Below are 144,179 nucleotides of genomic sequence, written 5' to 3'. Positions count from 1 at the left end.
TAATGCTGATATGAACGTTCAGTACAAGTTTTTATGTGAACATATGTTTTCATTTCTCTTGGGCATATACCTAGGAGTGGAATTTCTGCGTCATATGGTGACTCCGCGTTTAACACATCAAGGAACTGCCAGACTGTTTTCCAAAGTGGCTGCACCGTTTTGCATTCCCATAGTGCATATGAGAGTTCAATTTCTCCATATTCTTCCCAACACATGTCTTTTTTACTATCGTCAGCTTAGTGAATGTGAAGTAGTGTCTCACTGTGGTTTTGTTTTGTGTGTCTCTGATGGCTAATGATGTTGAATGTATAAAATCACTTTTTCTGACACTAGTAATACAGTAGCCACAAAGACCAAATTAATATAATCTACTTTTACTTTTATTAACATTCTAAACACCCCAGGTAAAATATGAGTAAGGAATAATCAGAGGAGATGGAGTTGGAAATTCTGAAGATGGCAAGTCATTCATTCATTCTTTTATTTGAGTCCCTGTTAGAGGAAAGAGACTGTTCTGGGTGCTGGGAATGGGGCGGACAGCCACACAGGGGCAGTTTCTGTCCTCCTGGAGTTTGTCTATCAGGGGAGACCGACTAAGCAACTATTTACATAATGAAATCATTACAGTCATGAAAGTCTCTGTGAAAGAGAGGTAACGGAGGCGGTGAGACATATAACAGAGGGTCCTGACTTGGTCTGAGGGCTCAGGGAAGGCTTCTCGGAGGAGGGGAAGTTCAGGTGGAGATCTGCAGGGTGGGTTCACTGTCACAGGAAAGGGGGCCGTGGCGTGAGGAGGCACTGAAGCGGTGAGGGCTTGGGGGAGGCTGAGCAGGTGTGAGGTCTGGGTGCAGACACCGAGGTGAGGAGAGGCTGGCAGAGCCAGCCAGGTCATGCAAAGCATTGCGACTAGTGTTCAGGGTTTCAACGTTTTCCCCAAGAGCAACAAGAAGTCATTTTTTTTAAGGGTTTTAAGTTGGGGAGCAGGTGTTAGGACTGGATAGGACAGGATTGCAATGTGAAGAACGCAAAGAGGGACTGCAAGCAGACCTTTCAGGAAGCGATTTCAACTATTCCAGGCCAGAGAGGAAGGTAACTTAAGTCTAGGGCTGGAAACAGTAGAGAGACGTGAGAGATGATTAGGAGGAATGTTAAAGAAACTCGGTGAATAATTAGATTTGGGGGCTAGGAAGTGGAAGAGGCAAGGATGACTCTGCAGTTGGATAGAAGATGGAGCCATAGACTTGGTCATGGAAACCCCAGGGAGGGAGCAGGTTGGGGATGAGGAAGATCATGAGTTCATTCCTGAGAAGCTAAAGTTCAGTGCCCAGGAAACACCAGGTGGAGAGGTGGAGTAGGCAGTCTGATATGAAAGTTTAGAACTCAGAAGAAAGAGCCAAGCTAGAGGTACTCATGTGGGATACTCAGGGTGTTGATGGTAAATGTGGCCTTGGGTGGAGATGAGCTTTTTTATATATATATAAAATTATTTATTTATTTATTTATTGGCTGCGTTGGGTCTTCGTTGCTGCATGCAAGCTTTCTCTAGTTGCGGTGAGCGGGGGCTACTCTTCATTGCGGTACGTGGGCTTCTCATTGAGGTGGCTTCTCTTGTTGCAGAGCACGGGCTCTAGACGTGCGAGCTTCAGTAGTTGTGACACGCGGGCTCAGTAGTTGTGGCTTGCGGGCTTAGGTGCTCTGCGGCCTGTGGGATCTTCCCAGACCAGGGCTCGAACCCATGTCCCCTGCATTGGCAAGCAGATTCTTAACCACTATGCCACCAGGGAAGCCCAAGATGAGCTTTTTAAGGGTAAAGGTATAGAATTAGAAGAGAAGGGAGCCCAGGGATGAGGGAGCCCATGTATCACTGCAATATTTAAAGGTCATACAGGAAGAGGATTTGCCAGCAGAAGAGGGAGGCTGTGGAGAGAGTAAACCGGTAGGATGAGAAATGGGAAAGTTATTCAAGTCAAGAGATAAGACAGTTTCGAGGAGATAGTGATCAACAATATTGGAAACCACTGAGATGTACAACGTGACATGCTCTGGATTTAGCCATAGAGGTCATTGCTGACCTCAGCAAGATCTAACATGGCTGGGCAGTAGGGGCTGAAGCCAGGCTGGAGTGAGGTGAGGGGTGTGTGGGAGGTGAGGAAACAGAGATGATGCAAGTAGGCAACTCCTTCAAGAACTATGGAGGTAAAGAGCAGAAGAGGGGGAGTAGCTGGAAGGAGATGTGAGGTCAAGGGAGAGTTGAATTTAAGATGGTAAGATGAGGCATATTTAAATATGAATGAGAAGAATCCATCCTACTGGTAGAGATGGGAAGATGAAGATACAGAAAGTCAACAAAGCTGAGTGACAACCCAAGTGGTCTGGCTTCTAGAGCTAGACCACTTGGGTTCAATTCTGGCTTCTCCATTTGCTGCCTGTGTGGCTTGGATCAGGGCATTTGGCCTCTTTATGCCTCAGTTTTCTCATCTGTAAAATGGAGAGAAAAATGGAACTTCCGTTGGGAGTGTTAAATAAAAGCATATACGAGAAGAGCTGACGTTTGGATAGAGTCACTTTGCCAATGCAGGATTCCAAAGCCACATTGACTATTTTCACCCCTCACCTGAGCTTTGCCATTAGAGACACCCATTTGCTGCCTTTTAATTCTTCACAGCATCTACCATATAATTCCTGACTCAAAGAGGATGTTGGTGATGGTAAACTATTTCTACAATTAAAATAAAGTGCCTGGGACTTCCCTCATGGTCCAATGGCTAAGACTCTGCTCTCCCAATGCAGTGGACCCGGGTTCGATCCCTGCTCCGGGAACTAGATCCCACTTGCCACAACAAAGATCCCACACATGGCAATGAAGATACTGCGTGCCGCAACTAAGACCCGATGCAGCCAAATAAATAAATAAATAAATATTTTTTAAAATAAATAAATAAATAAAATGCCAAGGGAAGGGGGAAGGATAAATTGGGAGATTGGGATTGACATATACACATTACTATATATAAAATAGATAACTAATAAGAAACCTGCTGTATAGCACAGGGAACTCTACTCAATACTCTGTAATGACCTATATGTGAATAGAATCTTAAAAAGAGTGGAGGACTTCCCTGGTGGTCCAGTGGGTGATACTCCACGTTGCCAATGCAGGGGGCCCGGGTTCGACCCCTGGTCGGGGAACTAGATCCCGCATGCATGCCGTGACTAAGAGTCCACATGTCACAACTAAGAAGTCCGCCACAACTAAGACTCAGCGCAGCCAAAATAAATAAATAAATAAAAAATAAATATTTTTTAAAATTTTAAAAATAAATAAGAGGGGATATATGCATATGTATAACTGATTCACTTTGCTGTACAGCAGAAACTAACACAACATTGTAAATCAACTATACTCCAATAAAAGTTAATTTAAAAAAAGTACCAACAGAATGTGAATGTGTGCTTACCAAAAGTCATAAACTAGAAAGTTCACAGCAGCATGACTCATAATAGCCCCAAATTGGAAGCTACCTCAAAATCCATCCACAGAATAATCAGTAAACAAACTGGTATATTCAGACAATGAGTACTTACAGCAATGAGAATATACAATCCACAACAACACACTGTGACAAAAATAAAAGAAGCCAGATTCAAAAGAGTATATGTTGTATGATTCTACTTATATAAAGGACAAAACTGACAAAACTAATCAATACTGTTAGATATCAAGACAGGGATTCCCCTTGGGGGTGAGTAGTGACTGGAAGTAGGGGAGGGCTGGACAAAAGGGGCGTTTCCTAGGGAGGTCACGAATATGTACTTTAATAATAATTTTTAAAAGAACATTCTAGAAAGGACATATATATTTGGAAAAAATACTTCTTAATACTTCCCACAGCCACCTTTCAAGTTCAAGTTCCTTTATCAGATTAGTGAAGTAAGTACACACACTCTGAGATGCAAAGCAGCAATAGGTTTTTGCATTGTTCCTACAAAGGCAATAACCCCAGACTCTAAGAAAGGCGTTTAAGAGGCACCGCTTTTCAGAGGAAAAGACTCTTGAGTCTTCTCAGGATTTGAGCTCTTCCATTTAGTTAAGACATTTGAATAGGTAGCTTTAAAGAAAGCACCTTCCTGATTCAGCCTGGGTATCCAAAAAACCTCAGCTCCAGGGAGAGTCACTTGGTCAGCCCAGGCAGTGTGTGAAACAGCACCTAACGGCCAAGAAACTGTTCTGACCTTCTCTACAACATGCTTGCCCAGAAAACTAGTGGACTGACAGTTACTTCTCCGCATGATATCTAAATGCCTGAATGTTTCAGAGACACTGTTGGGTGGTGGCCATAGTCCTACTTGACCTTCTCCTGCATAGGTCTCTTGACTTTATTTTTCTCTCCATTCTGGGTCTTTGCCTGGATTTCTGACAGAATGACTGCAGTAATCTAGCTCTGAACCTAACATAAGGATCTATACCAAATTTTCTTTGAAACTGTACCTCCAGCTTGTTTCCACCATATTGGATTTGAGAAAGTGAGAACTGCCCTGGGTGAGCCGCGTGCTGCTTGGGAGTTGACCTGAATGGTGGGCTCCTCCCTGGCCTTGCTTCCCACACTTCTTATTCTCCTCATACTTGGGCTCCTTCCCATTTTCCCAGTTGTGTCCCCTAATGTCCCGCTCAGGGTCAACTGCCATACTGCAGGGTTAAAGACCACCCCTCTCTCTTTTCCCCACCTGCCTGCTAAATGCCATCTGGAATTTGAAATAAAACCACCCAAAGCTCAGCCAAGTGGTGGAAATCAATAATCAAAAATGAAGCCTGTAAATAGATTGCATCCACTCCATCCAGTCTTTGGTAATTTCCTCAGGAAACAATTATTTTCAAATTGATCTGTCCTTGTTTTCAATTCCATTTTTTTTTTTTTTCTTTGGCCGCGCTGCCAAGGATTGGGCCTGGGCCCCGGCAGTGAAAGCGCTGAGTCCTAACCACTGGACTGCCAGGGAATTCCCTCAATTCCATTCTATAAATAGTATACAGAAATTCAGGTCCCTCACTTAGTAAATACAATCTTTCCTAATTTTTTTTAAAGAGGAGGAAGCAACTAAATAAATCACTCTGTGATGACCTAGGTGGGTGGGATGGAGGGGGGAGATGGGAGGGAGGTCCAAGAGGGAGGGGATATAGGTATACATATAGCTGGTTCACTTCATTGTACAGCAGAAGCTAACACAACACTGTAAAGCAATTTTATTCCAATAAAAAATAAATAAACCATGTTTCATTTTGTCCTGAAGAACCAAGACCTATATTCATAAAATTCTCATTAAAATATAAATAGAAAGCTGTAAAAATAATATGCTGCACATATCTTAGTGAAGTAAACACACAGTGAAATCTGCTTATCAGAGATGCTTCAAGTGAAGAGCTTTAAGCGGCTTTCCAGGATATTCTATTGGAATTAGCAGGGAGAGAGAAACTGGGTATTAGGAAATCAAAAGTAAAATGGTTATGCTCATCTATGTTAAGGGGTTTACCTAGTCTAGACTGAATAATCCCCTCCATAATACCATGGTGAAGGATTCCAGAACTTTACATCTGAAAATGTAGTGCTCAATTATATTATTACTGTTATACACACCCCTTTTTGTCAACTCTCAGAAACAAAGCCGATCTAAGCTAGTCTTGCCCAAGATGCGGTGTTCTCAAAGTTTGATCCCTGGACCAGTACCATCAACATCAGATAATTGTTAGAAATGAAAATTCCCAGATCTACCCCAGACTCACATAATCCAAACTCTGGGGAGGCACTACCAAGCAACCTATATTTTAACAAGCCTTTTAGACAATTCTGACGCATGCTCAAATCTGACAACTGCCACTCGAATTCATCCTCCCTAACACACAGAGACATCAGGTGCCCTTATTTTTGTGTGACGTCACACTGGTGTCTCTCCTCCTTGTCCCACTGGCCCATCCTGGGTATGAGATGTCACTCTTCCTCTCTTATCCAGGACCCGCGACAGAGACTATTAATTGTTTAGGATCCATTCCACTCTTCTCTCTCCTACTAATACAGGCGGGAAACTACATATCTAATCCTCTCTTGCCTCTAGATACGGCTCTGCAAATAATCAGTTTGGACCAAGAGTATATGAATGAAAGTGATGCATGCGACCTCCAGATGATATCTTTCAAAAACAAACAAACCTGGTTGCCTTCCTCTTCTTTTTCCCCTCCTCCCCAACTGGAATGCTAATGTGACATTTGGCTACGAGGATGAGGACCACATTGCTTTGGTGGAGCAACAGGACAGACGTAACCTGGGTCCTTAGATAGTCTTTGATCAGAGCTGCCTCAAGAGCCTAACCTACCTTCTTCTGAAGTATTATGTGAGAGAGAAATAAACACACTGTGACGTTTGAACTACTGTATTTCTCTTTGTCATAACCTAGCCTGTACCTGCTTTAGAGGGCAGAGCTTCCTTCCTAGACTTATAATCCTATTTCCTTTCCTAAGGCTGAGATTTCATGCATTCGTTCCCATAAATCCACCTTTTATATATGTTCCCATCCAAAACAGTTGCCACTTTACATAAAGGACTTCTACTTCCACTACTGATGGGCTAGGTAATTTGGACCAACTTTCCCACTGAGGACCTCTACGAAAGCCAGGTGCAATTAATTTTAAAAATCTACTTAAAGGCATTGAAGAGCTAGCAAGGCAGGTAAAATAACTAAACTAAGAAAACGGAGAAGGGGGAAATCCAGAGATGCATTTGGACTTGCTCTTTTCCTGGGTACTTGCCAATTCTAGAAGAGGCAACTGAGAGGCCAAGCAAGATTTTTGACAGCCTTAAATGGGCTAAGGGAATAAAAAAAAAAAAAAAATAAGAGTCTAAGCCCACCAAGTCTGGGAGAGAGGTGCCGGTAACCCCACACTTGAGACTGGGACACTGAAGGCTGCATTCTAAGCACAGGTTGAAGTGGAAATAGAATAACCCTTGTAGGGATGCAATCTAGCATTAAATCATGGCAATCACTGAAATTGGATTAAGGTGATCCTGGATTACGATCTCTTCTAGGTTCCTTCCTACAGCAAATGCAATTCCTCTCCAGAGACAGATTACATAATCCTAAACCTCAAATTACTTCTACAATTTTTTCAAATAACCATGTCTGGCATGCAATAAAAAATAACCAAGTGACGAGATTACATGAACAATAACAACAACAACAAATGAGCAGAAAAAGAAACAATAGAAACAGACCTAGAGGATTCTGGATACTGGAGCTCTCAGACACAGGCTTAAACATAACTATGCCTACAATGTTAAAGGAGACAAAAGACAAGTCTGAAAATTTCAATTCAAAAATATTAAAATATGAAGGACAGAGAAGATGTTTTTATGTAGATTCTATATTCCATATAATTTCCCAGTCGAAATTCTAGAATTAGGAAACCATGTGCCAACCCCTGATTATGGCGAGTGGTTTTGGGAGATCCCCCTCATGGAAATCCCATGAAATGGGTTCTCCACAAGGAAAGAGCAGAGAGGAGAAATCTCAGCCATCGCTGCCCACCAGAAGGCTTTATAACCACTAGTACCAGATGGAGAGCAGACAGATCGTGAAATTAAACCAAGGGAAACGTGAACTTTCATGTTTCCATATCAAACTCATCCCTAGTATAAAACTTCAGCTATCAGATTTTCCTCTACTGCTCAAACCATGTTCTTTTCCTATACAAACCCCTGCTTTTTCTTTTGTCTCGGGGAGCCCAGACCCTGTCTGTTTGCAACTTTTCCGTTCTGCATTCGAAGCCTAAGCTCCCACAACTTTTCTACTGCGCCATCCAGTGAGGTTTGGAAGGAGCTTCTGGGTCAGCAAATGCGATGACGGGACAGACCAGAACAAGGCCCTGGGCACTGCCCTCAAAGACCTGAGGTTATTTCTTTGCGTCTGGAAACGGCAGAACACATTTCTACTTCTTCCTCCTCCATCCCCTTCTCCCCAGCTTCTCTCTGCTGCCCACACCCACCGCTCACCCGGCTCCCACCAGCGCCCTCAGCAGGTGAAAGGGGAGCAGAGAGCTTCCCAGCTGCTGTGAGGCCTTCCAAACTGAGCCATGTTTGGGCATGTTTCCTCTCACCTCCTGAGGGAAAGGCAACCCCACAGGGCTATGGCTGAGAGGCAAGGGGACTTAGTCCTCCAGGCCACAAGTTGGGGACATCATGAAAACTTCTCAGCATGATATGGGTATTTACTTACTTTTCAAAATAACTCGGGTAATATTGTAAATACACATTTGTTGCAAAATATCTATATACAGGTATACATAGAGCTAAAGTTAAAGGACTTCTTCTTCACTCTCCCACCCCACCCCCATTCATTCCTGCTTCCTAGAGGAATTTGTTTTTAACACTTAAAAAAAAAAGCAAGCCCTCTCCTGCATGTATGTGTATACGTGTGTGTTTATCTCCATCTATATATCCAGGGTGCTGCCTGCCGTACCTGAGGGACATCACATGTGTGTTTGTTCCTTTCTTTAGAGAAGTTTCAGCTACTGAACTCTCTAGGCTAGAACAGAAAATCACTTTTAACTCCGTCATCTATTGCCATATAACAAACCACGCCCAAACGTAATGACTTTAAAAACAAACCAGGACACTCACCATTTTACTTCGTTTACAATTCTGGAGTTCAGCTGTGCGGTTCTGACCTAGGCCAGCTGGTTCTTCCCTGTGGTCAGCTGGCGGGTGGGCTGGAATGCTCATTCATAGGCAGCTGGCTGGCTTTCTGACTGGTGGATGCAGGGCGCACAGCTGCAATAGCTGGGCCGGGCCCCAGCAGCTTAGCCCAGGCTTCAGCACATGGAGACTTCAGGATTCCCAGCAACAGAAACAGGCAAGCCTCCCAAGGCAGGAGTGCTTTTGTACTTCTACTTACGTCATGTTTGCTAATGCTCCATTGGCCGCAGCAAATCACGTGACCAGAACCAACTTCAAGGAGTGGAGAAATGGACTTCACCTCTTGAGGGGAGAAGCCGCAAAGTTACAGGTACATTACAGAGGAGGGGAGGGACGGAATTTGTAGCCACCTATTCAAGGGACCAGACTCCCTAAGGGCATGTGTAAGGCACCTGGGAATTCCTAGGGATGTCTCTCTGAGATGCTATTTCACCTGGTCAGAAGGGCAAGAAGTTCAGTGTCTAGGGGAAAGGCACACCCCCTTTTCAGATTCTTCGTGCTCTGAGTGTTTAAGGGAAAACTCCTCCCTCAAGGGCAGAGCCTGGGAGGGAAGGCAGACAGTGGTTCTGGGTCTGAGAGGGGTGGGTACTGGGGCCTGGTCTGGGGCAGCTATGATGGGAACCGAATGGGATAAGAGCTGTAAGTTTGTGAACCCAAGTGAGGGGCACTTAGCAACCAGGATGTGGTTTATCCTCTCTGGAAAACTCAGGGCAGCAGCCTGTGCGGTTGAGATTGTGCCAGCCAGGCAGGTAAGGGCTTAAGAGATTAACTTGCAAAAGACAGTGAGTGTGACCACTTTCACACCAAGTTTATGGAGAGGCTTATATTAATTATACATATTTTAGTTAATGTTTAGTCACGAAAACTTGTCCTAATGTGTTTACTTCATGAAATTTGCCAAGCTGTACACTTATAATTTATACACTTTTCTGCATGTGTATTTTATTTTATTTTTTCTTTCAATAATTTTATTTTTTTAAATTTTTATTGGAGTATAGTTGCTTTACAAGGTTGTGTTAGTTTCTACAGTACAGCAAAGTGAAACAGCTATACGTATACATATATCCCCTCTTTTTTGGATTTCCTTCCCATTTAGGTCAACACAGAACATTGAGTAGAGATCCCTGTGCTATACAGTAGGTTCTCATTAGTTATCTATTTTATACATAGTATCAATAGTGTTTATATGTCAATCCCAATATCCCAATTCGTCCCACCTCCCCCCTTTCCCCCTTGGTATCCATACATTTGCTCTCTACGACTGTAGACTGCATGTGTATTTTAACTAAAAGTTTGCATTTTTAAAAATTGCCCCAGGTTGATCATAAAAGTGCCAAGGACATGAAGTTTTTCTGGTTTTGTGAAAATAGCATTGTCCTGGGACCCAGGTGCCTTGAGTTTTAGTTCCCATGCAGCCACTAACTAGTTTTGGGCTAAGATAAACCATCAAGTATCTTTGAGTCAGAGTTGTTGACCTGTGAGGTTAGCGGTTATTTTAAATTATACCTAAAACCCATTTACTTTTATGTGATCCATCTACTTTTATTAAGTACCTACTAGGCCCTCTGAACACAGTGGAGGACAAAATAGATACCTTTCCTGCCCTGGTGGGATTTAGAACCTAGTAAGTGCAAATAGACAAATACACAAGCAGAAATGCCTGTGATCTGTGCAATCTCTGAAGGGAGTAGCATCAGGGGAGATGGGGGAGGGGGTACCTCCTGCAAACCCTGAAAGAGGAGTAGGTGTTAGCCAGGTGAGGCAAGGGGAAGAGCACACAGGAGTAGGAACACATGCTGCAAGCCCTGAGGGGAGAGGCACACGGTGGATTCAAGGACTGCAAAGACATCAGTAGGACCTGAACACAGGAGTGGGTAAGAGTCTAATGAGACATCACTGGAGAAATAGGGCAACAGCTTATTAAATTAGCCTCCACCCAAACCCTGGCTGCCCTGTTCACTGATACAAGTCATTGATGGGACAAGGTGAACATAGAAACATGACCCAGACTCCTGAGACACCCTCAGAGGGCCTCTCCTGCACCAATAGGCTGTACACCTTACCCTCCTCATTAAAGCTGCACTAGGAAATAAAGCAAGATTTTTAACCCCATGGCCAGCTACTCTCGGATGTCCAAGGCCTGGTGGATTATCAGCACTTACTGGAATGTAAGGATGAAAATAAAAACTATAATCCAGAAAATAGAGTAAAGAGCAAACCTGTGCATATCTCCCTGCTCACAGATGTTGCACCTCTACACTCTGCCCACATGTAACGTTCCTATAGGGTCAGCTATCATTTATTCAGTTGCTCATTTGCTAAAAAATTCCAGACAGTAGGGAGCTAACAAGTGGAGGAGAATCCTACTTGGCAAGGAGTTTCCAATCAATCTGCCGCTTCCTTCTCAGCCTATAAATACACTTGGGAATTTATCATCTATGCCTATTAAATCTCTCTCTTGTTAACCTTCTCACTCATTTTTCGGATCGATGACAAGCTTTGAAAGGGGCATTCACATGGCTGCCTCCGGCCACAAACTTTAATTTCATTCTCAGTGCCAGACAATGAACACTCTGAAATGTGAATAGATAATGCAATATTTACAGTGTGCCAGGAGCTGTTCTAACTTATTATGTATATTAACTCATTGAACCCTCGTGACCAGCCTATAAACCAGTTTCAGAGAATATCAGTGCCCACTTCATGCGCTTGTCAGGAAGATGAAAATATTATTTTCATTTTGCAGATGTGGAGACTGAGGCATTGAGAAGTCAGGGATCTCAGGCAGGTAGTGCAGCTGGTCAGTTTGGAGGCCAGCATTTAAACCCATGTCGTCTTGCTCCTCCAATCCATGCCCTTAATCATGTCACTGTTGTCCTTCTCAATAACACCACCTGCTAGGTGCTTGGATGGAGTGACTAAGAGTCCTCTGGGAAGACCACAGTTAAGTTCCAGGAGAGGAATCAGAGACTGCAAGGGGGAAGGTGGCTTTGAGCAGGTTGTGGCCGCCATGAAAATAAACACTTTTACCCTTGCTTTCTCCCAGCCCCCATCTCAGCCCACATCCTGATTCCCATTCTGCTCTCTGAGGACTCTGGAAACAAACAAACTTGCCTCTCCTCAAACAAGTCACTTCCCTTAAGTAGAAGTGGCCAGCTGAATTTCATGACTTTTAGGATCCCTTCCAGCATCAAAATGCTTTTATTGCCCAGAAAAGGGTTGGGTAATTTTTCAATCCATTTATCTTAATTGTATCTTGACATCTCCCCCCATACTTCCCTGCGCTGGCCCCCTTTCCTACCCTGGGCGAGCTGGAATGCTTTTGAATGGTTTTCACTCTCCTCTCCAAACACCCACATTTTCCCCTTCCTTCCAAAGCAGCTCAAATGTCCTCTCATCTGTGTTGACTGCTCCAATAGCCTGCAAGAGCTCTTCTTCCAACAATATTCTGTGTGTTTTCTCTCTGACTCCCTGAAGTGCACGGCAATTTTGTGCCTCTCACCTGCCGTGTTCTGTCCCAGTGCCTGAGAGCTTGCCGGACCCTTGCCCCATGCTCAGGTACTGCTGGCAGGTAGTGAGGGCAGGACACACTTCTCCTACTCACTGCCATGGCCCAGCACCCAGCAGAGAGCTGGCTCATAATCCTCAATAAATATTAGTTTGATCTGATAATCATAAAATATTGCTTAGTGATTCTCAACACTTAACTTTTCACTTTCTGCTTCCTTGAAAGCCCTGTTATTGTCTCCACATACATCTTAGGGGTAAGTATTATTATTCCCAATTTACTCCCAGGGAAACTGAGGCTGGAAAATGTAGGGTTATTTAGCAGAGATCATACGAGGGGACTTCTGGGCCTAACCCTGGTCACTTAATATAAGGATCAATCCAGACCCTTCTCACAACATCCAGATGTCCTCAGCCACGTAGAATCTCAGTTGGCATCCTTTACTTAGAGCTGAAGTCAAATAGCAGGAACACAATCCCTCCCACCAGGAACCCTTCTCAGTCTTAACAGGCTTTTAAAAAGAAGCTGAACTGTACTGTGAAGTTATAGCTTCCAGTCTGAGTAGTAGGTAAACAGATGTCCATTATATTATTCTGTATACTTTTTTGTGTGTATACAAATACCTTACACAAATTTTAGCAAGTATGAAACCAAGCAGGATCCTGCGGGACCCTCCCAGGTACAAAAGTTCTTCCGTGTCCCCTGTTTCTTGTTTGTAGAAGAAGGCTTTGGTCTCCTAGGAGCCTCCCCTGAGTCACAAAAGCTTGGTTCAAGAATTAATGATTGAAAGGATGTAGACATGTAGTGACAAAAATAGCAATTAGGCCTAGAGAACTGGTAACAACTTAAACAGGAAATCGGGACTTCCCTGGTGGCGCAGTGGTTAAGAATCTGCCTGCCAGTGCAGGGGACACAGATTCGATCCCTGGTCTGGGAAGATCCCACAAGCCACGGAGCAACTAAGCCCGTGTGCCACAACTACTGAGCCTGCGCTCTAGGGCCCGAGTGCCACAGCTACTGAGCCCGCATGCTGCAACTACTGAAGCCCGCATGCCTAGAGCCTGTGCTCCGCAACAAGAGAAGCCACCACAATGAGAAGCCTGCGCACCGCAACGAAGAGTAGCCCCCACTCACCACAACTAGAGAAAGCCCGCGCGCAGCAACGAAGACCCAACGCAGCCAAAAATAAATACATAAATAAATAAACAGGAAATCAGCCAAATAGCAGTCACAGGATCTTTAGTTCTCCCTGAAGGACATAGATAACAATATCTGAGACACATTCCTGAGTTGTTTTGCAGATACTATAACCACCACAAGAGGGAAAAAGCTAACTGCATGATGACCAGACTGTAGTCATAATATAAGCTGCTCCATCCTGAGCAGTACTGAACCTATGGCTAGCACAATTCCAGGGACTGGCCTCAAGAAAATGGCAACAAACCGACCCTGGAGTTGAAGATTTACTGTGCTTAAAACAATCAAGATGACGCTGACCAGACCACCACATGACCAGTTTCAAGATGATGGTCAGAGCTGACTGTGCTGCTCTGCACAAAGCCCCCGCCTGCACATCCTTGAAGCTTTCCTTTAAAGGCTCTTGCACTCTGATCTGGCCACTGGGGGATGGTTTGGGGGACACTAGTTCGCCACCTCCCCAGGTTGCCAGCTTCCTGAACAAAGCACCTTTCTTTTTCCACCTACCCTTGCTTCTTGAACATTGACTTTTGAGCAATGAGCAGCCAAACCTGAGTTGGTTTCTGGCTCCGGGGGTAACAAGTACAATGAGCTGAAAACAAAGCCCCAGAAAGACGCAGGAGATGCCTTGGTGGCCAGATGCCTCAAGCTTTTTCCACCTCCTGGCTGGATGGATGAAACAAGCATCAGTCAGGCCCTGGACTAGAGCAAGGCACTCACCTCCGTCGCAAAATGTAAGTGGCATCAAAACTCTCACTAATCAAGATAAACAATATTTAAGGCAGTGTTTTAAAAAACCAAACCAGCAAGCTACGACCAAGGACCAGTGCCAGCTTTTGTAAATAAAGTTTTATCGTAAGCTCCAGCAAGCATCCCAACGCCGGCATCAGCACTACCAAGAGGCCTTATGGGTGCCCATAGCTAGTAGCCACTCCCCCTACCCAAGTCCAAAAAAAAAAGACTGGCTCCCCAATATTTTATAATAAAATTAAATGCAGTATGGTCTACAAAAATATTGAATCATTATGTTGTACACTAGAAACTAATATAATACTGTAAGTCAACGATACCTCCATTTTTTAAATTTTAAAGAATTTTGAATGACTGGCTCCAAAGGAGCTGAGAGAGATTGGAAAGGAAGATCAGTTCACGGCAGGCCGCTAGGGTTCTCCGAGGCTCCGGACAGCAGGTGCAAAAGGAGCTTTCAGCGGTCCTAGCTCCCCATGGTGGCTCCCTGCCCCTCCGCCCCTCTCCCCGCAGCGCCAGTCCCCCGGGCTGAAGGGTCCTGCGACTTTAATCTCCAGACTCGGGGGCCCGCGCGGCCGGCCGTTGCCCAGGGAGACGGACGCACAGGAGGCCTCGCGCGCCCCAGGCCTGGACCCGCCGGTGTCCCCTGCGCTAGCCGCGATCCCGCTTCCCGCCCGCCGCGGCCAACATGCACTCGCATCACAGCTTCAGAAAGCCCGAGGAGGAGCGGGGCCAGCAGGAGGAGGGGGACGAGATGGGCATGGAGGAGGAGGAGGAGGAGGAGGAGGAAGAGGAGGACGAGGCGGCGGCGGACCGGGAGAAGGAGCTGGCGCTCCATGGGAGGTTCAGCGAGGAGTACCTATGGAAGCTTTTGGCCTTCGGAGATGGCAATGAGGAAGAATGGAAAGCCCTTCGCCCCCGCTTGGCCAGCGTCGTCAGCCCCAGCCTGAGCCCGACGCCGACGCTCAGCCGAACGCCGAGCCTGAAGTGGAGCCGGACGCCGGCGGCCAGCGAGAGTGCACCCTCCAGCACCTCCTCCCAAAAAAGTACCGCTCCCCGGCCCGCCCAGCCCGTTCCTCGAAGGCTTTTCTGTCCCTAGGCGAGAGCAGGTCCAACTCCTCTAGAGCCTTCGTCTACCCGGCAGTCTGTTTCCAAATACACACAAGACTTCACACACACCCTTATCTCAGTCCCTCTGGTGTCAAAGACACTGAAATCTTGACTGAGCGGTTGTGATGGTCCACAGCTTAGGATAAAGGGGAAACGCCTCGTCAAACTGGAAACAGGCAGTGCTGTACGGAGTGCTCATTTTATAACACTTCGTGCATTCAGTGATCGCGTCCCCTTACATTCATTCTCTCCCCCCGCCGCCCCGCTCAAACAGGCGCACGCGCGCACACACACACACACACACACACACACACAGGCATGCGCGCGGGCCACTCCTGAAGAAGGAGTAGTGCTTTAAGGGTGCTCTGCTACTGCAACAGCCCAGCCAAAAACAACTCACCTTTGTGCTTAACTTCCTGTACTGAAACCACTCCAGCCACTTCCTTAAAAAGAGAGGCACAGCAGTTACGTGGAGTAGATTTGTCCATCTCCCAGCATTGACATTTTGGTCCGGATCATTCTTTGTTGGGGCCGCGTGTGTTGAGGGCGGGAGGATGGACTGTCGTACGCATTACAGGATGTTTAGCATCATCGCTGGCCTCTGCTTCTGACCATGCCAGTTAGTCCCTACCGGGCTTTGTGACAATCAAAAATGTCCTTAGACGTTGCTAAATGTTTCCTGGGGGGCAAAATTGTCCTTTCGAGAGCCACTGAGTTAAAGGGAATGGCTAAATTGTTTAATGTTTCATTCAACAGGTTTTCCTAAAATATTTCAGACATTTAAGAAAGACATGTCTGAAACGAATTTAGATAGGTAAGGAATTGTTTTCAGTGTTCTATATTATTATTTTTTGAAGCTGATGATGTTTACTTTTGGAATAAACATGTCAGGAAGTAGAGTAAAATCATCCAGGGCATTTACAACTAATTTATGCAAAAAGGTGTTTTTTAATCTACACTGTTAGACACTTTGGAGGAGATGGACAGGGTCCCTGCCCATCACCGGCTTATTATCTACCTGTAGAGATGACATGTCTACTTACTAATATAGCATGAAATCATAAATGCCATGCGCACACAGTAGTGCTATGAGGCTTTAGGACATAAGTCTCTATTGGTTAAATTCAGGAGTGATCAGGGACACCTGCGGTGGAGAGTCGAAAGTACAGTCTTTTCTTTTTCTTGTTGTTGCTATTGCTATTAGCCTCCAAGCACTTCTAACTATAATAGGAAGACACCAGAGAAACACATTTGGAACATCTTTATCAGTCTTCCCTGAAACCTCACACCAAACATGGGTCCACGATCTCACATTATTGTTCACCTAAGTTTTGCTTTTATAAGCAAGTTTCCATTTTTAGGCAGAAAGAGAATTGTTCTGCCCCACTTACATGTTTTTATTTATCCAGGTCAACATTTTAATGAAAGATAATATATGTACATGGTTAAAACATTAAAGTAGACAAAGCTATAAAATTTAAAATTTCTGTACCTTTCTCTGCTCCCACTTCCACTCACCAGAGTTAACAGATTGTTAACAGTTTGTTTCCAGTATAATTTAAATAGCATATTTTCATTCCTTGATTTATTAATTTTTGACATAGCTACTGACTTCCCACCATGAAAGCTGAGGAATGTAACACACTACTTCCCTCCTCTCCATTTTCAGTAGTTAGATTATTTTTATATTTTCTAACCTTAGGACTTTAAAGTATTTAAACCTCTACTTCTTAATTTATCAATTTTAGTAACTATTAACTCTATTTTGAAAAATTAACACCTTAATGCACTTCTACTTCCTTCTCTCTCTCCTCTCACCCTTTCCTCTCCCAATTAACAACAAATTATGTAACAGACTTTATTAAAATATATAATATATAGTCCTGTAAAGTCATATTACTTTACCAAGTTTTATAGTGTTTGCAAATTTTGTAATTATAATTAGCTCTTAGTGCTTTGGGTACACGTTGATTCAAAAAGTTGAAGACCAATAACCAATACTCATAATTTCCTGCTAAGAACCCAATGATGTGACTGCATTCTTGCACAAGAAAATGAAATCCTATGTCTGTAAAACTTGGCTCCTAAAAGAAGAACTTCTCAACTCTCAGTTGTTTTTAGTTGTCTTCAATTTTTCTGAGTTGGGCTCAACGGCCATACTTTCTTGTTTTCCATATTGCTTTCTTTCTTTTATTCCTTTTCTTTTTGCTGGAGAAACTCCTCAGGTAATTATTTCCTATTGATCTCATGGGTAGTCAAATTTCTGAGTTCTTGCCTGTCTTGAAATTTCTTCCTTTTGCCCTCATACTTTATTAATAATATAACCTGGCATAAAAGAATAGTTTAAAACCATTTCTCCTCAGAGCTCCGAAGACATTGCTTCATTGCCTTCTAGTATCCAGTATTGTTGATCAGTCTGATTTTCAAACCCTTCTGATATTTATTTCCTTCCCTTCATTTGCTCTATTCTTTCCTTTGGAACTCCTACTAGCTGGCTGTTGGACTTCTTGGATATCTTCAAGATTTTTGGTGTTTACATGCTACGATGTAGCCTTTGTACAGAATTTTTTATTTGGGGATTCATATAATTTCCAAGAACCGATTCTTACTCTCTGAATAGGTGTGTGTGTGTGTGTGTGTGTTTAAATCTCTTTGAGGGTACTGTTATAAAATACTAAAGTTCTCCTTTGTTCTTTGTATTTCTTCTTTTTTCTTTCAAGATCACTTGTTCTGTTTGTTTTTCTTGGTCTTTCTATTCCATGCTATGGATTGTCCTTAAGTGACCGGTAACCCTTGGTTATCCAATTGTATTTATCAATGAATGACTGATAGGTAAGCTAAAACTAGGATAGGAGTCCTGCCACTGAGTAGTTCTGTTTCCTGACTGGGCTGGCGGGGGAAGGCTGACTGTGAGTCCTGCGTGGGTGGGTAGGGAAGTCACAGCCAGCTTCCTGTGGGGTGTCGGCAGGGAGCAGGCAAGGTGGGTAAGCCCACTATTACTAGTCATGATAAGGACACTTTACTGTGTGGTTGGAGTTCCTCATGCATTTCTTTCCTGGGACTCTCCCTTCCTCCTTTTTCACCCAAGCCTGTTGGGTAGGTCCTGAGTAACTCATCCTGCACTCTGCTTCTCTTTCAGACCTAAAACTTCCCCAGGCAGGCTTTTTAGAAACCAGTTCTTTGGGCTTCATCTGGAAATAGACACGACTGCTGCCAACTGCCCTGTGTAAGAGGAGAGGAAGGGGTCTGACTGTTCACTCCTTGAACTACCCTGATGACCGTCTCCAGCCCCCTCCCCTCTGCATTTGGTCGGGTCCGGGTCCGGGCTAGGAGCTTCTCAGGAGTTCCCTTTGGAAGAAATTTACTTATGTCTCTTATCTTGAGCTGTGGTGGTCTCTGCTCTAGTTTTCCATCAACCTGAGGCCATTTATTTTCTTTCTTTTAAGGACTTCTTCAATATTACTTGGCTACTGATGACACCGCTCTTGTTTTCCAGGGCTATTGCTTGTTTTCCAGGGCTATTGCTTGTTTTCCAGGGCTATTGCTTGTTTGTGGGTTTGAAGTGTTTGTTAGTTCAATAAGATCTTGGAAGGAAGGGGAGAATTGTGTGTTCAGGTGCCATCTTGACCTGGACTTTCTACCATATGGGAACCTCTCTTTCTTAAATCAAATTCTTAATTTCTCCTCATAAATCTTCCTAAGAAGATGCTTCTTCTGTACTTCAAAGCATTCTCTGGTGAATTTGGTGAGACTGTGTTTTTAAGGAAATCTGTCCTTAAAAGGCATAGAAATGCAACCAATATTGGCTCAATTTCTACTTTTAATTGCCCTATTACTATTCTGGGGCAAACTTTAGGAGGCAGATGAATCCGGAGAAACACAGGTTTTGGAGCCAAACAGGTCTGGGCCCCATCTGCCTCTGCCATGTGTGATTTTGAGAGGGCCCCCCAGAGCCTCGATTTCCTTGCCTATAGAAAAGGAATACTACCTGCTGTACAGCACAGGGGACTCTACTCAGTACTCTGTAATGGCCTATATGGGGAAAGAATCTAAAAAAAAAAAAAAAGTGGAAATATGTATATATATAACTGATTGACTTTGTTGTACACCTGAAACTAACACTAACACATTATAAATCAACTATACTCCAATAAAAACTTTAAAAAAAAGGAAAGGGTATACTAATTCCTACCTTGATTGGTTTTTGTAAAGATAAATGAAGTAATGTAAGTAAAGCAACTACTATGTGTCTACTGGAACACAGTAAGTTCTCAGGAAATGTTAATTTTGTTCTTATCCTCCGATGTCTGCCATCTTTACACAGAATTTCGAAAACAATCTTTCATGTTGGTTCAAGGGAGGCAAAGAGACCTAGATGAGTTATGTATTGATTTTGTTAACTACTGTATTGGGAAAACACTGAAATGTAAAATGTTGTCTAGGGATTGCTCGTCAATGTTCCTTTACTCTTGGTCCCATAACTTTTTTCCATGGGAACTTAGACAAACAGGACTCCCCCAGACACTTGTTCAGGTGGCTTCTGCAGAGGAGTTCTCTACCCATTATAGGACACAGTCATTTCAGAATTAAAACAAGACACACAATGTTTCAAGGAACAAAGGACCAAAAAAGGAAGGTGGAGACATAAGAGAACTGAGAAGGTGAAAAAGTGACAATCTTAAAGTTGACTAAATTATTTGGGAAATTTTTGTTTGATAATTTTAGAAGAGCCAGCAAATTATGGCAAAAAAAAATTGAAATTCAGAGAGGCAAAGGAACTTGAAAAGCAATAGTTATTGTTTACTTGTTACCAGTAACAGTCATTTTAGCTAGTAAAACTCAATAAATTCCTGCTTCCTATCATGTCAACGATAACTAACTGATTAAACTGCGTGTGGAAAGAATACAGATTGCTTAATTACAACGCATTAAACTTCAGCCCTTTAAAAAGAGCTTGGATTATTTTAAAGCTATTTTAAAATGAACAACACGTTCTAATTTAAATTCAAGTAAATGTTTAAACACACATACCATCATCGCCACCACCACCACCAACACACAGCACAGATAGAGGGGTAGTAATTTACTCCGTGAGAGAAATAATACGGTATTGGGAGCCTCCAGGATTGAGAGAGGAGTGCTTTGCAGAGAACAGATATGATGCAAACACACTGTGTCTGACTTTACTGAAGACATAAGAATGGAAGAAAATATTTCAAAGGAAAAAGAAATCAGGATCTTCTAAGAACATCTGTTATTTGATTGTTAAATGTACCAGATTTAGAAGACCTGCTAACAACTGTATAGGTATACTGAAAACTAATATTTTGTCTAAATTTCAGGGCTGTCTATCACAATCTGTATCCAAGAATTCCAACATCAGTACAAACAGAAGAAAGTTGGCTTCAAGAATTGTCAGGCATGGAGCAGCCGAGTGAGTAGTTCGGTTTTTTAGCTTTTGCTGGGAGATGGGATTGTACACTGGAAAGGGCACTACTGTAGATGGCCAGGAGAGCTAGGATTGAATCCCAGCCCCAGAACAAACTAACACCATGACAACTGGGCAAGTCACTTAACCTCATTGACTCTGTTTCTTTCTCTGTTGGCCATAATAATCCTTCGGTAACAGGACTGTTATGAAGATCAAAATGAAATTCAACATTTAAACTCCTTGGCACTGAGCCTTTACTAAATGGTAGCACCTGTGTTCACGCCAAGAAATAATCTGCCATCATATTTTGAAACACATCTTTATTTTTTATTATAGAAGTAACATGCGTGCTGTTTTTTAAACATCAAACCATTAAGAAAAATATAATGTAAGTTAAGTTTTTAACTTATCCCAGTATATTCCTCAGAAGTAATCATTATGAATAGCCTTTCCTTTCAATTCTACTATTTGTTTTATGTTATATCACTTATTCATGAGATGTTTATTGAGCACACACCAAGCACCTGTCATAGGTCAGTTTCCTGTTCTAAGGTAACAGCAATGAATAAAGCAGACAAACCCCCTGTCTCAATGGTCTTCTATTAAAGTGTGGGAGGTGGAAGTAATAGTGAGATAAATGATACACAAAATAAGTAAATACACAATATCTTACATAATGTAAATGCTAAGGAGGAAAATAAAGCAGGGAGAGGGATGGGAAATGTTGGGTAGATGGGTACAAGTTTACCCAGGATGCTGAGGGAAATCTTCAATGAGAAGCTGAAATATTTGAGTAAAGACCTCAAGGAGGAGAGAGAGTGATAATGATCTCCGGGGGAAGAGTGTTCCAGGCACAGGGAAGAACAAGTGCTTCCCTCTAGAACAAGGAGGCAGCCAGCTTGGCTGCAGTGGGGTAGGTAAGGAGGTGAGTCCTACGGGATAAAGGCAGAGAGACAGTGAGGACCAAATCTTACTCAATGAGAATGAAGTGGGAAGTCACTGGAGGGTCTGCACAGAGGAGTGACACAATCTAACATAAAAATTTAAAATTAGACATATAATTAATATTAAATATTAATATAATATTAAACCTAATATTAAAAACATGTTAATTATTCCCAAATTAATCTATATATTCAATGTAATTGTGATGAAGTTTTTCAGTGGAGTTTGACAAGTTGATTCTTTGGTCCTGCTCTGCAGCGTTCAAAGATAAGTTGAGGCATTTTCACATTTTTAAGAGTTTATTTGAGCAGATGTGGATTGGAAACAGGCAGCGCCAAACCAGAACTGGTTAGGAGCACTCCACAGACAAGAGCTAAGGAGAGGTTTTTATACAGAAGTCGTGGGAGCAAAGCAAGGAAATCATTTGATCGGCTATTGTTCAAAGTTGCATTACAGTAGGTCCCCTACATACGAACGAGTTCCATTCCGACAGAGTGTTCATAAGTCCAATTTGTTCGAAGTCCAACAAAGTTAGCCTAGGTACTCAACTAACACAATCAGCTATATAGTACTGTACTGTAATATGTTTATAATACTTTTCACACAAACAATACATAAAAAACAAACACAAAAGATAAAGAAAACATTTTTAATCTCACAGTACAGTACCTTGAAAAGTACAGTAGTACAACAGCTGCCACACAGGGGCTGGCAACGAGTGAATAGGCAAGAAGAGTTACTGACTGGAGGAGGGAGAGGAGGTGGGAGATGGTAGAGCTGAAGGATCGTCAGCAATAGGAGACAGAGGGCAATTTCACTCACGCCTGACGTTGATGGCACAGGTTCTGGTTCCTTGCCAGATTCAGTTCTATCTACCCTCTTGAAAAAAGGATCCAGCGATGTCTGGGTAGTAGCTCTTTTTTTCTTGTCATAGAGGATAATGGTAGCACTGGATTGCATCCTGAACGGCTGCTACAACCTTCGTGTACCATCCTATGCCTCAAAAGCTAACAGTGCCTCCTCAAATAAAGAAAATCCCCTTGCCATTCCCTGCACAGTGAATCTCTTCGGTTCTTCAGTTACTTCTTCTTCCTCTTGTCTCTCTTCGTCCTTTCTCTGGGCCTCCAATTCCATCAGGTCTTCATTAGTAAGCTCCTCGTGTTGAACAGCCAACAGTACTGTACAGTAAAGTGCACAAAAGCACAACCACTTGTAGAGGATGCATGCACGTGACAATGTACGCCAGACACGTGAACTAATTTATGTGATTGGACATGGGAACGCACGTTCATATCTTTGAAAGTTCGCAATTTGAAGGTTCGTATGTAGGGGACTTAACTGTATTTGGGAAAGCCCGGTTGGCTGTTTGCTATGAGCTGTTCTTAACCTTGAGGCATTAACCTTGAGGAATTGACTCTGGCTTAGGTTTCACTTTGCTTACGATTGGCTACCAAGGCATTAGAGCCCCCTCATCTAATGGCTTCCTTGTTCGATTACTTTAACAGCAGGAACCTAATGTACCTTTTCAATTTTTTCATATCGTTTTTTGTAGGTTTTTTTTAATAGAGAACTGATATGCAGCTCTTATTAGTTTATTCCTAGGTGTTTTACAGTTGTCTTTTATTGATGTAGTAATTGGAATCTTTTTTTTCCTATTATATTTTCTAATTGGTATTGTCAATGTATAGGAAAACTATTGATTTCAATGTATCAATCTTGTATCTGACTCCCTTACTGAACTTTCTTATTCTAATATTTTATCAGTTAAAAGTCTACTAGACAATTACATTTCCTGTGAATAACAGCAGTTATCTCTTCTTTAATTTTTTTTTACTTAGCAGTGTATCAGGGACATCTTTCCATGTCAGGAAATATTGATCTAATTCCTTTAAATGACTATGTAGTATTCCCTTATATACCTACAGTAACTGTGACTTATGCAATACATCTGACTGTTAGATGTTGCAGGGTTGTTTGGTTTGGTTTGGTTTTGTGTTTTGACCTCTTCCCTATGACAAATAATGCCTTAATGAAAGTCTTGTTCATTCATTTTTTTTTTTCTTAATACCTGCGCTGGCATTTCTGTTGGGCAAAATGCCCAAAGCATATTTTTAAATTGTTCAGGTACTCAACATAGGAAGTATGTCATCTTCTGAAGCCCATCTCTTTCTCCAGCACCAGCCCTGGCTATACAGGGAAAATGGGTCTGCCCTCTCCCTTCACCTCTGTCTCATTGTAGGTTGTTCTGATTGGTTTTTCATCATCCCAGTCCTGTCTGCTTACCTTTCTAGACATTTACTCCAAGTGGCTCGCGTGTTGATAGATGGCTGTTTTCCCCATTTCCAGTATTGCCATGGAATATGCAGAGGGACTTATTCTGGTGGTTTAGTTCACTGTCTTGAACTGGGAACCGCCCTCTCACCCCGCTCCAGCACTCTTCTCCCTGAAAAATCTTTTGCAGAATAATAGTCATAAATTAGACAGAATAGTAATTTTAGAAGGCAGAACACAAAAGGGTCTGTAAACCATGATTATAATCAAATAAAATATGCATTCGTGTAGCACTCTAAGACTAAGAAGAAGCAAGAAAGCATTTTTTAATGTGATTCATTAGTGGTGAGTCTTCTCTGTTTGCTACTTACTGTTGATAAAATGTTATTTGGGAAAAGGCAAAAAATTTTAAAAATTAAAAATAAAACACAAAAAGGGCACTTATTTTTCCAAGAGGCATATCTTCTTTTCTATTGGACTTCTTTCATCCTTTGTCAGGATTGATGACAAATGTACACTCTTTTTTACAGAGAAAGAGGTGCCCTCTGTAAAGAAGGAAGATGAACCTGAAAATCTAGCTTCTAAATTAAGAGGTAACTGGATGTTTGGCGTCATCCCCTCTGCTGGCAAAGGCAAACTGCCCTTAGGGGACCAGCCTTAACTTGGATGGTGTCCAACCCCTTTAGAAAAGGGCTCCCCTAAGAGTATATGCAAGAAGGTGGTGAAGGTAGGGTTTCAGGGCATTTAGACAACGTGTGTGTGTGTGTGTGTGTGTGTGTGTCTGAGTGAGTGTGTGTCATGGGCTAGAATCTTCACACTACAGAAAATGGAATACACTGCACAAAGTTTTTAAACATTCCTTCTAAATCTGTCTTTTTTTCTTCAGCAAAATGGATAATTAACCCAGAAGAGCCAAAACTAAATATTTTATGTGAGCTGGAGGTAAGAAATGTTTATCAGTCCAACTAGTACACTGAACTCATGGTAAAAATCACTTATTCAATCTTCAATTTTTTTCTTTCTCCCTCTTTTTAAAATTTAGTTTAAGGAAGACTTCATAACACTTTTTGAGTCCTCTCTGAGAACACTACCCAGCATCGGGCCACCATCTATTCTCTCATTCAAACAAGAGAGTTCCAATTTAGGCATTAAGTTCAAGGTAATCTTCATTTATATTTCTTTTTGCTTTTACTGTAATAAGTGGTATAAAAAGCCACATGATGATCTGCACAAAAGACAGTGAACATACTTTTAAAAAAGCAGGCAAAGAGTTCATTTACTTGGAATAGCACTTAGGGTGGCTGTGTTCGTTTCCTAGGGCTGCTGTAACAAAATACCAGAAACTAGGTGGCTTACAGCGACAGAAAAGTATCGTTTCACAGTTCTGAAGGCTGGAATTCCAAAATCAAGGTGCCAGCAAGTCTAACCTGGAGGGGAGAGTCCCTCCTTGCCTCTTCTGAGCTTCTGGTGGTAACCGTCAATCCTTGGCATTCCTTGGCTTGCGGCTGCATCACTCCAATCTCTGCCTTGGTTGTCCCAGCACGCTCTGTGTGTCTCTGTCCAAATGTCCCTCTTCTCTAAGGACACCAGTCATATTGGATTAGCGCCCACCCTAATGACCTCATCTTAACTTGATTACATCTGCAGAGACCCCATTTCTAAGTCAGGCCACATTCACAGGTACCAGGGGTTAGAAATTTAACAGAGCCTTTGGGGGAGCGCAACTCAACCTATAACAGTGGTCATAAAGCCTGGCAGCGCAGGTGAACGTTAGCTGTATTTGATCACATTAAGTGACCAATTAATGTCTGCATTCAATGGGCAAGGGAGAGGTCACCTTAGTAATTCCAACAGGATACAAACCACCCTGCTTTGCCACAGAGGTAAGGGACTGACCGGTGGTATGATTATTTCCAAACTTGCACGGCATGGCCATGTGGAGAGAGCTGCACACTCCCCAGACCGGAAGCTCCTTGATGACTTCTTTTGGGGTACAGTAAAGGTACAGGCTTATTCACTGAAATAAGAGATATCAATCATGTGAGGCAGGACGGCACAGATGTGCGTGCAGGAGTTGACGGGAATGCCGTGTGGATGCACCAATGCGGTCGGTGTTCACTGTCATTTTGTGCAGCACGTTGAACTATGCGATTCTAATGCCTGGTAACACATTAAATACATCACGTAACGTAATATGGGTCAACATTTACTGTTTATATTTGCCCAGGTTTCTAAATTTTATGGTCACCTTATAGACTCTTCGGGCTGAAATTCTTTCTTCAAACATAGCACCTTCCTTTTTCTGAAGCACAAAGGCTTGTATCCAGAAAGCTTCTTAAGCTCTCTTCCCCTGACACCCAGAGATGCGCCTGACCCTGAGGAAGGCCTTGGGGACTTCCTTCCACAGAGCTGTCCCTACACCGGCCCCTGGCCAGGGCTGGCTCCACCTGCATCCCTGGGCCGACCTTCCAGGTCTTCTGAGATGGGCCTGGACACTGGTCTAGTTCGGGGGCAGCAGCAGCTGGTTGGCCAGCTCTCCTCTTCAGCCACATCCTCTTGAGGTGGAAATTCCAACCCCACTCATGTCTTTTGAAGCATCTTTACTTACTTCGCCCCCAGGTGAAGGGGTGAAGGGGTGAAGGGGTGAAGGGGCCATGGGCGGAGGAGTTCCCTACCAAGATGCTGGCAGCACAGTCTATAGCTGGCCTGGCGTTGCCAAGCTCTTCCTGCCCATTCCGTCATTGGGTAGCTGTCCTGGATTCGTCACCACCATCTCTCTATTACAAGGCTTTCCTCCCTGAGTGTTCTGCTTTCAGCGACGTGCAGTACTTATTATTGGGTAGTTTCAAGGGCCTAATTATCCTGGACTGTACTCTAGGGTCCCTGGCTGCACCGGCCATCTCAGTCACCCTTTGGCCCCATGGCGGTCATTTTGCCAGGCTTGGAGAATGGTTTCCATGGCAACTACAGATGCCCTGGTGGTTTCATGACATGCAAGTCACAATCTGGGTCTCTTCCTGTAGGCCTGTGCCGAGGCTTGGCTGCTCACCTGCCAGGAGCCTCTGCAGTCACAGCCGTGACCTCAGATCACTAACAGGGCCATAGTGCATCCACCCCTCACTGAGTCACCTGCGCCCCTAACTCCCAGCCTCCTCTTGCTTCCCCTAGCCTCCCCTCCCCCTCCTGGATTACCTTCACAGCACAGACAGGAGAATTTGGTGCCCCAACTGGGGCTTCCCTTGAGAAAGGATTCTAATTTATTTTAGAAAGTTAAGCATTGTAAACAGTAGCCTACGTAGTAATGTCAAGACTTTTTCTTAGCTGACACTTCTTGCAAGAGTTTATGGTATTTAAACACCTTAGACCATTTCCACAAAATCGAATATGTGTTATCCTTTGTATCACACACTGTACATCCCCCTGCTCGACAAGGGACACTGATGTCGACGTAAAATCATTTCTGCAACTTTCTTCTTACACTGAGGAGGCATCCCAAGGACCCACAGAGCTCCTGATGGGCTCAGCTGCACCCCAATGAACCGCACCAGACAGAGGCCTCCAAAACACCACCTCAGCCTCCTCAGCCCTTAACAGCCCTTGAATAGAAATGATGTCTCATTACTGGAATATACAGATCCTGCTGGCTTGGTGCCTTCTGATATAGGATCTCAGACCCCTGGAAGTTCCCTACTAACCATCTCTGGGAGTTCTCAAGCAGGTGTGTACATCCCTCATCACCCCTGTTGTCTGACTGGACATTCGCTGGCCCTGTCCAGGGCTCTGGCTCCTCCTGCTCTGAGAGGCTCTGGGCCTCCTTGTGGGCACGTCTTCATTTTTTTTCTCCTCTCTGAAGAAAGAAGAGGAGGAGGTATCACCCACGTGTGAATTCTGTGGGAGCGATCTGAGAACATTTCTCTCCAATGTGGATCTTTCCTGTGACTACAGTAGCTCTGAACTAGTAGAACACGTAAGTTCTAAAGCAGGTTCACTGAGGAAATAGTGTTACTTTTAGACACTAATTTAAACATAAGTAGTATTTTCTTCCGCATCTTTCCACTGCATTGCTTTTTTTTTTTTTTTGGCTGCACCGCGTGGCTTGTGGGATCCTAGTTCCCTCACCAGGGATCAAACCTGGGACCCTGGCAGTGAAAGCCCAGAATCCTAACCACTGCACTGCCAGAGAATTCCCTGCATTGCCATTCTTAAGAGAGTTATGTGTTAGCCATCAGGGCAATGCAAATCATAACCACAATGTGATACAATTTCACACCCACTAGGACGGCTATAACCCAAAAGACAGATAATAACAAGTGTTAGCAAGGATGTAGAGACACTGGAACCCTCATATACTGCTGAAGGGGAATATAAAACGATGCAGCTGCTTTGGAAAACAGTCGGGCAATTCCTCAAAAAGTTAAACATACAGATACCAGATAACCAACAAACAATTCCATAGGTATATACCCAAGAAAATTAACAACATATGTCCACACAGAAACGTGTATACAAATGTTCACAGCAGCATGATTCATAAAAGCCAAAAAGTGAAAACAACCCAGACATTTATCAACTGATGAAAGGGTAAATAAATGTGGGGTATCCATACAATGGAATATTATGCGGCCATAAAAAGAAATGAAGTACTTATACATGCTACGACATAAATGAAAATATTATGCTAAGTGAAAGAAGCAAGTCACAAAGTACCACATGTTGTATGCTTCCATTTATATGAACTGTACAGAACAGGCAAATCTATAAAGACAGCAAATAGATTAGTGGCTGCCAGGGGCTGAGAGGAGAGAAGAATAAGGAGGAACTGTTAATGGGTACAGGTTTCAGTTTCTAAAATTGATTGTTGTGATGGTTGCAAAATTCTGTGACTATATTGCGTTGGCCAAAAAATTCATTTGGGATTTTCCTACAATGTTATGGAAAAACCTGAGCGAACTTTTTGGCCAACCCAACACTAAAAACCATTGACTTGTACACTTTAAATGGGTGAACTGTATGATATGTGAATTATATCTCAATAAAACTGTTACCAAAAAAATGTTATGATAGATTGTTATCCAAAACCCCATTACCATTTTTTGGGTTTTTTCCCTCCTGTAATTATCTTCATCTAGGACTGATGAGATGAAAATGACCTCTTTGTTTTTCAGACCTCCTGTTGTAGTTATTTCCAAAACCTGATTGACTACATCTATGAGGAAAAACAAAAAATCCAAAGCTCTAAAGCTGAATTAATCTGTATTGACCCTCATGCCGCCCACGGCAGTGAAGTCGACAGACTCAAAGCAAAGGAAAAAGCTTTGCGAAGGTAACAGTGAGCCTTTGATATTGAAACTCAGATAGGCCCACTTAGTTAGAGAGTTTTTTGTAAAATGAACCTCATTTTCTCAAAATAGATAATTTTGAAGATGCATTCCCAGTGAAAAAACAAAAATTGGCCAAAGCAAACCTACTGCAATTCCTGGTGGACATTGTAAGAGTAAGAAGATTTCAGAAACTCAGTGAACTCACTGACTTAGAGTAGAAATTTGCCAACCCCAAATTCTCAGGGCAATTCAGAATTCCTATATTGGAGAAATCTGTCCATTAAATATAGTAGAAACACACGCACACTGATTAAATGACTTGATTCACAAGTAATAACGTAAAAATAACAAGGAACAGGGGCTTCCCTGGTGGCGCAGTGGTTGAGAATCTGCCTGCTAATGCAGGGGACACGGGTTCGAGCCCTGGTCTGGGAAGATCCCACATGCCGCGGAGCAGCTGGGCCCGTGAGCCACAATTGCTGAGCCTGCGCGTCTGGAGCCTGTGCCCCGCGACGGGAGGGGCCGCGATAGAGAAAGGCCCGCGCACCGCGATGAAGAGCGGTCCCCGCACCGCGATGAAGAGTGGCCCCCGCTTGCCGCAACTGGAGAAAGCCCTCGCACGAACCGAAGACCCAACACAGCCAAAAATAAATAAATAAATAAATAAATAAATAAGAAAATCCTTTAAAAAAAAAAAAAAGTAACAAGGAACAGCGTTTAAACAGTCAAAATTTATAGTATACTGTTTTAAATTTCCAACATATTTCAGACTTATGCATCATATTTTTTGATTTTGTAGAAAACAGGAGCGACAAATGGCCAAACACTATGCAGTATTAACAAAAGAACAGACTACTTTCTCTGAAGAAGGTAAGCTCCTTAACGCTGATGTTATAGATCAGAAAGCTCATATGTTTGACCAAGAGCAAAAATTGACGTATTCTAAAAATAACATTTAAATTTTTCATTTTGCCAATACCTCAGTCAAAATGGCTCAGAAAATCCTGCTTTTCCGTCATCTGGCTTTTGAAGTTTTTAGTCTTCAGCTCACTGTTGTTATTGATTGAAATAAATTAGCAACATCTATAGAGCACTTTACAGATAGCTAGAAAGAGCTTTTGAGTTCATTGTCTCTCGTTTTATCAAACATACATTCCACTTTGTTTCAAGCTAGGATACGGAAAATCTGTCAAAAATAAATCAGATTCCTTTCTTATAGGCAGGCCCCATCGGTCAGCTGGCCAGTATAGCTGTAGTACTGGTACAACTGAAGGGGCACCGATTTTAGAATCCGAAGTTCTGGATTTATGTCCTTGCTTTTCTCCTCACAGGCTGCCCAACTGGGGATAAATTATTTAATCTTTCTGAGCATCAGGCTCCTCTATGACTCAGAGCCATTGAAAAGATACTTAGAGAAGATTTTTTTTTTCAACTAAACCCCTAGTATAAAATTCCTTGGTATTCAACTGCTTTCTACTAAACCTAAGGCCAGAAAATTCCACGTAATGAAAATCATCATTATTTTTCTTTCAACCAAATGAGAATTTCTCATTTTTTTTAAACAAAAGAGGGAGGTCCTCATTTTTCTTCCATTAAAAAAATGTCCAATGAATCAATGCATCCATAACAGAGTTTGAAATTTCATTTTAGAAGAGAGGTTTTGGAAAGTTTTAAACATCATATATGTATTTCATGTGATTCTTTTCCCATTAGATGCAAAGCAGTTTAAAACAATTTCTTATCAACTTTCCATGGATATTCCAGAAGTAGAGTCAGCTAAGGAAGAACTAACTGATTATCAACTAGACAAAAGAAATATATCCATTGTTTGTTGTGATTCTAGGATAGCATGTGGAAAGGTAATTAGCTTGTAATTTTTTTTATTTGCTACTCTTTAAAAATTAGTTTTACCTAAAATTATAAAAGCTGTCATGATGAATATGGCAGCTTGGCTACATGACACATTTAACTATTTGTCAAAAAGAATTGGTATGGACTTGGCCTTTTAACTTATACTAGACTTTATAACAATGCTTTACATATGTTTTATGAGGGGGTATTTTGGTTAAAGCCTTTTTACTTTAAAATGTGATCAGGGGCTTCCCTGGTGGCACACTGGTTAGGAATCTGCCTGCCAATGCAGGGGACATGGGTTTGAGCCCTGGTCTGGGAGGATCCCACATGCCGCAGAGTGGCTGGGCCCATGAGCCACAACTACTGAGCCTGCGCATCTGGAGCCTGTGCTCCGCAATGGGAGAGGCCGCGGCAGTGAGAGGCCCGCGCACCGCAATGAAGAGTGGCCCCCACTTGCCGCAACTAGAGAAAGCCCTCGCACAGAAACTAAGACCCAACACCGCCAAAAATAAATTAATTAATTAACTAAAATGTGATCAATGTACAGTAAGGAACATTTGGAACCCTTTAGAAAACTAAAAAGAATGGGAGAAAATCATCAGAAGTCTCACCTACATCCCAAAAATCATTATTAATATTTCAATATTATCTAGGTCTGTACTGCCCAATACGGTAACAAATACTCCACATGGCTATCCAAATTTAAAATAATTAAAATTAAATAACTTATTTAAAATAATTAAAATTAAATAAGTAAATAAAATGTAATTCTTCAGTCACGCTAGCCACATTTCAACTGTTAAATAGCTGTGTGTGACTAAAGACAACCATACTGCAGGGCAGATATAGAAAATTTTTATGGTCACTACAAGTTCTATTAGACAGCACTGTTCTAGAGTTTTTAAGCATAGGTTTCTGTTAACACACTTGTAATTATATTACACATGTAATTTTTATCTCTTTAACTTAATTATCAACAATTTTTCCATATTACATAGCTTACATTAACATCATTTTAATATCTATGTGTCTTTCCATATAGTTTAACCATTGCTTTCAATATCTTTGTGTATAAATTTACACTATACTAAATATAGTTCCCCAGAATAGATCCCTAGAAATTAAACTCCTGAGACCAGTTTTGTTTCTCCTGGGTGATATAGAATTTAAGGCATGGCAGTGAACTGAGGTTCTGACAGAATCAAATCCAAATCCTGTCTGAAGGAAGGTTGCTTATCTAGCCCTCAAATCACTCCTACAGATTATCTTTCAAGTTCAATTACCAGCACACAGTGAAAAATAATTAAGAACACAAGGAAACTCAACACCACAATTGAAAACTCAGAGGATTAGTATCAATAAGAAAAGATCTACAAAGACTTTGAAAACTGAAGTAATCTAACTATGTTTATGAAAACAAAAGATCAGCTTGAAGATATATGGAGGGAACAGAAAACTATAAAGGGACATACAATTGAAAAGAAAAAGATGAACTTATAGAAATGAAAAATACAAAAACTGAAATTAAAAACTTAAAAGATGAGAGTTAAATGAAGGTCAGACCCAACTAAAGAAAGAACTAATGACCTGAAAGAAAGGTTAAAAGAAAACTATCAAAATTTACCCAAAATTTACCCCAAAATTTACATGGGGGCAAAAAAAGGTAAGGAACACAGAAAAGTGTGTATAATATGAAAATAGAATGAGGGGTCTGAAATGTATTTGCTCAGAATCCCAGAAGGAGAGGAAAAAGATAATCAGGCAGAGGCAGTATTTGAAGAGATAATGGATGATAATTTTCCAAAACTCATAAAAGAGACCTATTCACAGATTTAAGAATCCCAATGAATCCCAAGCAGGATGAATTAAAAAAATAAAATAAAATAAAATAAAAATAAATCCTAGACACAGTATAGTGAAACTGCAAAACACCAAAGACAAAAAGAAAATCTAAAGATTAGCAGAGAAAAAGAAGTCTGTTTACATTTAAAAGAGAACAGTTAGAAATCAGATAACCTCCCAACAGCAACAATGGAAGCCAGTATAATGTCTTCAGTGTGCTGAAAGAAAATAACAGTCAGTCTAGAAGCCTATACCCAGTTAAAATATCTTTCATTAAAATATGCCCCCAAAAGACATGGTCTGGCAAAACAGAGTTTGTCACTAGTAGCCTCTGACTAAAAGGAATTCTAAAGAATGTTCTTCGTGTAGTTGGATAGTATGAGATTCAAGAAAGATGAAGAGCAAAGAAAAGCATTCATGGGATATATGGATAAAACTAAAAGTTGACTGATAAAACAATAATAATAATAATGGCTCAAGGACTTTCAAGAAACAGTATAGAGTAAAAATGCTTGAAAAAATAGTACATGATTTGGCAAGAAAGCTAAATGCAATTACAGTGTTCTAAAAGTCCTTGGTTTGGGAGAAGGGCAAACACATAGTTTAAACTCAGACTTTGACAAATTAAGTTTGCTTGCTGAAATTTCTGGGGTAGCCAGAAAAGTAACAAGTAGAGAGTATAACTTCCAAGCTATCAGAGGTAGAGCAAAAAAATTAGAATAATTCACTTTAAATGCCCCCCAAAAGATAAGAAAGGATAAGGGAAAAGAAAAACACATAACAGAGGACAAATAGAACACATCAAGGAATGTCAGTAATTATATGTAAATAGAGTAAATACTTCAGTTAATAAACAAAGAGTGTCAGACAATTTTTTTTAAGGAAAAATTCCAACCATATACTGATTACAAGAGACTATATCTAAAATACAAGGATAGGGGCTTCCCTGGTAGCACAGTGGTTGAGAATCTGCCTGCCAGTGCAGGGGACACGGGTTTGATCCCTGGTCCGGGAAGATCCCACATGCCGTGGAGCAACTAAGCCCATGCACCACAACTACTGAGTCTGCACTCTAGAGCCCACGAGGCACAACTACTGAGCCTGTGTGCTGCAACTACTGAAGCCTGTGTGCCTAAAGCCCGTGCTCCACAACAAGAGAAGCCACCACAAGGAGAAGCCCGCGCACCACAAGGAAGAGTAGACCCCTCTCGCTGCAAATAGAGAAAGCCTGTGAGCAGCAACAAAGACCCAACACAGCCAAAAATAAAATAAACAAAATAAAAAATAAAATATAAGGATACAAAATGATTAAATATAAATAAACAAAAATGATGTATCATGAAAATATTAAAGAACATCACTGAGATAGAGGACCACTTCACAGTGACAGAAGTTTTAATCCACCAGGAAGGTATAATGTTACAAAATATTTTTCCCCTATTAACATAGCCTCAAAAAATATAAAGCAAAATTTCACGGAAGTAAAAGGAAAAAAATTTTAATCCATAATCATAATGGGATACTTTAGCCTGCTTCTCTCAATAATTGAGAGGACTATTAGACCAAAAAAAAAAAAAAAAAACCCAGCAGTAATACGATAGAATATTTGAACAACCCATTTAACAAATTTGACCTAATATTCATGGATTGGAAGAGTAAATATTTTAAATACGACATTCTTCCCAAATTGATCTATAGATCCAATGCAACTGTAATTCAAATTCTAACAAGGTTGTATATTTGCGTGTGCAGAGGGAAGGAAGGTCTTGACAAGTTGACGCTAAGATTTATATGGAAATATAAAGAACCTAGAAGAGCCAAGACTTTCTTGAAGAAGAAGCCTGGGAGGGAGGGGAACACGCTCTATCAGATACTGAGATCTATTACAAAATATAGTAGTTAAGACAGTGTAGTGTTGGGGCAGGATAAACAAAGAAATCCATGATACAGAATAGTTCAGAATCGGATTTATGCACACACAGACTTCTGATCTATGCCAGCAGTGGCACTGCACAGTAATGGAGAAAGGAAAATCTTTCCAATACATACTGCTGGGACAATCAGATATCCATATTTTTTAATGAAATTGGAATCATACCTCACATCATATAAAAATCAGTTCCAGTGGATTAAAGACCTAAATGTGAAATGCAAAACTACAATGATTTTTTTTTTTTAAATAGGAGAATAGCTTTATTACTTCAGGTTAGGGAAAGATTTACTAACCAATTTTAAAAAGCAGTATCCATAAAGTAGTTGATAAATTAAACTTAAAATGTGAGGGACTTCCCTGGTGGCACAGTGGTTAAGACTCCACGCTTCCAATGCAGGGGGCCTAGGTTCGATCCCAGGTCAGGGAACTAGATCCCACATGCATACCGCAACTAAGAGTTCACATGCCACAACTAAGGAGTCAGTGAGCTGCAACTAAGGAGCAGGTGAGCCACAACTAAGAAGCCCACCTGCTGCAACTAAGACCTGATGCAACCAAATAAATGAATAAATAAATAAAATTTTTAAAAATTAAAATTTGAAAGACAAGCCAAGAAGGGAGATATTTTGCAGCACATATGATATACAAAGGGCTTTTATCCTAAATGTATAAAGAACTTTTATAAGTCCACATGAAAAAAAAGTCTACCTAATAGAAAAATGAACTTAAAAAAACTTGACCACTTCTCCAAGGAGAAAATTCAAATGATCAATAAACATATGAAAAGGTGTTCAACCTCATTAGTAACCTGGGAGAGGAAAATTGAAACCACAATTAGAGATCAGTATATACCTATAATATTGGCAAAAAAAAAACTGTAAAGTCTGATACTACTGAGTGTTGGAAAGGATATAGAATAACAGTCCCTATTATTTGCCTCTAGTGGGAATGCAAATTGGTACAACTTGAAAATCATTTTGGCAGTACCTTGTAAAGTGGGAGACAGGCATATCTTGGGGTTCAGCAATTCTACCTCTGGGTATAAGATCTGAGAGTAACTGGGTACCAGCATACATGCAAAAGACGGTTCAGAGTATCACTGTTTATAAGCCAAAAACTGGGAACAACCCAGATATCCATTAACAATAGAATGGATAAGTAAATAATGATGAAGTCATACAATACAATCCTATACACAAATGGAAGTAATTGGACTACAATTACACACTGGGACGTGTATGAATCTTACAAACATAATGTTGACTAAAAGAAACAAAGTATTAAATATTCATAATGTTCGATTCCATTTATGTAAAATTCAAAATGGGAAAAATTAAACTATATTGTTTAGAGATTACAGAACACTGACTTTGGGGTAGCACAGAGGGAACTTCTAGAGTATCAGCATTGTTCTATTTCTTGACCCAGATGGTGATAACATGGGTGTTCACATTATAATTACTCATTAACAAAATAGCATATTTTAGTGCTTATCTGAATGTATTTTATATTTCATAAAAGTGAAAAATGTATTATCTTTCAAAATAAATGGCAACATTTACATGAAAATTTAGATTGTTTCATTGTTTAGCCCTAGGAATTCTTGTATCCATTTTATTACAATTCAAGATTAGGAAGAACCACAATTAAACTGAATCTTTAGTTCATTTTAAAACATTGTTGGAGGCTTCCCTGGTGGCACACTGGTTAAGAATCCACCTGCCAATGCAGGGAACACGGGTTCGAGCCCTGGTCCGGGAAGATCCCACATGCCACGGAGCAACTAAGCCTGTGCACCACAACTACTAAGCCTGCACTCTAGAGTCCACGAGCCACAACTACTGAGCCCGTGTGCCACAACTACTAAAGCCCACGTGCCTAGAGCCCGTGCTCCACAACAAGAGAAGCCACAGCAATGAGAAGCCCGCGCACTGCAACGAAGAGTAGTCCCCGCTCGCCGCAACTGGAGAAAGCACGCCCCCAGCAACGAAGACCCAATGCAGCCAAAATAAGTTAATTAAAAAAAAAAAGACATGTCTATAAAAAATTAAAAAATAAAACATTGTTGGCTACAAATTCATTCCCCTATTGAGTATTACATAGAAAGTAAAATAGTTAAGCTTAGAGGTACAACAAGGAATATCTCTTTGTATTTCTTTCTTCATCTTCCCATATTCCACTAGTGTTTTTCTCAAATGAACTTCAAGAGCAACCTTGAAAAGACACCAGACGCTGCAGCTTATACTGGAGTGTAAAGTCATTTTATTAAAGTATAATTTATAGTAAAACTCACCTTCTTATATGTACAGCTCCATTAATTTTGACAGTTATGTAATCACCACTACAACCAGGACATAGAATATCTCCATTGTGCTAGGGCTGGGTTTTTTTTTTTAATCTTCTTTTGTTTTTATAACAATATGCATATAAAGTAAAAGTAGATAAATAAAAAATAAACCTGATTGAAAAATTGGCATAAGACCTGAATAGGCATTTTTTTAAAGAAGACATACAGATGGCCAACATCATTAATCATCAGGGAAATGCAAATTAAAACCACAATGAGATATCACCTCACACCTGTCAGAATGGCTGTCATCGAAAAGAACACAAATAACAAATGTTGACAAGGATGTAGAGAAAAGGGAACCCTTGTGCACTGTTAATGGGAATGTACATTGGTGCAGCCACTGTAGAAAACAGTATGGAGGTTCCTAAAAAACTAAAAATAGAACTACTGTGTGACCCAGCAATTCCACTCTTGGGTGTATATCTGAAAAAAATGAAAACACTAATTCGAAAAGATACATGCACCCCAATGTTCATAGAAGCATTTTTTACAATAGCCAACATATGGAGGCAACCTAAGTGTCTATCAACAGATAGATAAAGAAGATGTGGTGTGTATATATATATATAACACACACACACACACATATATATGGGAATACTACTCAGCCATAAAAAAGAATGAAATTTTGCCATTTGCAACAACATGGATGGAGGGTATTTGGCTAAGTGAAATAAGTCGGAGAAAGACAAATACTGCATTATATCACTTATATGTAGAATCTAAAAGAAAACAAACTAGTGAATATAACAAAAGGGAAAACAGACTCACAGACATGGAGAACAAACTAGTATTTTCTAGTGGGTAGAGGGAAGTGGGGAGGGGCAAGATAGGGGTAGGGGGTTAAGAGGTACAAATTGCTATGTATAAAATAGATAAGCTACAAGTATATATTGTACAGCACAGAGAATATAGCCAATATTTTATAATAACTATAAATGAAGTATAACCTTTAAAAATTGTAAATCACTATGTTGTTCACCTGAAACTTACATAATATTGCACATCAACTATACTTCAATTAAAAAAAATACCTACCATATGATAAGTTCTTTTTAAGTGTTTGCTGTTATGATGATGACGATTACTTAAAATATAATTCTGACTGAAGCCTGAGCACTCTCTTCTATCTTGTTCTTTTGAATAAAAATTGTTTTTAATTTTTAAATAAAGACAAAAAAAAAAAAACACTCTTCAAACAGATAAGTAATGTCAGATTCCTGCCTGAAAGGTTTAATCAGGTTATCTGCAGGGGTTAGGGACAATCTTTAATGATTCCTAAGGATTGTTCCCTGTTGCTGATGCAGGATCAAAAATTTAAGTTAAGAAATGGTTTGTGTGAGTGTCTAGCAAGCAAAGGATGTCTGTTGCCATCATGTAACTGTCCTTTTGTTTTCTATGTTGTATAGATCATGACAAATGAGCTCTTTGAAAAGCATTACAAACATGGGAGCAAGTTTCTGACTTCATTTCCAGACGGGACAACACAAATATTGTATCCTTTCTTTCAACAACTTATTTTCGTTTGCTTTATTTCTTCACAAAAAGAAAAAGAAAAAATAGATTGAAAAATATGAAGGAAAAAAAAAAAGTTATTACCAAATCCTACCACCCAGAGCAAAGCTGTTAACATGTTTTTATACATCTTGCCTTACTTTTTTCCTATGAGCAATTATATAATTCTTTAAAAATTAATTCTTCAACTAGTTATTCACATTTTGTAACTTGCTCCCTTTACATAATATTATACAATAAATTTTATACAATACTCATAAATGTTATGAGTATATAATATGCAATAAATACATACAACACCATCTTTATAAGCACATGGCATTCCAACATAGTGATGTACTGTAATTCCTTTCATCTATCCCCTGTTACTAATCAAAGGTGGTTTCACAATTTTTGGCTGTTTTATACAACAGCTACATGAACAGCTTTGTGCATACTTCTCTGCACACTTATCACTTCCTTGAATTAAATACATAGGGATAGAAATTCTGGGTAAGAAATTATGGACATTTTAAAGCTTTAATAGATTTTGCCCCCCAGAAAATGTGTACCAGTTTACACATCCATGAGCAGTATGTTATTTTTTAATACAAAAATTCAATATCCATTTTATGGAACACTAAGTTATTGATCACTTGAACTTCTGCCTGATGATCAGACCATTTGTTATTTTGACACAAAGGCCATTTAATATCTCCAGGAAAGTAAAACAAAACAAAACTGTGAAATGAGAAGGACTTTTTGGCGAACTAAGGGCCTCATTTTGTAGGAGAAAGTCATTTTTAGTCATAGTTGCCTAAATGTTTAGTCAAACCCCAGTAAGAAACCAGAAAAATGGCTTTCATGGCATAGGAAGTGTAATAAAGTTTTAGTTCCCTAGGCCCTTTGAGAAAGAGTGTAGGTTTTTTGTTTTAATTATATCAAAAAATTTTAAATAACTTCCCCAGTTTGTATCATTAGTTATCATTTCCTACCCCGGCTTTAATTTGTTTTCACTCCTTTGAAGGCTATGGCTGATTTTCAAAATGATTCAGAATCAATTTTGTGTTTACTTCACCTCCGGACTTCCGATCAGCTGAGATAGGACTGAATATTAACAGTTAGTGAATTATCCTCAGTATATTTTATACTTTTTGATGCTATTGTAAGTGGAATTATTTTAATTTCATTTTCAAAATGTTCACTGCTAGTGTATAGAAATACAACTTATTTTTATATATTCATCTTTTAGCCTACAACCCTACTGAACTCTTTTGTTAGTTCTAACATTATTTTGTGGATTCCTTAGGATTTTCTATATACAAGAGCATGTTATCTGCAAATAGAGATAGTTTTACTTCTTCCATTTCCAATCTGAATGTCTTCATTTCTTTTTCTTTCACAAAACTTTCCTGACTGGAACCTCCAGCGTGAGGTTGAACAGCAGTGGAAAGAGTGAACATTTTTGTTTAGTTTCTGATCTTAGGGGGAAAACACCTAGTCTTTCATCATTAAGTATGATGTTAGCTCTGGGGTTTTGTTAGACGTTCTTTATCAGGTTGAGGAGGCTCCCTTCTAGTCCTAGTTCATTGAGTCATTTATCATGAAAAGGTATTGGATTTTGTCAGATGCTTTTTCTGCATCTATTGAGATGATCATCTGTTTTGTGCTCTTTATTCTATCAATATAGTATGTTTCATTAATTTATTTTTAGATGGTAAACCAACCTTGCATTCCTGGGATAAACTTCACTTTGTCGTGGTACATAATCCTTTTTATATGTTGCTAGATTCCATTTGCTGGCATTTTTGTTGAGGATTTTTGTGTCTCATAAATATATTTTGATCCACATAAAAAGCATGAAATTATTTTGTAATAACCCTCCCATTTTCAGAATGCTTTCTAGTTTCAAAGGGCTCTCTTATAAATTGAATTTATTCCCAGTATAGTTAAAGACCATTAGAATAACTCAAATGACCTTATCTGATCTCAGCTACCCATCTGGAAACCTAGCCATCATCCGAGTGCCCAATAAGATAAATGGCTTCACTTGCATAGTCCAAGAAGACGTGCCCACTAACCCTGCAATCCTGGCAGTGCTAGATTCTTCGGGTAGAAGTTCCTGCTATCATCCCAATGGAAATGTCTGGTAGGCTTCTAGGTTCCTCCTGCTGTCATTTTGTTTCTCGGGTTTTGTGAAATTTTATTTTTCCTTGTATTTTCTCAACTTTATTGAGATATAATTGACATATACTGTGTAAGTTAAAAGTGTACAGCGTGTCGATTTGATACACTTATATGGTGCAAAATGATTACCTCTATAGCATTAGCTAACACCGGCAACATGTCACATAATCACCATTTCTTTTTTGTGTTGAGAACATTTAAGATATACTCTCTTAGCAACTTTCAAGTTTATAATACAGTGTAAACTATAATCACTATGCTATACATTAGATCCCCAAATCTTATTCATCTTATAACTAGAAGGACAAAAATAGCTTTAAATAGCTTTAAGAAGATTTATTTACATAAATCTTTATATAGTAATGTTCAACTCAGATAAATTTTTGATTTATGTCATTCCATATGCTGCTTAGTGGAAAAATCCCAGGCAACTACGTAAAACAAAGTTCATCATATTTTTTTCTATAAACAGAAAGAAAATATAAACTATACAATTTTAATATTAGAAAAAAATCTCTAAATAAATTATATGGCCATCCTAGGGATCTGAGATATGAACCCAGGCAGTCTCTCTAGAGGCTATGCCCTGATAATGTTATCCTGGCTTCATCTATGGAAATAATTCGCAATGGACAGCTGCCATACTGTGTTGTTACTGTTTGAGATATATCCCTAACAAGTAGGCTTCCCATAGCCACAACCAACAATAATATACAAACAAAATCTCTATAGAGAAATGAAGGTCCTAATGCCTTCGATCTACTAACTTATACACTCTGTGACTTCATATTATTTCATTTAGTCTGAGAAAGTGAAATTTGGGTTCTAACTTCAAATACAATTTAATCTTTTGAAGCTTTTCAGAAAGAGATATTCTCTCCCTTTAACTTATTTACAGGTATAATAATCTTATCTTGAGACACTCTGCCAATAATTGACAAAAGTTTAAACACTCTGCCAGTACTTGAGAAAGTTAGGACACAGGAAGATATTTGTACTTTTAGTTCAAAGCAGTAGTCAATCCATTACCTCCAAGTCTATTGGAGACTTTCTGCTTATCCTTCAGGGTTCAGTAGCAGCTCTGCATCACATCTGGTGGGGCACTATATCAATTGTCACCAGATATTCACTGGCTTCTAGGACTTCTCCCTTTACCAGCAAAGACCTCCCAGCCACCGACTGAACTCCTGGGCCCTCTGACATGACTCCTTGACACTCTCATAGCCCCTCTCGCTGCTTCTTGTGTAGCAAGCCCACCTCCCCTGCAGGACTGAAGTCCCTTGAAGGCACACCCTGCATCTTTGCCACTACGTAACATGTATCTGTACATGGCATAGACTCAAAGAAAGTTTATTAAATAAACAATTTATCTAGATAATTTTAGCCAAATGTTATTTTCACCCACGTACCAAGATAAAACTAAATCTCCCTCTTCCCAGATACAAAGATAATCACCTCAATTTCTCAGTTGTACTTTTGTTATCAGATTACTGCCACTCATCAAAGCTGGGAAAATACGATGTGAGTTATCTTACTCTAGGGAGCCCTCATGGCCAATTCATCTGGTTTAAAAAAAAAATCATTTATTATCAAATTAAGCCAGCGAAGTACCCAGAACTCTACCTATCCTCTCTCCTCGAGAAAGAGATGGTGACCCCAGATGGAAGAAAGTGAGAGGGTATGCAAAGGAGCTCATGGAGTAGGATGGCAGTCACTAGTGCCACTAGATCTCAGATTGTGCAGGGCTACATCTGTAGGTAATGTGGTAAAATGTGGCATTAACACCTCTAAGAGACTGGGGAGGCCCTGCTGGCCTCAGTTCCCCCTTCTGCTCCATTACCAAACTCTTCTAAACCACAGTGATCTCAGAGATGATCCCTGAGCCTCTCCTGCCCACACCGGCCCTGATGAGAGGCCTCCTAGAAGGACTCCTGGCCCCCAGTTGCTGGGTACTCTTAGAAAACAGGTCTCTGTACTGAGGCCAATTTGGCCTTTCCCAGAACTTACACTCACTGATCTTCATTCTGACACAGGGAAAATCTAAGTACTAGTCTTCTCCCCTCTTCCAGGTAGAGCCTGCTCTCCTGTATTTCTTTTTATCCAAACTAATCCTTCTGTGCTCCCTCTTCATCCTCCCCAGCACATCATTTTCCAGATCCCTTTACCATCCTGGTTCCAGCTGTTGGACCCATTTTGGTTTATTACTACGTCTTAAACCATACCCAATACTTCAAATTAGTATAGAATTCGGTCACAGTATTATTGCTCCTAAGACTACCTGAGGTTTTCCACTATTCATATGCTATTGGCTAGTATAAACTGCTACTCCCTTTGGTTAGCAAGTGACCGGGCTAATTCAAGGTTGAATTATAATGTTACTGTTTATGATTTTTAATTTCCTTTCTGCCCAGGGTATACATCAATATCTTGGGCGGTCAATATTCAGATCAAGCTGGCAACAGAGTAAGGGCTTGGAATTGGTCAAGTTCCGTCACTTCCTCACCCTTTGTTTCATTTAAACCTGTCTTTCTGGCTTTGAACCATTATGTTGGAATCCGCATCTTAGAACAAGACAAGATTTCAATCACTTTTCTAGCAATGGGCCAACAGGCAAGAATCAGTGTCGGAACCAAAGTGAAGGTAGGTACATTTTTATAAACAGTTGAAAGCATTTAGAATAATAAGAGTAAAACAATGTTTGTTAGTGTTATTATTGATAGATTATACTTGTGTGTAATCTACTGTGCACTACTGTGAATTTTGGAGTTCAATGAAAAAACATATAGTGAAAGTTTCATATGGAATTGAGGCAACCTTACTGTTTTTTCTTCCTCAGAAATTCCCTTTAGTTCAGACTTGATTCCAAATAACATTTACTGAGTGTTTACTCTCGACTGAAGTAGTGCAGCTTTGGGGGTTTGGTTTTGGGATTTTGTATTGGGTTCGGTTTTCTCTGTGCTCCAGCAGAAAGCCCCTGGCTGAGTCAGGAGACCTGGGTTCTGACCATGTTCAAGAGCCAGCACAAGCCCCATCTCCTTGGAAACACTTCCCAGAGCTCCTAGCCCTTTGTCCAATCAGGGTCGAAAATGTCCTTCTCTGGGTTGTCCGTGTACGCACCTCTGTCCCTGCACGTGCTGAACCATGTGCCTTACTTGCCTTCATGGCTGTCTTTCCTACTGGATGGTGAGCTCCTGCAGGACAGAATCTGTCTTACTGATTCCTTTATCCTGCCCGGGGCATGGCCCAGAGTACACTCTCAGTGACCAGCAATGCTGCACAACGGTTAAGAACACAGACTTCGGGTTACAGAGACGTAGTTTCAAACCTCAGCTCTGCCACTTAGCTAAGTGGCTGAACTTGAACTTCAGTTCCCTCCTCTACAAAATGGGGATAATGATTCCTCTCTTACAGATTGCTGTGAAGATTCAATGAGAATGCAAAGTACTTAGCATGGTGCTTGGAACTAAGTACTTAGCGAATGATAGCTCAATAGAGATGTAGAGTTTGTCAGTTATACCTCAGTAAAGCTGAAATATATATAGGCATGTAGAGAAAGATATAAATAGAGATCTATGTCACATATAGAGCATATATAGTATGTGACTTTGAATAAGTCCCCTAAACTCTGAGGATCTTGTTTCATCAATTATTCAAGAAAGAGATTGTTCCAAACTTCAAAGATGTCTTCAGCTTCTAAAAAGTCTATATGTTTAAGTAAGTGGAAATATGACTTCAGGATTCCACACAGGCAGGGATATTTCATAAACACCAAACAAAAAGGAGACTTCAGATTCAGCCAACATGGAGCAAGGGTCTACAATGTGCTAAGCACTATTTGAGCTACTTCCAGTCAGTCTAGCTACTGCAGTCAGCTGTCAGGCTCCAAACAAGCTTCTTCCTTGGTTAGAAATTTACAATATAGCCTTTTTTTGGTTCATTACATTCATGGTAAATGCATTTTTACCAAAAATGTCAAAAATGCTCTCTCTCTTTCTCCTCACCTCCCTCCTTCGAAATGAATTTTAATCAGAAAAAAGAGTTGGTGCAAAGGAAAGAATTTGATGTTAAAAATGATTGCTTTTCTCATCATCCTCATGATCACCCTTTCATTTTTTTAAAATTCCAAAAGTGATATGTGAATATTCTCATAATTGAAGATTCAAATAATATAGAAATAGAGAGAGTAAAAAAATGAGATACCCCCCTTCATCCTTTCTTCTATTCTAATTCTCTTCCCAAAGGTAATCACCACTGAAAATCTGGTGTGTACTTCTCTTTTCTATGTACTTATAAATTATTCACATACATCTTTTTTAAGTAAAAATTGGATCAGACTACACTGATTGTATTATTAGGCTTGTTCTATTTTTGTTTTCCATTTAACATTTGTTAAAGATCCTTTCATGTCTACATATCCAAGCATATTTGTCTATTCCATTGCTATGTAATATTTCATATGTACTATAGTTAATTTATGTTGAATCTAATGCCTTCTCAGTGGCATTGGGCACAGTTACTCACTTCCTCCTCCTAGAAGAATTTCCTCCCTTGCTTCCAGGACCTACTCTCCCTTGATTTTACTTCTACCTCAAGGGCTACTCCTTCTCATTTTTCTTTGCCTATTTTCTTCACCTCCGCCTTTTTCTAAATATTGAGGGACTCCAGGGCTTGTCGTTGGGCTCATCTTTTCTCTAGCTATACTCACTCCCTAGGTGATCTCTTTAGTTTTCTGTCCTGAAATACCATCTGCTTGCTGATAACCCCTCCATTTATCTCCAGGTGGATCTCCCAGGAACTCTAAACTTGCAGATCTGATTCCAGCCCTCCATCTCCATCTGGTGTCTAAAGGGCATTAGAAACTTCACAGAGCAAAATGACATTTGAAAGCGTGCTCTACCTTGGGTCTTCTCCATCTTAGGAAATGGCAACTGCTTTCTTTCAGTTGTTCAATCCCAAAACTTTGGGGTTGTTACCCTCCTCTCTGTTTCACAACCCCACGTCTTTCATCTGCAAGTCCTATAAACTCTACCGCCAACATATCTCCAGACTCTAACACTCCTGGCATCCTTCAATACTACCACCCTTATCTGCCTCATGTACCTAATCCATCTCTTGTTTAAATTATTATAGTAGCCTCCTCCTAAGTCTCCCTGCTTCCGGTCTTCCCAAAGTCAATTCTGCCACGATAGTGAGGGTGATATTTTGGAAACAAAAGTCTGGTCAAAACTAGCAACTTCTAACCTTACTCAGAGTAAAAGCCAAGATCCTATAAAATAACTGCAATACTGTATGTGATCTGGACTTCCTTCTATTAACATTCCCTCTGTAGTCCTCTTTTCCTACCCACTCTGGCCTTTTTGCTGTTGCTAGACAATACCAGGCATGTCGCTGCCACAGGGCTTTTGCACTTGCTATTCACTCAACTTAAAATATTCCTCCCCCATTTAGCACATAGCTGCTGCACTTCCCTCAGGTTTCTGCTCACAGAGTCCTTTCCTGACCACCCCATGTAAACTCGCACCACCCCCACCCCTACCCTGGCATTCTGAGTGCCCCTTTGGCCATATATATATGCCACAGGTTCTAATATGTAGTGCTCCCATTTTCTTTCACCTCTAAAGGGTTTATGATTTGTATTCTGATTTCTTCAACTCAGTAGTTATTGAATTTTCAAATAGATTTCTTAAATTTGCTATCCTTTTCTTGTTAATTTCTAAATGGTCAAGGAATATCGCTTGCATTTTTTTCCCTGCTGTTAAAATGTACTGATATTTTCTTGGTGGTTGATGACATAATTTCTGACTGTTCCATGTATATTTGACCCCCCCACAAAAGGTTTACTGTTTATTAGCACAAAACTGTATATGTCTAAATGTTCTATTTACACTTCTCTCTATATCCTTTTCTTTCTGTATGGTTGATTTATTTCTGAGAGATGTATGAAAGTCTCCCTATATGACTGAATTAGTACATTTTTCCTACAATTTCTATCAGGTTTTGCTTTATCTGTCTTGGAGCTCTATTGTTAGGAAATTAAAGGTGTCAACTGTCTTCATAGTGAGTTATACTTTTCACCCCTGGGCCACCTCACTTATTTGCCCTTGCATGACTCAGCATATCACTGAGGGTTTTTGTTTCTATTTTGACAAAAAATTTTAATGTCATCAATATGTATTATTCCCAGTTTCCCTCTTAATGGTCTTTGCCTTAAATGCTACTTCATGTTAATTTGCTACACCTGCTTTCTTTTAGTTTGCATTGACTTCATACATTTTTTTTCATCCTTTGATTTGCAACCTTTTTATGTAGTTTTGAGTTAGATGTGTCCCTGCAAACACATCTTTTGTTGCTTTCCTCAACCTAACAGACTTGATCTTTTAATACGTTATATTTTAATGGTTATTCTAAAATTAACGTATCTTTTTTTCTATATGCATAGAACTAAGTTCCAAGTCCTCTATTTATTTTCCTTGACAACAATAATTCCCCCGATCCCTCAGAAAATATTAACTATATATATATATATATGTATATATATATTCTAAGGTCTGTTTCCCTGAATATTAGCATCTCTGATAGGTAAATCTGGTGCCTCTCATTGAGAATCCCTGTTTTCCTGCATGTTCTCCTTACCGAAGTGTCCTTCTGCTAACTGTGGAGGAGAGTGGCACGTGCTGCTGAGGGGTGGAAGGAGAGCTCCAGCGCCAGGCTTCCAGCCTCAGCCTGTGGGCACCGCTGCTCAACACAAAGGGGAGGCCTTACCTCAAGGCCTCTCCTCCTCCCATTGCTGTTGACTTTGAGCTCAGAATGTGTGTGTTTGGGATTAGTGGTTCCATCTGGTCATTTATCTCTCTACGGATGTGGTCCCAGCTGCTTCTTGATTTTCAGGAATTAAGATTATTCCTGCGGATAAAAAAAATCTTTCCTATTTCCTATTGATTTACTCTCTGAAAATGTTTTCTGCCATTTTATGGGATTTGGGATCGAAGGTAAACTAAAAATGGAGATCCATCCTCATTACTTAGCCATCTCATCCTCTTCCCCCCTCCCTCCTTCCTCCCTTCCAACGCGGGGAGGGATGAAAATGCAGGAACATGCTGCGAGTTCTCACGTCTCTGGCAGGGAAGAGGTCACTCAGCTTTGCAGGAGGTAGTAGGTGGGCTTGCATTTCGCCCCGCCCCGCCCGCCGAGGCTACGCAGCCTTCCTGGGCTGCCTCAGAAGCCGCAGCTTGGAAACACCTCAGTCAAGGCTGCCCCAGCAGACCCTTGACCTTCCCGTAGCTGCGAAGAGACAGCATCAGCCTGAATCACTCAAGGCCGTAAGGAAGTCGGGAGCGTGGAGGGCAAGGAGGGTCGTGGGGAGGTTCGTGTGGAAGGGCCTCCTGGAGGTTGGGGCGCACTTTAGGAGAAGGAAAGGAGCCTTAGTCATCCCGGCTCCTTCTGGAAAGCCCAGCTCAGGGCCTTCCCAGCCTCTAGGCCCGCACCCACCATGCTCTCCGCACTGGGCGTGTCCCAGGGACCGGGTGCCTGCAGCATCTCTGTGCTTCCCCCAGCAGATGCTGGTAAATGACTTGAATACACTGTTAAGCATTTGAAAGAAAGTATCCGATTTCTGTGTGGTCTGGCCTGCTCTAGTCTCTCAAATCTCCAGAGCATCTCAACTCATTCCTGTTCGGATTAGAATTAACACCACTGCCCCTATTTATAATTAGACTCAAGAGGGAATCCAGCCCCAAATTAGTGTCGCCTCTCGCCTTCTCCCACCTCCTGCTTCTGCAGTCACCATTTCCACCCTGGACCCTGAGCTTCCCTTCTCTCTTTCCTGAAAAGCTACCAAACCCTAAAGAGATTCCAGCACTCCGATACCTGAACGGGGATGACCTTCTTCTGCTGGCCAGTTTAATAAAGATCCGGCGCCTGTTTCATAAACTGGAAGGATGTGTGAATTTCCCCTCCAGCCAGGTTTGGGAAAAATTAAAGCAACCTTCCTACCTTTCTTCACTTTCTCTAAAACTAATTGCCCTTTGTCACAATTCTGGTATGAAGCAAGATACAATAACAACAATAGCAGCTTTGATAAATGAAAACATTTAACGAACAGTGATGGTGCTTTCCTTTGTTTTCTTGAGTTTTTCCGGGAGGGGGTGTGGGAGATTTCAAGAAAAGTGTATAAAATGACTAGGAAATAACAAGAAATGTGCTTTATTACAAACTTAGAGCACATCCAGAGTCATCACTGGTTTGCATTCTTGGTGGGAAAACTAAACAACTCACTCTGAGGACAGCAGAGAATAAGCAAGTCAGCCAAAGTGCCCCTATCAGCCAAAGTTCCATCAGGAAAACCGAAAGCAGGGAGGGAGCAGGTGCCTCCACAAACTTCCCCTTCCGAAAGGCTGGGAGAGTGAAGGTCAAGGAACTGCCCTGAGGTCTTTGGGGAAATGAGGGAATCTCAGGAAGCCAAGAAGCCAACAGCACTAAGGAAGAGAGTGGCAGGAGCTCCTCGGAAGAGCTGCAGCCTCACATCCCAGCCAGTGCAGGAAAAACAAACAGCTGCCACCCCCCGAATGTCCACCGTCCTGCCAGAGGTGAAGGATGGCTGCTGCTCCTCTCCCGCCTCCCACACCCCAGGCAGCTGCCTCCCCCTGGGGAAACGTAATGGTTCCCGCTGGCCAAGGGTTATGGAACAATATGTATCTCCCAGTCCGAGGGCAGGGAGGAGGGAAGCTGCTGGATCTGCAATGACGGCCCAGCACAGCATCCTCTGCTCAGCGATAAAGATGCTTTAGAGCAGAAAGCAGAGTTGAGAGTCGGATGTGGAGAACTCTAAAGGCTGGACCGCCCTCTCCTGAACTTCTCTGACTTCTCAGTTCCCTGTTCTTTGGGAGAGGGAGGAATGTAGTTGGAGGGGCCATTCCTTACAGTGAATAACAAATTTGGTGCTAACGTGCAGCAAGAGAGATTAAGCCTATCCACCAGTGATTGATCAGTTAGCGTGAGGTACTACATCATATTGTTTTCCTACTAACAGCCCGTGGAGGAAGCATGGGGAGGAGGAGGAAGGGACAGGAAGAGTGGAAGGATGCTGTGTCCCAGGGGGGGCTGAGTGCTGGGCAGCAGGAAGTAGCTGAGCTACTGGGAGACTAGGGGCTGCTCTTGGCATTAATCCATTCACTATCGTTTTGTTTAAAGCTGCCTTTTTTTTTTTTTTTCCCCTACTTTATTTATTTATTTATTTATTTTTGGCTGTGTTGGGTCTTCGGTTCGTGCGAGGGCCCTCTCCAGTCGCGGCAAGCGGGGGCCACTCCTCATTGCGGTGCGGGGACCGCTCTTCATCGCGGTGCGCGGGCCTCTCACCATCGCGGCCCCTCCCGCCGCGGGGCACAGGCTCCAGACGCGCAGGCTCGCGCAGGCTCAGCAGCCGTGGCTCACGGGCCCAGCCGCTCCGCGGCATGTGGGATCTTCCCAGACCAGGGCTCGAACCCGCGTCCCCCGCATTAGCAGGCAGACTCCCAACCACTGCGCCACCAGGGAAGCCCTAAAGCTGCCTTTAACAAATTTACGGTTACCAAAGGGAGAAGCGGGTGGGGGAGGGATGAATTAGGAGTTTGGGATTAGCAGATACAAACTAGTATGTACAAAATAGATAAACAACAAGGCCCCACTGTATAGCACAGGGAACTATGTTCAGTATCCTGTAGTAAACCATAATGGAAAAGAATATGAAAAAGAAAATATATACGTATAACCGAATCACTTTGCTATACACCAGAAACTAACACATTGTGAATCAACTATACTTCAATTAAAAAAAAATTTTTTTTTAAAGCTGCCTTTAGGGGACTTGCCTGGTGGCGCAGTGGTTAAGAATCTGCCTTCCAATGCAGGGGACACGGGTTCGATCCCCGGTCAGGAACTAGATTCCACATGCATGCCACAACTAATAGTTCTCATGCCACAACTAAGGGGCCCACAGACCGCAACTAAGAAGCACATGTGCCGCAACTAAAGGAGCCAGAGAGCCACAACTAAGGAGCCCACCTGCTGCAACTAAGACCAGGCGCAACCAAAATTTAAAATTAAAATAGAAAAAAAAATTTTTTTTAAGCTGCCTTTGGGCTTTCCTGGTGGTGCAGTGGTTGGGAGTCCGCCTGCCAATGCAGGGGACACGGGTTGGAGCCCTGGTCTGGGAAGATCCCACATGCCGTGGAGCAACTAAGCCCGTGAGCCACAACTACTGAGCCCGCATGCCACAACTGTTGAAGCCTATGCACCTGGAGCCCGTGCTCCGCAACAGGAGAGGCCACTGCAATGAGAGGCCCGTGCACCACGGCGAAGAGTGGCCCCCGCTCACCGCAACTAGAGAAAGCCCGCGCACAGCAATGAAGACCCAGTGCAGCCAAAAATAAATAAATAAAATAAAATTTTAAAAAGAAGCTGCTTTTAATTATCTTACTTTTTAGGAACTATGTCAACACTGAGAATTCAATTTTCTTATTTTTTCATTTCCATTCTTGCTAATCTCCACTGCTTTCTGAAAGAGGTTCCGAGGCTTACGTCTTGATCAATGCTAAATGTCTCTTTCTCTTTTTTTATTTTTGCCTTTTGCCTCTTCCTTTTCACTGATAAGTGAAATTTTGTTTTCTATAAAGTGAGACAGAAATATTGAGCTAATATGTTTCAATATAGCTCTGAAAAATAGCATATAACAGTATAACATGTAACAATCACAACAAAGCCTTAACTGGATGTTTTTGTACATCATTAAAAACTATTTTTGGGTGTGCTGAGCCCTAGTGGATACTGAATAAGGCCTTGATTAACTGGAGATTGGCAGGATAATGAGACAACATCTTTCAACAATGTTGCTTCATGTTTAATAATAAAATGTTATTTTAAATTATTTAAAATTATAATTTATGTGTAATAAAGGAATTTATGCTGCTTCTTTAAAATGTATTAAAAATGAAAATGTTTGTATCTACTTCTAGCTATCTTTTAGGGTCATATTTCAAGGCAACTGTATTTATTGAAGGGATTGAGTTGTTAAAAATAATGATAAATTTTGAGTATCTATGTATACCAAAAGTGCATTGAGATATGCCACAGATTTTACTTATCAATGTCCATTTTTCCACTTCTCTGTTTCAGGTAATCTTGGTTCTGAATAATCTATTCTGTTAATTCATGGGGTGTTTTTTTTTTTCTCATTTTCACAATAAAAACCTCTTCAAAAAAATTAATCTCTTCTAGGAAACCTTAAACAAAACAAAAAGACAACCTACTGACTGGGAGAAAATATTTGCAAATGATGTGACTAACAAGTGCTTAATTTCCAAAATATACAAACAGCTCATGCAGTTCAATATCAAAAAAACAAACAACCCAATCAAAAAATGGGCAGAAGACCTAAAGAGACATTTCTCCAAAGAAGATATACAGATGGCCAACAGACATATGAGAAGATTCTCAACATCACTAATTATTAGAGAAATGCAAATCAAAACTACAATGAGGTATCACCTCACACGGGTCACAAATAATAAGTCCACAAATAATAAATGCTGCTGAAGAGCGTGTGGAGAAAAGGGAACCCTCTTACACTGTTGGTGGGAATGTAAATTGGTGCAGCCACTATGGAGAACAGTATGGAGGTTCTTTAAAAAACTAAAAATAGAGCTACCATATGATCCAGCAATCCCACTCCTGGGCATATACCTGCAAAAGACGAAAACTCTAATTTGAAAAGATGCATGCACCTCAGTGTTCATAGCAGCACTATGTACAACAGCCAAGACATGGAAGCAACCTAAGTGTCCATCAACAGGTGAATGGATAAAGAGGATGTGGTACATATATACAATGGAATATTACTCATCCATAAAAAAGAATGAAATAATGCCATTTGCAGCAACGTGTATGGACCTAGAGATTATCATATTAAGTGAAGTCAGACAGAGAAAGACAAATATCATATGGTGTCACTTATATGTGGAACCTAAAAAATAGTAAAAATGAACTTATTTACAAATGGTATCACTTGTATGGTGATCATATGGTATCACTTATACGTGGAATCTAAAAAATAGTACAAATGAACTTATTTACAGAACAGAAACAAACTCACAGACATAAAAAATAAACTTATGATTACCAAAGGGAAAGGGGATGGAGCGATTAACAGATACACACTACCATATATAAAATAAACAACAAGGATTTACTGTATAGCACAAGGAACTATATTCAATACCTTATAATAACCTATAATGGAAAAGAATTTTAAAAAATATATACACTTAAATATATAGATATGTATAACCGAATCACCTTGTACCTGAAACTTAACACAATATTGTAAATCAACTATACTTCAAAAGAAAAATTAAACTCTTCTAGCCATACACCTGAAAACTAACACTACACCTGCAAGTAACACAATATTGTAAATCAACTATATTTCAATAAAAGAAAAAAAATTAAACTCTTCTAGCCATAAAGTTGTCATATAGTAATATTGCATAAATTGAGGGAGAAGGAAACACTCTAAATGTGTAAGTTTTTCCAGATGTAAATTTCAAAAGAATTATTGATATACTTAAAGCTTAAAGTAGGACTACAAATCCTTGTCTCCATTTATTCCTGATCTCAGGATTATCACTTTTTTTTTCTTTTGTTCATGGATATTTTACATTTTATGTGTACCATTTTGAACAGATAAAATGATCATCTTTGAGAAGATACATATATGCACTTCAATGTAACTGATGAGTAAAGAAATGAAAACTTTCTGCTTCAGGTAAAGGTGGCAGCAAAGCGTGTCAGCAAAGTCTTGGGGAACTGAGATGTAAGAGCACATCCAGCGTATGGGTCTCCGCGCAGTTCTAATAGTGTGTGAGCAATATACACCAAAGTGCGTTTCACTGGTAGCTTTTCCTGCTAATAAAAGTCACACCAGGGAATTCCCTGGCGGTCCAGTGGTTGCAACTCCACGCTTTCACTGCCGAGAGGTCCGATAATAAATAAAATTAATTTTAAAAAATAGATTATAGTTAGGTCACATAATTAGACTAAAAATTAACAGGAACTGGAGGCTGATATCAGAGTGAATGATTTAATTATTGCTATGACAAGCTATATTGATAAGTACTGACAACAGCAAAAGTAACTTTGTACTATAGACATATTTGTCTCTCTTTCACAGAGGATAGCAAGTGCAGTGCACATACAAAACACATCCACGTAATTTCCATAAGCATACTTTTTTTTGCAGCATTTATTAGTTATCAGTCCTAATACAGATGAAGTTGTGAAGTATGAATCAACTTCTGCTTCATTAAATTATGAAGACAAGTTTTAAAATAAATTACCTTCTAGTGAATGGTCCTTGGCCCTCCAGAAGGAAACGAAGCAATCCATCTAGAGCAGTGATCTTCACTTTTCCATTCTCAAGCCCTCAAAAAAATTTTTTTAATGCACGTTGTCCCTTGTACATTTTTCAGCTGACATCTATGATTCATCACAAGTTTAAGCAGTTGCAAAGAATCTGATTTCCAATGTATTATAAATCTTGACATTTTGAAATAAGACATTACTTTTTGAAATGAATCCAATGGAATCTAAATACCATAGCAATATGATACCCGTCATTATCCATTAAAAATATATGAATTTATTTTATTTTATTTATTTATTTATTTTTGGCTGCATTGGGTCTTTGTTGCTGCGCGCAGGCTTTCTCTAGTTGCGGCAAGCGGAGGCTACTCTTCGTTGCGGTGCGTGGACTTCTCATTGTGGTGGCCTCTCTTGTTGCAGAGCACAGGCTCTAGGCGCACGGGTTTCAGCAGTTGTGGCACGTGGGCTCGGTAGTTGTGGCTCGCGGGCTCTAGAGCACAGGCTCAGTAGTTGTGGTGCTTGGGCTTCGTTGCTCCGCAGCATGTGGAATCTTCCTGGACCAGGGCTCAAACCCATGTCCCCTGCATTGGCAGGCAGATTCTTAACCACTGCGCCACCAGGAAGTCCCTGAACTAACTCTTCTTAACATCATTCTTTTTTTTTTCTTTTTGAACTTACACTTTCACCCTACTTCCTTCAAAGAAGTTTATTGGACTGTGATATATTTTTATGCCTGAAGACCTACTACTGATCATCTGCTCATACTTCTTGACTACAAAAGTATATATTTATTTAAAAAATTTTTAAACTTCACTTCCTATGATCTTAAGGCTGTAAGTGTTCAAAAAAATTATTTTGATTGAGTTAACATTACAATTACTAGTAGCACATAATTGATCAAAACATGACAAATTTTAATAAATTGAAAGTAAAATTTTAGTGGAAATTTATGACTCACTCTTTTAAAATTTGATTTAAAGCAAAGAATTGCAAACCCCTTGACAGTGATCTTCAAACTGGCGGCTGTCAATTAATACACAGGCCCCAACCACTAGGACCTAAGGTGACAGAAAATTCTTCCTCCCAACAGTGTTTGTGCGTGTATGTGTAATAGTATATGTTTCATGACCAAGAACCATCTCCATTTTGCACCTCATATGGTGGGGAAACTGGACAAAGTATATTTGGGGTGTCAATTCTACCCTGGATATTCAGCTAAAGCTGATCCCCTGGAGAATCCTTCACCCCTGGGTGTCCTCATAACCCCAGTTTAAAGATCACTATTCTCGTCACTTCAGTATATATTTAAAAATTTTCACGTAAGTGAAAAAACCACAACATACATATATACATACATATAAAATATACATATATATTTTATATTTATATATACACATAAAATATACACATATATTTTATATTTATATATACACATACATATATTTTATATTTATACACACACACACACACACACCCCTCAGATGGCTGGTTCCACCATCTGATTCTAAATTTAAGTTGGTCTAGGATGGAGATGGGCTTCAGTAGTTTTTTAAAGCTCCCCAGCTGATTCTAAAGTGCAGCTGAGGTTGATAATGACTGGATTAGGGCTAAAAGAAGGGAGAAAAAAAAATTCCCGAAAGCATCATAATCAGCACAGACTCCTGCCTACACTCAGCAGGGCCTGCTTTTTTTTGTTGTTTTTTCCTTTTGTACTGGAAGGAAAAACCATCACCTCCACCATGGAAGAACTCTGGGAATTCGGGGACAGGGAAGGGGTTCTTCCCTGTAAAGCATACTGTCTCATGCAGAGATCAAACTGACAGTATTTAGACTCAAAGGAAACATGCTTTTTTTTTTTTTTTTTAAACCAAATTTTTACAAGACATTCAATGCATCCATTTTAAGTGTAGTGTCCTTATCTTCTGTATTGGAGGGCTTCCTCTTCCTCTGTAAAGCAATGTGTCTTGTTTTCCTCCTGCTGCTTTATAAGGTTTTTCTCTTTATTATTGGTTTTTAGCAGATAGAAAAACAACAGAAAAAAAAATCAATAAACCAAAAGTTGTTTCCTTGAAAATATCAACAAAATTGACAAGCCTTTAGTCAGACTGGCCAAGGGAAAAAAGAGAAAAGTCTCAAATTACTTAAAATAGGAACAAAAGAGGAGACACGAAACTTACAGATATGAAAAGGATTATAAGGGAATACTATGGACTATGCTAACAAAATAGATAAATGAAATGCACAAATTCCCAGGAATACACAAAATACTGAAACTGATATAAGAAGAAATGGAAAATATGACTTGGCCTATAAGAGATCAAATTAATCATTTTTAAATTTCCACAAAGCCGAGGCCCAGATGGCTTCACTAGTGAATTTTACCAAACATCCAGAAAAGAACTGATAGAAATTCTTCACAAATTGTTCTGAAAAACAGAAGAGGAGTGGACACTTCCCAACACATTCTATGAGGCCAGTACTACCCTGATACCAAATCAAAGATAGCACAAGAAAAGAAACTAAAGATCTATATTGCTTATGAATATTGATGCAAAAATTCTCAATATAATACTAGCAAGCCAAATCTAGTAACATATAAAAAAGATTATACACCACACCATGGCCAAATGAAATTTATCCCAGGAATATGAGGTTGGTTTAACATCTGGAAATCAATTAATATAATAGACAATAGTGTAGAATAAGGGGGGAGGGAGAGACATGATGGTTTAAATAAATGCAGAAAAAGCAGAGAACTTCCTCACCCTGATAAAGGACATCTATAAAAACTTCATAGCTTTAAGTAACATCATACTTAATGGTGAAAGACTGGATGCTTTCCACCAAAATCAAGAACATGCAAGGATGTCTGCTCTGGCCACTCCTGCTTAGCACTGTACGAGAGGTTCTCATCAGGACAAGAGAAAAGAAATAAAAGGCATCCAGATCTGAAAGAAAAGAAGTAAAACCATCTCTATTTGCAGATGGAATGATCTTACACATAGAAAACCCTAAGCAACCGACACACACACGCAAATATTAGAACCAATAAACGAGTTCAGCAAAGTTACAGAATACAGGATTAATGTACAAAAATAAATTGTATTTCTACACACTAGCAATGAACATTCTAAGAATGAAACTAAGAAAACAATTCCATTTATGATACCATCAATACAATATCTGGGTACAATTTTAACAAAAGAATTCAAGATGTGTACACTGAAAACTACAAAAACATTGTTGAAAAAAATTAAAGACCTAAATAAATGGAATGACACCCATGTTCTCAGAAGACTTGATATTGTTGAGATGACAATACTCTTCAAACTGATTTAACATAATCTACAGATTAACATAATCTCTATCAAAATCCTGGCTAGTTTTTTTGCAGAAACTGACAAGTTGATCCTAAAGCTCATATGGAAATGCAACGGACCCAGAACAGCCCAGACGATCTTGAAAAGGAAGAACAAAGTTGGAAGACTCATCAAACCCTATTTCAAAACATACTATAAAGCTACAGTAATCAAGATAGTGCCCTAATGGTATAAGGCTAGACAATGGAATAGAATTGAGAATGGTCAATGGATTTTGACAAGGTGACAACACAATTCAGTGAGGAAACAAGTCTTTTCAACAAATGTAGTCCATATGCAAAAAATGAACTTGGAACCCTCCTTAAACCATATACAAAAATTAATGCAAAATGGCTCAAAGACCCAACTGTAAGAACTAAAACTATAAAACTCTTACCAAAAAAATAGGCAAAAATCTTGATGACCTTGAATTAGGCAATGGTTTTTCAGATATGATGCCAAAAGCAAAAGTAACAACAAAAAAAGATAAACTGAACTTCACCAATATTAAAAATTTTTGTGCTTCGAAGGACACCGTTAAGTAAAAAAGACAACCCACAAAAAAAAGAAAACCTGCAAATCATATATCTGATAGAAGTGTAGAATGCAGAATATATAAAGAACTCTTATAACTTAATAAGTAACAACCCAATTAAAAATGGGCAAAAGATCTGAATAGACATTTCTTCAAGTAAGATATACAATGGCCAATAAGCACATGAAAATATGCTCAACATCATTAGTTATCAAAATTTCAGATAAAACCACAATGAAATACCACTTCAGACACTAGGATGGCTATAATCAAAAAGTCAGATAAAATAACAAGTGTTGGTGAAGATGTAGATAAATTGGAACACTGCTGGTGAGAATGTAAACTGGCGTAGCCACTTTGGATTTTTCTTTCTTCAGTTTACTTTCTTTTGCTATGTCTTCAAGTTCACTGATCTTTTTCATCAGTGTCTAATCTTCTTTTAAGCCCCTCCAGGGAATTATTCATATAAGATATTGTATGGTTTCATTGTTAGAAGTTCCATTTGGTTCCGTTTTTATATCTCCAATTTCTCTTATCATTGTATTCGTGTTTCTCTTTAAATATCTGAGCATATGTATAAACACTATTTTAAAATCTTTGTCTGCTAATCCTATTGTTAGTCATTTCTGGGTGTTTTCTATTTATTGGTTTTTCTGCTATGGTTCACATTTTCCTGCTTCTATGTATAGTAAATTTTTAATGGATTGACATTGCAAATTCTGCACTGGGGAGTGTTGAATTTTGTTGATTCCTTCAAAAGGTGTTAAGACTGTTCAGTGAGGCAGTTTGGTTACTTTCGGATCATGGTGAACCCTTCAAGGCTTGTTATTAAATTCATGAGTGTGAGTTTAAGATACTCTTTACTCTGGGCAGTTTAGCCCTACTGCCAAGATGTGACCCTTCTGAGGTCTCTACTGAATGCCCTAAATGTTAACTCTCCATTCTAGCAGCTCAGAACATGAATGTTTCCCAGCCCTTTTGAGCTCAGGTAATTGTTCAGCTTGCCAACTCCCCATTCTTTGCCCAGCCTTATGAGGTTTCAGCAATACACTCAAGGAAACTCCTATGGAGACTTTTGTGGCCGTTTCTTCGCATAGCTCCTTCTTCTATGGCTGTCTGCCCTACAAATTCTCGCCCCCTCCATGAACTCCAATCTGCCTCAACTTAGTAACATGACTGTGCTTTGATGGGGATCCCCCTTCTCTGCATCTTAGCCTGGAAAGTGCCTTTGTTATGAGCTGAAATGTCTTCCCCCGAAATTCATATGTTGAAGCCCTAACCCTCAGTGTGACTATACATCAGAGATAGGGCCTTCAGGGAGGTAAAGTTAAACAAATTCATAAATGTAGAGCCCCAATCCTATAGGCTTGGTGTCCTTATAAGAGACAACAGATCTCTCTCTCTTCACATAGGCAGAGAAGAAAGGTCACGTGAGGACATGTGAGAAGACAGCTACCTACAAGCCTCACCAGAAACCAACCCTGATAGCACCTTGATTATTTCTTTCTAGTCTCCAGAACTGTGAGAACATAAATTCCTGTTGCTCAAGCCACCCAGTCTGTGGGATTTTGTTATGGCAGCCCGAGCTAAGATAGCCTCCCAAGAGAAAGCCTGAAAGTGGTGGTTGTATATGGTTCATTGCTCTTTTCCTTTCTCTTGGGGATGAGAGTCCTGCACTGCCTGGTGTCCAACTTCTGAAAGTAGTTGTTTCACAAATTTCATCTACTTCTAGTTATCTATTCAGGAAGGTTAGTTAGGTCTCAGTTACTCCATCATGGCCAGAAGCACGAATGCCCTTGCAACATGTTTTTTTATCTTTTAACTAAATGATTTTCAGAAAAATTTCAAGATGGAGAGGTACAACCCCATCATGAGTGACCCTTGACAAATCTTCAGTCACTGCCCACTATTCTCCAGAGAAAAACAAGTGTATTATGCCATCTTGACTGCTGAGGGAGTGAGGATCCTATATATATCTGGCAGCTCAGTATAGGCCAATCAAGATTTCAGATTTCAGCAAGACAAGACTTTTAGGTCCTACTCATATTTGTAGTGACATGGAGTTCTCATTCAGTCCAAGAAAATGATCAGTTTAATATCCATCATACAACTTTCCTTAGAGTAAGAAAAATTAATCCCCTACAGAAATATCTAGCTGTGTCCTTCCTGAAATCAATATTCACAGGACATACAGAGTACTGCCCCTGGAGACTGAAGCCAAGATTATGTCCTGGACTGGATCACAAAGGGCAAAGATGGATTTGCAAAAAAATATAATAATCACACGCATCCACTAGACACTTTAATTACAGTGAATTTCATGCTCTCAGGGCAAAAAGGGAGGCTCCTTAGTCAATAAGCAGAAAATAGATACAAAGAGAAGTTTAAATGATACCCAAGGGTTAAAAGTTAAATTGTAAACATGAGACTTTAGATTTAAGGAGGATAATTCTAAGGGAATGTAAATTTTATCATGAACCCAAACCTTAAAGTAAAAGAAAACTCCCAAATATAAAGGGACTATGACCACAGAAGCCGACACTGATTTTTAATTGAATAAATCAGTGTGTGTGTGTGTGTGTGCGCGCACACGCACATGCGTGTTATCTCCAAGGTCAAAAATATCTGAAGAGATGCTATTAGGATGCCAGAATAATATTTCTGTTAGAGCCTCTGCCTCCCCTCCACTCCAGCCCCCCATATCCTCTCTACAGCCAAATCACCTCAAAACCCAGATCGGATCCTACTACTACTCATCTGCACAAAAACCTTCCTTGGCTATCATCCATAGAATGCAGCCCAATTCCTCAGCTCTCAGTGCCCTCAATCATCTTTCCCCAACCTACCTTTCCAGCCTATTTCCCACACATCACCCACCCCTCTTTCACCCACCCCCTCCCAGACACCTCTCCTCTATGGTCCTTCCCTTACAGGAATTATCACAAAGACCCTGTGTTCTTTTCCATCTCTAAAATGCTGTTTGTTCCTCTGTGCCTTCCCAACCCCCCCTCCCCCATTTATCAAAAATTCTACATTCAAGGGCTTAGAGCCAATGCCCCACCCTCTGCTTCTGTAGCCCGCTTTGTTAGGCTTCTTTTATGAGGTCTTATTATGTTGTGCTGTGTTTAACTAAACTATAAGCTCCTTGAACGCAGCAATTGTATTAGACGTCTTCACAATTGTTATCCTCCACATTACCTGGCACAAAGACACCCCTCAAAACATGCAGGGCTTTCCTGGTGGCGCAGTGGTTAAGAATCGCCTGCCAATGCAGGGGACATGGGTTCAAGCCCTGGTCTGGGAAGATCCCACATGCCGCGGAGCAACTAAGCCCGTGCGGCACAACTACTGAGCCCGCGAGCCACAACTACTGGAGCCCATGTGCCACAACTACTAAAGCCCGCGCACCTAAAGCCTGTGCTCTGCCACAAGAGAAGCCACTGCAATGAGAAGCCCGTGCACCACAAGGAAGAGCAGCCCCCACTCGCCACAACTAGAGAAAGCCCACACACACCAATGAAGACCCAACACAGCCATAAATAAATAAATAAAATAATAAATAAATTAATTAATTTTAAAAAACATGCTTGTAAGAAGCTAAATGGAAACATTATTCTGAAGTTGGAATATTCCAAGAACACGACTGACTTCCAAGTTGTGGCTCTGCTTGTCCCTCGGTGCAGACTCCAAAGCTATTTTTCCCCCCTCAGTCAGCCTAAGGAAAGGTGGAAGCCTGAAGAATTTAAACACACGTTATTTTAATTGTTGAAGCCAATGCTGGACTCTACCAGTCTGGAATGTTAATCATCTTTTACCATCCAACTCATTAATACAAATGTCTCAAGGGGAAAAATTATTCCTACACCAATGCCACTTTTTTTTTAAGTTATTTATTTCAAAGTTGCTTCTGATCATGTAGCTTCACTTTCCCACACAAGTTCCAAGAAAACAGGAACTTCCCTAGAAAACACTGTGAAGCCTCTTCTTTCTGTACCCTTCTGTGCTCTGCTCTGACCCACTACAAACCTCAAGCCCTCAAAGTTCTTCTCTCCTTTCCCTAATCAAAAACAGAAAGGATTTAATAAGAGCCATTCCTCTTTGTTGGCCTGTTATATTTGACAGTCTTTCCAAAAAAATATTTGTCACCTTCAATTTAGCTTTTTATTTCATTATTGGAATGAAAGGCTTCCTCTGTTGAAGTAATTTGAAATTTAAATATGGAAAAACTACTCAGGGGGGCAAAGGAGACCCTTTGAAACTACATCAGGCCTCCTTAATAGCAAATCCTTTCAGGCCTGGCTAGAAAAGAGCTGCCCTCTCCCACCCCCGGAGGCTGATCACTTTTTCCGCCCCCCTTCCCCGCCAGGTCCCAGCTAAAGGCTATGGTTCCCAGGCTGCATTCCAGGACCCTCTCTGCATGAGCATGTGTTGGTCCACTGGTCTCTGTCTCAGTCTTTTTCTTCTCCTTTCCCACCACCCTCCTCCAACTCTCCTAACCCAGGGTTCTCAACTGCTGCCCTACTGACATTTTGGACCAGATTATCCTTTGTTGTAGCAAGCTGTCTTGGACACTGTGGGATGCTTCACAACATCTCTGGCTCTACCAGCTATATGCCAGGAGCAACACACCCCACCCTCCCAGGAGTGACAGTCAAAAATGTCTCATCATCAGGTAGAGAATGGACTTAAGGACACAGGGAGCGAGAAGGGTAAACTGGGAAGAAGTGAGAGAGTAACACTGACATATATACACTACCAAATGTAAAATAGATAGCTAGTGGGAAGCAGCAGCATAGCACAGGGAGATCAGCTCAGTGCTTTGCGACCACCTAGAGGGGTGGGATAGGGAGGGTGGGAGGGAGACACAAGAGGGAGGAGATATGGGGATATACGTATGCATATAGCTGATTCACTTTGTTATACAGCGGAAACTAACACAACACTGTAAAGCAATTATACTCTAAGAACGATGTTTTTAAAAAAATAAAATAAAGCAAATAAAACAGAGGCTTAAAAAAAAAAAGTCTCATCACCAGTGTCCACTAGAGAGTAAAACCCCCAGCTGCGAACCACTGCCTTAACCAAATCCATTCATTCATCCATCCATCCACTCATTCATAGGCAACATTTATAAAACTACCATTGTAGCCTTCCTCAAGACTTCCAGAGGCTTATGTTATCAGCATGTCTGTCATTACTTTACTCTGGACAGTATTTAGTTTTTTGGTATTGTAACTCTCTTCAACATTTTAAAACTCACAGTTATGCTTCTCACATTATCTTCCCACATGCATCTTCTGGATACAAATTTCCTGCAACACATCCTCTTCGGTTATTGTAATAATTCTTAAGTGCAAAGCTTTAGTGCAGATTATATATAAACTTTATGTACATTTAAAGGAAATGACTGTAATGTAGATCACTCCACGTTTCCTAAGATGGTGTGTACAAACAAGCACACTCACACACCCACACCAAGAATAATAAGCAATGGAGCAAGGGTTACACACAGTCTCAGGAGGAACGGTTTCCTGGAATATGAATTTTGCTTGAAGATTTAGGGAGTTATTAAGTACAATAAAACAAAATTTTTGTTAAAAGCAACATGAACAATTTGGAGCGAATTTCTGGCATGAATTTTACAGTAAGTATTTGGCAAAATTGTATCTTGCAAAGGGTCACATCAAGCCGTAGTCCCAGGCAGACCTGTGCTTCGGCACAAACGTTAAGAAGCCCTACTTTAGTGGAACTTGCCTTCTCTTCTTCTGGGGTACCCTGCACTCTGTCGCCTTTTATTTTCAGTTTAGTTGAAGCGAAAAATTCCACACCATGGCTAAAGTAAAAGTATATAAACAGTTGTGAAGTGAAACTGAGATTAAATTTTTAAGTTTGCTTTGTTACTGGTCTCTTCTCTTCCCACCAGGAGTAATTTCTGACGAAGATCTCTTTGCTTTTCTCCTTCCCCAAGTCCCACCAACAGTATAGGGTTTTGTTTTCCTTTCATTTTAGCATTGCCACAAGCTATAGAAATCAGGGCAAGATACTTATCTCCTAGCCTTTTCTTCAGAATTCTGAAGTAAATCTCAAAAATCTTTTGCAACACCAAATTTCCATAGTTCTGTATAATATAGAATTTTACTAGCAGAATCACACTGATAACTTACCTATTGTTTAAACACATTATATGTTTTAATACCTTAAAAATAGTGTCTCATCACGAGAGCCTATGGACTATTAAAAGATGAAATGCAGCAGCATTTTCTAATACATTAAAAAAAAATATTTAGGAGGAAATGTCATCAGTACACTTCCCTGCAAACAGACCTGCTCTTGGCAACTGCAGAATAAACAAGAACGGTAATTGTTTTTTCCTCTAATAAGAGTTGCTAGTACACAAAGTAAATGAGTATAGCCAGTGGCCCCAGGGAGTACTGGTAGCAACCTGCCTGCCAGGTTCTAACACTTTACTAACCAAGCCAAGCGACCCAGTGCTGGCTCCACCCACTCTGGAAAATTTCCAGATAGCTAAGCACTTGGTCTCAGCAGCTTATAACCACAAAGCCATAAACTTGTCTTAAACAGTTATGATCCTGAACAGGAAGGAGGTTGGGTGGAGGGAGTAAAGTCAATAATTAGAGAAAAGGAAGAACTAACATGACAGAATTATTTGTGGATATCAAGTGAGAAACAGAATCCAAAGATACGAATGTAACCCAAGTTACACCAAAGTGCTTTCTAGGACTTTATCAACGTTCTCATTCCTCTCCCATCCTCCCCAGCCCCCCACAATCCTCTCCCCAATTATGGTGGAGGCTCATGGAGAAATCAGGCCAACTTTACCTTGGATTTTTCAGTTAAGTGAAAGTAAATCCTTTACTTTTGGGGGGCTTAATTAAGTTCAGATTGGATTTCTCCAGTGATATAAAGAATTCTATTATGGTTACTAAAATAAAACTGAAAGTATGCATTAGTAAGAATTTAAATAATTTGTTTGACGTGAAAATCAAGATCAGTTGTCATTATAAAGATTAATGCAGGCATGTTGCCCACTTTGAGAAAACCTGGCAATTCAAATCAGTTATTTTATACTCAAAGATTTAACACTTCCTTTTAAAATACCCACCCCAAAAGTTTTAACATACTAACCCAACAAAGGATAACAAATACGTTGCACTGATAAAACAGATTAATTGGGACAATTAAGTCCTCAATTTGTTTTCTTGGAAACAATCTCCCTCTCATCTCATTCTGTTTCTTCTTTTGGGTTCTCATTTTACTGAATTTCTTGTTGTTATTAAGTCATTCTATAAATGTGAAGCAAATATGCAAAATTTTCTTCTGTTCCACGAGCTACATTTCCTTCCAGATTGTCCTGAGTCTTTTGTACTCTGACCTATGATGGTACAGGGCTCCTCAGTGTGGACCTCAAACTGACAGCATCAGCATTATCTGGAAGCTGGGCTAAAGTGCAAATTATATGGACCCCTCTCAGACCAAATGAATCAGAATCTCTAGGGATGGGATCCAGTAATTTATCCTAATGATTCTTAGGCACACTAAAGTTTTAAAACCACTACTGTTACATATTTGCCTAGATATCATATTGTTTTTTATTTTGCTCATGCTTAACAAAGGCAACAGAAGACATTCTACAAGCCTTGACAAAGAATGGGTGACTTAACACCCTTCCCACTGTACATGAGACCAATTTCTATTTTTCTTCAAGATACAGTTCAGATCTGGGTCTGCTTCTATTTGCTTTTTTAAGCCTAGGGAAAAGGAGCCTGGGACTGTGAAGGAAAAGGCTCAGCTGGATTTAAGAAAAATATCTGAACTTTTGCTTTCTCTTCTGAGATTGTTTAACTGTTTATATCAGTCAAGAGAAGTCCTCATTTTATTTCTCTCCAGATTTTGGGATGCTAGTATGACTTTCTCAGGGATTCTGGAGGTTGGGGGTAAAGAAGGTCAATAATGTAAACTGTTCCTCTTTGCTCCACCCCAGCACAGAACATACCACAGAACTGTTGAAATTTCAGGTAACACTGAAGCACACGAAACTGGACCATAAGGCTCAAGAAGTAGTTTAAGGTCCCAGAGTGGTAACACTGGGAGGGCCAGACTGGGAGGGGGAGAGGGGGGTGTAGCACTGGCTGGGTTAAGAAACCATTAGAAAACATTACTGATGACAACAATTTTTACAACATAAAATTTCCTAAATACAGTTATCATATAAAGTGCTCTAGCACAGATTCAGTTCCAGAAAGGAGGGGTTCCTTTCATATCAGCTTAATAAAAGTTTATTTTCACAATGCTTTAAAGATAAGCCCCCAGACTTTACAATTCCTCATGTTTCTCTCAAAAAAGATTTTTTTAAGTCTTAGTATGAAATATTAAATCATGCTTTAAAATTCTGTAGGCTTTTTCTTTTTAATCTAAATTAGTTAAAATCATGACAATAAAATGCCAACCAATCAAGGTCCCCAGCTAATAACATTCAAAATAAGAATCATCATTAGGCTCCTGTTATGTTTTGATAGTGGTAAAGGTTGATCAACTGCTGCCATTGATCTTAGTGCCATAAGTTAATAATGAATTTATATTCTGAAAGCGTATGTGTCTTGCACATTTTTTTTTTTTAATAAATTTATTTATTTATTTATTTATTTTTGGCTGTGTTGGGTCTTCGTTTCTGCGCGAGGGCTTTCTCTAGTTGCGGCAAGCGGGGGCCACTCTTCATTGCGGTGCGCGGGCCTCTCACTGTCGCGGCCTCTCTTGTTGCAGAGCACAGGCTCCAGACGCGCAGGCTCAGTAGTTGTGGCTCACGGGCCTAGTTGCTCCGCGGCATGTGGGATCTTCCCAGACCAGGGCTCGAACCCGTGTCCCCTGCACTGGCAGGCAGATTCTCAACCACTGCGCCATCAGGGAAGCCCTGTCTTGCACATTTTGATGCTGAGGTATAAAGCCATGTTTTGCCAACATTTTTTTATTAATCTAACATGTAATCTCTTCCACAATAGCAACTATGGTTAAAAACCCCAATAACATTAGCCAACCTGCTGTCATGTTCTATGGTCTTCTAATTAACAGAGTACATAAACATTTATAAACTACACAACCACACCAATTTGTAAGCAACTATGTAATAAATTTTGAAATGTTAGGAATATAATAAAGCCACATTCTAAATAGCTTTCTAACTTTCCCTTTTTTCATGTTTTTCTTTTTTACATTCACACTTCCCACTAATTTTTTCACTAGACTCTATTAAAGCTTAGATTTAAATATGGCCAAATATAAAATAATATTGAAATGGGTGTGAACAAAATACTTGAGTTTTATCAATGACCAAGCCACTTAAAGCTATTCCCCAAAGGACAAGTTATTCACCCAAGGCAAACATGGAAAAAGTTAGAATTAAATCTTAAATTCTTCATGGTTGGGCTTCCCTGGTGGCGCAGTGGTTGAGAATCTGCCTGCTAATGCAGGGGACACGGGTTCGAGCCCTGGTCTGGGAAGATCCCACATGCCGCGGAGCAGCTGGGCCCGTGAGCCACAATTGCTGAGCCTGCGCGTCTGGAGCCTGTGCCCCGCGACGGGAGGGGCCGCGATAGAGAAAGGCCCGCGCACCGCGATGAAGAGCGGTCCCCGCACCGCGATGAAGAGTGGCCCCCGCTTGCCGCAACTGGAGAAAGCCCTCGCACGAACCGAAGACCCAACACAGCCAAAAATAAATAAATAAATAAATAAATAAGAAAATCCTTTAAAAAAAAAAAAAAAAATTCTTCATGGTTGGCCTGTCAGATACATGGGAATATCCAAGACAAGTCTGGAAGGTCTAAATGTCAAAAGGTGTAACTGTCACTGGTGGAATGTCTGTCACTGAAGAAAGACCCTACACACACTCAGCAGTGTGTTCAACTTGCAGAAGGAAGTTTGGGCTGGTACAAATCAAGTTAACAAAGTTTTAAGCCCTAGTCAAAGATAAAATGTTATTACACCTGAATAACAATCTCTAAGTAACCTCTAGCTTAAATTGTACTGACTCTTGCCAGTGTACGATCTTAGGTTAACAGTTCTGCAGCCTTAATTAAAAGGATAAGGCGTTTAATCAATTTTCTGCAGTGAATTATTAGGCTAACTTCTTTTCAGCTAGAGACTACAGTATGCTCCACCTTGAGGCTGTCACAATCATGATAATTACCGGACATGCATTTCAACAAATATTCACTGACAAATGAAGTATAAGATTGTGCTAAGTGTTTGGTGGACTCAATATTGAATTATCTCATTACTTTTCCATAAATCCCTTTACTTCCACTAACAAATCCAGACCTACCATTTTTATTCCTACAGGGAAGATGAAGTATGTTATGACTGTTGCTATATGACTATTTCTCTACATTATGGTCCTATTTCTGCTAAATTACTCTTATAGTCTTTATCAATTTAAGCTTTTTAAAAAAAACTACCTTTTAGAACTCTGGAAAGATATTAAATTCACTGAATAAAAAACTTTTCAATTTTGTTCCTCAAATATAATAAAATTCTGATATGATGTTAGACAAGTTAAATTATTAGACAAGTGATCTCCATTTACCTAATATTAATGTTGTAAAGAGGTTCAACTAACCTTTCTTTAGTGAGGCAAGTTTCAATCATCCTAAAAATGGTAAATGACCTATTATTTGTGTGTGAATATAAAGTATGTCCTGTAGGAAATTCTCTGTGAGTCAAAAACAAAACTTTGCAGACAACTGTTAAATATAATGTCAATAGGTACGCTGGGCAATAAACTCAAACTTTTTATTTAACTTACATCTGCTTAGTTTTTTATTGAGTTAAGTATAAAGGCCCAGTTAATCAACTCATTAAATTGGTCAAGGCAGGACACTTGAACTACATTAACAGGATTTAAAAAGTGGTTGGTCTTTTAGTAGTTCTCTGGTAATCACACACGCACACACACACATACACAAATTGGTAGAGTACTCTGGATATAGGATTTCCCCCCATAATCTTATATAATGTGCTGTTCACAATCTGCAATATTTTGAAAACTCTATAAATTGGACATGACCAAATTAGAGATGTCTGATAAACTCTTATAAAGTATTTGGGAACTTCAGCTCTAGTCCCAAAAGGATCAGTTTTAAACTATAAAAAAGGAAAATTCGTATAAAATCACAACAGACTTAACAGACATCTTTGAAAAAAAAAAATCAAATTGCAACTCAATTTTCTACTTTTTCAAATATGACCGAGAAAAAAGAAGTGCAAGTAGTAATGTCTGCATTTTTTTTTTTAAACTATTAACCAAGTGGACTTGGGGAAGAAAAAAAAAACTATACAGTATTATTGCACTCCACGAATGTGCAGAATTCCAAAATGTGCCAGCACTGAAAAACTGCCTTGCATTGAGGTTTTCCAAGAGGTACAACGAGCCTGCCAAGAAAACATCTGGTCTGTACTAACAGCTTGCTGTCTTCAGTACAGGCCTTCATAATGTCAGTCACGCTGCTCTTGCAAAAATCCCTTAATGTCTGAAAGACACACAGAAAAAAGAATATTTTGTTTCAATATTCACTCTTGTAAAATCCACTCATTGATCAGAAAAGAACTGAGAACATCTCTGCTAAACAAAATTAACTAACTTACACCTCTCTGTGTTCACCACATTTGCTTATAAATTTTCTATCTTGAGCATGTGAAAAGAATTTGCATAGTTTTAGGAACTAGTTATTTGAAGGTAAGGAGAGGGTATATATGTACAATATATGTATAGTATGTGAATTCTGGCCATTAGAAGTTCACAGTCAAAAAAATAATGTTACAGGCCCAATGATTAAGCCTTAAACATAAAATTAATAGTACAACCTTACTTTATTTTAGCAGATCCAAACTCTCTTGGTCATTTATAAATTTTAATGAAGAAGACAACCATCTGTTAAATCTTAAGTTGGAAACTCAATTGACAATATATGCAATATCTATTATTATATATATCTATATCTATTATGCTAATATATGAAATATCTTGCTGATTCATGACAATTAACTGATACCTATACATAGTTACTGTATTTTTAAACTACTTACAAAAGAGTTTTCAGTGCTGATAGGTGGGGCTATGATCGATGGTGTGGGATTGAATCCATATGCACATTGAGCTTCATTTCATTGTCAAGAATTTGAACAAGCTGTTGCATGGATGGAAGGTGACCAGATTCCAGCTTAGACCACACAGGTACATCTATAAAACAAATGGTACCACCCCTTCCAAATTAAAGATGATTCTATAATAGACATTCATTCTATAAATATGTATTGTCTATGCACACAGCTGGAGATAGAATTCAGCTTCTTGCTTTCATGGAGTTTACATTCTAGTAGGGGAAACATAAAAAGAACTATACAAATAGCTACAAAATCACATTTGTATAGTAAAAATTAAAACTAGAAGATGCTATGAGAGGGACATATGAGAGGCTGGGAAGGAGCCTTTGTACTTACTATTATTAAAAGAGAGAGATTATTAAACGTGAAAGCTGAAATATAGAATAGTGGTACAAGGGAGACTGGAAAGGTTGGCAGGGATTAGATCAGGGATCAAGAAACTATAAAGTAAGCATTTTCAGCTCAAGAAGATGTATAGTCTGTCCCAGCTACTTAACATTCATTGTAGCCTGAAAGCAGTAACAGGCAATAGATAGATGAATGGGCATGGCTGTGTTCCAATAAAACTTTATTCACCAATCAGGTAGCAGAGGACATGGTCCACAGGGTTATGGTTTGCCCATGCCTAGGCTACATCATTCAGGGCCTTTTGTCCATGTTAAATGTTCTGGTCTTTATCTTGAGAACAAAATAAAGCCACTTAATAAATTTGAGGGAGTGAAGCAACAAGATGAAATGTGCATTAAAAAAATTTTCTTTTAAATGACTCAAGTGTTGGAGCAGGTGTCAGCAAATTTTTCTGTAAGAAGCCAGATAGTATATATTTTAGGCTTTACATACCAAGAAGCAAAATCAAGGATACCATATAGGTACTTATAAAACCAGGGAGATATATTTCCACAAATTTTTCAATGATGAAACTCAAAACTCTAGGTATGAATACTGAAGTCTGAATGCCATATAATTTCCACATCACAAAGTATTTTTGATTTTTTTAACCATTAAAAAATATAAGAGGGAATTCCCTGGCAGTCCAGTGGTTAGGACTTGGTGCTTTCACTGCTGGAGCCCAGGTTCAATCCCTGGTCTGGGAACTAAGATCCAGAAAGCTGCGTGGCTTGGCCAAAAAAAAAATAAAAAAAGGTAAGAGCCAACCAGCAACATGGATGTACCTAGAGATTATCGTACTAAGTGAAGTAAGCCAGACAGAGAAAGACAAATATCATATGATATCGCTTATATGTGAAATCTTAAAAAAAAAAAAAAAAAAGAAAGACACAAATGAACTTATTTCCAAAACAGAAAGAGACTCACAGACACAGAAAACAAACTTATGGTTACCAAAGGGGAAAGGGGGGATGGGAAGAAGAATAAATTAGGAGGCTGGGATTAACATATACATACTGCTTTCTATAAAATAAATAACCAACAAGGACCTACTATACAGCACAGGGTACTCAATATTATGTAATAACCTATAAGGGAAAAGAACCTGAAAAGAATCTGAATCACTGTGCTATATACCTGAAACCTACATGATATTATAAATAAACTATACTTGAATTAAAAAAATTTTAATATAAAGAAATTTTAAAATTGTAAGCCATTGTTAGCTCATAGGCCATATGTGCCAACCTCTGGTTTAGAGAATATGTTAGAGGGTAGCAAGATAACTGTGGCTTGGATTAGGGTGGTTAGCAATGAAGATAAATAGAAGCAGATTTTTGAAAACTGTAAAAAGTAGAATTGAGAAAAATTGGTAATCCATTAGATATGGAGAGTAAGGGAGAAACCTAGGATGTTATCCTAGGTTTCTGACATGGGCAACTGGGTAGAATGATAATGGTGCCCTTAAATAAGTGAGAAATGTCAGGGAAGGAGCAAACTGAAGTATAAAAGAATTGCAGAAAGCTCAAGTAATCAACAGTTTGGGAGTAGGTAATGTTCAGGATTCCTGGCTATAACACCTAGAAGAGAGGTCTAGAGCTCTCCAGAGCTATACATTTAAGGGTCATCATATAGATGTTATTCTAAAGCCATGGGAGTAGGTGAGGACCATGTAAAGAGATAATTTAGCATATTATGAAAAATGGAAAAGCCTCACTTATTATAAATCATTTAACATTTATCACAGAATGCAAACTATTCAGAACCTACCATTCAAAGTTATCTCAAATGCACCTGTTGACATACACTGGTTCTCAATCATGTTGCTCAAGAAAAAGACCATCATACATGCATAGACCTAAAAGAAAATACAATTAAGTACAATAGGTAAAGTCATTTTCAAATCAAAACAACATGACAAATTAAGTAAGCTTTTAAATAGTCTCATTTTTATTTGGTAATTGCTCTTTTTAAATCTACTTTAAGTTTCTATACAAATTATTACTGCTACTCCATATATTCAGATAGTGTACACAGAAAATTGCGACATTAATCCATACATTCTGAAGAAATTACATGTTATTCCTAATGTAAAGATAAAATTTCTAGAAATCTCGTAATTACCTTAATAAGTTAAACAAAAGAATACCAGCATAAGAAGGGTTCATTTTAGAATTTTTATAATATAATGTATGAACTCACAAGAGACTAGTGATGCAATAATCAGCAACTCCATATATTCAACACAACCTGTCCGTGTTCCAAACAAATCATTTTAAGTCTAACTAAAAAAAAGTAGGTTAGAAAGCACTAGCATACTAAGTTACATTCATTCACCTTTTGAAGGCAAATCTATACTGTCCCAAAAGATCAGAGGCTCCTATTGAACAGAAAAGTTTCAATTTAACAAAATCACCTGACTAAAAGCAGGATGTAGTGAGGATGTCAATTCACAGCCAGCTGTTTCAGAAAAGTTAATCAAAATGCCTATAGCAGATGAGAAGGAGATTTCCCCTAATCCCACTTGAGCTAGGTGGGCTTTGATTTCATAGAAGTTATCCTAGCATTTGGGCACAAAGTCTACTTTCATGAGAACAATACACAAGTAAGTGTCACGAAAGCTACAGCCTTCAAGTATCCTCTTCACTGTCAGTAGACTGACAATGTTATAAGTCTAAAGAAGTAAAATGCACTAAAGACAATTTAGAATCAACAGAATTAACAAATATAGCACACAACATTATCAGTAAGTACTTAATTTCTAATTCTTAATCCTACGTAAATCAATATTTTGTTAATAACAGAGTAGAGACACATCTCAATTAGAGGTAGCACCTGCGGATGTTTATGTTAAGAAGCCTTGCCTGTGACTGGAAATAAGTGATTCCCTAAGAAAAAGAAGTACAGCTATGTTAGGACTTGGCTAAAGGTAGTCTCGGCCTAGAACTAAAGGATAAGACCAGACAGAGGACTCCAAAAGAGAATACTTATTAGAAGGAAACCTAAGCAATCTCATTCAAGAGAGAAATTATTCCCATTTCTCACAGTAGAAAGGTAGACCCTCCAGAAAATATTTTAGGTAAAACAGATGAGAGATCTGGAAAGAGTGTATGCTGCAGCAAGACCCTACAAAGAATAAAAGAAACAGCACAAGATTCTTATGTACATTTATATTGATTGTTTCAGGTAATCTGCTTTAGATTACCCATGAACAGAAAAGTCAAAGAACAAATAATAGAAACAGAGAATTTTGATAAGAATAAATTGGTGGAAATCCCATTTTTAACATGAATAAACCTATTACCCATATTAGGTGGTATAAAAGGCCTACATTATGTATATATTCTGTTTTACTGTATGATTTGGCCCAACTTATATAATCAAAATCAGGTATTAAATTATTTTGTGCCCAGATTCCACTAAAGTAACACCTCTCTATCCTTCAAATAATAAAAAGGTTAAGACCTAATCATTCTTGGGCTTCCCTGGTGGCACAGTGGTTGAGAATCTGCCTGCCAATGCAGGGGACACGGGTTCGAGCCCTGGTCTGGGAAGATCCCACATGCCGCGGAGCAACTAGGCCCTTGAGCCACAATTACTGAGCCTGCGCGTCTGGAGCCTGTGCTCCGCAATGAGAGAGGCCGCGGTAGTGAGAGGCCCGCGCACTGCAATGAAGAGTGGCCCCCGCTTGCCGCAACTAGAGAAAGCCCTCGGACAGAAATGAAGACCCAACACAGCCATAAATAAATAAATAAATAAAATTAAAAAAAAAAAAAAAAAAAGACCTAATCATTCTTAATGTATAAATATGGAGACTAAGGCTAAATGACGTTAAGTGCTTTGCCCAGAAATAAAAAGTGGTTTAAGTTGAAATACCACATGTAAATAGCAAAAAGTACTTAAAAAAAAAAAAAAAGAAAAAGGAAAATCCATTAAAATGTCTCACTGACAACTAAGAACCTACAGCTACCAAAGCTATTACATTACATACCTTGTTTTCTTGGCCCCACTGCCAGATGCTAGGCGCTTGCATGCCAAAGAAAGCAAAAGGATCCTTGCCAACAATTATTAAGCCTATTAACACTAGCTTGAAGACTGACAGGAAAGATGCTATGTGTCTATTAAAAGAAAAGAAGGAAATTCATCAGAAGCTGCAATTTCTCATCTACTTCAAAATTTCTTTAACTCAAGTCTATGTGTATGGACATTTTCTAAACACCAAATCTAAAAATTGCCAATTACACTAGGAAAAAACTAGTAACTGAATTTTATTGTGCAGTTTTAAAACAAAAATGTTTAACATCTTTTGAATCAATCAAAAATTAATTTATAAAACTATAGAGCATTGGCTTTTAAAAATACTATTTTAACAGTACAGAATTTTGTACCACTGACTTTCTATAAAAATGTAGGAGTTCTTGATCTATGGCCACAATAAAAATTACATAAGAAAACACATCTTTAGAAGGGTTGCCATCTCTGAAATGATCTTCCTCTATTCCTTGTTACAGAAAAATTCTTCCATATTTGGATCAAATAAACTTGCTATTTATAAAACTGTTCTCTGTAAATTACAACCAACTAAGAAATTATAATAACCAAGGAAAGTTAATTGAACCAATTCACAAAAGTTTATTTACAAATGTGAAAGAATTCACTTAAAAATTCCTTTATAAACTACAGAAACTTACTTACCTATATATTGGTTGAGGGAGGTAATTCTCTCCTTCAATGCGGATGTCTGGGTACCGCTGGCTAATAACCCGCATGTACTCCTCAAACACCCGCCTATAACCTCAGGAAACACTGCAGAAAAATGAAAGTGCTTCCATTAAGTGGTTTAGAATATGACTAGATTTATTTTGTAGTTATACAAAGCCTAAAAATTATTACCAAGATTAAAAATGTTTCTCAAGAACAATCACAAACTAATAATGATTGATGCTGGATACACGAACTTTTTTCATAAATTTCACATATTTAAGTGATCTTCCCTTCAAGTAAATCCTTCTACTAGAACATTAAACTTTATAGACTTGGGTTACTGTTGGAGAGAAGCAAATACCTATTCAGAGAATTCACCATATTCTGAGCTCTCAAATCATTTTGCCTTTTTTTCTGTTTTTGTTGTTGGTATCAACAACTGTATAAACATTGAAATGAAAACATCTCTTATTTATCTGAAATAGGGACTTCCAAAATCTGGGCACAGGAAGCTTAAAAAAATACCAAGGCATGAGACATGACACCCTGTTTCTTATTCCCACTCTACCCTTAACTAGGCAAACATGCCTGCTCAATCACAATAAAAGAAACTTTAAAAATTCTTAGACTCTTTCTGACTCTAAGATTTGATTCTATTTTGCAACGGAAAACAAAGGTTGGGAAGATACTTTTCAGCAATATGACAGTAATCCATGTCATTACTCTAGAAATTAAGTCAATAGCATCCCATCACCTTCATTAAAATCTCCGAATAACTAGGCTGTGGATATATGATATTTGTTGCCCCAGAAAGAAAAGGGAGAAATGCCACCAGAATGAATATACAGAGGGAAAAAAGTACACTGAAAACTTTAATAAGACACTGATGAAAGAAACTGAAGACACAAATAAATGAAAACATATCTCATGTTCGTGGATCAGAAGAATTTATATTTTTAAAATGCCCATGCTACCCAAAGCAATTTACAGATTCAATGCGATCCATATCAAAACTGCAATGACATTATTCACAGAAATACAACAAACAATCCTAAAATGTGTATAAAACCAGAAAAGATGCCAAACAGCCAAAGCAATCTTGAGAAAGAAGAACAAAGCTGGAGGCACCATGCTTCCTTATTTCAAACTTCATTACAAAGCTACAGTAATCAAAACAGTATGTATGGTAGTTGCATAAAGACAGACACACAGATCAATTAGACAGAAACCAGAATTAAACCCACACATACATGGTCGATTAATTTTTAACAAAGAAGCCAAGAATATACAATGGGAAAAGGATAGTGTCTTTAATAAATGGTGTTGGGAAAAGTGGACATGCAAAGAATGAAACTGGACCACTATCTTATACCATACACAAAAATCAACCCAAAACAGATAGAAGAGTTGAACAGAAGACCTGAAACCATAAAACTCCTAGAAGAAAACATAGGGAGTAAGCTCCTTGACATTGGTCCTGACAATGATTTTTTTTTGGACTTGACACCAAAAGCAAAGGCATCAAAAGCAAAAATAAACAAGTGGGACTATGACAAACTAAAAAGCTTCTGCACATCAAAGGAAACCATCAACAAAATGAAAGGAAGGGCAACCTACACAATGGGAGAAAATACTTGCAAATATAACCTCTGATAAGGGATTACTATCTAAAATATATAAGAAACTCATACAACTCAATAGCCAAAAAATTAATAATCTAATTTTAAAAAAATGGGAAAAGGGGGAATTCCCTGGCGGTGCAGTGGTTAGGACTCGGTGCTTTCAACCGCAGGGGTCTGGGTTCAATCCCCAGTTGGGGAACTAAGATCCTGCAAGCTGGGTGCATCCAAAAAAAAAAAAAGGCAAGGGAAGCTGAATAGACATTTTCACAAAGATGACATACAAATGGCCAACAGGTAGATGAAAAGGTGCTCAACATCCCTAATCAACAGGGAAATGCAAATCAAAACCACAATGAGTTATCATCTCATACCTGTTACAATGTCTATCATCAAAAACACAATATAGGGGCTTCCCTGGTTGCACAGTGGTTGAGAATCTGCCTGCCAATGCAGCGGACACAGGTTCGAGCCCTGGTCTGGGAGGATCCCACATGCCGTGAAGCGACTAGGCCCGTGAGCCACAACTACTGAGCCTGTGCATCTAGAGCTTGTGCTCTGCAACAAGAGAGGCCGCGACAGTGAGAGGCCCGCGCACCGCAATGAAGAGTGGACCCCGCTCGCTGCAATTAGAGAAAGCCCGCGCACAGAAACGAAGACCCAACACAGCCAAAAATAAATAAATAAATTTTAAAAATTAAAAAAAAACGTAGATCTCTAAATACACATAACAAGCTGTAGTTAGTAAATTGAAACACCATAAAATAAAATGATTGATTAAAAAAAACACAATATAAAGCAATGAAGGTACCACTTGGTAGGAGGGAGCAGAATCAGTAATTGATAGGGTGAAACCCAAGATGCCAACTTTGTCAATCATACAATCATCAAGGAAAAAAATACCACAATCATCAAGGAAAGAAATATCGACCACCACCGCGACCAACTCAAGGGATCAGCAACAAGTTCATATCTGATAGGGAGAACCAGTCCAAATATTAGTAGATCTCAATGTAAGAAAACTCACTTTTCAAAAAAAAAAGAGAGAGAAATTCATCACTCTTTTTTTTTACAAGTAATACTTCTTTTACATTTAGAATGAAAATTTCACAAAAGATTAAGTCCCTAAAAAGTATGAAATTTTTGCAAAGGGAGACAAGTCTCTATTAACTAAATACTTAAAAGAACTTAATCTCCAGACACCTTATCTTTCCTAAACATTCACCTTATCCAATATTTTTTTTTTAATTTATTTTATTTTATTTATTTATTTTTGGCTGCTTTGGGTCCTCGTTGCTGCACGCGGGCTTTCTCTAGTTGGGGCGAGCGGGGGCTACTCTTCGTTGCGGTGCACGGGCTTCTCATTGCGGTGGCTTCTCTTGTTGTGGAGCACGGGCTCTAGGCACACGGGCTCAGTAGTTGTGGTGCACAGGCTTAGTTGCTCCACGGCATGTGGGATCTTCCTGGACCAGGGCTCAAACCCGTGTCCCCTGCACTGGCAGGCGGATTCTTAACCACTGCGCCACCAGGGAAGTCCTATCCAATATTTTATTATTACTGTTGTCAGATTCACAACTGCTTTCAATATAAGAAATTTTTAATGTTCTTTTGTTTTCAAGATACCACCAAAAAAAATATAAAGCACTTATATGCTTAACTACCTTGAAACCAAGAAATGCCACCTGATTTCAATGCCTAAGTTTGCATCAGTGTTTACAATGGAGTTGATGATCTAAAATGATAGTATCTAGGGGCTTCCCTGGTGGCGCAGTGGTTGAGAGTCTGCCTGCTAATGCGGGGGACGCGGGTTCGAGCCCTGGTCTGGGAGGATCCCACATGCCGCGGAGCAGCTGGGCCCGTGAGCCACAATTGCTGAGCCTGCGCGTCTGGAGCCTGTGCCCCGCGACGGGAGGGGCCGCGATAGAGAAAAGCCCGCGCACCGCGATGAAGAGCGGTCCCCGCACCGCGATGAAGAGTGGCCCCCGCTTGCCGCAACTGGAGAAAGCCCTCGCACGAACCGAAGACCCAACACAGCCAAAAATAAATAAATAAATAAATAAATAAATAAATAAATAAAATCAAGTAAAAAACTTTAAAAAAAAAAATAATAAAAATAAAATGATAGTATCTAACTTTTAATGCATTATTTGAGAGCTGGAGACTTACTTGAGTTGAAATTTCCTTGAGTTGAAATTTCCTTTTTTATAGATGAAGGGGAAAAAATTGAAACCCAGAGAGATCAAGTGACTTTACATATGGCCCCTGCCCTTAGTCAGGGCTGAGACCAGAACACAGACTTTGTGATTTGAGATCCTAGGCCCTTTCCATTAAACCTCAATAAAAGTTAGATGATGTAAGAGCTAACCTTCCTTGTGTCCACAAAGCCATAATCAAGTACCCATAAAGTAGCAGGTATCTCTTGAGGTTCTTCCATGATGAAGATATAGATTCTCCCTCTGGGTGAACTGAGCCTGTGGGCCCCAACAGTCCTCACATTTGCTCTGGGAGTTCCAACCCTTCGTAAAGGAAAGTATGTCTATATGCAGGCAACACTATAGGTCAGAGTCCTCCTAGTCACCCAGTTTTCTGGCTATTATGCTCAAAAGCCCAACTCTATCCTTGGTTCTTCAGGTCTCAACTCTTCAGTTAAGTCACAAATCTTTGTATCAAACTTCAAATAGAATCAACCTATAATCTTGAAATATAAAAAGGACTTTAAACCTGTAACTTTCTTCAAATTTCCAGGTATAAAATGATAAAGTCGTGGGGATGTATAATGTACAGCATGGTGACTGTAATTAATAATACTGTATTTCATATTTGAAAGTAGCTAGGAGAGATCTTGAAAGTTCTCATCACAAGAAAAAAAGTAATGTAACTATGTATGGTGACGGATGTTAACTGGACTTATCGTAGTGATCGTTTTGCAATATATACAAATATCAAGTCACTACATTGTACACCTGAAACTAATGTGTTATACCTCAAAACAAAAAAAACTGTACATTTCTTATTTCTGAAAAATGAAGTAGTTTACAAGACTGACACAACCTATTTTTAGGCAAGTTTACTTATGCATTAGTAAACTTTCCTCCCTGTATTTGCTTTGAGACTTGTGAAGAAAAAACAAGTAACTTTTTCCCTATGTAATAATTTTCCCCAAACGTTCAAATTGTTTTGAAATAGCCATCTCTACTGCTGACAGATGTTTTCCAAAATAAAGCATACCTACTGTTTATCAAGGTGGGCAAAATGTTAAATTAAAGGCACAAATGGTAAGGAGCCAGTAATCATTCCACCTCTACCACCACACCCAGCTCTTTCAACTTTTCACTTTCTGGGTCAGTGAGTAAAGCTATATAACTCATAGTATACTTACAACGAATAAATATGTGAACATGCTAAAAATATGTTGTAGCTGCTGCCTACTTCTTCTGCCCCTGGACCAAAGGCCCTTAAGAAGTAAATTAAACTGTGAAAAGAAATCTTAATTTAAGTCCTAATCACTTTGCAAATCTCCTTCTTGCAATACAAAAATATCTTACTATATGGAGTCAACTTTTGCAGTTATTCAATTTAAAATATTTTACACAATACTTTTCTAAGATTAATTTTCTAAAAGAAAGAACTTGCATACAAATTAGATCACCCTTCTGTAATGAATAGAAAGGAAATTTAGGCAACTTGTCCATGCTATTTCAAATAGATTCTGTGCTTTTTTAAGTCCATCAAGTTTCAGTCTCCTAATTCATGGTGCCAACCATCCCACTTTTCCTTTTCTATACTAACATCTGCCCCTAATTGTAGTCAAATGCCTACTTATATCAACTTGAGTCTGTCACAAACCCCAACCTCGCCTATCTCCTTACTAAAGGAAAATGGGGCAAAATCTCAGATATTTACTGTTATGAATTAAATACTTGTGATTTCTATTTTTCACATCTCTTGAACTCACCTTTCCCTTTTATTTACAATAACCTCCCCTGCAATTATCCTCCCACCCACACATAGGATTGGATCCTGTTTATACAATAAGACCCAACCCCTTGCCAATATCTAATGTTCCAGAAATGCAAACCTGTCACGGAAGACTTGAGTTTTCTCCCTAAAAATGAAGAACTGGGATTTTAAAAAGTAACTATCTCCAGACAGGTGAACATTTAATCAGAGCTGTTGTAGGTAGAGGAGAGTGGTAATCTTTCAAAAGTACTGAGGAGGACTTCCCTGGTAGCACAGTGCTTGAGAACCTGCCTGCCAATGCAGGGGACACAGGTTCGATCCCTGGCCTGGGAAGATCCTACATGCCGCAGAGCAACTAAGCCCATGTACCACAACTACTGAGCCCACAAGTTGCAACTACTGAGCCCACGTGCTCTACAGCCCATGTGCCACAACAAGAGAAGCCACTGCAATGAGAAGCCCACAAACCTCAACAAAGAATAGCCCCCGTGTGCCACAACTAGAGAGAGCCCGTGTGCAGCAATGAAGACCCAGTGCAGCCATAAATAAATAAATAAATAAATTTTTTAAATAGTAGGAAAGAAAAAAAAAAGACTGAGGAGAGGAGATAAATCAATCTTCAAAGAGAAAAAGAAAAACGAAATATATTTTACTGAGAGGAATACAGATGTGAGCCAGAGCAAGAGTGTATGAAGTCCTCTCAGACCTTTCAGTTTTCTATTTCAGACCATCTTCAGGCACTGCTGCATTCCTGCCTTTGGATTCTATACTATTCTTTTAGTAGTTTTAAACAGATTTCCAAATGTGTTGCAGTTCAAAACTGGTTTCTCTACTTGCATTCTAAGAATTTCAACTAATGTTTCTCCCATGCTGTATGCAGAAAATCAGGAAGGTATTTTTACCATGCTTTCTAACTGTCAACAGCATTGACCAGTCAGACAGTTCACTGATCACTGAAAACTGGGTTTTTAGATGTAATCTTTATTTCTCCTTGCTCTGTTTAGTAGAAGCAGTAATAGACATTTGTCTGGTGCATTACCTGCTCTAAGTGTTTAAAGCAATGAAATCTGAACAAGGGGCTCTATAAACCATACAAGAAACAAGATATTCAGGGGTGGGGACTTCCCTGGCGGTCCAGTGGTTAAGACTCTGTGCTCCCAACGCAGGGGGCCCGGGTTTGATCCCTGGTCAGGGAACTAGATCCCGCATACTGAAGCCAAGATCCCACATGTCACAACTAAGACCCGGCACAGCCAAGTAAATTAATAAAAAAAAAAAAAAAAAAAAAAAGATATTCAGGGGTGAAGACTAACCTGATAAATGCTTTTCTAAAAAATTACAAACAAGAGTGCCCACACAATGTTCACATCAGCACTATTTACAACAGCCAAGGCATGGAAGCAACCTAAATGTTCACCAACAGATGAATGGATAAAGAAGATGTGGTACAGATATACAGTGGAATATTACTCAGCCATAGAAAAGAATGAAATAATGCCATTTGCAGCAACATGGATGGACCTAGAGATTATCATACTAAGTGAATAAGCCAGACAAAGACAAATAGCATATATCACTTATATGTGGAATCTAAAAAAGATACAAACGAACTTATGTACAAAACAGAAACAGACCCACAGACATAGAAAACAAACTTATGGTTACTGCAGGGGTGGGGGGAGGGATAAATTAGGAATTTGGGATTAACAAATACCCACTACTATATATAAAATAGATAAAAGACAAGGACCTATTGTATAGCACAGGGAACTATATTATCTTGTAATAACCTATAATGGAAAAGAATCTGAAAAACTAATTGAATCACTTTGCTGTACACCTGAAACACTGTATATCAACTATACTACACTTCAATTAAAAAAAAAAGCACTCACGCACTTTGAATGAAGATCAAAATGTAGATCAGAACTTGCTCAGCGTTTTGTTTTGTTTTGTTTTAATTGGGGTATAGTTGCTTTACAATGATATGTTAGTTTCTGCTGTACAAGGAAGTGAATCAGCTATATGTATACATATATCCCCTCCCTCTTGGACCTCCCTCCCGCCCCCCCTCCTACCCGCCATTCTACGCATCTAGGTCATCACAGAGCACCAAGCTGAGCTCCCTGCGCTTATATAGCAGGTTCCCACTAGCTATGTTTTACACATGGTAGTGTATATATGTCAATCCCAATCTCCCACTTCATTCTCCCCCTCCCCCTTGTCCACACGTTTGTTCTCTACATCTGTCGCTATTCCTGCCCTGCAAATAGGTTCATCTGTACTGCTTTTTAAAGTTCCATATATATGCATTAGCATACGGTATTTGTTTTTCTCTTTCTGACTTACTTCACTCTGTATCACAGACCCTAGCGTTTTTAAAAGTTGAAAATCAGCACTAGACAGGTATGAGCTTATCAGGTTTAAGAACTGTCTTATATGAAATCAAGTGATTTCCCTTCCAGCTGCCTCACTCTAGGAGCACCGCAGGGGCCACCATAGTAAAAACGCATATGAATACAAAATATGCCTAACATGGCTTCTAAGATTCCAGGCTTCCTGGGACTTCCCTGGCGGTCCAGTGGTTAAGACTCTGCATTACCACTGCAGGGAGCTCGGTTCGATCCCTGGTCAGGGAACTAAGATCCCACATACCATGTGGTACGGCCAAAATTAAAAAAAAAAAAAAAAAAATTTTCAGGCTTCCTTAGAGTTTTTTCCAAAGATTTGATAAACCTAAAATTCAATTAATGATCTGTTTTTATTCTCTTCCTTCTTTGTGTCTTATTCTTGAGGTCACTAGTTTCTAGTCTTCCCATACCTTTGGCATAACATTTCAGGAAATCTTTTGCCGCAGACTATTCCACAAAGAATTTATAAATTGTGTAAATTCCTCAGCTCTTTGTGGGGAAGGAATTTTATCTCTTTACTCTGGAAAGCACTTCTCATTAACAGATTTATAAGGTATGGCAGCCACTCAGTAAAAGTGACTTGATAAAAAAAGCATTCAATAAATGGTGACTTACCTGCATTTTGCAGGAATTTTTGTCTCATCTTAAAATATTTCATATATGACTTGATGCTTCTATTAGAGGAAACACTGACTGAAACCGCCCGCCCTGGCCAGGCAAAGACAGTAACAATGTGCATGAGTTATTTTACAACAGGAGATCCTGGTAAGGAACACGGAACTAACAAGCCACCACCAAAGGGAAGAACTCGGGAAAGGTCAAAAAGAGAGAGGAGACGCCACATGTCCACATGTTGTCTGGGACGCCAACCTCCCAGAATGCTCCCCGCTGGAATCCATCTTGGCTGAGCAGTTGCGCGCGCCACCAGGAAGGACCCTGAGTCTGAATGATTGGCCAGAGACAAGCCGGAAACTAACCCCATCACCATAAAACCCGAGACTGCGAGCCACGTGGCAGAGCAGTCCTCCTGGATTCCCTTACCCTCCTGTTCTACGCCCAGGCGCCCCTTCCCAATAAAGTCTCTTGCTTTGTCAGCACGCGTGTCTCCTCGGACAATTCATTTCCAAGAGTTAGACAAGAGCCCACTCTCGGGAAGGGGTCCCCCTTCCTACAACACTTTTATTCTTTTCAATACATTTTTAAAAATTGAGATATAATTCACACACCATAAAATTCATCCTTGGTGCATTTTTATAAGTTGTTAGAGAGACCAATAAAAAAATATATATTGTGTTCTATGCTAATTCAATGGCAAAACTAGATATGTCTCTTGCCTGCTTTCCTGCTTTCCTGTTTGTCTTATACTTTTACCTGTTGGTTGTAAACTGACTTCAGACATTAGAATAAACTCGATTAAAAAACCCAGGGATTCAAGAAAGAAAACCACCAACAGGATAAGCAGTAAGAGTGTGTTGGCGAATAAGAGCAGCAGGAAGATGACTGACAATAACACAACGAATTCTGGAAGTTTAGCCCCATCAGCAGAGACGGAGGCCAGGTCAAGAAGGTTACTGAGTGAAGAGTATGTCCAAAACTGAAGTTCTACATGTATCACATTCTATGCCTAAAAGCTAGCAAACTGAAGCAGAGGTCAACCAAGTAGAAATCCACCTGAAAGGAACAGTATCAGAAAACATCGATCTATACTCCAGTTAGGAATTTTTAAAGGGAAGTGAGGGGGGAGAAGATAGGTTATGTCAGAACCAAACACAGTGGACTACCACGAGACTGTACTCACTTTTTCAATAAATATTGCCTGATGACAGGTACTGTTTCAGGCTCTAAAGATATAACGGCAGCAAGCAAAACAGACAAAAATCTATGCCTTTCTGATGCTGGCAACATTCTAATGAAGAAGAGAGAGTAAGCTGTAACAGTCTAATGGAGAAGATACAGTTCACAAACTGATAATATCTGAAGCTGTTTCCCTTGCCTTGAGAAACAGGAACGAAAAAACAAAACACCCGAGGAACTATGAAAAAAATGTCACAAATTGAAACAGCAAAAACAGCGAACAAAAGATTCAAAATAAGAGCCGACATCCAACAATATTCTGCAAGAGCAGAAGAAAAGGATGATAAAAGAGATAAGGAAGGACTGTAAGAAACCTCAAAACCAAAAGCAGAATTTAAAAAAATATTTTAAGGCCCTGAAGAAGAAAACTGATGGGTGGAAAACTGAATCAGTGTTAGAAGATGAATAACAAAAAGTACATAAGATCTGAATAGTATCATCAATAAATGGAATTCACAGATACATCAGTTTTTTTCCTACAGAAAACACCCTGAGAGACCACAGAATATTTACAATAATTGACCATCTATGTTAGGTCACAAAGAAAGCCTAATAAGTAGGTGGATGAAGAATGTCACCAGCTATCTCAGTAAACAAAGGATGTTGCAACCATCAAGCCATCAGCCACTGCAGACACCCCCAGCTGTGCACCCTGAGGAGATTCAGGATGGAAAAAAACAGGATACTGGACCTAGACAGTTAAGGTACATATCAAAGGAATTTCAGTAAGCCCAGACTCTTGCATCTTTCCATACACAGAAAAGCACTAAATTCATTACCTTGAGATGTCTGGTTTTCTTTAATTAACAGTAATCTTTTGATGTTACGTTAACCTGGAGTTTTTTTTTAAAAACTCCTATATATTCTGGCTCCTCCCTTACTTCTTCAGAACAGTTCCTCAGAGTTGAGAGGCTGTCTCCTGGGCGTAAGTCCTCAGTATGTGCGCAGAATAAAACATAATAGCAAATGTCACATTCTCTAATTACAGTGCAATAAACTAAAGAATCTTTAAAACCCAACCCACTTTAAGATCTTCTGGTAGGAGTATTAACTAGTTTAATTATGTCAAAATTTTAAATGTGATACACATTAACGTAATCATAATATTTTACTTCTATGGATTTAGTTTATGGAAATAATTGGACAAGCACACATGATATGAGGATAGTCATCTTAACAAAGTAATTTTATGAAAAATAAGGACCAACATAAATGTTAAAAAAACAGATTCAGTGGCTTAAATAAATTAAAGAATACCCATCTTATGGAGTACTATGCCTGTTGATACAGAACAGTATCTGCTGATATGAAAAGATAAGTGATGAGGCGAAGGCAAATTTCAAAAAAAGCATACAACTATAAACTCATTAATATAAAATTATATAATATAGCATGTTTCTGCATGAAGAGGCGGCTTGAAGGAGGTTCTTCAAAATGTTATTAAAGAGTTACAAGGATATTTCACTTTCTTCCATATACTTTTTCAAAAATTATTTTTACAGTTAACATGTTATTTTCACAGTGAAACCGCGAAGTATCCTGTGGGGCTCCAGGGCATGGAAGCCTTTTTGTCCCCCATTTCTTATAGGCAAGACTCCAGTCTCCATTAACAGTTGCTAATCAAGGGAGGAGCAGCCAAGAAACCACAGGAAGGAAGATTGAAGGGACCAGAGAAGCTCATCAAGATTAAGAGACCCTGCACACACCCTAATCTTGTCAGCAACCCCACCCTTGAACTACTGCGGTAAGACTCCTCCTCAAATCCTCCTCGGTTGAGACACAGAGCTTTTCAAAGGCAGGAGCCCGCTGTGTTCCCCTTTGCCTGGCAAAGCAATAAAGCTATCCTTTTCTACTTCACCCAAAACTTTGTTTCCGAGATTCGATTCCACACCAGTGTACAGAGAAGCTGAGCTTTCGGCATCAACAGCCAGAGGGCTATTTTCATTTTTTTAAGCTGAAAGTCAGTAAGTAAAGCTTTCAAAGGTTTATTTACTGCAGGTCTTATTACAACATTACAAATAATAAATTACGATAATGAGCACTTGATAAATGGTAGTAGCAGGTACACTGTGCTAGGTGTTTTTAACTGATTAGCGGACTCCAGCCCTCATTTCCTGTCTCCTCCTCCCCCTCTATGCTGAGTCAGGCTTTATTTGCATGTGTTCTTCCTTTAGCTAGTAAAGCTCATTCTCTGTATCTCCTGGTGGAGTTCCCCATGCCCTTCAAGATTTCATTTCCTCCTCTGCAAAGCCTTCCAACGCTCCCTGAATAAGTAATCCTTCTTCTCTCTGGGTTTTTAAGACTTCTTTTAGAACACTCAGAACAGAATGGTATACTATTATATTGTTTACATGTCTGTCTCTCCCACCAAACAACTGGTTTTCAAATGTTACTGTAAAAAAACAAATTCGTATCTTCCTAAAAATTGGACAAAACAGGAAAACAAGTGGCATGAAAAAGGGGACATTAAAAACAAGGGCTTGATAACACAACACTGTAAATCAACTATACTCCAATAAAAATTTAAAAAAAAACAAAACAAGGGCTTGATTATGAGCAGTTCTTGCTAAAATCTGTGGCCAAGATTTCTTCCTTATCAATCCCAAGCTACACCCCAATCAAGATAAAGTATGTGAAAACATGATTTTCCTTTTTGGAAAGCAGGGACGGTGACAAAAATCAAATGAACCGGAGGTCTCCAACTACACTCTTAAGTGACAAAGATGGAGATGAAACATACATGCATGCTTTTACTTTTTTCCTTCAAGCTTCTTTACAATACCTAATAATAGAATATTAGAGGTAACTGGAATGCAACCAACACCCTTAGTTTACAGATGAACAAGTTAAGAGCTAGAGATTAAATACTTCCCCAAAGTCATTCAGAAGATAAAAGGCAGATCAAGTTAAGAACATACGCCTCCAAACTGCTGGTCCAGTAAATGCTCACCTTCCCAGTACCTATACCATTCAAAATTTATGAGGTTATTTATGAGATTTCCAAATGATATATTAAATTTGATCTCTACCACTTACCTTAATGGCAAACTGTAAGGAAACAATGTTCCCATTTTCTGTAAGAGGAGATAAAACCTTAAAACCATTCATATTTTACTTACATCTAAAAGCTTTGAACTAAGGTACTTCATTCATTATTAAGAAGAAAATACTATTATGTGCACAGTATTCAGTTAGCTCCTGAGCTATTTATTGCTTAAAATGGCAAAAAAAAAAAACAAAACAAAACAGGTGACTAAATTTTATGTAACTTTAAAAATCTAACATAGCAGCAGGTGCAGCAGCCACCATTTTATTTGCTCTCTAGAGCACTCTATACTACTCTACTGTCTGAATCAACTTATCTTATTACTCCTTTATTTCACTGTTTCCAAGTAGTACATTCTTCCTATTTAGCATCTTTTTAAAAACCAAGATCTATCTTACAACCATTAGTGTGTCAGTTTAAATGGCCACAGTTTTTTCCTTCTGAGTGGTATACAGAATAATGGTGTACCTTACAACCTATCATATCTTAGGTTTGGAGAAATATAATAACTGTTATTTAAGTTTTTAGTTCCAGTTACTGTGACTATTTTGGGGAGATGAAAATTTCTTTGTAGGATTTTCCCCTGGCTACTGTGTTTTTAGTTTTAAAAACTCAGCAACAAAGCAAAACAAACTTATGGTTACCAAACAGGTTGGGGGTGGGGGGAATAAATTAAGAGTTTAGGATTAACATATACACACTACTATATATAAAACAGGTAAACAACAGGGACTTACTATATAGCACAGGGAACTACACTTAACATCTTATAATAACCTATAATGGAAACGAATCTGAAAAATATATATATATATACTATATATATTTATATATATCTATAAGTAAAAATATATACTATATATATTTATATGTCTATAACAATCGCTTTGCTGTACAGTTGAAATTAACACAACATTGTAACCTATACAATGTTTTTTAAAAAATTCAGGATTCATCCCCTTCAGTCCCCCCCGCAAAAAAAACCATAAAAATTGTCCTGTTTATCACTACAGTGAATGGCACAGCATCGCTCCAGAACTCACGAGTCACCTGTGACACCTCTCATTGCAGGCCACCTCTCTGGCCCCTCAAATAATGTAATCACCAAGAACTGCTAAATTTATCTGCAAAAAAATCTCTTAAACCTGTCCCTTTACTCCTACCACCACCCTTCTACTTCAAGCTCCATTGTCTCTTGCCTGGGCAACTCCAAGAGCCCCCTAAAATGGTCTCCCCACATCTATTTTTTTGTTCCCTGTAATGTCTTTTCCACAATGATACTTACTGATTCTTCCTTAACATAGCCATCCAGACCTTCCAGGGTCTGTGCTACCTTCTCTTTGGTCTTTAAGGTCAGCAGCCTTGGCCTCAAGAAATTATGTTCTCTTCTTGGATTGGGAGAATCAATACTGTGAAAATGACTATACTACCCAAAGCAATCTACAGATTCAATGCAATCCCTATCAAATTACCAATGGCATTTTTTACAGAACTAGAACAAAAAGTCTTAAAATTTGTACGGAGACATAAAAGACCCCGAATAGCCAAAGCAGTCATGAGGGAAAAAAACGGAGCTGGAGGAATCAGGCTCCCTGACTTCAGACTATAGTACAAAGCTACAGTAATCACGACAGTATGGTACTGGCACAAAAACAGAAATATAGATCAATGGAACAGGACAGAAAGCCCAGAGATAAACCCACATGGTCAACTAATCTATGACAAAGGAGATAAGGATATACAGTGGAGAAAAGACAGTCTCTTCAATAAGTGGTACTGGGAAAACTGGACAGCTACATGTAAAAGAATGAAGTTAGAACACTTCCTAACACCAGCCACAAAAATAAACTCAAAATGGATTAGAGACCTAAATGTAAGACCGGACACTATAAACCTCTTAGAAGAAAACACAGGAAGAACACTCTTCAACATAAATCACAGCAAGATCTTTTCTGTTCCACCTCCTAGAGTAATCGAAATAAAAACAAAAATAAACAAATGGGACCTAATGAAACTTAAAAGCTTTTGCAAAGCAAAGGAAACAAAAAACAAGACTAAAAGACAACCCTCAGAATGGGAGAAAATATTTGCAAACGAATCGACGGACAAAGGATTAATCTCCAAAATATATAAACAACTTATGCAGTTCAATATTAAAAAAACAAACAACCCAATCCAAAAATGGGCAGAAGACCTAAATAGACATTTCTCCAAAGAAGACATACAGAAGGCCAAGAAGCACATGAAAAACTGCTCAACATCACTAATTATTAGAGAAATGCAAATCAAAACTACAATGAGGTATCACTTCACACCAGTTAGAATGGGCATCATCAGAAAATCTACAAACAAGAAATGCTGGAGAGGGTGTGGAGAAAAGGGAACCCTCTTGCACTGTTGGTGGGCGTGTAAATTGATACAGCCACTATGGAGAACAGTATGGAGGTTCCTTAAAAAACTAAAAATAGAATTACCATATGACCCAGCAATCCCACTACTGGGCATATACCCAGAGAAAACTATAATTCAAAAAGGCACATGCACCCCAATGTTCTCTGCAGCACTATTTACAACAGCCAAGTCGTGGAAGCAACCTAAATGCCCATCAACAAACGAATGGATAAAGAAGATGTGGTACATATATACAATGGAATATTACTCAGCCATAAAAAGGAACGAAATTGGGTCATTTGTAGAGACATGGATGGATCTAGAGACTGTCATACAGAGTGAAGTCAGTTAGAAAGAAAAACAAGTATCGTATATTAATGCATATATGTGGAACCCAGAAAAATGGTACAGATGAACCGGTTTGCAGGGCAGAAATAGAAACACAGATGTAGAGAACAAACGTATGGACACCAAGGGGGGAAAGTGGCCGGGGGGTGGGGGTGGTAGTGTGATGAATTGGGAAATTGGGATTGACATGCATACACTGATATGTATAAAATGGATAACTAATAAGAACCTGCTGTATAAAAAAATAAATAAAATTCAGGAAAAAAAAGCAGAATTCATATAATGGCAAAAAAAAAAATTATGATCTCTCCTACTATAAGGTCACTGAACGTGCTATTTCCATTGCTCAACAGTGCTCTCTATATACATTTTATCCTTCAAGTCTCAGTTCAAAGTTCATTTTCTCATGGAAACCTTCCCTGATCCTGTGACTAGGTCTCTTTCATATCATATTACTTTCCTACAGCAATTAACACAACTGCAATTTTATGTGTTGTCCATGGATTAATGACTGCCTTCTACTCTTGCCTTTAAACATCTATGAGAGCACTGAACTGAATTCCCAGCACCAAGCAAAGCACCTTCATAGAGACGGTACACAAATATTTGTTAAATATACAAATGTTGTCTAAGTAACTAACATGATCTCTATAACTCCCAATTTCTCAGATTTCTTCAATTCAGCATTTTACTAATCTTGATCAGTATCAACACCCAAATCAGACTTAGGTCTTTATTTTCTTGCCTCCATACCATGAAAGCAAAGGCTAAGTTGGTATAAATTTCAATTAAAATCTGTTCTTCTAGTAGTTGCTTCATTTACCTCTTAAAACTCCAATTAGAAATTGGTTGTCCTAAAATTACAGCAGTGGATTCTTAGATTAACAAAAACTGGAAAATTCTGCTGTATTCTGCTTACGTTCTAATATCTTAACTTTAACCTACTATTCTTAGTAAATCAACTGTCACATGTTCAAATAAGTGTTAACCATAAAGAGCTGTAGATAGTAATCTCTTTAAACTGTAACAACTGATGAAATGCTGTAAATCTGATGACATGTTAATTCACACGTATGGGAGGAAAAAAGCATGCATACAAACATGCCAAACAATACCTATCAGAATACATTTACACAAAAAAATCACAAGAAAGGAAAATGTGACAAGGGAACTTTATTTTAAGCTCTGATTAGAGAACTTCCTTTTTTATGTTTAATACTTAAACGTCCAAATAAGCAGTACAAATTTTTTCCCCAAATATGCAATCAATGTCATCAAACTTATCTAATTCAATTGCTCAATCAACGGATGTAATAAACCAAACACTCAGGTACATGAAGTAAGTCTGTGCTTCTCTGTAGGCTTCCAGAAGAGCCACATTTGTCTTGTTCACCAGGGGATCTTTAGCCCTTGGCACAAGCAGGTACTGAATGAGGATGTACTGAGAAAATACATCGACACAACATAGAAGAGTTTGTTTTAAGCTATTTTGCACGCTTGATCTCTCTCCCTTCAATTCCATTTATGTGTTATTTTCTTCTATTAGCAATTACAAAAGTGCCACAATTAACACGATATATTGAGCTAAAATTAAAGAAAGAGTACTCATAATAAATATAAAATAATAAGGGACAAAAGCAATGGAAAGGAAGGTAAAAATAGTTTTCTCCTTTGTTAACATTGGTAATTAATGAAAAGTTGCATTTTATAGCACTCCGATTTCAAATGGAATTAAAAGAATTTTCACATATTTACCCTCAATTGTCTTCGCTTCCTCTCCTTTCCCAAACAAACTTGCAAATAAATGCCCAAGAGACTCTACCAAAATCAGAAACCAAATATTCACTTTCCTATATACACATTAATCTCTGGGGGGAAAAGTAACAAACAAGCTAAATTTACCTGTAATTGGTATGGCATAGGGCATATTAATAGTTATTTCCCAGCTACAGAATAAAAAAAAAAAGGGAAGGATTTTTGCATGTAGCATGCTCAGGATGACTGCAAAAGAAAATACTTAACAGACTTTTGTAATTCTCTACTTAAAGAAAAAAAGGAAAGGAAACAAAAATTAAGTATCAAAAGTTTAACTGAAGTACTTAAGACTTTTTTAAAAGTTTAATTTGAAGGACTAAATGCCCTTCCCCCTACATTTGTTTACACATTTTCAAAACTTTATAAGGTACATTTGTTAAATTATTGTGACAAGTATTCCAATCCAAGCAACTATAAAAGAAGAGTATTTTGGAAAAGACCAAGTGAAACCAAGACATACAAAATAGAAAAATTACATAACTTGGAAAATGCAGTCTTTTTTTTAACTACTTAAATCCAAAAGTATCACATTTAATCCTTAACAATATTTATAAGTTAGTAAGATGACTGCCACTTTCTAATGGAAAAAAATAAATATGGAGAAAAAACTCAGAATAATCAAGCCATAACTCCCACTTACAGTACCATATATGAAAGATGATACGACGATATACGCCAGGCACATAGTAACACTACAGAGAGCTTTTTTTAATCAGAAGTTGCAAGGTTTTTAGTTTTCACTCCACAAATACTTACCATCTTACTTTCTGACTCTCTTTAAACAGCACTTAAATTGATTTAATATTAAAGATTTGCTTAATCTTTAAAGATTAAGCAAAAAAACTAGTTGGATAAGTAGAAAATCTAAACTTTAGTACACTTATATTAATACATTAAGTTTGAAAAAGCTGATTTTAAATCCATTATGGCCAAAACCAATGTTCCAAAGTATCAGGACTCTGAAGACTTACTAATCCAACCATCCTATTCTGAAAAAACGTCACCTTTTGAGATATGGGATTCTAATTTCCACAACTTTACAATTTTGGTTTTTGCTTGTTTGTTTTTAATCTGAGCCTTTCAAACCTTCCCCAACACCACTTACCTTATCACATGCATTACTGCTCTGCTTCTAATACTTAACTAGGTAACAACAAAATCACTTACAGAACACTGTCGAAAAATGCCGGGTTTGGGGGGGAAAAGGGATTGTTTTTTTCTATTTCTCTGAACGCCCAAGAGATTTAAAAGGCAGAAAGAGATGCCAGGGCAGGGAACTCACGGAAGTAAGGGGAATGGGGGAGAAGATGCAGTTGTCTGGGAGCGAAAGGTTGTCAGAAGAGCAACGTGCTCCTTTACAAAAACACTTTGGAAATTGCAAACGGAGAATCAGCCTCGCCATCCAAGCTTATCAGCTGTCAGAATCCCTACGCTCTCACCCAACAGTCACCCCGGCGGATCCTGGAGAAAAAGGCGTCTGTCCCTCGCGGGTCTCCTTCAACGACCCGAGGTGACCTTCGCCTAGCGGGGCAGCGAGGCCGCCTGGCGTAGCCCGCGAAAGCCGAGAGGAAGTTAACCGGCAAACAAACACTGGAGCTCCTCCCTCCGCCGACCCTGCGCCGACTCATGCCCACCTCCGCAGGCAGCCGGGTGGCCATGCCGTGACGCCGCCGACCTGTCCTCCGTACTGACAAGTGTCCCCGCGTCTTCGCCTTTCAGTATTTAACCTTCTCGTGCCCTCCTTCCCCATTCCCTCCATTCTAGGAACCAAAAAAGAAGTGAGCGGTCGTGTCTGGAGGCAAAGAAGGCGGCCTGGCCATCCCGGGTAAGAGCCCCGGAGACGGCAGGCAGCGGAAGGCTGCTGGCACCGTTCTTCCAGGCCAGGGAAGGTTCAGCTCTCTAGGCCGCGAAGCCGCGGCCTCGCGTAGTGTGAGGCGCCGAGCGAAGGCGCGGCGGGGCGGCCGGGCGCCGGCGCACATACTCACCAAATCTGGAACTTGAGCAGCGGCCCCGTGGCGTACTGCATCTTTAACCTCTTGCCAGGCACGCCACCCAGGTTGGCCGAGGCATCGCTCCGGACCACCGCCGACGCCGCCACCAGGAGAAGTAGCAGAAGCCTCATCTTAAACGAGCCAACCACTTCAGCCACCCTCAGACTCAGACTGCAGCCGGCCCAAGGCAGAGCCGGAGCCGCGAGCTGCTCCCCACCGCGCAGGCGCGATCCGCCAAGGTCTTGAGGGAAGCTGGAATGCGCCTGCGTATCCCGGCGCCTGCGCACGCTCTGGGAGGGGGAGCTGACCTGTTTCACGGTCCTGACCCACCATCTTGGATGTGCGTGGAGACTCTTGGGATGGAGTGAGATAGGTAGAGAACAGACAGCAGCTGATGGGATATTAGAGGAGCCTGCTAATTAAAGCTTCTGGCACACCTGGGTTCTACATACAATTTCATGTAGCTCAGACTTTTATCTCCCCGAGACACTTAGGAACACCTGTTTAACAGCCTTGATTCAGGTGTGGGAGATAAAAGAGAAAGCCCCCGCCGTCCAAACAGGAATACTTCACTCTTTCTGGGTGCATGCTATGGCCTTTTCTTTGAACTTGGAATATTGCGCTCTTCTAAAGGAGTCTTTTTTAAAAAGACCTTTGGAAAACTTCAACATATACAAGAGCAGAGTAATTACCTAACTCATTAACGACCTTTAACAATTACTGGTATTTTGGCAATCTTAATTGTCTATAGTACAGCTCTAACCACCCCAAGGAAGCAAATGCCAGACATATCACTTCATCTATGGATTTTTAAGCCTGTATCTCTAAAAAATAACTTTTCTTCGGGGAGAAGAAAACTGACCACAATACCATTATCCCACCTTGAAAAATAAATTATTGCTTAATACCAAAATATCCAGTGTTCAAATTTCTCCTGTCTTAATGAATATTTATTTATTTTTATTGTTAATTTGTTCAAATTGTTACCGAACCAAACTTGGGTCTGCTCACCTGTGGGCAGTAAACCAATCTACTGACACTGGGCTATAGTGAAGGAAAATGCAGCATTTACTGTAAAGGCGCCAATACAAGGAGGATGGGTGGCTTGTGCTCTAAAACCCTGAAACCCCTGGTGGTTTTGCCTATAAACGTCTTTATAGGCAAAATTTGGGGTGAGGGATGCAGGGTGTGCGGCTTTCTTCTGATTGGTTGGTGGTGAAGTGCTCAGCTTGAAGTTACCATCCTCCACCAGGGTACGGGCCTTAGTTCCTGCAGAAGAACTCAAAGATATTGTTATGTATATTCCCCAGGGCTGCACTATTGTTTCTTGACTGCTCCTCCCTTGTTTCTGCATTCCCTCCCTTCCCTGATTAGCAACTGTTTGAATCTGCCCGAAGGTCAAGGAGGCTGAATGAAGCCTACTTCCCACAAACAAGAAACCAGAGACACAGAAAGGATTTGTACCCAGGAGAGCCCCACAGGGTCCTGTTCCATTTCAAAATCTGGACCAAAATAAAAAGTAATCCATTGCCATTGGTTGATATGTCTTTTAGATCCCATCAAACAAAGCCTTTAAGGTCAAGATTACACCAGGAATTGAAAAAGTTTCATTTATTATTCATTGCGGCAAAGGGAACACACACTACAGGGAATCAAGGGGAGTCTCAGTAAGAGGGTGTTAGGAAGATTATTATAGCATCTGGCCTTTGGATGATTTGGGAAGAGTATTGGGAGTGCCAATGGAAAATTTGGTCCTTTTTTTTAAAATTTATTTTATTTTTGCCTGTGTTGGGTCTTCGTTTCTGTGCGAGGGCTTTCTCTAGTTGCGGCGAGCGGGGGCCACTCATCGCGGTGCGCAGGCCTCTCACTGTCGCGGCCTCTCTTGTTGCGGAGCACAAGCTCCAGACGCGCAGGCTCAGTAGTTGTGGGTCACGGGCCTAGTTGCTCCGCGGCATGTGGGATCTTCCCAGACCAGGGCTCGAACCCGTGTCCCCTGCATTGGCAGGCAGATTCTCAACCACTGCGCCACCAGGGAAGCCCAGTGATTTTTATATTGATATGTGCTCAGAAATAAAACATTTCTTTGGAAAAAATTAAATGGATTAAATGATTACACAAATAAAGACAATTCTAAAAAAAGAGTCCAAGCAATCTAATTTTGGTCAGAACAGTCATCTTGGAGCAATTAAAAAGCATCTGACTAAAACAAAAGGTTCAATGATACTACCTCTAAAATAAACATTTTATTTTATTTTTCTTAATATTTTTTGGCCACGCGGCATATGCGATCTTAGTTCCCAGACCAGGGATCCAATCCATGCCCCTGCAGTGGAAGTGTGGAGTCCTAACCACTAGACCGCCAGGGAATTCCCTTAAGTTAACATTTTAAAAATGATTAATATATTTGCTGTAAACTGTGTAAACTGGTAATTCATTTTAAAAATTTAAAATTAAAAAAAATTGTTAGGCTGCCAGGCCAAAAAACATTATACTGTCTCAGGATGAATTATTTAACATTTTAGTAGAAAAACAATTTTTAAATATATTATAAAAGCAATATATTACTTTTAAAAAGCTTAAGTTTCTATTATCAGAAATAAATTAATGTTGAAAGCAATTATATGTACATGAGTGTGTATATGTCCACACTCACTTCACACACAAAACATTTAAAATGCCACTCAAATTTTAATGCATTAGGTCTTTACCAAATCTTATTTGCAGCTTTGGGGCATCAGTAAACTCAGTTATCTGTTTGTGTATATCCCTCAAAGTATTCCTAGATTCTTTTCTTTTACTTAGTTTAAATACTAGCTCTAGATAATGAAAACCTGTATCAATGCAAATGAAATAAAAATAACTTCAAATGTAAATCAGATGAAAAAAATTAACAGTAATAGATTCTAAAACCAAATAGAAATTAGTTTTGATAGCTGAGCGTCTTGGATTATCAGTACATCTTTTATTCTTCATATGAGTGAATCAAAACAATCAAGATGACTATAGCAAAATGATCACAGTTCATGTTTAGAAAATATTTACCTCATCATTAAATGATCAGGTTTATTATTTGAAGTATCAAAAAATAATAAAATATCAAAAAATGTCTATTTTTAGTCTATATTTACTTTTTAGAACTAGTCAGAAAAACTTTACTTCAAATACTACAAATAATATAAACAATTTAATATATTTATCTTATTTTTTAAAATTAATTAATTTATTTTTGGCTGCATTGGGTCTTCATTGCTGTGCGTGGGCTTTCTCTAGTTGCAGCGAGCAGGGGCTACTCTTTGTTGCGGTGCGCTTCTCTTGATGAGGAACACAGGCTCTAGGCGCGTGGGTTTCAGGAGTTGCGGCGCTCGGGCTCTAGAGTGCAGGGTCAGTAGTTGTGGTGCACGGGCTTAGTTGCTCCGCAGCATGTGGTATCTTCTGGACTAGGGATCAAACCCGTGTCCCCTGCATTGGCAGGCGGATTCTTAACCACTGCGTCACCAGGGAAGTCCCAACAATTTAATATATTCAGTACAACCTGATTTTAAGGCGTTTCTTTAACGTTTGATAATATAGTGTTTAGGATGGAGATAGCCACATTATATATTCAAAGGAAATATTTCCCAAACTTGCCTTGTAAATTAATAAAGGATCCGTTAATTGAGGAACTTATAACAAAGTCAACAATGGTCAAATTTAAAACGTCTTTATTCATTTATATGGTAAATACTGTCCCCTACTAAAAAACAATGACGTTGGTCTTTCAATCTGTCAAGCTTAGCTTAAAAAAAAAATCATATGTCTCTTTTCTATATCATGTGTTGACATGATATAGGACGCAGGAGGTAAAAATCAATTTAACAGACATTATTAAATAATTCCACACATACGCAGAATCTTGGATAAATGGTTAAAATTATAAGTGAACATTAAATGTGGGCACATGAATATTCCATGTACACCAATGGGTTTAACAGAAAATATGTTTGCACTGATTTCTGGTAACCAACTTGCTTTCTTTGAATCTTTAAATACCCAGTTCCAAATCTTCCAGCTCCTGGAGAAGGGCTTTCTCTTTCTGAATTTTCGCCAACTAGAAAAGTTTAAAACAATGAAGTTATTAAATAGGAAATAAAATAATTATTGGATCTATAGCCATATAGCAAAAAGAGAAAAAATTTAGAGAAAGAATATTTCTGAGACTTTACCAGATCTACTGGTAAACATAGATTTAAAAATACAGATTAGAAACAAGTTCTAATTTGTTATTTGGTATGAATTAAGGGGGCAAAAAACAGAGCTGTCTTACTGCATGCATTTTTAGGTCTAATAAATCTTCCATTCTACACCTGGGCTTCAAAGTGTTGAGGTAAGGAGGAGGGAAAGGGCCAAACGGGACAGTGCGACCTGAGACACAGGAAAGAAGAGAATCTTCTATTTGTCTAACATAATATAAACTGCCTTTATTTTCAGCAGCAATGGCATTAGTATGCCTCAGAGGAAATAGTGACTTCCTCATTCACCACGATCCACATCATGTCTTCCCCTATCCTTGCCTATTTAAGACTAAAAATGTTAAAAAAAAAAAAACTGGCATATGGTTTTCAAAAGAAGTTTTAAAATCGATATGCTCTTTTACCTGATTGAATAATTGCTTATAATAAAAAGGGGAAGGGTGGTAGTGACTGTGAGCCCCAGTGAAAAATGCAGAAAAGACCTGATTTTTTTCTAGCTGTTTTCCAGTCGCTGCTTGTTCTTTCAGTTGTTCGATTGCTTTCAGTTTCTGCAAACATCAAATATATTATGAGTCAAAAGGAAGAATAAGTAATTTTAGAATGCAAATTTTCTTATTAACAATTCAATCATATAAATGTGAAACCTGAATAAGGAAAATCAATTATCTTACATTTGTATCAGGAACAGACTGCTAAAATGCTAAGGTAAACTACTTTTTAAAATTAAACGTAAAATTGGGTATGTTAAGAACATGGAATTTAGCAAAGTATTTTTCAAGAGTTTAATTAATATTATCATATACGTACATCTATGTGTATACATGTACATGTATATGTATTTAAAGATATCACCGTTTTCACCATTTATTTCAAAACCTTATTGTACCTGGACGACGTCTTTGGCTTTAAGAGAAACTCCATAATGTAGCCTGGGAAGGGCTCTAGAAACCTGGATTTTTTTTTTTTTTTTTAGAAACCTGGATTTTACCTCCAAGGCCACCATCACAAACTGGTTGCAATTTGACGTTAATAAACTTACTTTCGTTTCTCTTTCTTCATCTTTAAAAATGGGATAAATATCTGCTCTTACCTGTCTCACAAGTGTCTAAGGAAAAAGTGAGTATAAAAGTGTTCAAATGTACATTATTTCTTATTACTCCAAAAATCAATAATAAAGACTAATATCCTTTAGACAACTGTGAACAGAACTAAAATAGGTCCCATTCCTAAGTTACAGTATTTCATGGTGAGAAAGCAACAGTGAGGACTGCTACAAACCTCTTGGATGCCTGTCTTTAGGCATCTAAGCATTACTTTCTTTGTATAATTCTCACGTATTCTTTCAGTAAACACATGTGCTTTTCACTTAAGCCTCCCACCTTCTTTAGGTTCTTGATTTTTTTGTCTATCTCAGGGTCTCCAGAAGTTGACTGAGAGAGAGTGTGTCGTGGCGTGCTCTGTGGGGCAGGGGTAGGTGCCATATCTGGACTCTTATCACTTCTGGCTTCCTATAGGAAATATTTTCAAAAATTCAATTTTCTAAAATGAAATCATTAAAGTATTTCAACAAACATAGCCTTGGTACATAAAATTCAGAGACCAATATATGATTTTATCTTCTGCACATTTTATATAAAGAAAGGACCTGAATTGCTGGTCTCATGAAGTACGCTATATTGTCCCATAACAGATAAGTACAAGGAAGCGTTAAAAAAAGTCACCGTATAATGAGCTACCCCAAAGGTTTTCACTATATAATTGTCATAGGGAACACTTTGCTAGATCTAGAATTTAAAGTTAGGGACTTCCCTGGCAGTCCCATGGTTAAGACTCTGCGCTTCCAATGCAGGGGGTACGGGTTTGATCCCTGGTCAGGGAACTAAGATCCCACATGCTGTGACGTGTGGGCCGCCCACCCACCCCCCAAAATTAAGGTAACATAATTATAAAATAAAAAATAATAGTGTATTAGTAATATAGTATTGTATTAGTAATATGATAAAATATTATGTTAGTAATATAAAATATGTAATTAGTAATATAATAACAAATGGAAGTAAATGAAATGACCTTACCAGAGTAAACTAGGAGGTTTCTGTATCAGCAAATAAGCATTCCAAATTTTTGGATATTTTGGGAAGTGCCACTAAGTGGATGGTTGGAAATGTGAGAGGGCTCTTCTAATTAAGGTGTTTGAAGTTTCACTCTTGGGATAGCCTCAAAAACTATTACACGTATATCAAGTACATGTAATGGATGATGCTACAGGCTAAGTTCCATAGAGATTTATTTATCATCAGATCTATTCAGCTCTGCAAGAAAGTGCCATGGAAAACTCTGTTCCCTGAAAGGGACAGTATGTTGCTCCCAATGTGATCAGATCTCTGAGGACCTTTCTAGCTTCGTCCCTTCTCACCGAGTAACCACTGATTCTGAACCATTTTTATTTCCCCTAAGTCTTATATAGTCTTATTTCCTGGCCTTCAGGTGTACTGTTCCTTGTGCCTAGAACACCTTCACGTCACCTGGCTAACCCTACTTATCCTTTAGGCCTCTGGAAAATGCCCCCACCCTCCAAGAGACCAGATTAGTTGCACAACACATGGTATGTTTCCTTACTGTAACACTGTAACTGCATTGTACTATCCCCCATGAGACTGTACCTGAGGTTTCTTTGTTCACTTGTGCCCTCAGCATAATGTGAGCTTGACTGTACATGCTAAATAAATGAAAGAGCAAAAGACCGACTCTCCTTTGTAATTATGACAAGACATAGTTTTGACAAGAGGAGGGAAAAGTTATGAAAGTCTTTCTTTATTGGACCAAAGGTAGGGTTTCTACTTCTTCCTTATAGAGTTCCCAGGGGAATACACAGACCCTGCAAGACTCTAGAACCTCTTAAGAGTTCTGGATGGAATACTCTGAACTACCAAAGCATCCCAGGGGAACATGGGACAGGCTATCACTCCTAGATCTCCAAATCTAAAAATGTCTGCCAGAGAGTTTTTAGAGAGTGCAGAATTGGAGTATTTTTTTCTCTTTAGAGTCATGTTGGTTGTATTTTGTACATTACAATCAACAAACATTAATTCCTAACCTTCTATGTGAGAACATTACTGAGCACTTTAACAGAGTATTCAGAAAGAAATTATTTAGTTTCCACTCTTAAGGAGCCTATAAGTTCTGATAATACACAGTTTGGTATTTTTCATAATATAAAATTAAAGGAGAAGAGTGGATAAAAGGAGAAGAGACACACTTTGCCTATCAAAATTCACTTTTGACATCAGATAAAAAATTTTTTAATTTGGTTGTTTGTAATCAGCTGAGAATATTAATTTCCTAGGAAGATAAATGTCATAAATATGAAAAACTATTAAAGTTAAGTGAGGGACTTCCCTGGTGGCCCAGTGGTTAAGAATCTGCCTGCCAATGCAGGGGACACAGGTTCGATCCCTGGTCTGGGAAAATCCCACGTGCCGTGGAACAAGCCCATGCGCCACAACTACTGAAGCCCGAGCGCCTAGATCCCGTGCTCCGCGACAAGAGAAGCCACGGCAATGAGAAGCCTGTGCACCGCAACAAAGAGTAGCCCCTGCTCGCCACAACTAGAGAAAGCCCGCGCACAGCAACAAAGACTCAACGCAGCCAAAAAAACAAAAATAAAAATAAATTTAAAATAAATAAATAAGTAAAGTTAAGTGAAATGACGATTTTCCTCCACATTTTAAAAAACCAAGAATAAGTTAAAATGTTTGTGTTAATGTACTTGAATTCTGGTCATTCTCTAAAAAAGGTTATGTACATGGTAAGATTAAACTCTTTGTTTCAGTTATTTTTGGTAAAGCTGATAAGCTTACAAAGTCATCACCAAGTACTTGGTTAGATTATGTACATCTGACTCCTTTATCTTTGGTTCCTTAATTCACAGTCAGGGATGAGATCCTGTCATAGATCATTTACCTTTGTTCTATCACACAGTCATAACTTTTACTCACTCCAGCCAGTTGTCTGAAAAATACATACTGAAAGGATTATCTTGCAAGTAGAAAACTCTTTGTCATCACTGAGAAAACACGCAGAATAACTCCAAAATGATGGATTAGTAGTATCATCTTTAGTAAATAACATGTGTGGGTGATTATATGGTTGTACGAGGTGGGGTGTGTGTGGGGGGTTGTTTTTGTAATTATTATGTTTTACATTAATAGCACTGATTGTTTTTTCAAAAGAACCAGAGAGTTATCTTTAAGAAAGTCACACTGAGACTTCTCTGGTGATCCAGTGGTTAGGATTCCACGCTTCCATGGCAGAGGGTGTGGGTTCCCTGGTTGGGGAACTAAGATCCCACATGCCGTGCGGTGTAGGCAAAAAGAAAAAGAAGTCAGACTATTTTAATATTAATTTTTCTAAATGAGACATACTGATTCTATGACCCTCCTCCCCAAATTTTATGTGCTCAAATACCAGAAAAACACACAAAAATAAACAACTAATGGGACTTCCCTGGTGGTCCAGTGGGTAAGACTCCGTGCTCCCAATTCATGGGGCCTGGGTTCGATCCCTGGTCAGGAACTAGATCTCACATGCATGCCGCAACTAAGAAGTCTGCATGCCACAACTAAGAGTCCGCATGCCTCAACTAAGACACAGCGCAGCCAAAATAAATAGTAAATAAATATTTTTTAAAAATAAACAACTAATATTTTATTACAAAGGGACCTTAGCTCAGTACCAGCAATGGTCATATTAAAAATATCTTCTGATAAAGAGGAAGAAACATCACTTATAAAAGTAGGATTCTACGTTGAGGGGGTTTCTGAAGGCCCTTAAATCTCAATTAGAAGGAATCTTATAGTCATTATAAAAAACAATATGGCGGTTCCTCAAGAAATTAAAAATATGTGATCCAGCAATCTCACTTCTGGGTATATATCCAAAGGAAACAAAAATCATTATCCCAAAGAGATAGCTGTACTCCCATGTTCATTGCAACATTATTTATAATAGCCAAGGTATGGAAACAATCTATGTGTCCTTCAACGAAAGAACGGATATAGAAAATGTGATATATAAACATACATACATATTTACACAGAGTAGAACATTATCCAGTCATAAAAAAAGGAAATCCTACCATCTGCAACAACACGCATGAACCTGGAGGGCATTATGCTAAGTGAAATAAGCCAGAAAGAGAAAGAGAAATACTGCATGGTACCACTTATATGTGGAATCTAAAAAAAAAAAAAAAGTCAAACTCATAGAAACAGAGAGTAGAATGGTGGTTGCCAGGAGCTGGAGGGTGGTGGGAGAAACGGCGAGAGGTTGGTAAAAGGGTGCAAACCATCAGTTATAAGACGAATAAGGTCTGAGGAGCTCATGTATAACATGGTGACTGTAGTTGATCATACTATATTGTACTGAATACAGTAATTGAAATTTGCTAAGAAAGTAGAATTTAAGTGCTCCATCCTCCAGAAGTAACTATGTGATAAATGTGTTAATTAACTTGATTATAGGAATCCTTTCACAATGTATACCTATATCATATCATCACATTGAACACTTTAACATTTTTATTTGTCAATTATACCTGTAATTATTAGCTGGAAAACCAACAACAACAAAAAAGGAATCTTAGCTACCAGTTTGTAATATTCGGGGCCAGCAGAGGTCTCTACCCACTCTGATGAAAGGCCAAGTCCTCCTTTTTACACAAGTCTAATACATGGACTAGATCATTTTACTTGGAATGACCTAAGCCTGAGTTATTTAAAGACATTTCTGGAGATGAAATATATTAACTACAAAAGAGCACACCGATTTTTTTAGGCCCAGATTTTAGCAGAATATGGCTGCAAAATGAAATTCTATACCTTAAAATAGTAACTGCCTACCAAAACACACAAGTAACCTAGAACTGTCAAAATTCAAGAATTAATAGAGAAGATGGAATTGTCTCAGTCTCAAACATGTGGTTACCACGACTTTACTAACCACAAATTTCCAGCCCAGCAGATCTCAATATCACCGTAAGCCACACACCATGACAATTTACTTGTCAATTATTATGCTGGTGTGGTTTTTCAACTACCAAGTCATATAAAAAATTATTTTAGAACAATTCCATTGTTTGGGTACTCTAGTGTTTAGATTCCCAGCTGAACAATTTCCTATAGTAACATACTGAGTGACAAAATGGCCTTAGAGTCATGTAATTTCTGGTCTCTCTTAAACATATGCTTTCAAGAAAGCAAACTATACCACTTCACACAGGCTCCTCCAAAAGGGTCCGTGGCAAGTAACACACTACATAATCCCATGAGGGTTTCAGGTTTTAAGGTCAGTTCCAGTTTCCTAGGTCCCACATTATATATAAAGGACTACTGAGAAATTCATAGGCAAACACAAAAGAGACATTCTGGCTACTTAAGTCTAACTCCAACTGCATTTTATAACCTGTCAAGTTTTTAGGACTACAATTCTTTAAACTTCAAGGCATAGAGCTAATTTAACTGGTTTTATTTGTTTGTTTTGTTTGAAAAGATAAGTGCCCCAAGTACCTGCTTTGCAGCTTTCTTAGCCTCATGCTTCCTTTGATTTTTAAGAGCTGTTTTTGACAACAGCTTCTCATTTCCTGGTTGTGGTTTCATATTCTGAGGTGGTCCCTCCTCATGCTAAAGAAAATGTAAAATAAATGACTTTGAAATGGAGCCCATGTATTTACAAACATATACAACAAATTATACAATTTGGCTAGTATAGGACAAACTTACTTTACCAAATTTATCATAAGTTCACTGGCAAAGAATATTTCAAAACTCTTGTTGTAGGCACACTCCAACGGTCAAGATGGATTTAATGAGGATCTTCCTACTAGTTGATATATGGTATCTTTCAGTTATATAAGAGCCAGCAAAATTCACTTTATTTTTGTTTAAACAATGGAATTTTTCTTAGTACTACCACTGACACATGATTTTTATGAAATTAGATACTAACAATAGCTTCTTCTGAGGTCCTTTTGGATTTGACTACCGCCAACAGAAACAGTTGCCTCATTTGTTTTCTTTGCACAAAGAGTCACTTGCTAGATCTTGCAAAATCAGAGATTAGAAGATTAAAAATAAAAGCAAATGGAAAAACTAAAACAGACAATAAAAAAATAAATCAAATAAGAAGGGGGTAACTACATAGTTATAAATCCAGAATTAACATAATGAAGAGGTTTTAAAACACTAAATGACTTGTCAGACTATACTGTGAAAACAGGCAATCATTTTCATCATCAGATATTTATATAACTGTCAACCACATTCAACAACAACAGAATTACATACAGGATCAAGAAGGATCTAATGTAAAACACAGTGACTACACTTGATAGCACTGTATTGTATAATTGTATAACTGAAATTTCCTGAGGGTAGAATTCAAATGTTCTCACCAAAAAAAAAAAAAAAAAAGATAAATATGTGAGGTGATGGATATGTTAATTAACCAGATGAGGGGAAACCTTTCACAATGTGTATTAAATCACCATGATGTACACTTTTGAAGTTTCTTGAGTACTAGATCTCAGAGGTGTAATGTACTTATAAGTGCTATAATCAAATGGGCAGAGCTCAAACATTTAAGATATAGAGGAATAAGTAAAAAACCATATATTGATTTTTATCTTAGCAGCTGCATTAACTATTGCAGGCATCGAAGTTCTGTGTGTGAACTACCCTACTTGAAGCAACTGAATATATGAGAACCCACATTTGTAGAACAGACAAATTTGCATGGCAAGCCTCTTGCACTTTTTTGATCCCCACTGCACATGATGTTAGTTAAGATATACTAATCCTTGAACATTTGTTTTATATTCTTTCAATAGTGAGTTCTTCTATAGTATCTTGCTTTGGCTGAAAAAGTTTCTACTCATGAGAATTTTAAAAAAAGAGAGAAAGCAGGGCTTCCCTGGTGGCGCAGTGGTTGAGAATCTGCCTGCTAATGCAGGGGACACGGGTTCGAGCCCTGGTCTGGGAGGATCCCACATGCCGCGGAGCGGCTGGGCCCGTGAGCCACGGCTGCTGAGCCTGCGCGTCTGGAGCCTGTGCCCCGCAGCGGGAGGGGCCGCGATAGTGAGAGGCCCGCGCACCGCGATGAAGAGCGGTCCCCGCACCGCAATGAAGAGTGGCCCCCGCTTGCCGCAACTGGAGAAAGCCCTCGCACGAACCGAAGACCCAACACAGCCAAAAATAAATAAATAAATAAATAAAGTAGGGGGGAAAAAAAAAAAAATTATAAAAAAAAAAAAAAAAAAAAAAAGAGAGAAAGCAATTAAGAATCATGCAAGGGCTTCCCTGGTGGCGCAGTGGTCGAGAATCTGCCTGCCAATGCAGGGGACACGGGTTCGAGCCCTGGTCTGGGAGGATCCCACATGCCGCGGAGCAACTAGGCCCGTGAGCCACAACTACTGAGCCTGCGCGACTGGAGCCTGTGCTCCACAACAAGAGAGGCCGCGATAGTGAGAGGCCCGCGCACTGTGATGAAGAGTGGCCCCCGCTTGCCACAACTAGAGAAAGCCCTCGTACAGAAACGTAGACCCAACACAGCCAAAAATAAATAAATAAATAAATAAAAATTTAAAATGATAGACATTTTATTAAAAAAAAAACTCAAACTGAACTTCATATTTAAAAAAAAAAAAAAAAAAGAACGATGCAAGAAGAATGAGTTACAAGTCTCTTCCACACTATGAGCATCATGTAGCCACCAAAAGACTTTCATTTTATTTATTTATTTATTTATTTAAATTTATTTTATTTATTTTTAGCTGTGTTGGGTCTTTGCTGCTGCACGTGGGCTTCTCACTGCGGTGGCTTCTCTTGTTGCGGAGCACCGGCTCTACGTGCATGGGTTTCAGTAGTTGTGGTGTGTGGGCTTAGTTGCTCTGCAACATGTGGGATCTTCCCGGACCAGGGATCGAAACCATGTCCCCTGCACCCGCAGGCGGATTCTTAACCACTGCACCACCAGGGGAGTCCCCTGACAGACTTTCATGTTAGACGAAAAAAATCCACACAGCTACTATGGACCATGAGCTTTTCTGGCTTTAGTACTATGTGTCTACTGTACACAATTTCATCCTCATTAATAAAGTTTGTTTCTTCAATTACATCAATTATAAGATTGTTTTGATGAACACATTATAAAAGTGAAGGGGGGGCTTCCCTGGTGGCGCAGTGGTTGAGAATCTGCCTGCTAATGCAGGGGACACGGGTTCGAGCCCTGGTCTGGGAAGATCCCACATGCCACGGAGCAGCTGGGCCCGTGAGCCACAATTGCTGAGCCTGCGCGTCTGGAGCCTGTGCCCCGCGACGGGAGGGGCCGCGATAGAGAAAGGCCCGCGCACCGCGATGAAGAGCGGTCCCCGCACCGCGATGAAGAGTGGCCCCCGCTTGCCGCAACTGGAGAAAGCCCTCGCACGAACCGAAGACCCAACACAGCCAAAAATAAATAAATAAATAAATAAATAAATAAATAAGAAAATCCTTTAAAAAAAAAAAAAAAAAGTGAAGGGTTTTTTTGAAAGCCAAGAAATATTTAAGTATAATTTATATATGAATTTTTACTTATAAAAAAAGTAATTTTTTTCTTCAGGGGGAGGAATCCAAACACCTTTTTTCCCCTCTGCTATGTAACCTTCTTCCTTTGTGAAGTTATTGACCAGACTATCTTTGTTTCTAGTAATTTCTTGACAATGTTTTCTTTGCCATTTAGCTATTTTCTGGAATTAGATACAAACAAAAATTTCTCATTCACAGGCATATAGTTCCTTCAAATAAAATGATGTGACAGGATCACATAATCACCAGGTTATAAACAAAAGCAAGAATTTAGTAGGAATCTTAAATGTCAAAAAAGTTTGGTTTTGGGACTTCCCTGGTGGTCCAGTGGTTAAGAATCCACCTTCCAATGCAGGGGACGCACGTTTCGATCCCTCGTCGCGGAACAAAGATCCCATATACCGCGGGACAACTAAGCCTGCGTGCCGCAACTACTGAGCCCAAGCGCCACAACTAGAGAGAAGCCTGCAGGCCACAATGAAAGACCCCACATGCTGCAACAAAGTTCCTGCGTGCCTCTACTAAGACCCGGCACAGCCAAAAAAAAAAAAAAAGTTTGGTTTTAAGAAGTTCTTACCTAGTTTTTTTTCACTATTTTCAAAATATATTCTTTCTATATTAATTTTTCTCCCTCCACCAACCAAAACAAATTAGTTTTATGAGTCAGAGAATAAAAATATACACTAATTCAGAATTCCTTCCTCTTGTGCTATCTTACACAGATTTTGAAAGCAGGATGCGTTAAGGTCACTTCTTTTTTTTAATCTCAGGTAAGGAAAATTTCAATAAAGAGACAGAACAAATCCTAAGACTATTATATCCTTTTTTAAAAAAATCTAAATACAAAAATAATAAACAGGCTTAATTTGTTATATGTTTTTATGTATTTTTACTAAATAACTTAATGCAACAAAAATGTTTCAACAACATTTCATTGAAGTCAAAATGCTACATTTTGTGGAGGAAGAAGGCTTGTTCTTTTTTGTTTTTCAGAGGGTTAGGAGCACATTGGAGGCACAGAAATATTTATCCTTTGAAAAAGTATCTACTTCCCTGAGTGCCTTAATAATTAAGTGACTATATATTCCCATTTACTTGGAACAGTCCCCGTTTACACCTACTGTATGGTCATCATTCTACTAATATGAATAATATTGTTCATTCTTATAGAGCAACTTTATTCCTTAACATCATCACAGAAACTCAGGATATTAATAAATGCTTTCCCCTGAGCTCTGAAATGCTAACATTTTAAAGCAGATCAGAATCTGACCAATACTCCAGTCATAACTTTACAACAGAGGTCAGGAACTGATGGCCTAAGGACAACAAGTGTGTTTTGTTTGAACAGCAGTGTTTTAAAAATTGAGAAATTTCATACAAGCATCCAACTTGTCTTGAAAAATCAAACTTTTGGCAAACTGGGCCTAAAATCTCCTGTGGAAACAATGGGCTACTGCTGTGTAGTTGCTATGGCCTTGAAAGAGGGCATGCTCTCTCCCTTACATCATTCTCTCCCACTCACCATTGCCTTACACTACCAGCCTAGGCTGACAGGCAATTGAATTTGAGCCCACAATCTACACCCAGTAAGTCACACCCAGTTATCTTTCCCAGAGATTTTACATTAATTACTTTGTCAACTTAACAATAATTCACCGGGACTTCTGTGTCAGTCCAGTGGTTAGGACTCCTCGCTTCCACTACAGGAGGTCCAGGTTCAATCCCTGGTCAGGGAACTAATCCCGTAAGCCGCATCGCACGGCCAAACAAACAAACAAACAAACAAAAAAACCCCAAAACAACCATTCACCATCTTCAGCAGCAGGTCCTCCACAATTTCTACCCTAGAGTTTATATCTTCTAATCAGATACTAAGTAACACAAGAACATGCATAAGAAAAGGATCTAGGGAACTCTACACACTGAAAAACCTTTTCCTACCAAAGTAGTAAAACTTTACTTACCAGTTTGGAATTGGTGACTGGTTTATTTCTTAAAGCTGGGGGTCTATAAGCTGTTGCAACTTTAGGTTCTTCACTAGGTACATCACTTGAAACTGCTTGGTAAGTTATTGCTTTTTCTGGAAATATTCCATCTAAGAATGGCTGCCAAGAAACCTGCCATAATTCTGCATTTGATGGTACATCATACTTGTGCAAGACAGCGCCGGTATAATGCCAAATCTTGTACCCATTATTAACACGTAACCTGGGAGCACACGTGGCTGTTAAAATATGCTCACCATCTGGGCACCAAGCAAAATATGTAGAATCAGAGGCCACCGGTTTAGAAATAAGTTTGTAGTTTTTAACATCCCACACTTCCATTTGCCCCCTCAGATTTCCAAATCCAGCTAGTACTAATATATGTCCGTGAGGGCTGTAGTAGGCTGCATTACGAGGGCCAGTTCCGAAGTCAAACACAGGATCACACTTCAAGTTGAAAATTGTTGCTTTGGCAGGCATGAAACCATAAACAGCACAAAACTCAGTAGAACTAGAATTCCAAACTACATCATAAATGGGGCCATTTTTTGCTAGAAAAAGAATATAAAATCCAAGTTAGTGATAAAGAAATACATACAGGATTATAATATTTAATAGCACAAATTACAATCATATAACACTCATAAACACATCAAACACTAAAAAAAAAAAAAAATCCAAAAATTTCACGGTATGTTAAAATTAAAATATTTTTACATGACATACTATGGGGATTAATGTATGATTATAAATTTATTTAAGAACCCCTAATGAATCTTAATTTCTTTTATTTTTTTTATAATTGTTTTGCAATTTTGTATACTATTATTTGTCTTTAGTACTTTTATTTAAATTTTTTTTTTTTGGCCACGCCGCGTAGCATATGGGATCTTAGTTCCCTGACCAGGGATCAAACCCGTGCTCCCCTGCAGTGGAAGCGCGGAGTCTTAACCACGGGACCACCAGGGAAGTCCCTTAATTTCTTGTAAACATTCTGGCAATGTGGGCTCATAGAAGCATAGGTTATTACTACTATTAATAAACTAGTTTTTCTTGGAAGAGGTAATATATGCATACAGTAATAAAGATACAAACTATATAAAAAGACATGCCACAAAAATAAGTCCCTCTACGCAAAGGCAGCCCTCTGTTATACTTCTTGCATATCCTTTCAGAATATTTTTGTTGAAATTAAGCATCTCTCTCTTAAGCACTTACACACACACACAAAGTTCTAAAGCTTTGTTGTTTCATTTAATACTCTTGGAAATTTTTCCACGTAAGCACATTGAGCTCTGCCTCATTCAGCTGCACTGTATTCCATTACAAATCTTGCTGTTTATACTCCACTGTAAATGTACACAAATATATCTGTAGGAGAGAAACTGCCTGGTCAAAGGGCACATACATTTACTTCATAATGTACCACCGAAATGCCCTTCAAAGAACTTGTACCAATTTACACTACCAGTAGTTTTTTTTTTTTTTTTTTAATTTATTAAATTTATTTATTTTTGGCTGCGTTGGATCTTTGTTGCTGTGCACAGGCTTTCTCTAGTTGCGGCAAGCGGGGGCCACTCTTTGTTGCGATGGCTTTTCTTGTTGCGGAGCACGGGCTGTAGAGCACAGGCTCAGTAGTTGTGACGCATGGGCTTAGCTGCTCCGCGGCATGTGGGATCTTCCCGGACCAGGGCTCCAACCCTGTGTCCCCTGCATTGACAGGCAGATTCCCAACCACTGCGCCACCAGCGAAGCCCTACCAGTAGTTTTTGATAGCAAAGATTTTCCCCTCACTCTCACTGATACTGTTTCAAATTTTTATCTTTGCCAACCTACTAAGTGAAAAATTGTATCTTGTTTTCCTTTATTATAAATGAAGCACCTTTTAGTATACTTATACATAATTTTATTTCTTTTTTGTGGACTATTTTTTACTGTCCTATACCTATTTTTCTCTCCTGTTATTGGTCTTTTATTGTTACACTTGAGATATTAACAAAATTCACCTTTTCTCATATTTATCCCTTGTCTAAAAATTTTTTCCCTTATTTTTTGTTTGTTTTGCTTAATTTATGGACTCTTTTCTTCCCCCAGTGTAGAAGTCTGTAATTTCATATACTCAAATTTATCACTTTCCCCATACGACTTCTACCTTGTTTAAAGTCTTTTTCTACTTTAAGATTAGAAAAATATACGTATAGCTGATTCACTCTGCTGTAGCTGTACAGCAGAAACTAACAACATTGTAAAGCAACTATACCCCAATAAAAATTAAAAAAAATATTCTCCCACATTTTCTTCTAGTTCTGTAGTTTTAGATACAATTTTTTGGCCCAATTGGAACTTATTTTGGTAAAGAATTAGCAATAGTAACGTTTTGTTCCAAATAGCTAGCCAACTGTCCCCAAACCATATATTAAATGATCAATATTTTCCTGCATTGATTCAAATGCTGACTTTATTATATGTCAATGGCTTTGGAAATATGGATCTATTTATGGATCCTACTGTGTTCCACTGATTTATCTGCTTATCCATAAGCCAGAACCAAATTGTCTTAATTACAATTGCTTTACATTTTAATATCTAATAGTATCAGAATCCCTCCTTTGCTACTCTTTTTTTTTGGCAAAGTTTTCAAAACATTCTTGCATGTTTATTTTTCAATATCAACTTTAGAACCAGCTTATCTAGTTGTAAAAAAGAAAATCCACTGGCATTTTAGTTTAATTTTTAGATCAATTTGGAGAGAAATGACATCTTTGTAAAGTTATTAAAGGTTATAGTTTGCCCCTCAGAAGTTTTAAAGTTTTCTTCCCATCAGCCCTATATATTTCTTTTTTGTTGCTGTATATGGAATCTTTCCTCCCATTATGCTTTTTAAGAGGCTGTTGTTTATGCTGTGACTTCATCTGATGAGCAGAGATGATTCGATTTTCACCTTTCAAAACTGTATACTTATTCTTTTGATCAGGTACACTGACTAGGTCTTTCAGAATGTTAAATAATAAATGGAAGGGGGGCGGGTCATCCTTGTTTTGTTCCTGATTCGAATGGGAATACACAGTTTTTAAAAGAAAGGTTACCTTACCCTTACATGTTCAATTCAAAATAAAAAAGATTAGGGAGTTGCCAGAATTTTAAAACTATTTTTTCACAGTTAACTCATCGAAACAAAATATGAAGCGGTTAAAACTCTTCAGTTCTGAAGATGCTGCTAAACACACTACACCAACTTGCTGTCATAATTAATTAAGTAAGTCCCCAAAGAGCTATTATAATGGAATTATCTCACTCAGCAAGTTCCCTACTAAACTGCTGGCATAACTAAATTAACTAATTGGATTCTGTCAAAATAAGGTATGTTTGGGGATGATAAGAGGAATTTTATCTTAAAGGTTATTAAAATATGTGAGTTCTATCACTTGATCAAGAACTTAGATGATATCATCTTTATGGCACTGTATTTTTTACTATCATTGATTCTATTAAAGGAAGACTGCTGGAACACTCACGTAATTGCACCACAGCACTTTCTCCGTTTGTGGCAATGTAATGCAGCGTCTGTTCCCCATAGTAGGAAGCTCCTGTCTTGTCAACATCAGTACTAGCTATTACCAGCACAGCAGTAGCTGTAAGGGTAAAAACTTTAATTAGATTTAAAACACAAATTAAACTAATGGTGATTAGAAAAATATTAAAAAGTGTAACAAAGCACATGTAAATTTTCATTGAATAAGCACTGATACTCTTTTCTTTTTCTATATACATAGGAATGTAAGTCTAAATTAATGCTTGATAAACAAAATGGGAGATAAAATATATTTATCATACCTTTTTTATTCCATAGCATTGTAACCTTATCAGCCTTAAAGAAACTTTTATTGGCTAAAGCTGCATGAGGTCCATCAAAGTTGGGGTACTGATATAATCTAACAAATGAAGGTGCACCCTTACTTCCTGGAACATAGACAGCCACCTAAGATACACAGACATAAATAATGACTTAAATTTTTTGAAGCATATCAACTAAGATGGACATGTTTTTAAAGTCACTAAAAACTAGGAAAAGGTTTAATCTCATAATATTCCACATGAACAAACAAAAACATTAGCAGTTACCTTGTACGGCTGGAGTCCAGGTGATAACACAAAATCATTAATTTTTTTCAAATGCAATTTATTTGCAAATGTATCTAAAAAAAAGTAAATGGTATTAGATTAATGAGAGAAGCTAACAGACATATCTCAAATTCTGAATGCATTATAAAAGGTTAACGTAACTATACACAAAACGGCTCACTGTAGTCTCATGTAGGTGAGGCAGAGCAACATAGTGGAAAAAGCATGGGTGAGTGAGACAGACCTGTGCTTGAATTCCTACTCAGTCACTACTGTGTGACCTTGGGCAAGTAATGGGATTACATACCTAATTCCTAGTGTACAGTGCCAGGCACATAGTAGGTATTAAATAAATATCAGTTCTCTTCTCTTAAACCTCTGAACTAAAGTAGTCTTAGAGCCCATTCGATGGGACAGATGACCCTAGCCTGCTACTGTAGAACGTGGAAATGAAAATTCTGTAACTAATGTGATAAACAGATCCACAACAATGATAATCAACAATAGTAACGATAACAATGGCTGATATTTGTTGAGTGCTTACTCTGCTAGGCAGTAAGAAACCATGTTATGAACACTGCGCTCTCCTAGTTAACGGGATCAAGAGCTATTACTCTTTCTTTGTTCAAATATAGAGATCAACAGCTATTCAAAAGTAGCATACCAAACTGCTAAACTGGCAGCCCCCTTCTTTTGGTATGCTCATAAAGCATGCAAGTATGGTATGCAAGTAAGATAAGCAAACAAGCTAACCCCAGATTAGTGGGGAAAGGATTAAGTCTCAAAAGCAGGAAACTGAAGGGTAATGCTAAATGACTGTGTAGATGGTGTCGAAATCAGCCTGCATGCCATCTTCTGTACATGTGAACATTTACCAATTCCCATTCTACTTTCTCGACTTATGATGGGGTTATGTCCTGATAAACCCATGGTAAGTTGAAAATATCTTAAGTTGAAAATGCATTTAATAAACCTTATGTACTGAACATCATAGCTTAACTTAGACTACCTTAAATATTAAGTGCTCAGAACACTTAATATTAGTCTACAGTTGAGTAAAATCATTAAACACAAAGCCTATTTTATAATAAAGTGTTGAATATCTCATGTAATCTATTGAATACTCAACTGAAAGTGAAAAACATAATGGTTGTACAGGTCCAAAAGAGTTATAAGTGTATCAGTTGTTGACCCTTGTGATCATCTGGCTGACTGGGAGCTGTGGCTCACTGCTGCTGCCCAGCATCACGAGAGGGTACCATTCCACATGGCGCTAGCCCAGGAAGAGACTGAAATTCAAAGTACAATTTCTACTGAATACATAGCACTTTCACACCATCATGAAGTTGAAAAATCTTAACTCAAACTATTGTAAGTCGGTGACTGTACTAAAAAGTGTTCAGTCACCAATGGAATATTCTAAGGACAAAAGGAACTGCAGAACTCTCTTCTTTAAATTATTTTTCAGTAATCATTTTATAGGTGTCACTGTTGGTATTGCTATTCTAAGAATGCTATGTGGTCAATGAAGAATAAAGCAAATGAATAATTATGTGGATGTGATATTCTCAAACTATCACCCCTGTTATCCCAGAGAACCACATTCTTGGATGTTGGCAAAAGGCAATACAGATATAAGATAAAAAAGAAAAAAAAAAAAAAAGGCCTAGGAACAATGATCAATCAACACAGTAGCAATGAGAATCCTCTACACTCAGATTGTGGTCTCTAAATACCATTTTCCACTAAAAGGGAGCAGAGTATATTGGGAAATTGGCTGATTCTAGGTGTATAGCAAGAAATATACAAGATAATCCTAGAAGATCTGTCCTACCATACAGCAAAAAGGTCATTAAAGACTAATTGACCAATGATGGGACAATTTGAGAATCAATAAGAATAGTAATTAAAATGGATTGAAACACATCATGTTTAAATCCATAGTTCATTAGGTTGGGGGTGGGGACTAATTGGTTGCAATGGAGATTGCTAAAGAAAGAACTCATTTTATTAAAAGTGATAAAAAAAAAAAAGTGATAAAGGAGAAGAATATTTATTTTGCCTTTCCCATATAAATGGTCCACTAGGTAACCAAATAGTAGAAAGGGGAATTTCTCCTTATAGACGTAGTACAGCTAATAAATGACAGGGGAAGGAGGGAAACTATAGTATCACCAATTTTTAACCACGCATGAAATAATGGATCGAGGCATTGAACATTAATGCCAATTAACCATACAAAATTAAAGACAATGAGACATTATGTGCTTCCTGGTAAAAGAATTGAACACTGTCTTATGATGTAGTCTTGCCCTCAGCTCCCCAAAAAAGAACTTGAAGCTGACCAACTCTAGATCCAAATAGTTATTTACAGGAAACAGATGAACATGTTAAATTACAGAATGGGATACAAGAGCAAAACTCAAATATGGGAATATATATAAGACAAGTAACTTTGTTCTTAAATAATAAATTGCAAGGGGGAAAAAAGAATGGAGAGGGAACTTATAGCTTAAAGAAACTTAAAAGATATATAAATCAATTGCAATGTGAAGGACCTTATGTGGATCCTGAGTTTTAAAAAAATTATCACATTTTCAATTATTAGAAATTTGAACACTGACCAGATATTCTATAATCTGTGATAATGGTATTATGACTAAGTTTTAAAAAAATATTAAGAGCCCTAATCTTAGAGATACATACTGAAATAGTTATAGGTAAAATTATATGATGTCTACAATTTGCTTTAGCAGAGTAAAACAGATGGTAGGTGGACAGATGCATGGATGAAGAAGGTTTGGCAATGGGCTGATGGTTATGGGACTAGGTGTCTACTTTTGTATTTGAAATTCTACACAACAAAATACTTTAAAAATTTGTATCACACAATTTCAATAGCAACTAAACTCAGAAAGAGGTACTCAAATGTCTTAATAGTAATTATTAGATAGTAAAAATTTATTATAAAAGAATACGTTTATGTTATAAAATTTTACTAGCAATTACACTTGGAGTTATTCAAATGAATTACTATAACAGCAATTGTTAATATATTAACAGTATTTAGGAGAATCCTATGATATCATATGTAAGGTAATAAAAACTGTACATATTTATAGCAAATAATAAAATTATTTCATAAATCTTTCCATACTAAAATTGTTGTTTTCAAAGAAGTGAACTTCATTGTTAACATTTCGGGCACAAAGAGTTTCATCTTCTGACCAGGATGGACACCTACATTGAAAAGAAAGAATATTAAAAAAATTTAAATAGAATGTAACATCGTATGTTAACATGTTAAAGTTTACGATATTGTTTACTATTTAAGGAAAAATACTTATAAATATGATGTCAAGTCAGTTACTAATAGTTTTAGTCAGCATATATAATAGAAAAATATTATTCCTTTTGATTCAAATACTAAATAAAAGATCAAGTTTTTACTCTATTACATTCTCACATACAAAATCCTTAAAGATCTAGATTTTGATCTGACAAGTTATTTTCTAAATCAATACCAGAGAAACAAATAATATACAACAAAGATATTTAAGATATTTAAAAATAATTAGTATTTTAAAGCATTTATTTACCAATTTTGCATTTTTTTCTGGATGAAAGACTTCAAACATGTCCCAGTTTTCACATCATAAAGTTGTAGGTTAGGTATCCCAGCTGTATCATCTTTAGAAGCTGCCATAAAAACAAAATTTTTTGCAGTAATTGTCTCCTAACACTAGTAAAAAGATTTCATTCTTAGAAAAAATTTGAACAAGATTATAAAGATCCGGTAAGAGTTGCTTTAAATCAACTTTCCCCTCTAGCTTTAATTATAGATTTAATCATCCATTCCTAAAGCCATGACAATATGACGGCTGTTTGAGCAGAATTTTGTATTTCTGAAATGAGTTTATTACTACAGTTTTTAAGAATATTTAAGAGATTTCTTGTTTATTAAGTGTGACATAGTTTGCTGTTAAACAGATTAAACTGTCTTATCACGAAAGCTGTGTCTATAAGTCACACACATGAAAAAAAGTTATATAAAACCACTCACAGTCCTCAACTGATTCTCAATTTCCCTTTTACTTACTTGGAAAAATAATATTCATTAGAGTCCATGCCTCTTGGAAGAACGAACTCAGGAAGTTTATAACCCAACAGTGAACTACTATCATATATTTATTCAACAATATCCACATTATTACAAAATGCTTCTTAAAATAAGCCCTATACCGGGACCCAATATTTTATCACTGATCTATGAAGCACAGCTATATACTGGGTTGGCTAAAAAGTTCGTTTGGGTTTTTCTGTAAGATGTTATGGAAAAACCCAAACAAACCTGTTGGCCAAGCCAATAAAATGTTCATATAACGTATATTAGATCTTTAAATGCGTTAGAAAATGACACACCATTTCCTACTCTTTGTCATACCATACACATTTCTTAGATGTTGTGTCTACTGTACTTCCTCTTTCATTTATAATTATAAAAAACGTTTTTTATTTTAAAGGTCATTATTCTTCGTAATTTTTGCAATCTTCTCTATCCATTGGTTATTTACTTTATAAATTTTCCCTTGAGCTTTTTTCTTTTCCTCTATCTCATGATGGATCTTCTCACTAACTTACTATACCTTGAAATTACTTAAAGTACATTCTATTTGGAGAATACAAGATTCATTGTCGATTAAAAATATTCTCAAACACTATTTACTATCATAAATATTAATTACTTTCCTATAAGGTTATAAACCTTCTCCTTTTTTTCCCCACTGAGTTGAGTTGGTCCTGTCAGAATATTTTTACAATTGGAAAATACTTACTAGTGTAAGGCTGCCATGTTGCCAGGACAGTGTTTTTTGGTGAGAACTCAAGGCAAACTGCCTTTGGAAGGTCGAAGGAGTGCAGTAGTCCCTTGTTAGTGACATTGATAACATTTATTCTGGTTTCAAAAGAAATTACTTCAGCAATGAAATACTGTTTCACAATAGCCAGCAGTATCCAAAACATTCATACTTCTTTTTAAATACAGATCACTCTAAAGTGTTCATTCCTCATAAAAATCAATTTTCAGTCAGTTCTAGAAAATATCCAATAAACACTTAAACGTAAAAAAGTGTACAGTTTACCAAAAGGCCCCTATTTAAGGCTGGTGTTGGGAAATAATATAGAATTTGTGGGAAGATACAATAGATACCACCTTCAACCAAAAAGGAAAAAACAGGCCTTTAAGTGAACACAGAGCAAATCTACAGACAAGCTGAGGAATTTCAAATCCAAGAGAAAACGAAAAGTATATATTTTTTAATTTGAGTAAGTGGAAACTGCAGCAGCTAGGGAAATCAGCAAGGATACTTTTGATGCCTATAAAAATCTCAGAAGCAATCTCCAAAAGATATTACTGTAAGAATTATCGTGGTACAATGACAAAAATAACAATAATTGTAAAAACAAAAGCAGTTTCCACTTTTGGGGACACTTTCTCTGAACCATGTTCTGGTTTAACCACTTTATGTACATTTTCTCATTTAATCCTCACAACAATCTCATAAAACAGGTATTATCATCTCCATTTTACAAATGGGGAAACTGAAGGTTAGAAAAATGAAATGATTTGATGATTTGCCCAAGAGCATACTACTAATAAATGCCAGAGCAATGCTCTGAAACCTGTTTGGCCTGACTTGCTCTTAGGTAGTCCTTGGGGTGAAAGAAAGAAAGAAAAAAAAAAAGATACTCCATCTCACTGCAGAAATTCCTTAAAGTTACTTTGTTCAACTCAAGTTTGAGGACATTGGGTTAGGATAAGCGGCAACTGGTAAGAATAAACAATTACCGTATAGTGTTTAAACACACAGAAACATACAGACAAACACACACACTTATGACTATAGATTCTTTACAACTTACTGTAAATTATATATTATAGAATTACATGAAGCTTTCTTTTTTGTTGTTGTTAATAAACTTTAAAGTTATTCTTAGTTTAATGAAAGGTGTTTATTTTAATTTAAATAAGCACACGTTTAAGGAAAAATCAGTTATAGCTTCTGACTTAGTTAACCGTGAACCCAGCAAGGACCACAATCAATACACTGTATCTGTTTCTCTTGCCCCAGGAACAATATGTATTGTTGTGGCTGCAGCAACTTAAGGAAATAAATGCTAGAACCAGGTTTAAAAAAACCTATTAAAGATGGACACAACATGTGGGGACATATTAAGAGGACTGAGTTGAACCCAACAGAAAACAAAGTGGAGATATGACATATAAAATAATTAATAATAATTGCCAAAGTGAAAATAGACTTACTCAATAAACTGTAAGCTAGTAGAATAAGGGATACCTCAAAAAGGTAATAGGCAATGAAAAGATGTATGGTATGTCCCATCAGATAGTAAATTTCTATCAACTCATTACCCAAATAGTGTAAACTAAAATATGGATTTAGGGACTTTCCTGGCACAGTGGTTAAGACTGCACTCCCAATGCAGGGGGCCTGGGTTCGATCCCTGGTCGGGGAACTAGTTACCACGTGCATGCCGCAACTAAGAGTTCCCATGACACAACTAAGGAGCCCACCTGCCACAACTAACACTCAGCACAACCAAATAAAAATAAATATATATATAGATAAATATTATAAAAATAATGACATATGGATTGAAAAAAAAAAAACCCAAATACCCACAATAGGTTACACCTAAAGAAATAAGAAAAGTTGAGAGTACGTTCTTTCTTTGAGGCTGAGAGTAAGACTGTCTGTTAACACTGTGAATAAGACCCAATATAATTATATTCTTAATCATTTGAGAGTAGTAGTTTGTTGGTTGGATTCAATAACTTAAAAAAAAAAATACTGATGAACATTTTTAATTATAAAAGCTAATTCTGCCAGCTACTTATAGTCATAGAAGTGAATCAACTAATTCAACGCAGTCATTTTAGCATTTTTAAAAATCATGTGTTAATCCAATCTGACCTGATAGCTGAAAGACCTCAGAATATAGTACCACTGTGTAAGAAACATTTAAAATATACTTTTCAAAAGGAGGTAATCATTTTTCCCCCTTTAAAAAACCTAAGATATTATATCTGGCTAAAAACAACAAAAATAACTTTAAACCAAGCAACAGATATTCAGGCATTTTCCTGGTTCTGTGAACTGAAATACAGTGACTATGGAAAATTGAAAAGAATTGGTTTTCTAAGTGAAATTATGAACACTGAACCAAAATACTTTTTTTTTTTTGCAAGACCAATTTTGTAATCTGATTATTTTATGTAATACAGACTATACCAAACATACTTTTGAATAACTTATACTTAGATGACATGCTGTTATACACAATAAAACTAACAGTAATAAATATAGACAGTTGTTAATAAGTTAACAGCAAAGATATAAGGTACCTACCATAAACAAGCAAAGAGAGTTTTTCTCTAAGTGTTAGTGCAGAACTTAAGAAACCCTAATCAATCACTTAGAGCACTATTTAAAACAACCTCTCAGCTTCTTCTGCATTAAATTAATTGCCCTTTTTCATATGTTACTTTTTAATTCTAAGTAACTAGAGAACTCAAAGAAGTCCTGGCACATAAATAGAAACTAACAACTTTGGAGATGTTCTATGGATGTTATATTGGAGATAACACCTAACAGCACCAAGACATTAAAAGATAGACTTTATAAATGACATCCAAATACATGTTATTCACATAAAACAATTATGTTTTATATTTACAACACACACATAAAATGTTATATAAATGAACACTAACTTTTCTCCGTTGCCCCAGGCAAACAAGGTCCCATCCTTACTAAAGGTACAGGTTTTGCAATTTTTCCCAGATTCTCTGAAAATAACAAGAAAAAAAGCTTAAATTAATAAGCATTAATATTTTTAAAAATCTGATTAAAAATCCTCAATCTTACCACAAATTTAATGACTAAGAACTTACATAAATTTTAGAAAATAATTCCAAAATGCTTTAGCCTACCAAAAATACTTTCTCGCTTAAAATGCAGTGCCAACTACCACTGTAAAGCTGGAAATTGATTTTATACCAACAGACCAATGTTAAGTAAGAAATAGAGCTCTTTTGGGTAAATAACTAGTTGGTGTGAAAACCCAAAAATGTAGGTGTATGTGGAAGCTACCAGCTGTCAGCCCTTATCTTGAGAGAGCTGAAGGATTTCAACATGGGGGTTTTGTGAAGAATTTCCCAAACTACCTGCATAACAAAACAATGGTGGATAAAATATCCTCCAGTGGCCAAGAAGTGACCCTGGATTTGAAGGACAAAGACGTTCCATCAATTTCTCATGTGCAGAGACAGAAAGTATAACAACGATAAGAGGCTTTTCACATTAAAAAAATATGGATGCAGGATTCTGTACAAAAACTAACCTGTGGAACTTGAACTTCTTGGCAACCTTCTATCAAACGATCAAAACTTTAAGTACTGTATCTCTCAACTGGAGATGGCTACTGTGAGTACATCTCCCAGTGATAATGAAGACCCAAACAGAAATGTGTGCGTGTGTGTACAGATGTCCATATGTGTAGTCACAACATTAGATCAGAACTTTGTGGCTAACAAGTATTTGAAATGTCAAATAACGACACACAGAGAACTGACCAGTACACCCCTTCTAAACTGGACAATGTCTTTGTTTCTGTTGCTGTTGTTTTAAATAAATTTATTTATTTTATTTATTTTTTATTTTTGGCTGCGTTGGGTCTTCGTTGATGTGCGTGGGCTTTCTCTAGTTGCCGCGAGCAGGGGCTACTCTTGGTTGCGGTACGCGGACTTCTCATGGCGGTGGCTTCTCTTACTGCGGAGCACGGGCTCTAGGCACACGGGCTTCAGTAGTTGTGGCTCGTGGGCTCTAGAGTGCAGGCTCAGTAGTTGTGGCACATGGGCTTAGTTGCTCCGCGGCATGTGGGATCTTCCTGGACCAGGGCTCGAACCCGTGTCCCCTGCATTGGCAGGCGGATTCTTAACCACTGCGCCACCAGGGAAGCCCTGAACACTATCTTTGCATTAATTCACCTGAAGATGACATTTGTGTTTCTGCAATCATACAATTATGGTAGCTTATCCTCAGTGTGTAGTTACTAAAACATTTTTTTTTCTCACTCCCTTACATAAATAGCTATGACCAAGATGTCCTCCATTCTATACTTGTGCAACTCATTTCTGAACCTTAAGGCAGAATTTTACAATTATTCTTTTTAAATCCTACCCAACTTTTGGTCTATTATTCCAGCCTACTGATATCTACTTATATCTTCATTTTCCCTTTTAAAAGCATTAGTCATTCCTCACAGATTTAAGTAAAATATAAATTATAAAACATCATTCTAAGCTATCATCTAAATTAATTATGAGAATATTGGATGACCTTTGAACAAGCTCCTGTGGCTCACCAATAGTCCTTCCCTCAAACTACATCAACTCATTAGTCAGCTGACTTCACAGCTCTTAACCAATGACAACTCTGTCACTAACATCATTCAACTGAAAGACTTTCTCATTTCTCAGATACTTTGCTAAAATCATGTTTATAGATCTATTCTGATGTGTCTGGAAATTCTACTCAGAAAGGAAATGAGATAAACTTGAAACAATTTATTCTTAGCAAGCTCATTTTGACTCCAATAATTACCTCCTTATTGTAATGATTATAAATTGTCTTTTTAATAACTCATTCTAGAATTATGTTTAAGAATGAAGGCAAGCTTCCTAGACTATAGTATCCAGACTTCAATTCTTTTCTTAATTTTGGCAATTGGAAAATTTTGTCTATTTCCTTCTGGAACAATCTTTTAAATGAAAAATTTCAAATATACACAAAAATAGAGAAAAAGTATGATAACCCCCCTACACACCTATCACCAAGCTTAAATAATTATTAACTCATGGTCAATTTTCTTTAATCTACTCCCTACTTTCATATTTAATGCCAGAATAATTTAAAGCAAAACCAGATGTCATATCATTTTACTCTATACTTCAGTATGCGTCTCCAACTGACGCGGGCATTTTTAAGAAACAGAACCACCACCATGCCACTTCAACTCATGAAATTAACAATAATTCCTTACTATCATTTAATACCTAGTATTTGGATATCCGGTTTTTTAAAAGCTCCCTAAGTCATTCTAATGTGCAGCCAAATTTAAGGACCATTCATCTAAAAGCTTGATTAGAAGCAGGTTTTTAAAAATCTTCATAGAAGGTAAGTACCGCATAGTTCCTATGGCAACTTACCAGGAGACACATAATGTCTCCTTCTTCTACTCTTAGTGACGCTGAGATTGTAGTGGACTCATTATGCGCCTCCTCAGACTCACCTAATCCTTCCTGCTCCCAGGCACCAGCTATTCAACGAAGAGACCTGGCCACCTCATCTCCTAACACCACTGGTTGTCTCAGACTCTCCAAGAATGATGGCCACATTTCAGCACGGCTTCCATTATGCCTATTGCAGTAGCAGGAAGAGAAGCACTGGCACTCAGATTCAACCCGAACAGATCAAAAGAAGATTCTGGCTGCAGACCAATTTCGTACCCATCCTCTTCAAAATAGATTGTTCTAAGGCACAGTGGTTCTATACAACCTCTCTGGAGAAACTCTGCATGACCAAGCAACTTGGATGGATTTTGTGAATCTGTGGTCAGTTCAGTGCACCTCACTCTATATTTGCTTTCACTTCTTCCTTGTCTCATTTCCCTTTCCCCCTCAATCCTGCTGCCTTGGGACTGCACACCCCAATGAAATGCAGCACAAAAGCTTTAACACAGACTCTTATTTTCTAAAGTGGTGCTTTTCAAATATTAATGTGCATACAAATCATTGAGGAGCTGGTTAAAATACAGATTTTGATTCAGTAAGCTGAGTAGGGCCTGAGATGTTCTGATGTTTGATTTCTGCACTGGCTCAAGGTGATGCCAGTATGGCTGATCTTGGGCCCATATTTCCTGTAACAAGGTTCTAGAGAACTGAGTCTAATAAAAAAAATGGTCAATAGAGTCAGATGATGTCAGCCTGATTATAAAGTTCCCTATCAACAGTTCATCTAACAGCATCTTTTAATGATCATTTGTGTAGATCAGTCGTTCTCAAAGTGTGGTCCCTAGACTTGCAGTGTCAGCATTACCTAGGAACTTGTTAAAAATTCTAATTCTTGGGGCCCTGCCCTGGATCTAATGAATCAGAAAATCGGAAGAGGGAACAGTATCCTGTGTTTTAACAAGCTCTTCAGATGATTGTGATGTGTGCAAAAGTTTGAGGACCACTGATACATGACTTCTTTAGGATAACGAAATGGTGATTATCTAATCCCATCATTCTTTTTAAATTTATTACTGTTCTATAAAGAAGTTTTCCTCATCAACAATTTGGTTACTGAAAAATAGTCTGTATAGGAAAGGCAACATAAATGCTTGATTTTTTCTTTCTTTATCAATTTTCAAAGTAATAAACAAGGATCCCATCGACTTCTAATGCTGACCAATAAGATTTGGAGGGAGGAGGATTTTTTTAGAGACTACTTATATACTTAACATGTCTTAATTCTTAGAGTCATTATTCTTTTTAATGCTCAAATTGTCCCATCTAAGGTTGGTATAAACCCCTTCAGGTTGACTCCTGTGACAGTTTAGCAAAACCCCATTAGCCTTTTATAACTTCCTCGCTTTCTGGCACAAGATATGTATGGCTCAACTCATACATTTTTTGTCCTATACCTGGAGTTGACCACTCCTCCAAGGAACTGGTTCCTTTTAGTGAAGAATGGCATTTAGAGATCATAATCTGTGAGGTATTTACTGCTACCAGGTTATCACTGGCTCTAGGCCTTTAGAGTGGACAGAACTAGGAAATACAAATGTTTTTATGAAAAGAAATCATGAATTCATATTGATACATGCAAGTCTATCTCCCCACTTCACTCTTATGCTGAAATTTTGGTTCCTAATGACATTAATATAATTATTTATTTGTCTTACCCTACAATAGATTGAAAAGGACAATATCAATTTTCTATTAATAATAAAACTATTGAATGCATTTAAGAATATTGCATATCATCATATGGCTGTCACCAACTTAATATAAAGCTAGGTTCACTTGTTCCCGTTTTCCATTCAATTTTTTTTTTTAATTTAAAACAATTACTTGGTCCAAAGTTGAAACTATATATACCAAAGTTCATTTACAGACATGTCCCCTGGATCTTGCAATTCTCTCTCCTCCTACAGATAATCACTTTTGTTAGTTTTTGGTTTACCTTTCCATTATTTCTTTTTGGGAAAAATGTCTATTTATCTAGCTATATATTTATATGTATATATTTTTTTATATTTCTTCATTTCTTATACCTTTCTCATTCTATAATTTATCGAAGATTATAGGCAGTGGTTTGGCTATCAGATTTGCAGGTTTTTCCTCAGTCCCTAAGATAAAATTCTTCTAAGCTAGAGGCACGAACTGAATTACACTATTGTCTACACCTTTTCTTTTAAACATGCTTAAGCTATTATTTTCAAATCTAAAGATCATTTTTCTTGATAGAGAATATGCATTCTTTCATTCTTTCCATCTTCTGTTAATATTACATAATATGTCCCAAGAAACTAGCTTATCTGTTCTTTTTCTTTTTTGTTCAGAATATAACAACAAAAATACTTCAGAATGCATTGTATAGTTCTCTATAACATTACTCGACAAAATAAACCATACCTTGGAAACACTGTGCTTTCTGTAAAATGTGGTGGTCCATTCACCATGTATAGTCCTTCTGACCCTCGGACTAAAGAAAAAAAAGGGAAAGAACCACCATTACTTTGTTAATAAATACTCAGTTATCACAAATGTTAAAAAAAAAAAAAAGCTTTCAGTCAAAATACTAATGAAATCATTAAACATTCCACAGAACTATCAAACATCAGCATTAAAAGGGCACATTTTTCTTCCTCTTTTGCATAAAATCATATAACTGCTGAGAAATAAATAGGTAATGCAATGGACTGAATGTGTTTCCACAAAAATCCTCACGTTGAAACCCTAATCCCAATGTGATGGTATTGGAAGGTGGAGCCTTTTGGGGGGGTTATTAGATCACAAAGGTGGAGTCCTCATGAACGGGATTAGTACCTTTACAAGAAAAACACAGAGGGTACAATAAGTTGGCAGCCAACAAACCAGAGGGTCCTCACCAGACCCTGACCGTGCTGGCACCCTGGTCTCAGACTTCCAGCCTCTAGAACTGTAAGAAATAAGTTTCTGTTGTTTATAAGCTACCCAGTATGTGGTACTTTGTTATAGCAGCCTGAACTAAGACAGGTAATATCCCTCTTATTTCTTTTCCTATAGAGCATATTCATTTAGTCTGTAAGGAGACTACTTCAATAAATCCACTTTTATCTATCTTACAAGAAATCTATGCATTTGCATTGAGATACAACATTCATACTTATATTCCTTCATTCAAATGGAAAAAAGTGATCCTAGTATTATGTTTTCACATTATTTTCTAATCTCATTTTCAAAACGTATGGATGTTGGAAACAGAATTAGAAGCTGAGTCTAAGTTAAATCTTCTTTGTATCAGCTTACTCTCTCAAGTAACTTTTATAATTAAAAACTCAAAATTGTAACTGTCACCAGTGAAAGGCAGTTGTACTATAGTAGAAAGGACATGAACTCAAAGGTAAACCTCAGTTCCTATCTGACTGTGGAACCTTAGATACATCGCCACCTCTGAATCTGTGCCCCAATCAGCAAAATATAAACTTTAAAATACTGTGTGCTTTATGTAAAATAATAACATAAAAATATAGTATAAATTCATTCAAAGTTCTTAAAAAATATGACATTATTATTTACAATTTCTCAAGCTAAGAGAACAAACAGGATGAGATACATTCATTTAGTAAGCTCCCAATGATAGTAATAGTCTAAAAAATTAAGTGGGAACAAAGTTCAAGATTAAATAAGCAAAAACATCTACAGAACTAGATTATACTTTTTTAAAATGGCTGAATTAGAAGCTTCTAAAGCTGAACCAAATAAAATGATTCATTCATTCAGCAAATGCTTACTGGAGAAAAAAAAAAAACTACCACCAAAACCTTATGTTGAGTACTGCAGATACAATAGGGAGGAAAATCAGCCTTGTCCTTGACCTAACTAATCAGATAATTAGTCAAATATATGGAAATCTATAACTGCATTTAGTGCTACAAAGGAAAGATATAAGAGGCTACTAGAGTGAATAATATGGAGTTTTAATCTAAAAATGGAAGGCTAGGGAAAGCATCCTTGAGTAAGTGATTTGTGTGCTGAGATCTGAAAGATGAATAGCAGTTAACAAGCAAGGAGAACAGTAACAGGTGCAGAAACTCCGTGACAAGAGAGATAACAGTGTCACAGGAATGGAAAGGAGGCCTGCGTGGCTGGAAGGAGGTGGATCTGGAGAAGAAAACAGGGCTCAGACCAAGCAGGATCCTGTGGCTTAAGTTAGGCAACGTTGGACTGCAGCCTAAGAATGTTGGGAAACTTCAAAAAAGTTTTAGGCAGATTTTTAAAACCAGACTTGCAATTTGAAAAGCTCAACTTGGTACAGTGTAGAGAGTGAACCAGAAGGCAGTAAGACGTGAAGAAACTACTCAGGATGGTCTGCACTAGTCCCACAGGAGAGATAATAGAAACTTTGGGAATTCCCTGGTGGTCCAGTGGTTAGGACTCCACGCTTCCACTGCCAGGGGCCCGGGATCCATCCCTGGTGGGGGGAACTAAGATCCTGCAAGCCGAGCAGCACGGCCACAAAAAAATAAAACAATACAAAACTTGGACTAGGGTAGGGCAGTGGAAATGGAAAGTGAAGAATAAGTGTTCAATATTCAAGAGAGAAAACTGACAGGACTTGGTGATGAGTAACTATTTTATCAGCTAGAACTCCTGCTAGCAGCAACAGTATAAGAGCTGAAGAAAAGAAAAAGTTTTACTGAAGTCCATGGCTACAATTTCACTTGCTTCCTTTTCTGCCAGCTAGTCAGAAATCTCCCACTCTTCAGCATCAAAGTTGGTAGCTAGGGGCCACTCTTGGCTCCAACTCTGATCCCTATTTCCTTTCCCTTCTCAAGGGACAGTTCTCATAACATCAATTTTCTACCTGTAAATTAACTAGCTCAATCTTCAGATATTGAAAGTAATATAATCTACCTTCCCTAAGTAAATAATTTAAAGTTAGAATGACGGAATTCCCTGGTGGTCCAGTGGGTAAGACTCCACACTCCCAATGCGAGGGGCCTGGGGTTCAGTCCCTGGTCAGGGAACTAGATCCTGCATGCATGCCGCAACTGAGTTTGCACATCACAACTAAGATCCCGCATGCCGCAACTAAGACCTGGCGCAGCCAAAATGAATGAATGAATGAATAAATAAATAAATATTTTTTTTGTTTTTAAGTTAGAATGAAAGTAAAAGAACCACTGACAAACAAGATAAAAATCTATGTACTCATGGAGCTTCCATTCTAGTGGAAATGATGAAAAATAAGGGAGTAAACACGTAATTGAATAATGAGTTTCTGGTCAGATATCCACAAGTATACAACTGGATACCATGTTTCCTCATATACTAAACTGAGTCGCCAAACTGCTGTGGGTAGTTTGCCCTTGAATAGAATGGAGTCTAGCAAAGTGTTCTACATATATCAAAATCTAAACTCCTCACACTACTGCCTACAAGGCTCTATACCTGGCCCCTGCACAGCTCCATGTGCTAGGCAGTAGGGATCTTAAAAAATGAGTCCATCACTACACTCAAAATGATGATTTCAAAAGGAGCTCAGTCTACTGCTACACCTTGAATGAAACACTGACGATATCTATTCTAAAAATCTCTAATACATTTAGTAAACATTTTGTGCCAGGAAATGTTTTCCTAGAAGACTTGAAAACTATGAAGTTTAATTTTTGGCATCAGAAATTCTCAACTGCTTCTTGGCGTTCTGGCTAAAATCAAGTATTGCATCAAAATTCTCTTACTACACAGGCAAAGCTGTGCTGTTTCTTGTCACCAAATCAATCGTCTGCTGCAATATAATGTATGATACATTATGATTTAGAAGAAAACAAGCCATTCTTTTCTTAATACTACAGTTAAGGTTTTAATGAACATTTATTTGAGGGATTAATAAAAAACGAATTTCCCAAACTAGGGGGTTTGCAGTTGTCAGATTACACGTTATCGTTAGGTTGCATAAAATTCTGTCAGCCTAATGAGGTCCCTCCCACAAGCTGCAGTGACAATTTAACTCACTAATCGCTCTTTCAAAATTCTCATACTTACCTAGGAAAACAAAACGGTACATTATCAGTGTATACCCAATGAAGCCGAAATACTTTTAAAATATGCCATATGATAATGCAATCAAACCATGCTCTACTGCCTTAACACATGCCTGAAGTGACTGGCAAAAAAGAAAAACAGCTTTCCCTAGCTCATCTCAGCTTCTTGTGTTCTCATGACACTTGTACCTAGTGACCTTGGTCCTCTGTATTTGTTGACTTTGCTGTTATTACCGACCACAATGTTTACTTGGTGAAAATTCAAAGTTTTCGTACGTTATATTAAAGTGGCAGCTGTACCTCAGAACCCATGAAGGTAGCCTTCTGGCCACAGCAGTGGGAACTTTCAGGGTATTCAGGGCAACCAGTACGGGTACAAGTTTTTCCTTTTCCAAAATTTCTATTTCATACTTACATCCCAAACTAAGACATGTAGAAGATCCCAAAAGAGTTGCTAAGACTGAATGTTTACATACCCCTACCCCAAATTCATATGTTGAAACTTAATCCCTAATGGTATTTGGAATGGCTTTGGGGAGGTAATTAGGTCATGAAGGAAGAACCCTTATGAATGGGATTAGTGCCCTCATGAAAGAGGCCCCAAAGAGGTCCCTTGTCTCTTCCACCATGTGAGGACACAGTGCAGAATGGCTGTCTATGAGCCAGGAAGCAGGTGATCACCAGACACTGAACCGGCCAGTGCCCTGATCTTGGATTTGCCAGCCTCCGGAACTGTAAGAAATAAATTTCTGTTGTTTACCACCCAGTCTATGATATTTTTGTTACAGGAGCCAGAATGGACTAAGACAGGAGCAAAACTCCCACTTAACTTAATAATGCAGATTATGAACCCAAAATCTCAGAAGGCAACACCGACAGAAAAGTCAGTGTGAAAAGTGCCATGTCTTTCTTGCTCAAGTAGCATTCAGTCTCATGTGGCTTTCAATTACTGGTTTTAGTATGTTTCTGGAGAAGCAAAATCTTGAGTCAAATTAATCAGCTAGATTAATCAGCTTTTCAACATGCATATGTTCACATTCTAAATAAAGAACACTTTGAAAACAAAAATTAAAAGGTTACATAGTCTATGATTCCATTTATATAACACTTTTATTTTTTTTAAGGAAAATACATTTGTATTTTGCATAGAGATGGAGAAAAAAAGGCAAACTGTTGTTGTTTGAAATTTAGAAGTACATTTCAATTGTCCCTTGAATAATAATCAAGATAATTTCACTAGGTAGTCTCAATAATTTTGTATTATATTAAGGTTGCTATTCAATATTTATCACAAATCATTATGTTCGGCCATGCTATAAAAACTTACTAAAAAAAAAATGGTTGGCTTTTCACCAGGATATATAACACTCATGAAATGACAAAATTATCATGATACAGGACAGATCAGTGGTTGCCAACAGTTAGAGTTGGAAGGAGGGTCCAACGATAAACGGGTAAACATCTTTGTGGTGATAGAACAGTTCTATATTCTGATAGTGGTGGCCACATGAATCTACACGTGATAAAATATAGACACGCACAAACTAGTAAAATCCAAATAAGGAGAGCAGTTTAGTAAATACGACTGCACCAGTGTCAATTTCCTCGTTTGGATAATACACTATAAGATATTATCATTGGGGAAAGCTAGGTGAAGGATATGCAGGAACTTTCTTTATTCTCTCTGCAACTTCTTTCAAGTTTTAATTTATATCAAAATAAAAAGGCTTTTTTAAAGCCCATCCCTTTTTGGTAATACCTTGTTCACAATACGGCAAGAAATAAAACCAATCAAAAGTCTGTCAACATTTCTCAAGAACTGATTTGCCAGGGAATAAAGGACAGAGGTGCTAAATTAAAATTAAAAATCAAATAGACCAAGATTTTTGTACTAAGATAAAAACGTATTCTGCAAGACAAAAGTACATATCAAAGCTACTTCATACACTGATGATACTGTTGGTTCCCATTAAATTAGACAACTTTTGTACATGATGCTTTACAATAGATATGTCTGTTATATGTGAACTAATTATCAATTAAATTCATCATAAAAGTCATATTGAGTCATTATAGTTTTGTTCATACATGTAAGCCACTATTTAAAACAAATATTTTCTTTCACACTTCCCTACATAGAAGCATCCTATGAGAAAGTGCTGTAAGACATTTTGGAACCACTAAGATACTATACTGGATTTATTAGTTTGAGCAACTTCTTATACAAACTTGAATACATGGATATACAAAAGTTTATCAGAAGAAACACAAAATCAGGTTCATGACAGAACATAAACTGCATTATAAGTTAATAAAAGCAAAAATAAATATGGGCTCAAACTCTTTTCAATAACTGAAGCAATTTTTTTCTACATATGAATTTCTAATGAGGAATTCATTTTAATTAGAAGCGACTAAATGTAAAACAGTGAGTAAAATGTGGGGATAGCTTAACATAGTGTATTGACACCTGATATGATTCCTTATTTTTAGTGATTTTCCCCTTTAATCAAGAAGGATCAGCAATATGTTCTACTGGAAAGAAAAATCTAGAATGCTAAGTTCTTTTCATTAAAGCAACAAATAAATGCCAGAGTTTCACACAGAATAACTGTTTAAAAACAACAATTACATTAAATACTGTACCTACATAGTATCTTTTTAAAACTTACTAGCCTTTCTAGATACTCACATACCATTTATTGCTCTAGGCCTGAGTTAATATGAGAAAACTACTGGACTTCAACAAACAAGGGTCCTATGCCAGGGATATGGTGATCATTATAGTATGATACTTTTTCCAATGCTTACATCCACTGAAGTATTTATCAATTTAAGAAAATGACTCAGTCTTGATTATCTCAATGGCTTCAACTAGGCAAGCTGATTGGACAGTAGGGGCTTCATGTAAGGGCTATTGTTGTTTTACATGCCTAGCATCCAGGCCCCCCTTTTAGGAGACTTTAGTTTTCCTTTGGGAAATATCCAGGGGTGAGGATATAATTTGGTCCTGGTGATTTGATTAAAAATTGACTGATTCAAAGATGAGCATGAGCCAAGCCAAAGGCAGCCAGCCTTGAGACACAGATGTGCACTTTCCTCTGGGGCTGTTGAGCTGGTTGAATGTAAACCTGGAGCTACCGATTAGAAGATTAGCCTGAGAATAAGTTTAATCGGAAAGAAAGCAAGAGCTTAAGGAGGAAGAAAAACAGATTTTTAGAGTCATGTGAATACCTGAATATAACAGTAGAAGCTTTAAGGTTACATGAGCTTTTTTTTTTTTTTTTTTTAAATCCCCTTTTCAGGGCTTCCCTGGTGGTGCAGTGGTTAAGAATCCGCCTGCCAATGAAGGGAATACGGATTCAAAGCCCTGGTCCAGGAAGATCCCACATGCCACGGAGCAACTAAGCCCGTGCACCACAACTACTCAGCCCGCGCTCTAAAGCCTACAAACCACAACTACTGAGCCTGCATGCAACAACTACTGAAGCCCACGCGTCTAGAGCTCGGGCTCCGCAACAGAAGCCACTGCAATGAGAAGCCCGCGCACCACAACGATAAGTAAGCCCCGCTCGCACAACTAGAGAAAGCCCACGCGCAGCAACGAAGACCCAACGCAGCCAAAAATAAATTAATTAATTTTTTAAAAATCCCCTTTTTATCTGCTTTAGCTTTTTGTCATTTCCAATTGAAAGTCATAACTAATAAAATTTACTGCATAATCTTTAAATTATTCACAACTCCAAAGTCCCATAAGTCTATATTTAAAAAAAGATTTTGGAAGTAAAAGAATCTATTATTGACTGAAATACCTATACTAAGAATGTTTAAAAGATTAATCAGTGTGTTCTACTGAAAGAAAAATGGGCCATGGAGTTGAATGATTGAATATAATCCTGACTCTGCCAATTTGCAATGTGAATTTCTCTGAGCTGCTATAAATATGAGAATATTCGGAGCAGACGCACTAGATAACCCTTAAGCTCTTACGAAGTCCTTGATCTTAAGCACTGGAAGAAAACTGTCACTCTTGGTTAATCTGACTCCAGATAAAGTGGTTATCATTCATTAAGTTATTCTTCCATTAAACACTTGGTGTCGATTGTTTACCAGGCATTGTACTTGGTACTGAGAAGACAGGGATGAATAAGGCTCTGCCCCTGCCATTAAGGAATTCACAGTCTAGCAGGGGAGAAAAGCATCTAAACAGCTAGATAATTACCCTATGTGATAAGTGGAAAAAAAAAAAAAAAAAAAAAACCTCAAGTATATATGAGGTACCAAAATAGGCTGGGGAAAGACTATCTGGGAAGAGTAAGGAAAGACTTCACAAAGTAATGATGTCTAAAATGAAATTTAAAAGATAAAAAGACGTCAGCCAAATCAAGAGGAAGAGGGTAGTGTTAGACTGAGGAAATAGGTTGTTCAAGGGTTTTATGAGCAGTTCAGTATTGATGGAGAACAAAATAGGATAGGATGGCAAGGAGTAAAATGAATGACAAGAGCTATTCAAGGATTATAAAGGGTTCCATATGCTATGCTAAACAGGATGGAATTTACCCTGCAAGCAGTCACTGTAAGGATTTTAAAAGTGAAAAAAAAATGATCAAATTTTAAAATGTACCAATTTTTAAATTAAAGTTCAAAAAAAGCATTTAGTATTCCAAAATTATAAGTAACATATAAGCTACCTTTATGAAGCTACAGAAATAAATTCATTTAGTTACTTTTTAAGCAGTATCTGCCTGGCATGTTATCTAACAAATTAGTCAGTTTTTGATAAATGTCTGGTGAATGAACTGTGGTAGCCAGATTGAATATGAATGGGCAGGGTGCTTAATAACAAAGATCTCAAAATGTAGAATGGTGAAAAGTGCAAAAGCTTTTTAAGGTTCCTTCCAAGTCTCGGGGAAATAATCCCTTTCCTCAAAAGTAGACAACCTTTCTCTCAATGGCTTCTTTTTCCTTAATATGTTATTAAGTTATTGGGAACTTATAGCCTTCTTTTCCCTCCTAACTCCCCTCTCCTTACTTGATGCTCATATATGAGACTCCAGCCATTACTGTAATCCAGAGTCACCGCTGACACTAAGACTAAGTTTATTATCTTCTCCAACATTATAAACTCTGCCTCAGCTTCGAAACCTCAGGAATCCTGTAATGTTCTAACGTTGCTACTTTATCTTTATAATGTTCATTATATGCTACCACCCCAGAACACATTCTCATCCCCTTAAAACCTACACTACCGCAGCTCCACTCGCCCTACTGAGTCCCACAAATTTCATTAAAGCAAGGAGTGCAGGATTTGGTATCACTTAAATTCAGGTGTATTTAAGTGCGTGGTTATTCTAGTAGACCGAGTCATACGTTTACGTTTTTTTCTTATTACAGAGCTAAATGACTTCACCCTGTCAACAGGGCCTGTCACCAAGTAAGCGTTAGTGTAACACCAGTATTGCAGACCCAGAGTAACAAATCCCACTAGCACTCTTCGTTCTTATGCCCCTTCCTCTATTCCTGTAGAACTTGAAGTGTCAGGAAAGAATGATGGATGAGCAAAAGGGAGGGGGGAATGCTGGAGCTCCGAGGCTAGAGCCTAACTTCCGACTGCCACGCTACACCAAGAAATCCAAAAGGCCCTCCGGCTCTCCTGCAATCCACAAGAAAAGGCGGATCAGACTCCAAGGCTTCTCGGGTGGTGCCCAAGGTTAGAGACACAAAAAATACTGCTCTAAAGAAATAATCCCTTGCTCGTTCAGAGCTCACCTGTAAGGAGCGGCGTGGACGGCGCCATCTTGTCCCGGAAAGAAAAACTCATATGCTTGGGTCAGAGTTCACGAGAGCCGAACCCGGCCCCAACACGTCTCCTCCGGTGTGAGACGGCGAACTGGTGTTTCCGGGGCCGCCAGCCTCGGGGCCAATTCACTTCCGGTCGGAGAGAGACACGAAAAAGGAGCCCGAACGCGCACGCGCAGCTCTGGGGCAACACTTTACGGAGCGTGGAGGGGCGGGGCTAAGGCTGGAGTGCCGGCCTTCGCCCTCCCTCTCCCTCTTCCTCAGCAGGCGGAGCGTGCACTTCCGCGGGGCGGAGCCGGCCCAATGCTGACGTTGGCAGCCGAACCCGAAGTAGTTCGAGGCGACGGGTTGCACCGTCCCGTTGTTGCGTTGTGTAGCGTTGCGTTCCCTTCCTCTCTCAGTCTACGCTCCCGGCGGAGGCCACAGCGGCGACGCGAGAAGATCCCGGCGGCCTGCTCTCCTCCCGTGCGCCCGTCTCGCTCGACCGGACGGTCCGGCGTCGTCAGTCAGCCGGCGGCCCGCGCCCAGCTAAGGGCTCAGCCCCCGCGCCCGCCGTGCCCAGGCCCAGCGGCCGGAGCTAGCGCCCCACCTGAGAGCCTCCTCGCTCCGGCGGCGCGGGCACCGGGAGCGGAGCGTCGCTCGTAGCGGCCCAAGGAGAAGAGAGCGAGCGAGGCCCAGGGGTGGCCGGGGCAGGTGGTTGCGCCGCGAAGATGGTCGCCAAGCAGCGGATCCGTATGGCCAACGAGAAGCACAGCAAGAACATCACCCAGCGCGGCAACGTCGCCAAGACCTCGGTAAGGGAAGAGCGGGCACCCCTCTCGGTTCCGCAGCCGGGTATGAGGCCCGGGCCCCGAGGCCGCGCCGAGCTCTCTTCCCCAGACCCGGGCGACTCAAGGGCCCGAGGCCGCGAGCCGGACGCTAAGTTGGGAGCTCAGGGAGGTGGGTGCCGGAGCCGGGCGGCTCGGGAACGCAGGGGAAACCAGTGAGGTGCAGGGACCCGGCGACCTGGCCCGGGGTGCAGGGTGAGAGCTCGGGGTCAGAGTGGTTTTTTTTGCATTGGAGACCGTGGATTTTCCTTTTTGCAGAGAAATGCTCCCGAAGAGAAGGCGTCTGTAGGACCCTGGTTATTGGCTCTCTTCATTTTTGTTGTTTGTGGTTCTGGTAAGTGTTTTGGGGGCGACCATCGGGTAGGGTGTTGGATGACGGGTTGGGGATGACGTGGTGATCCATCAGTGGTGAATCCTGCCCGCATAGTTCTTAATCCACCTGCCGGGAGCTCCGCATAATTCTGTTTTATGTGAACCCAGTTACTTGTCCCACATATGCACAGAGGGTGGTGCTCTAGAAACTTCTCCCCGCTTGATTTGAGCTCACAGGGGAGCAGAAAAGGAGGTCAGCTCCTTAGTAATGATCGAGTTGACAAATATTAGACCAAAACAAAAAACAAAAACACCTCCCAGAATGAGAATTTAGAATATTATGCAACCTTTGCGAAAGAGAAGCTTATGAACATCATGTACATGCGGATGTTCGAACTTAATTTAACATGTTCCAAAATCTAATGTCTTTATGTCAAAGTTGGATGTATTTTATAAAGTAAAGCTAGTGCAAAGAATTGACTCATTGTAGAGGAACTTGTACCTGATTGGCAATTTAACGTGCGAGACAAATGTTTTTAGTTTAATAAAAGAAATGTTTGACATATGGTAGGGAAAAATAGTTACCAGGGCAGACTGCTGTTAGAGTAGTAGACTCTTGCCCATGGAGATGGATTACAGAATTTCTTCTCTTCATCTTAATATGCAAGCTGTTAATATGGAAATACATGTTTCTGTTTTACACGTTGTGACATCTTAAAGTTACTGAGGTTTCTCTTGAACATTTCACTTTGCCTGTCTCCTAAACATACCAATTGGAAGCTTTCCTGATAAATGGCCAAGAGCCAAGCAATTTATGTAACCTAAAGATTATTGAATTTCAGCCTTGTGAGAATGAGGAAATGTGCATATGTTACAGGCCAAGTACACCTAATGTTTAGGGTTAAACCAAAATAATTGTATGCTAGAAAAACCTTTTTGCTTTGGTGCTTTAATTTCTTTCTAAAAATCACTGCTTATTTGGTAACTCTCTAGACATTTTGGCATAAAATTCAAGGAAGCTGAGGCATAAAAAAAATTGTATTATTAAGGTAGGCCTGTGTTCATATTACTATGAAGTTATCTAGTATTTGCAAGTAATTGTAAGGGTATTCTTGGATTCTTGAACTACCTTAATATTTGTCAGTTGCCAGGCCTGTTTTATTCCAAGCATGTTTTAATACTTGCTCTTTCTCTTTACAGCAATTTTCCAGATTATTCAAAGTATCAGGATGGGCATGTGAAGTGACTGACCTTAAGATGTTTCCATTCTCCTGTGAATTTTAACTTGAACTCATTCCTGATGTTTGATACCCTGGTTAAAAACAATTCAGTAAAGCATCCTGCCTCAGAATGACTTTTCATATCGTCCTTCATGTGTCATTCCAAGGTTTCTTCACAAGTCATTCCAAGTTTTCTAGTCCATACCACAGTGCCTTGCAAAAGCACCACATGAATAAAGCAATAAAATTTGTTAAGCTACAGTAGTGGACCCTACTTATTCAGTCAGTAAAGAGTAAGTTTTTTTTTTTTAATGTGGTTATTAGAACAGTATACAATATAGGTAATTAGATTGAATCTGTGTAGACAGGGTCTAGATCTTGTTAGCCCTAATGTGTAAATGCAATTAGCTTAATTTAAAATTTGGAATCCTACGGTTTTTATATAGCTAGGCACTTTACTACTATTTCTTGAATTCAAAGCACACTCCCATAGAGGGTCATGTAACCGTCCTGTAATAAGGTGCTTATAAATGGAACAACTACACAGCCTAGTTTTCCCGAAATCTTTAGCACCTAAAAATTTTAAAAAGCTTCTAAATGCCTAATATAAAGGGAGATGCTTATAGCCACAACGTCTATTTTAACAATGTTATTTCTATTACACTACCTTGGATTTTGCATGAGTGAATATACTAACGTAAGAGGCCATAAGAAAACAACTTGGTTGAGCATTTTATAACTTAGTCACTTCGGTTTCACTAAAAGCAGCCATGGTGGAGTAAAGTCAGGGAAGGTTTTTTATATCACCATTGATTTCACCAGAATTACTTTAATATATCAAAGGGGTCTATTATGCTCACAACATTTTAGGGAAAAATAGTACTAAAAATGGATGCCTCGTCAGGACATACTGTTGAGTCCAGTGTGCCGTAAGACAGCATGTTAATAGCACTTTTAATACCAAAAAGGCACATCGACTGCAAATCAGTTTGGAAATGCTTTTTCTTGATTTATGATTAAAATTCTGTTAGGGTACTAGATACATCAGACTAAAGTGTCATGTGAAATTAAATGGATTTACTGATAAGGATCAGTCTTTAGTCTTCCCTTTGTTGTATGGTTTTATAGGTTATGATTGATCAAACTTTCTTTTTACTAATGGTAAGGGTGAGTGATAAGGCAGGTTTTGAGCTTTCTGGTACTGTTGAAAATTTCAAGTATTGGCTATTTAAATTCTTAGCCATAATGATGAAAAAAGCCTGAGAGGTGTCTATGTGTTAATGAGTTGGAAAGAAAGCTGCTTGTTTGCTGTGTTAATTGCCTCAGGATACCTCTTGAAAATAAGCTGTTTTAAGAGGAACAGAAGGGAAATCTACTACCTAGTCTATATACAGTGTGAACCTCAGAGCCTCTGGTACCCCTAAGTATGGGGAGAATGAAGGAGAGGAGTGGTTAAGGACTTTTAGGAACTTGACTAGAATAGGAAAGGGATCTGCTGACCTTGGGCCAGCAGGTTTTTACCTGCATTGTTACCTGCCTTTCTCACCCAGGAAATCAACCCCTGTACTTGTTTCCCTCTTGGAAACAAGTGTCTTGGTTAACTAATTCTATTTTGTTGTAACTTAAAAAATGAAAGTTATTGTTCTAAATTCATAGCAGGTGCCTTATTCTTTGCTTTGAGTCAAACTATTCCATATCAGAATTTCCCTTGGTTTCCTATAGATAACTGGCTTTAAGACATTGAGGGTTTTGTTTTTTTTTTAATGTACAATGTCTGTTAATTTGACTGTTAAATTGCCATAGTGAGCAATCATTTTACATATGTAAAGTTGCATTCCCTTTGTATATCATGTGTCATTACCAATTGGGTGCATTTTTAAGGATGAATTATGCATGTTTGGGTCAATGAAAGCTATGTCATTTCATTTACCCTTTAAAAATAAAGATCCCTGAATATTTGATGCCTTCTAAAAGGAAATGATTTTATAGAGTTCTTACCTGAGTATACTTTTTATAGTTAATAGAAAATGATTTTAAGGAACGCCTGGTATGTTGTACTTAAGTTAAAAGAAATAGTATCCAGAGGCACAAATTTAAGGTTTTAACTGGGAATAGGTAGCAAGAAAAATATACAAAAGCACAATGAATTAAATACTTTCCCAACTGGGGTTTACCCTCATCTCATTATTTGAGTCTGGTTCAAGGAAAAAGCACAATTTTTTTCTTTTTTTTTTGATTTCCCTTTCCCAGTTGAACTTTATATGTCATCTAATGTTGAGCACAATGATGTGAGAATAAATACTTTATCGGGGTTGTCTACATTATCCAGTTACTCTTTGTAATTTAGCTATAACGTTTCAAGGAGTTGTCAGTGATTTCATTGTATCTGTTGGGTTGTACATAATGTTGCTCAAAATGATTGGGCTTCCAAAATAAGTGAAGATTTTCATTGTAACAGAATGCATTGTAATAGGCTTTGATTTACATTAAAGAAATGTATATACTCAACTGCAAGGCCATGGCTATTGTCACTGAGGTTCCTGGAGTTTTGTTGGCACAAAGGACTACCATGTAGTGCTGGATTATATTCTTGGGAGGTTCAGCAACAAAATTTTATTATGCTTTTAGCATCTGTAAAATTTAGGACATCATCAGATTTTCCACTTAGAAATTGTTCTGAAGTTTGATTTACATTTACCTACGTATTAGTTTTTTTAACTTGTCATTTTAGATGCAAACCACAACTTTAAGAGGTAGGAGTTGGGTTCAATAGCAGATTCTACGACACTCCCTCAGAGAATCCTCTCCTGTCTAAACACAGTCCCACTCTAGCTGCTTGTACCACTTTATCTTCAAGTTAGAACAAAAATGTCCAAATCTGGAAAGAGTGCTAATGAGCAATAAAATGCTAGAAATCAAGCTGAAGGGAAAAATTCAACTGTCTGGACTTAAATAATTCAAAGTAAATTCATATCAAAGAATCAAAGATAGAAATGACATAGAGGGCTTCCCTGGTGGCACAGTGGTTAAGAATACGCCTGCCAACGCAGGGGACACGGGTTCGAGCCCTGGCCGGGGAAGATCCCACATACCGCGGAGCAGCTAAGCCTGTGCGCCACAACTACTGAGCCTGTGAGCCACAACTACTGAGCCCACATGGCACAACTACTGAAACCCACGTGCCTAGAGCCCGTGCTCTGCAACAATAGAAGCCACTGCAATGAGAAGTCCGCGCACCGCACCGAAGAGTGGCCCCCACTCACTGCAACTAGAGAAAGCCATGCACAGCAATGAAGAACCAAAAGCAGCCAAAAATAAATTTATTTTTTTAAAAAATGACGGGAAATTTAGTACAACTGCCTCCATTTACAGATAAGTAAAAAATTCATTTATTCAGTGAATATTGAGTAACTTATGTGCCAGATCTGGAGATAGATATGTGAATACAGAATCTCAGCACTCAGGTATCTTTCAGTCCAGTAGTGAGGAAAAAGACAATACAATGAAAACGACCATAACTGTGATAAGTCTTTCAAAGGAAAAGTAAAACCAGATAGATGGTGGATTTGCCCTCACAGAACTAGTTGAGGTAGAGTAGAAACTAGAGCCGAGATTTCCTGACTCACTCAACCATCTAGAAACCATAAGAGTGACTGCAAAATACCCACACAGGACACTGCTGTTTTCATGAGCTCTTTGCTTCTGCTTTTAGGAAGCTAAAATTTTTTTTCATGGTGCCAATTTAAAGAAGAAAGAAAAAAAGTTTGTCCTTTTATGGACGCAACTTTTTTTTGAAAATGAATTTGTGACAAATTTACTATTGGTGTTTCCTGTACAGCACAAAATTAACAGATCAAATCAGTAATGTTATTCACTTTCACATATTCAAGAGTACATTTTTAAAAGTAGTTTTGCTTAATTTCTTTATCTGTGATGTTGAAAAATAATTTTTTTTTTTTTGGATTATAAATAACAGAAATTTATTTATTATAGTTCTGGAGGCTAGGAAGTCCAAAATCAAGGCACTAGCAGACTTGGTACCTATTGAGAACCTGCTTCCTGGTTCTTGTTATGTCCTCACATGTTGGAAGGGATAAGTGATCTCTCTGAGCCCTTTTTTTTCCTTTTAAATTAGTTTCATTAGTTACCTATTTTATACAAATTCGTGTATATATGTCAATCCCAATCTCCCAATTTATCCCATCACCACCACCACCCCCCTGCTGTCCCCGCTTTGTGTCCATACATTTGTTCTCTGCATCTGTGTCTCTATTTCTGGCTTGCAAACCAGTTCATCTGCACCATTTTTCTAGATTCCACAAATATGCATTAATATACGATACTTGTTTTTCTCTTTCTGACCCACTTCACTCTATATGACAGTCTCTATGTCCATCCGCGTCTCTACAAATGACCCAGTTTCATTCCTTTCTATGACTGAGTAATATTCCATTGTATATATTTACCACATCTTCTTTATCCATTCGTCTGACTGAGCCCTTTTTTATAAGGACACTAGAAAAATAATTTTTGATAGCCCAGTAGTCAAAAAAATAAAGATATGTGCTCTCCACAGATAAAAGTTTCAGTGAATAATGCATGTGTGACTTCTTTTCCACTGTACAAAATTAAAACCATGATTTCAATATCATTAAATGGGTTAGTAACAGGTTTTTCTTCTTTTCTCACTGTTACGAGAAAGTCAAACAGGAGAATGAGAATAATTGAGTTTGGAGCTAAAAGGAACTTTTCAAATGATCTTGATTTACAC

General features: G+C 38.7%; 4 protein-coding genes across 9 annotated transcripts; 2 read left to right on the top strand and 2 right to left on the bottom strand.

Moving 5' to 3' along the window:
• The first annotated feature begins 16,076 nt into the window (after positions 1–16,076).
• ERICH6 (glutamate rich 6) lies at positions 16,077–49,022 on the top strand. Its single transcript, XM_028167981.1, has 13 exons — positions 16,077–16,114; positions 20,643–20,734; positions 24,484–24,540; positions 24,834–24,889; positions 24,990–25,106; positions 27,801–27,914; positions 29,113–29,270; positions 30,068–30,138; positions 30,982–31,127; positions 38,657–38,742; positions 40,735–40,890; positions 43,340–43,568; positions 48,759–49,022. The coding sequence occupies exons 1-13, from the start codon at positions 16,092–16,094 to the stop codon at positions 49,020–49,022; spliced, it is 1,569 nt and encodes a 522-aa protein (XP_028023782.1). The 5' UTR covers positions 16,077–16,091.
• A 19,981-nt stretch (positions 49,023–69,003) lies between these two features.
• SELENOT (selenoprotein T) lies at positions 69,004–95,159 on the bottom strand. The gene is made up of 6 exons (XM_028167997.2): positions 94,909–95,159; positions 75,471–75,581; positions 74,767–74,893; positions 72,546–72,633; positions 70,311–70,464; positions 69,004–69,754 (listed from the first exon to the last, which is right to left on the bottom strand). The coding sequence occupies exons 1-5, from the start codon at positions 95,043–95,045 to the stop codon at positions 70,340–70,342; spliced, it is 588 nt and encodes a 195-aa protein (XP_028023798.1). The 5' UTR covers positions 95,046–95,159; the 3' UTR covers positions 69,004–69,754; positions 70,311–70,339.
• Positions 95,160–98,598: 3,439 nt separating this feature from the next.
• Positions 98,599–137,166, bottom strand: EIF2A (eukaryotic translation initiation factor 2A). 6 transcript variants are annotated; one of them, XM_007188126.2, is made up of 14 exons: positions 137,020–137,166; positions 127,637–127,706; positions 122,669–122,743; positions 119,709–119,827; positions 118,473–118,572; positions 118,031–118,113; positions 114,874–114,947; positions 114,586–114,730; positions 114,267–114,383; positions 110,731–111,302; positions 105,710–105,823; positions 100,523–100,651; positions 99,626–99,691; positions 98,599–99,001 (listed from the first exon to the last, which is right to left on the bottom strand). In XM_007188126.2, the coding sequence occupies exons 1-14, from the start codon at positions 137,069–137,071 to the stop codon at positions 98,936–98,938; spliced, it is 1,782 nt and encodes a 593-aa protein (XP_007188188.2). In that variant the 5' UTR covers positions 137,072–137,166; the 3' UTR covers positions 98,599–98,935. The 6 variants fall into 6 exon arrangements, with proteins under 6 accessions (XP_007188188.2, XP_007188191.2, XP_007188190.1 ...); XM_007188129.2 differs by lacking the exon at positions 100,523–100,651; XM_007188128.2 differs by lacking the exon at positions 105,710–105,823.
• A 542-nt stretch (positions 137,167–137,708) lies between these two features.
• On the top strand, positions 137,709–141,916 carry SERP1 (stress associated endoplasmic reticulum protein 1). Its single transcript, XM_007188125.2, has 3 exons — positions 137,709–137,843; positions 138,135–138,210; positions 139,389–141,916. Exons 1-3 carry the CDS (start codon positions 137,760–137,762, stop codon positions 139,427–139,429), a joined length of 201 nt encoding a protein of 66 aa, XP_007188187.1. The 5' UTR covers positions 137,709–137,759; the 3' UTR covers positions 139,430–141,916.
• Positions 141,917–144,179: the final 2,263 nt, after the last annotated feature.

The sequence above is a fragment of the Balaenoptera acutorostrata genome, chromosome 4 (assembly GCF_949987535.1).
Source record: "Balaenoptera acutorostrata chromosome 4, mBalAcu1.1, whole genome shotgun sequence".
NCBI lineage: Eukaryota > Metazoa > Chordata > Mammalia > Artiodactyla > Balaenopteridae > Balaenoptera > Balaenoptera acutorostrata.
The sequence above is the reverse complement of the archived record's forward strand: the minus strand, read 5'-3'. Positions and strand labels throughout refer to the sequence as shown.

What these genes read in the sequence shown, in the direction of transcription:
- ERICH6 (XM_028167981.1), top strand. Translation starts at nt 16,092, where the DNA reads ATGTCTGAAACGAATTTAGATAG. An exon ending in GCTCTGAACTAGTAGAACAC is followed by an intron (nt 27,915 to 29,112) that starts GTAAGTTCTAAA and finishes TTTGTTTTTCAG; the next exon opens with ACCTCCTGTTGTAGTTATTT. An exon ending in CTAGGATAGCATGTGGAAAG is followed by an intron (nt 31,128 to 38,656) that starts GTAATTAGCTTG and finishes TATGTTGTATAG; the next exon opens with ATCATGACAAATGAGCTCTT.
- SERP1 (XM_007188125.2), top strand. Translation starts at nt 137,760, where the DNA reads ATGGTCGCCAAGCAGCGGATCCGTATGGCCAACGAGAAGCACAGCAAG. An exon ending in GCAACGTCGCCAAGACCTCG is followed by an intron (nt 137,844 to 138,134) that starts GTAAGGGAAGAG and finishes TCCTTTTTGCAG; the next exon opens with AGAAATGCTCCCGAAGAGAA. An exon ending in TTTTGTTGTTTGTGGTTCTG is followed by an intron (nt 138,211 to 139,388) that starts GTAAGTGTTTTG and finishes TTCTCTTTACAG; the next exon opens with CAATTTTCCAGATTATTCAA.
- EIF2A (XM_007188126.2), bottom strand. Translation starts at nt 137,071, where the DNA reads ATGAGTTTTTCTTTCCGGGACAAGATGGCGCCGTCCACGCCGCTCCTT. An exon ending in AATGCTATGGAATAAAAAAG is followed by an intron (nt 114,384 to 114,585) that starts GTATGATAAATA and finishes TTACCCTTACAG; the next exon opens with CTACTGCTGTGCTGGTAATA. An exon ending in CAGTCACCAATTCCAAACTG is followed by an intron (nt 105,824 to 110,730) that starts GTAAGTAAAGTT and finishes CATTTTCTTTAG; the next exon opens with CATGAGGAGGGACCACCTCA.